This window comes from Myxocyprinus asiaticus, chromosome 37, assembly GCF_019703515.2.
Source record: "Myxocyprinus asiaticus isolate MX2 ecotype Aquarium Trade chromosome 37, UBuf_Myxa_2, whole genome shotgun sequence".
In the NCBI taxonomy this organism is placed as follows: Eukaryota; Metazoa; Chordata; class Actinopteri; order Cypriniformes; family Catostomidae; genus Myxocyprinus; species Myxocyprinus asiaticus.
In genome coordinates, this window is record NC_059380.1 from 29909091 (window position 1) to 30053269 (window position 144179).

A 144179-nucleotide genomic window follows, 5' to 3' on the forward strand; every position below is an offset into this window, starting at 1 on the left:
AAGACAGCGTTCGTGAATGGATCATGTACTCATTGCGAGAACATGACCATGGCAACGTTGCGGTCGCGGCTTGCTTTCGTAAGAAAGCGGCTCCCTGCCTCGATCCTTCTACCTACGGGTATGAGGCCAGCACGGCTAGCACTGGGGGCGATTTGGGGACCCCAATGTGACCACCTCCACCGGGTATCCCCACACGGACCTCCCATTCCCCAGCACGCTCGTTTGCCCCAATCGGGGTTCCGGATGTGTCCGCTGGCTCGTCTCATGGAGAATTCGACCTCTTCTTTGGAGCCCGCAAAGCTGATGAGCTCTCGAGCGCAGCATCGGAGAGCGGGCTCGTCCAGTCGGACGCAGAAGCCTCAGCTGGGCTTCCCCCCTCGGGTACGGTCGCCCAGTCACAGGCTGACGTGGAAATGACGGACATGCTTTCCCGGGCAGCCACGAGCGTCGGGCTAGATTGGAACCCTCTGCTCTCCCCTGAACCCTCGCGGCTCGATGATTGGTTCCTGGGCTCGCAGCACCGCTCACAGCCATGCCCTGCTCCAGTTCCTTTCAATCTGGAAGTGCAGGAGGAGCTGACAAGGTCATGGGAGGCACCTTTTACTGCCCGGTCCCGATCTTTCAGCTCCCCCGCACTCACTACCCTCGATGGTGGGGTGGCCAGGGGCTATTCGGCGATTCCCCCGGTGGATAAGGTGCTCGCGGTGCACCTATGCCCGCAGAGTGCCGCCACCTGGTGTGGGCACCCAAAGCTCCTGTCCAAGGCCTGTAGGTTTATGTCATCCCTGACGGCCAAAGCCTAAAGTGCCGCTGGACAAGCCGCCTCCGCCCTGCACGCCATGGCTCACCTGCAAGTCCACCAAGCCAAGGCACTAAAGGAACTGCTCAAGGGTATTTCTGCCCCAGATTTGATGCAGGAGCTGTGTTTGGCGACCAACATCGCTCTTGGGCGACGAAGTTCATGGTGCGGACTCTCGGGCGGGCGATGTCCACCTTGGTGGTCCAGGAGCGCCACCTTTGGCTCAACCTGGTCGAGATGTGAGAGGGTGACAAGGCACGGTTCCTTGCTGCCCCCATTTCCCAGGTTGGCCTATTCGGCGACACCATCGAGGACTTTGCCCAGCAGTTCTCGACGGTGAAACAGCAGATGGAGGCTATCCAGCACATCCTGCCCCGGCGTGGCTCAAGATCCTGCACCCCATCTGCTCATCGCCAAGGGTGTCCCCCTGCAGTGTGTGCACCGGCTCCGCCGCAGCCTGCCCCTTCGGCCCGGCCCTGGTGTGGAGCCCACCACAAGAAGCAGACGCCACCCATCTCACGGCTGGCCGCCAAGAACCCACAAAATGCTTTGAAGCAACCCTGAGACAGGCGACCCAGGGATGACGAAACCCACTGCCTTGGAGCTGGTAAGCAGACCACTCCATCCCCCAGTGGAGGGCCAGGAGGAGAATCTTTTGTTGCCTTTTCATTTAATTTTGCTGCATGCCCAAGTGGCTGCGGTACCCAACAGTTCAGCAAAAGAGTGGTTTCCTCGTTCCCTGGGTCACATACCCGGTGTGCATGGCCGCCATCATGACCACTGTCCACCATTCCATTTTGGCAGCTGTGGCACAAATCCACCCCCGATGTGAGAGTCTCCACGGGTCACGAGGACAGGCCTCTTCCTCCCCCTGTTCCGGGGGTGGTCACAAGGAGCCAGGTAAGTGCTTTGATGTCCCTGAACTTAGCACGGCCACAACATGGCGTGGCACCTCAGGGCTGGTACGCCCTGACCGAGGCACCTCTCGGTATAGACGCGCTGGCACAGAGCTGGCCCCCTGGACTTCGCAAATATGCGTTTCCCCCAGTGAGCCTACTTGCACAGACCCTGTGCAAGGTCAGGGAGGACGAGGAGCAGGTCATTCTGGTAGCACCCTACTGGCCCACCCAGACGTGGTTCTCGGACCTCACGCTCCTCGTGATAGCCCCCCCCCAGCAAATTCCCCTGAGGAAGGACCTTCTTTCTCAGGGACGGGACACCATCTGGCACCCACGACCAGACCTCTGAAATCTCCATGTCTGGCCCCTGGACAGGACATGGAAGACTTTAGCAGCCTACCACCCGCGGTAGTAGACACGATCACTCAGGCTAGGGCCCCCTCTACGAGGCGCCTGTATGCCTTTAAGTGCCATCTGTTCGCTAAGTGGTGTTCTTCCCGACGCGAAGACCCACAGAGATGCGCAGTCGGATCAGTGCTTTCCTTCCTGCAGGAGAGGTTGGAAGGGCGGCTGTCCCCCTCCACCTTGAAGGTGTATGTAGCCGCTATAGCGGCACACCACAACACAGTAGACGGTAAGTCCTTAGGGAAGCACGACCTGATCATCAGGTTCCTGAGAGGCGCCAGGAGGTTGAATCCCTCCAGACCGCACCTCGTTCCCTCATGGGACCTCTCTGTAGTTCTTCAGGATCTACAGAGAGCCCCCTTTGAGCCCTTGCAGTCAGCTGAGCTTAAGGCACTCTCTTTGAAGACTGCCCTCCTGACTGCGCTCACTTCCATCAAGAGGGTAGGAGACCTGCAAGTGTTCTCTGTCAGCGAAACGTGCCTGGAGTTCAGTCCGGGCTACTTTCACGTGATCATGAGACCCCGACCGGGCTTTGTGCCCAAGGTTCCCACGACCCCTTTTAGGGATCAGGTGGTGAACCTGCAAGCGCTGCCCCAGGAGGAGGCAGACCCAGCCCTGATGTTGCTGTGTCTGGTGCGTGCTTTACGCATCTATTTGGATTGCACGCAGAGCTTTCGAGTCTCTGAGCAGCTCTTTGTCTGCTTTGGTGGACAGTGGAAAGGAAGCGCTGTCTCCAAGCAGAGGATCACCCACTGGGTCATTGATGCAATAACAATGGCATATCACGCCCAGGACGTGCCACCACCGGTAGGGCTATGAGCCCATTCTACCAGGGGTGTAGCGGCCTCCTGGGCCTTGACCAGTGGCTCCTCTCTAACAGACATGTCTCGGGCTCCCAAGAGTGACCCCTAGTGTCACTACATCGACACAACGTCTCGTTCCCTCCATCAGGGAATGGAGGTTATGCAAGTAACCAGGACGTTCCTCGACGTTGCCACAATGTCGTCATGACAGACTGGCACAGTTCCAAAGTTACATTGTGGCTACGAATCCAGGAATTTCACTTTTCTGTTTGACACAACATAATCAGTTACGTTGCCACAACAAAAGTTTGGTCATCAAATTACAGTGCAGTTAGATAATGCAAGAAAACTAATCTAAGGTTAAAATAGACATACAAAAAAATCTGTAAGCTAAAAACACAAATGAAGATTCAATAATTAGGCCTGTTGCAATTATTAAATTGTCTGATATTTAAATCTGGTATATGGCCATATATGATCAAATACAATTAGAGTTAATGTATTTGAGCATTTATGTACACATTTAAATTCCACAAATGTTTAAAAAACATTACATATATGAAAATACAGTATATTGCATATATCTATATAAGTGCATATATCTATAAGTGACATTTTTATATCAGTAAAAACATTTACTTTCAGCATACAAGTGTTCAGCCTATATTGCCATTTTCAGATTCGTAGCCTACTGTGTGAAAAGCACTTCAAATTCTAATCACATTTTATTACACGACTAATGGGAATTTGAAGTGAATGTTAGGGATTCTTTGTATAAACGCGGGTTTTTCTGTCTCATTTGCAGCACGCAGGATGAAGATTAAATGCTAGCTGTGATGTATGTGTGCTGTCTGCAGTCCCGTGAAATTTAGAAGGATTTTGATAGTGAATGCACAACATGGAGGAGACGCTTACACTGTTACTATGGAGATAATACAAACGGCTGCTGTGCATTTTGATATGTTGCATCTGCTTCAGGCTTTTCAAGCATTTGTTTTTCTGCTGTCAAACATGAAGGAAAGCAATAGGATTCCTTTAGATTTGCGTTTTTTGCAGAAAATGTGCGGGGAATTTCGGGACATTTTTTGACATACATCTTCATGACATCACAGCAAGTCGGACAAATTTCTAACCGGCATACACCTGTCGGATATCACAACGTACTGGATGTTCCGTGAAATTGGCACCCCATATAATTCAATCATTACCAAATCTATACCATTCGTTTGTGCTGCATTTGTGCCGCAAAAAGTAACGTTTGTGCTGGTTCGGTGTTTGAGATATTAGACATTATTTTTTTGGCTGTGTGATGTCACTTTCCACCCCATGTGGTCCAAATTGCTCCAAGCTGGTGTTGTTCATTTATGCTCGATTTATGCTGATTTGTGCCGTTAAAAGTAACTCTGTCTCTATTTCCCTGAATTCCTTAGAAATAAGAATTTGAATTCGGTAGCAGTGACGACACTCTCCACCCCATGTCATCCAAATCGCACCAAAACGGTGTCATTCGTTTGAGCTTGTTTTGTGCTGATTTGTGCCATTAAAATGAATCTTGCATCTATTTTTCTTTTTGATGTTTCTAGTTGTTTTATTTAATGGCCTTTTGAAGGAGCGACCTCAGGAAATCAAGTTTTATGACTCTCTTTTATGGATAATGGACAGTTGACTTTTCTGGTTTTTAAACTCCACGTCATCCTCTCATCTGCCTGGATTACATCGGAGTAAACAAACTGCTGTACTCACCGAACACCTTCACTGGGACTATTGTGTGTGGTCTCAAATGGCTGCCTGATTCCCTGCCCATCATCCATGTCCAGTATGGCCGGAGCACACGGAACTGGAATTCAAGTCGTGTTGGTGGATTATTGAGGATGTTCTGCCTTCTGTTGCCCATCCTGGCCTGCCAGAGTTTTGCTGCTGGCCCTTGCCAGTTTCAGTTGCAAGCTCCCTGCCAGTTTGCAGGCTCATATATATTACTCGACTGTCAGCTGGAGTTTACAACTACTGCGCTGCACTTGGAATTACACGGCACCCCGGTATGTCCATCGAGTGTCACGACAACATCCCGGCAGATTCCTGGCTGACTCCTGACAACCACCACATACCGGCCATTTGGTCTTCAAGACGCCGCCCTCCGACTGGTGCAAGGGATTTGAAGCACGGGGTCATTTTCGATAATCTCAGCAGGCTAAAACACACATCTTTTACTCCAGCAAAAATGCAGATGTTGCCACCATTAAGACGGCCCTCATAAATGCATGATCAATAACGAACAAGTCTTTTATATTGAATGACTTTTTTATATCACGAACATTGGACTGTTTATTCATCACTGAGTCCTGGCTGAATCCTAGCGAACACATGGCCCTGTACTTTTGCAGGCTGTGACTTTTTAAATTTCCCACAGACTTCAGGGCGAGGAGGTGGCATTGCCACTCTTTTTAGAAACTCTTTTAAATGCAGAATGCTACCAATGAACATGTATTCCAGTTTTGAGGTCCAACTATTAAAGTCTGACGCCCTGGGTTCTGCCTTATGTGCACTTGTATATAGACCTCCCAGATTTAATAGAGACTTTATTGAAAAACTTTCGGACTTTCTCTTTGGACTAGTGTCTCGTGGTGATAGACTCCTGATTCTTGAGGATCTTAATATTCACATATGCTGTCCATCGAAACCACTGGTAAATGAATTTCTCTCCCTCATTGAGTCTTTAATTTTGTTCAATATGTCACTGGTTCTACCCACAACATGGGTCATACATTGGATCTGGTATTATTTTATGGTATCTCTGTATCTAACTTAGAGATCTTAGATATTGGCATCTCTGACCATTATTCAATAATGTTTGAATCTGTCTCTGCTTGTCCTCTCCCTACTACTTCTCTGTCTTTACGTCACTCCAGGTCCATTCACTCATCTACTGCCAATCTTTTTCAGAATTTTATTTATCGCATTTTACTGATGATGTCTCAGATAAAGTCAATACTGAATCACTGGTTGAAGATTTTAATAAATTTTGTACTTTCACTCTTGATAATGTCGCTCCACTTAAGCCAAGGAGAGTTAAGGGTGTTTCACAGCCTTGGCTAAATTATGTCACCCACGCTCTCAGACAAGAGTGTAGAAAAGCAGAGCGCAAGTGGATAAGAGACAAGCTTCAGGTCTCTTATGACATCATAAATGTGTCTTTAACAAACTATGAAAGAGGAGTGAAAGAAGCAAAAGCTAAGTTTTTCTGATAATGCAAAATGACCAGAAGTATTGTTTAATACTATCCATTCTGTCTTAAACCCTATGAGAGATACTTTTTTGCATGCTAATCAAGAGACCTGTGACAAATTTGTAAACTTTTTTACTCACAAAATCAAACATATTAAAGGTGCTGTTGTACCTTCGCTAGTGGATCAACCACTAATACCTTCCCCGTCCACCAGTTTCATCAGAACAGTTAGCAGACATAGTTTCCTAGATGAAATGTTCCAGTTACAAGCTGGATATTCTATCTCCATGACTTTTTAAAGATGTTTTTACAACTATTAGTTCCAGTGTGACAGCAATAGTTAACAGCTCCTTAGCTAATGGAGTTGTTCCTAGCAGTTTTAAGTATGCAATTCTACATCCTTTGTTAGAAAAAGCCTTCTTTGGATCCAGCAATACACAATAATTATAGGCCAGTCTCTTTATTTTGGGGGTCAACTAGAATAAGTTTACATGCTTTAATGTTCAAAAAACACATTATTTTCCTCATACTGTACATTTCTGCTCAACCCATTTTTATCCTCTGGCTCAAAAGCTCTGATTTATGTCCTGTTTCTTTAAAGCACCCCTTTCCAAAAAGCCCAGTCTGCTCTGGTTGGTCAGCTGGCCCAGTCTGTGGTGATCGGTCAAACGCATAGAGCATGTGTCGGAAATGTAACGTCCCCTTATGGAGGGAACGAGATGTTGTGTCGATGTAGTGACACTAGGGGTCACTCTTGGGAGCCCGAAACACCTCTGGTCTTTGAAAAAAGGCCAATGAAAATTGGCAAGTGATTTTTGCATACCACTCTCCCGAACATATGGGTAAAAAAAGGAGCTGGTGTGCAACCACTTATTCAGGTTTTATGCTGAGGAGCCGAGACAAGGTCCCGGCCATTTCAGCGGGTAGTCCAGCGTTGTGGCAGGAGGGACACAACATTTCTTTCCCTCCATCAGGGAACGGAGGTTACTCAAGTAACCAGGACATTCCCTATCTGTCACTCACTCGACATTGTGTCGATGTAGTGACACTAGGGGTCCCTGTACGAAATGCCACAACTAGCTGAACTGTGTTACGTGAAATGGCGGTATGTGATGGGCAGACCACTGTGTGCCTCATAGCCAGCGCACCAGGCCAACAAGTAACCTCCCCCAATGCTGTTATGAGTGTCGAACGGCCCTTCGGGGACAAGTCGACTGCCCAAAAGATAGAGAGAGGCTAGCCCAGTCGTGGCCTCTTATCCTCTCTTTTTTTCTCTCCCCAAAAAAGAGTGAAATTTCTTAACCGACTGGGGCCACTAGGTCTACATTGGGGGGGTGTCCCTCCCAAGGGGAAGACACCGCAGAGACCACACCCTGCCCGGGGGGGGGGGGGGGGTATCTTGAGTGGAAATACGTCACATGGTCTTGCCGAGCTTTGTCGGAAGTATGTCATGTGGAGAAGTCCCATGGTAGGTCCTACCCTACGGGGGAGGAGTTTCTACAAATATGGTGACTGGGGCAGAGGGGAAGACGCAGTTTACCAACGCAGTTTACCAACAGGGAAATTAATTAGCAGAAGATATACGTCGCATGGGGTTACCTATAGGGGACCAACACATGCGAAGCACTTACCCCAGTAGTCAACAGCACACGTCTTCAGCTCAGGGGAGGTGAAAGGCGCTATGCGCAAGCGATACACCCAGCCAGCTGTCCCGGACTTACCTGCTTGTGTCTACCACTACACGGGACAAAACTGGTTCCACCCGGAGATTGTAGAACCTCGCAAAGGTGTTGGGTGTTGCCCAGCCCGCTGCTCTGCAAATGCCTGTTAGAGAGGCGCCACTGGTCAAGGCCCAGGAGGCTGCCACACTCCGCGGGCATGATATCCTGGGCGTGATATGCCATTGTTATGGCATCAATGACCCAGCGGGCGATCCTCTGCTTGGAGACAGCGCTTCCTTTCCGCTGTCCACCAAAGCAGACAAAGAGCTGCTCAGAGACTCTAAAGCTCTGCGTGTGATCCAAATAGATGTGTAAAGCATGCACCGGACACAGCAATGTCAGGGCTGAGTCTGCCTCCTCCTGGGGCAGCACTTGCAGGTTCACCACCTGATCCCTAAAAGGGGTCGTGGGAACCTTGGGCACAAAGCCCAGTTGGGGTCTCAGGATCATGTGAGAGTAGCCCGGACTGAACTCCAGGCACGTTTCGCTGACAGAGAACACTTGCAGGTCTCCTACTCTCTTGATGGAAGTGAGCGCAGTCAAGAGGGCAGTCTTTAAAGAGAGTGCCTTAATCTCAGCTGACTGCAGGGGCTCAAAGGGGGCTCTCCGTAGACCCTGAAGAACTACAGAGAGGTCCCATGAGGGAATGAGGTACGGTCTGAAGGGATTCAACCTCCTGGTGTCTCTCAGGAACCTGATGATCAGGTCGTGCTTCCCTAAGGACTTACCATCTACTGTGTCGTGGTGTGGTGCTATAGCGGCTACATACACCTTCAAGGTGGAGGGGGACAGCTGCCCTTCCAATCTCTCCTGCAGGAAGGAAAGCACCGATCCGACTGCGCATCTCTGGGGGTCTTCGCATCGGGAAGAACACAATTTAGCGAACAGACGCCACTTCAAGGCATACAGGTGCCTTGTAGAGGGGGCCCTAGCCTGAGTGATCGTGTCTACCACTGCGGGTGGTAGGCCACTCAATTATTCCGCGTCCCGTCCAGGGGACAGACATTTAGATTCCAGAGGTCTGGTCACGGGAGCCAGATGGTGCCCTGTTCCTGAGAAAGAAGGTCCTTCCTCAGGGGAATTCGCTGGGGGGGCTGTCGCGAGGAGCGTGAGGTCCGAGAACCATGTCTGGGTGGGCCAGTAGGGTGCTACCAGGATGACCTGCTCCTCGTCCTCCCTGACCTTGCACAGGGTCTGTGCAAGTAGGCTCACTGGGGGAATCGCATATTTGCGTAGTCCTGGGGCCAGCTGTGTGCCGGCGCGTCTATACCGAGAGGTGCCTCGGTCAGGGTGTACCAGAGCGGGCAGTCTTAATTTCGCCGCATGCCCAAGTGGCTGCGGTACCCAAGAGTTCAGCCATAGAGTGGTTTCCTTGTTCCCTGGGTCAAAAACCTGGTGCGCACAGCCGTCATCACGACCACCATCCACCATTCCATTTTGGCAGGTTTGGCGCTGCAGCGGCAGTCTCCCTGCCCCTGCGTGCCCAGTTGTGGCACAAATCCGCCCCCGATGTGACGGCCTCCATGGGTCACGAGGACAGGCCTCTTCCTCCCCCATCTCAGGCTGGGGTGGTCACAAGGAGCCAGGTAAGTGCTTCAATGTCCCTGAACTCAGCACGGGCACGACACGGCGTGGCACCTCAGGCTCCACCCCGCCGTGAGGCCCCACCTGCCGGAAGATCCGACGAGATTGTCCCCTTGGTCCCCCTCGCCCGGAGCTTGGACGTGTGGCTTGCACTTTCCAACCCGTCGCGATGGCTGGTCCGGACTGTCCGACTCGGCTACGCGATTCAGTCCGCCAGGCGTCAAGTGTTCAGCATATATTGCCATTTTCAGATTTGTAGCCTGCTGCATTAATATCACTTCAAATTCTAATCACATTTTATTACACTACTAATGGGAATTTTAAGTGAATGTTTGGGATTTTTCTCAGCACTTAGGGTGAAGATTAAACGTGAGCTGGTGTGTGTGCTGTCTGCAGTCCCGCAAAAGTTTAGAAGGATTTTGTTAGTGAACACACAATGTAGAGAAGACCCTACACTGTTACTATGAAGATGATACAAACATCATAACATATCCCTTTCCTTGTGTTTAACAAGTATTTAAAGCCCATGTCAATCACTCTCATCTGTCTTCATCATTTGTGCTCGCTTCTGGTTTGTGCCGTGTTTGGTATTGTTGAAGCATTCATTTTTGGCAAAGATTTAATGTTTCACCACATCAAACTCAAACACATCTCTACATGAAGTTGATTGAGAAAATGAACTGTGTGCAGAGCTGGAATAGATGAAAGGCTACACTGAAGAAGTTCAAATAGAAGATGTTTCTGATTTAATTTGTTTTGGTCACTGCATAATTTCCATATTTTTGTGTTACTTCTTAGTTTTGATGATGTTATACTTTAAAATCTAAAATGTGCAGTAACAAATAATAAAGAATAGGCAAGTGTGATCCAACTTTTCTACAGAGTTCTAGTCTTACACTGAGGGGCCTTTCACATTGAGCGCGTTTATGTGTCTGTCTGCGCTGTTTTATAAATTATTTCAATGTAATCGTGCGCTAGATAGACATCTTTGATGGCTTGTTTGTGTTTGTAGACACCATGTCAAGTTAAAAAGAACCTAAACTGTTAAACGTTTCAAGTTGAGACACATATGTTTTGCTCTTTTGTGGCGCTGCGTGTAATTTTAGTGCACAACAAGCGCATTCAAGCGTGTAAATGGCATAACATGATTTAAAACATTGCGCTGAAATTGTAAAAAAAAAAAAAAAAAAGAGAGAGGGAAAGGCCAACACGGAGAAACAGCAGGAGAGTGAGAGGAGAGAGAGAAAAAAAACCTTATTCGCCCGTTCTCTGATACGCCGTAGCCTGGTCCTCGGTCACTCCTCCACCCTCTAGTAGATGATAGCCGCTCCTCCCCGGGTGGATCGGAGGCAGTCCTCCGGCCCCTGGTGGACGGAACGCCCCGCCACGTTTTGGTGGATGGTAGGGGTCTCCTCCACCCCTGGCAGTGGTTCTCCTGATCCAGGCGGTTGGTAGTTGAGCCCCTCCCCGATCGCTTGGCTCCTCTTGTAATTGCCACTCAGAACTGGGTTAGACATATGGCTTTGATTTTCTAGTCACCTCCGGTGCTCGGGCCCTTATAATAATAATACTCCTTAGAAGAACAATAGGGCCTTCGCACTTTCAGTGCTTGGGCCCTAATAATCTTTAGAAGAACTATAGGGCCTTGCACTTTCAGTGCTTGGGCCCTAATAATCCTTAGGAAAACAATAGGGACTCTGCACTTTCTGTGCTTCGGCCCCAATAATCCTTAGAAGAACAATAGTGCCTCTGCACTTTCAGTGCTTGGGCCCTAATCAACAAAATTTTTTAAAAATGTGTGGTTTGATAATTAATGTTAATGTTTCAGAGAAGAACTAAGAAGGCTTTCTAACAAAAAACATAATGAACCAGACAATAAGAGTTTATTACTCAAACTGTCTGAAGAACTACAAAGACTTATATCAACAAAAGAGAAACATATTTTAAATCTAAAATTAATTAAATTCATGAATCAATAGACCAAAACACTTTTTGGAATCTCCATAAGAAATCTGAAACCCCAAAATCAGATATGTCACTTAAGAGCAGCTCAATTTGGAAATCTTGGAAAAGTTTGGAAAAAATTTAACACAGAGACATCAACCAGCATCAAAGAAAACTAAAGCATAAACTAGAAGATTTAAAGAAAAAAAGAAAAAACAATTAAAAATCCATTGGATACTTTTAGAACAATGTCAGAAATAATAGAGCATATTAAAATCTTAATTAAAGAAAGCATGTGGACAAGACAACATTAGCAATGAAATGCATAAACTCAGCAGCCCCAGCATAATTAAAGTTTTAGTCAAAATATTCAGTCTGTTTTTTTGGTCTGGTATCTTCCCTGATCTGAAAGACTGATCACCGCTATATTTAGAAAAAGAGATAAATTTGACCCCAATAATTACTGTGGCATTTGCTTGGGCAGTACACTAGGAAAGCTGTTCTGCAGTATAATAAATAGCTGCATAGTCACATTAATTTCAAAACACAACATCCTAAATAAATCACAAATAGGATTTTTACCAAAACAGTGCACATCCAACCACATTTATTCTCTTCATATTCTAATTAACAAAAACATCAATGACAAATATATATATATATATATATATATATATATATATATATATATATATATATATATATATACAGGTGCATCTCAATAAATTAGAATGTCGTGGAAAAGTTAATTTATTTCAGTAATACAACTCAAATTGTGAAACTCGTGTATTAAATAAATTCAGTGCACACAGACTGAAGTAGTTTAAGTCTTTGGTTCTTTTAATTGTGATGATTTTGGCTCACATTTAACAAAAACCCACCAATTCACTATCTCAAAAAATTAGAATATGGTGACATGCCAATCAGCTAATCAACTCAAAACACCTGCAAAGGTTTCCTGAGCCTTCAAAATGGTCTCTCAGTTTGGTTCACTAGGCTACACAATCATGGGGAAGACTGCTGATCTGACAGTTGTCCAGAAGACAATCATTGACACCCTTCACAAGGAGGGTAAGCCACAAACATTCATTGCCAAAGAAGCTGGCTGTTCACAGAGTGCTGTATCCAAGCATGTTAACAGAAAGTTGAGTGGAAGGAAAAAGTGTGGAAGAAAAAGATGCACAACCAACCGAGAGAACCGCAGCCTTATGAGGATTGTCAAGCAAAATCGATTCAAGAATTTGGGTGAACTTCACAAGGAATGGACTGACACACAGACGTGTCAAGGAATTTGGCTACAGTTGTCGTATTCCTCTTGTTAAGCCACTCCTGAACCACAGACAACGTCAGAGGCGTCTTACCTGGGCTGAGGAGAAGAAGAACTGGACTGTTGCCCAGTGGTCCAAAGTCCTCTTTTCAGTTGAGAGCAAGTTTTGTATTTCATTTGTAAACCAAGGTCCTAGAGTCTGGAGGAAGGGTGGAGAAGCTCATAGCCCAAGTTGCTTGAAGTCCAGTGTTAAGTTTCCACAGTCTGTGATGATTTGGGGTGCAATGTCATCTGCTGGTGTTGGTCCATTGTGTTTTTTGAAAACCAAAGTCACTGCACCCATTTACCAAGAAATTTTGGAGCACTTCATGCTTCCTTCTGCTGACCAGCTTTTTAAAGATGCTGATTTCATTTTCCAGCAGGATTTGGCACCTGCCCACACTGCCAAAAGCACCAAAAGTTGGTTAAATGACCATGGTGTTGGTGTGCTTGTCTGGCCAGCAAACTCACCAGACCTGAACCCCATAGAGAATCTATGGGGTATTGTCAAAAGGAAAATGAGAAACAAGAGACCAAAAAATGCAGATGAGCTGAAGGCCACTGTCAAAGAAACCTGGGCTTCCATACCACCTCAGCAGTGCCACAAACTGATCACCTCGATGCCACGCCGAATTGAGGCAGTAATTAAAGCAAAAGGAGCCCCTACCAAGTATTGAGTACATATACAGTAAATGAACATACTTTCCAGAAGGCCAACAATTCAATAAAAATGTTTTGTTTTATTGGTCTTATGATGTATTCTAATTTTTTGAGATAGTGAATTGGTGGGTTTTTGTTAAATGTGAGCCAAAATCATCACAATTAAAAGAACCAAAGACTTAAACTACTTCAGTCTGTGTGCACTGAATTTATTTAATACATGAGTTTCACAATTTGAGTTGAATTACTGAAATAAATTAACTTTTCCACGACATTCTAATTTATTGAGATGCACCTGTATGTATGTATATATATATATATATATATATATATTTGTTTGTTTTATAGATTTAAAAGCATTTGACTCAATTTGGCACAATGGTTTATTTTACAAACTTCTTCAAATTGGCATTGGTTGAAAAACATTTGATATTATACAATCCCTGTATCCCTGGCCTCGCTCTACATGACAATGAGTTCAAATGTCTGCTGTATGCAGATGATTTAGTTCTGCTGTCTCCCATAGCAGAGCTTGTCCCTGCTGGAAGAGTACTGTCAGGAGTGGGCTCTTACAGTCAACCTGGACAAAACCAGAGTCATGGTGTCCCAGAAGAAGGCCAGATCTCAGGGAAACAAATACAAGTTCACCTACAGAGGAGAGGTCCTACAGCACAGCACCAGCTTATCTGGGCATTGAGATCACATTTGGGGGTTTCGGTCTGGATGTAAAAGCATTGTGTGAAAAGGCTCGGAGGGCATTTTATGCAATTAAATCACAAATCGGCCATATGAAATTACCAATCAAAACATGGATTAAATTATACAACTCAATCATTAAAGTAATTCTATTATACGGATATGAAATTTGGTGACCAGTCTTAAATTTTCTAAATTGGGATAAAACTGCAGTAGAAAAAATTCAGTTGGAATTTGCAAAGAATATTTTGGGGGTACATAGAGGCACTTCCAGTACTGGCTGCAGGACTGAATTAGGCTTATATCCCCTAAACATTGAAATACAGAAGAGATCTGTTCAATTCTGGCATCACCTCCATCAGTCTGATCCAGAGTCTATAAAATATAAATCCCTCCTCGCCAATGAGATCCCACCAGTGTCTCATCCTCTAAATACACTTGCTCTTAAACTAGTTATCCCTCTGGGGTCTGAGGGTGTTTTGGGCCCTGGAGAAGTTTTGACATGCCTTGACATTTGTGCTTGTTTCAGTTGCTTAAAAACATATTAATGGCTAAAGTCTAATAACACTGTATTCAGCACAAACTGGGCTACAATAATATGTGAGCAACATGTATGTGCATTTTTGTATTTTTGAGAAAATAATGTTTATGTGTGGTTTTTGAAAAAACATACATTTTAAGTCACTGAATTAAGGCCATATAACATTTGTTTCACAATACTTTTGAGAACTGGATCTTGTAGCCTAGAGTTTTTGCTACAAAATGATGTGAAAACCATCCTGATCACTCATTAATACAAAACAATATAGTCATTTAATTTTTGTAAGATGCTTTTAGTGTTAGAAAGGCCATATGCGAGGAGGCGTGGATGATCATGAATATTGATGTGATTCACACCTGATGAGACAAAGACCCCTCCTCTGAGAGAGATGAATGTGAGGAGACTTAATGATTGAATGTATTGTTTGTAGCTTATTCACAAAATCAAGTTTAAGTTAAAAGAAGTAATCTGACTATACATTTTCTTTACATAAAGACTTCACTTAAAAACTTTAGACCTACACTACCGTTTAAAAGTTTTGGATCGGTAAGATTTTTTAAAATGTTTTTAAAAGAAGTCTCTTCTGCTCACCAAGGCTACATTTATTTGACCAAAATACAGCAAAAACAGTGATATTGTGAAATATTTTTACAATTTAAAATAACTGCTTTCAATTTGAATATATTGTAAAATGCAGTTTATCCCTGTGATCAAATCTGAATTTTCAGCATCATTACTGCAGTCTTCAGTGTCACATGATCCTTCAGAAATCATTCTGATATGATGATTTTCTAACATGGGCATATTTACAGCATATTTTACATATTACACCAGGACATATATTTGCAAGCACAAGCTTTGTTGATGATAATGAGGCAGCATAAACACTAGTTAAAATATAATCTAAACATTCATATTATTTTTATATCATATTACATATCATATTTATATCATACAGCATACAATGTAAATACCTGCTTTAGCCGAAACATTTAAATGTTACTAAAACTTGCCTATTAGGACATATTTCAAATTTCAATACTTTGAATACTGGCTGGCAAGTCTGGAAATAATCCAACTAGTAAAATATGTACATGTTTATATAAAATAGCATGTCAACTAATGTAAGTAAAGACTTACTCATCCGAAATTATATATCCTCGGCTGGATCAATTCGCTCTTCAAAACGCAAACGTTCATCGTCAGAGTCCCGCTCTTCTTCTGAGGAAAATGTGAACTCTTCATCACTATCCAGGAGCTTCCTCACCTGTGTAGCATGCCATCTTCCAAACACGCAGGAAAGTGAATGGATCTGATGATGAATTTGATGCTTTTTAAGGCATTGTTGGGGGCGTTTACCATTTGCATTGATCGCCTCAGCACATTACCGTATGAATAGCGCGCTCTGCTGGTGGGTGTGATCACATTGGCGATAATTAGCTGAGCCAGGAGAAACTGTACATCTCTTTAGTTTCATACTGATTACATTGCAGGAGAATATTTGTTTTAAATTTGAATTGTTTTATTTAAAAGTAGACATTTTAAGCTTTCTTTAAACATATGTTTCATGTTTGTCTGATAAGTATTCGCGGAGTTTCAGTTCATTTTTCTGACGTGTTTCAGAAAGATGCTCGCGGAGACAGAGAAGGCTGAATGCGCACCCTGTTTATTTTCTTTATTTTACAAAAGCACAAGGTTTTGTTGTTATTATGAGCATATACAAATAAAAGTAGACCCTTTATAGTCTCTAATGATGTCTTACACTTATCTGTATGCCCAAAAATGGCGGAGTATTTTAAGTTGTTTCCGCTTTTATGAGGAAAAAAATCCAGCAGGACATGCCGGCGTTGTTCAATTAAACAATTTAAAGAGAGAAAAAATCCTCTCGATATACAGATTAAGTGATCAAGATCTAGAAATAGAAAAAGGAAGACATAAGAAAGCCTGGACACATCTTTCCCAGTACCATAATGTGAGAGAAATGTTTTTTCCCAAATTTGAAACACTGAATCCATCATTCCTTGTACTCAGTGATACAGAGAAAATCCCCTATATACTTCGAGAGGACAACAGCACAGCCACACTAGCTGCTAAATATGTGTCAGCCATTCACACTGTTAGACATGTCTAATTCACTGTATACATTTATCTAGGTGTTGCTAACATGTTTTTAGCATGTCGTTAGCATGTTGCTAGCATGTTTTAGCACTAAGCTAGGCATTGCTAGCGTGTTTTAATACTTAGCTAGGTGTTGCTAGCATGTTTTAGCACTTAGCATGGCATTGCTAGCATGTGTTAGCACTTAGCTAGGTGTTGCTAGCATATTTTAGCATGTCACTAGCGTGTTGCTAGCATGTGGGGGAGTCATATCAAATCTATTTGTGAAATAGAACAGCATACAACAGCTCTTTGAGTTCTGGCAACCAAGGGCATTGGGCCACTCTGGCGCAACCAATAGCACAGTATCCCTGTCTTCCCAGATTTTGCACAACACTTACTGTAGCAAATGCACAGGAGGAAATATTTTAGTGTTGCTGAAAATTTGTGAGCTAGGGCGTCAAAGCTCAGTGGAGCCTGAGTCATGGAGGACCAGAAGTGACAGTGCGTGGTCTCCGGGGAGGCAAACAGGTCCAGTGCGACCCAACTTTGCGGGTTTCCGGATTAAGCTTCTCAAGTCCAGTATGGGCCGCAGCCCACCATCCATTTCTTGGCGACCAAACAATAATGACTGTAGAAGCCTTTTAGTGCATCGCTTCTCTATCGCATCTTTGGCGATTAGACATTTTACGTCTAAGCATACAACTGGTGCATCCCACACCGTTACGATGGAGGACAGAACGGCGTTAAAGTGTTGAAAACATTGTGGCTGCCTTGCAAACTGAAGCACATAGCTGTGTTCGACTGTTTTCAGTACCCAGTTGGAGAATCCCGAGAGACCGCTCCACATGTCTGCATAGCCGGCCAGATGACACAAGGGCAGTGGTCGCTCAGCACAACCTAGTCAGTAAAAACCGAATTTGTACTCATACGGGTGTATTTTTGTGAGATTGTTTTTGCTTCATGTAACTGCATCAAAGTCTGAACACTTTATTGGAATGTAACAAACAACGGGCACACTACACGCAACAGCAATGCAAACAGTAACATCATTGTGAACATCTTCTCGATCCCAGCATTCCATGATGGGAATAAGTAGGGCGAATGGCACATTTTGACAGCAATTCGTGCAGCATGGGGGAAAAAACGGTAACAGACGGCGGGACGTGGAGTTGGGCCAGCTCGGTAAGAACCGTTCATCTTATCGTAATGCTCAGGTGCACTCGGGGTGGGCCATTTAAACTGGAGTTTTTTGACAGCCTGAGTGAGAACCTGCATCAGTTCAGTGTCAGAGACTGCTTTCGTACAGTTTTCCTCCTTGCACGTGGAAATACCAGCAAACTCATAGACTGAGAGAGACCAGATCACACCTTCAGATGCAACAAGTGATATAGTGTCTCTATCTTCATCATAACTGCCAAACGCGATCACACCATGCACACCAATTATGAGACGCAGATTGTCACAGGCGTACTTAACGGGTGAAGACACTTGAAAAAGAGGTGTTGAGGTCCAAAGGGTCTGCCCTGGTGACAATTCCTCCTCAAACTCTCCACACTCTATATCCCAGCCTTGTGCACAGAAGGCTGGGATATAGAGCATATCCTTATACACTTCCACGTGTGTGATCATTAAGTGAAAAGCACATAAAAGAGCCATTTGCTTAGCAACATACTTTAAAGATGGCATTTCGCAAATGTTTTCAACACTGAAAGTGATATATCCCTCTGTCTAACAGGCACGAGCACTGCTTAGTCTGCCTGGGCCAAGCTCACACAGAAGTGGCGTTCAGTGAGACTGATTCCATTCACTTTGAACACATGAAATTCAAGATGCTTCACTCCCAGCTAGCCTTCTTTATGAAGGGCAATGTCGGTCCCCATCCTCCTGCTACACTCCTTCTGTGTGCAAAACATTTGCAAAATGCCATCTTTAATATATGTTGCTAAGCAAATGGCTCTTTTATGTGCTTTTCACTTAATGATCACACATGTGGAAGTGTATAAGGATATGCTGTTCGTTGAAAAAGAAGGGAGAAGAAAATAATCCAATCGCTGTTCACGTGTGCAGATTCAACGACGACAACTGAGCTTTTTGGGGGACCAGAGCATGAGAGAAGTTTTCACCACCCTGAAGAGAAAACTTTTGATGAAATGGCGCTGTGCTCTGGTTTACGTGCCCGCAATGCATCAGTGACAGAGTGTCAAGTGGCATCTGCTGATAGATAGGCGTGATTTTATTGGGCTTCAGAGATCATTACTTCTGGGAGGAGTTTCCCATAGCATCAGCTACTGATGCACCGTTAAAGTGACTGACATGAAAGGGAACCTTTTCTTTAAAAAATATTTTTAAAAACAGCAAGATAAAATATGTTGTTTCAGTTCCACATGTCAGCACTCTTTATGCATATTTTTTTCCTGAAATAATCTCTAATTTAGTTTCAATCAAATAATGTTTTAATATGTTCTTACAATAATCAATAAAAACAGAGTAAATGCTTTATAATGGCTAAAATGTGTTTAGCCATTTTCTTTATTGATTAACTGTCAAAGACTGACAATAGCAGAAAATAGACAATGTGTTTATTGCATATATGTATCTACAGATTATGTTTTTAAATGATTAGATTAATTAGAATAAGAAACAATTTTTTTTTTTTTTTTGTAAACATGTCCAGTTTTATACACAGAACAAAAGGAAATATTGATGACAGAGTACAATACAAAATATAGTTTTCCAGTTTGGTTTTTAGCAAGAAAGAGGTCCAAAGAAACAGCTCAATAAGTATTTTATTCTATTGATGTCTATGATATTGATGCATCTTTACCATTTACGTAAATTCTAATGTAATAGTTGTAATAATTATATGAGATTCATGAGACACACTGTCAAACTATTGCCACTTCCTCCTCCTCATCATCTTCATCTTCATAGTAGCGATTCCTCTTGATCATCTCCTCCACAGTCAGGGACTCCTCAGCCACCTCGCCATCCCAGAAGTTCATATCCTGGGATGTCTTGTGGCTTTTATCTTCCCTGTTTGGAGAACAGGGTGTGTCTCGGGAAGACTGGAGCTCTAGAGAAGTGCTGTAGCATGTCACAGGTTTTTCCTCATCTTCTACATGACATTTCAGAGCTTCCTTTTTCGTTTGTTGTTGCTCAGCCTCCATTTTTGTTTGTTGTAGTTCAGCCTCCTTCGTGGTTTGTTGTGGCTGAGTTTCCTTTTTCGTTTGTTGTAGTTCAGCATCCTTTTTTTTTTTTTGGAGTTCAGCCTCCTTTGTCATTTGTTGTGGCTGTGTTTCCTTTTTCGTTTGTTGTAGTTCAGCCTCTTTTTTTATTTGTAGCAGTTCCACCTCCTGTTTTGTTTGTTGTGACTGAGTTTCCTTATTTGTTTGTTGGGGCTGAGCCTCTTTTTTGGATTGTTGTGGCTGTTTCAGAATGGAAGGAGGCATCTTTTCATTCTTATCAAGATTGGTAGGGCTCTCAATGTCCTCCTTGGATTTGCTGTCACTGTCCTTTGCCTTTTTATCTGGGAGTTTTGCCTCATTTTGAACTACAGCTTTCTCCTTTTTCATCTTCGACAGTGAGCGAAGCTCTTCCAGCGAACCTTGTCTGACCAAAGCTGGCTTGAGAGAAGATTGAGCCTCTTGTTCTGAAGTTCTTGATAATTTAATGCTTTGTGCAACAGAAAAGGGACGGCTGCGCTCTCTGAGAGAGGAACTACGTTGCAGGCTTTTCAGTTCTGCTCTTTCAGGGCTCTGTTGAGCAGGTGGAGCTTCCTCCTCTGGAGGCCACTTTGGTCGGAAAAGCTTGGATAGACCCTTTCCACCTTCAGTGTCTGGAATAGAAACTTTAGAGCTTCCCTCACTGTTGGCAGGAGGTGGCCACGCGACTCTCAGTCTCCTTGATTCCACAGGAATTGTTTGTGTTTTTTCTGTGGAGCTGGTGGCTTGACTTCTGGTCTCCAGATCTTCAGGCATGTCAGTGAATTTGGCCTGAGGAGAAACTTCCACCCTGTGGCTCAGTTGTTCTGCAGGCTTCACTGACACAAGGTCTGCCAAAGGGGGCTTTGGCTTTTCACTTTCCTCAGGCTCCTCCTCGTTCATCCAAGGTGACCACAATTCCTTATGCGGTCGATGGCCAAAGCCCTCATCATAGTTGCCCTTGGACTTGAAAAGCTGGCTGAAGTGAGGTTTACAATAAATGCTGCCATGTAAGGAAGCATAACTCCCCAAGCTGAAATGTGAGGGACATGAAAGAATAAATTATTTTCATATGTAAGATATCTAATATCTGACCTCCCTAGAAGGTTGTGGCAGTTTACTGTAAACTTTCAAAAGTGGCACCAAATGTTTTCTAATTATTTTAATATATAGACACATACCAAGAAATCCTTCCATTCTCTAAGGAGGAAAGGGAGGCAGTGCCACCTCAAAAAATTCAGATAAAAAATAATCAAACAATAAACAAATCAAATATTACAAAATGAGAGACCAAATAGTGTGTAAAGCACACGTAAATTATTTCTACAGTAAAAGTCCAAAAGCAATACCAGCAGATAAAATTTCAGAGGGAGGCATCAACTCTCTTGCCTCCCTTGAGCTCATTGCATTCTTATTAGCTATGTTTTAATTCATGCGCAAAATCAGTTTGCAAATAAAGCAGCTTTTTTATACCCTATGTTTAAGAGAACAATTGAATAAATTCTGAGGAAAATGATGCAAAGCTAGAGCATAACTACAGCAGCAGACTCGCTATGGTTTTTCACACTGGAAGTGTTTTTACTACATAAAAGCCATGGCTCATTGCAGTGATTCTACACAGGATAATAAGCGATTTCTATGTAACTACATTGAGTATTTCCTTTATTAATTACCATAACTTATAAAATGGTGATCAGGAGTGGTCCATTGATATTTATTACAAAGTTCATTGTCATAAAACCTTATTTAGATGATGCTAGTGTAATCTAACATTGTCCTGAGGAATTATTTCATGGCAGCTAACACAATAAGCTCTGCTTCTTACAAACATCATCATGCAAAGGAATGGGAAGGGAGAAGGCTTAAAATGTTGTTTTGCTTAACATAGGTTCCCTATCTGTCACTCACTCGACGTTGTGTCGATGTAGTGACACTAGGGGTCACCCTTGGGAGCCCGAGACACCTCTGGTCTTTGATAAAAGGCCAATGAAAATTGGCGAGTGGTATTTGCATGCCACTCCCCTGGACATACGGGTATAAAAGGAGCTGGTATGCAACCACTCATTCAGATATTCTCTTCGGAGCTGAACGGTCATGTTCATTGAGCTGAATTCCCACGACTGTTCATTCACTTCTGTTGGATCTGACGGCGCATTTCAGCGGCTTCTCCCCCCTTTGCACTGGTGCACTGCAGAGAATGCCCCTGGGCGTTCAGCAGAAATAAAAGAGTATATTTCTCTAAAAGAGTATATTTCTCTAAAAGAGCGGCACACAAGGAACGTCTTTTTAAAGACGCGTGTTTTTAAAGATGACTTTCCGATTGTGTGTTATTCCTGGTTGCGCTCGTTATCTCTCACCTTCTGATGGTCACGATCACTGTCTTTCGTGTCTGGGCACTGCTCACGCAGAGACAGCATTCGTGGATGGTCATGTTCTCATTGCGAGCACATGTCCATGGCAACGATGCGGTCGCGGCTCGCCTTCTAAGAAAGCAAGCCACCCCAGAGGCTCCCCGCCTCTGTCCTTTTACCCATGGGTATGAGGCCAGCACGGCTAGCACTGGGGGTGATTTGGGGACCCCAATGGGACCACCACCGCCGGGTATCCCCCCGCAGACCTCCCATTCCCCAGCACGCTTGTCTGCCCCGATCGGGCTCCCAGATGAGTCCGTCGGCTCGTCTCACGGCGAGTTCGACCTCTTATTCGGAGCCCGCGAATGTGATGAGCTCTCGAGCGCAGCATCGGAGAGCGGGCTCGTCCAGTCAGACGTGGAAGCCTCAGCTGGGCTCCTCCCTTCGGGGATGATTGCCCAGTCACAGGCAGCCGCAAGCGTCGGCTAGAGTGGAACCCTCCGCTCTTCCCTGAACCCTCGCATCTCGATGATTGGTTCCTGGGCTCGCGGCGCCGCTCAAAGCCATGCCCCACCCCTGTTCTTTCTTCCCGGAAGTGCATGAAGAGATGACAAGGTCGTGGGAGGCACTTTTTACTGCCCGGTCCCGATCTTTTTAGCGTCCCCACACTCACTACCCTCGATGGTGGGGCAGCCAAGGGCTATTCGGCAATTCCTCGGTGGATAAAGGCACTCGTGGTGCACCTATGCCCGCAGAGCGCCGCCACCTGGCACGGGCGCCCAAAGCCCCCGTCCAAGGCCTGTAGGTTTACGTCGTCTCTGACGGCCAAGGCCTATGGTGCCGCCGGACAAGCCGCCTCCGCCAAGGCGCTAAAGGAACTGCATGAAGGTAGTTCCGCCCTGGGATTGATGGAGGAGCTGTGCTCGGTGACCAACCTCGCTCTCTGAGCGATGGAGGTCACGGCGCGGTCTCTCGGGCGGACGATGTCCACATTAGTAGTCCTGGAGCGCCAACCTGGTCGAGATGGGTGAGGCCGACAGGACACGATTCCTTGCTGCCCCCATCTCCCAGACTAGCCTATTCGGCAACACTGTCTAGGACTTCCCTAACCGCCCAGCAGTTCTCGACGGTGGAACAGTAGACGGAGGCTATCCAGCATATCCTACCCCGGCACAGCTCAAGATCCCGCACCCCATCTGCTCGTCGCCAAGGGCATCCCCCTGCGGTGACTGCATCGGTTCCGCCGCAGCCCGCCCCTTCGGCCTGGCCCCGGAGTGGAGCCCACCACAGGAAGCAGACGCCACCTGTCTCGCGGCCGCCCAGAACCCGTGAAAGGCTTCAAAGCACCCCTGAGATGGGCGACCCAGGGATGACGAAACCCACTGCTCTGGAGCTGATAAGCAGACCTCTCCATCTTTTTGTTACCTTTGCATTTAATTGCGCTGCATGCCCCAGTGGCTGCAGTACTCAAGAGTTCAGCAAGAGCGGTTTCCTTGTTCCCTGGGTCACGTATCCGGTGTGCACGGCCGTCATCACGACCACTGTCCACCACTCTATTTGGCAGGTTTGGCGCTCCAGCGGCGGTCTCCCGCCCCTGAGCGCCCAGCTGTGGCACAAATCCACCCCCGATGTGACAGTCTCCATGGTTCACGAGGACAGGCCTCTTCCTCCCCCGTCCCAGGCTGTTCCGGGGGTGGTCACAAGGAGCCAGGTAAGTGCTTCGATGTTCTTAGACTCAGCACGGCCATGACATGGTGTGGCACCTTGAGCTCCACCCCGCCACGAGGCCCCACCTGCCGGTACGTCCCCCTTGCACGGAAGGTTCAGCGGTGTCCACTTGGATGAAAACACTGCTACCTTGCGTGGAGATCGCTACCCTCCTACGGAAGGGTGCGATAGAACCTGTCCCTCCAGCTGAGATGAAAAAGGGGTTTTACAGCCCCTACTTCATCGTACCGAAAAAAGGCGGAGGGTTGCGGCCAATCTTGGACCTGTGAGTACTCAACTGGGATTTACAGACTCCCGTTCAAGATGTGGAAGCAAAAACACATTCTGGCGAGCATCCGGCATCAAGACTGGTTCGTGGCGGTAGACCTGAAGGACACGTACTTCCACGTTTCGATCCTTCCCCAACACAGACCCTTCCTGCAGTTTGCATTTGAGGGTCAGGCATATCAGTACAAGGTCACCTCGCATCTTCACGAAGGTCGCAGAGGCAGACCTTGTCCCGCTAAGGGAGGTGGGCATTCACATTCTCAACTATCTCGATGACTGGCTAATCTTAGATCACTCTCGGGACATGTTGAGCTCCTCCCGGTTCAGAGCATCGCTTTTCTCGGTTTGGAGTTGGACTCAGTCTCTTTGACAGCGCGCCTCATGAATGAGTACGCCCAGTCAGTGTTGGTCTGTTTGAAGGCGTTCAAACAGAAAACAGCAGTTCCACTGAAACTTTTTCAGTGGCTCCTGGGGCATATGGCATCCTCAGCGGTGGCCAGCCCGCTCGGGTTGATGCATATGAGGCCGCTTCAGCACTGGCTTCAGACTTGAACCCCGAGATGGGCATGGCACCACGGGACACATCGTGTGGTCATCACGCCGGTCTGTCACCATCTTCTCAGCCCTTGGACCGACCTCTCATTTCTATGGGCAGGTGTTTCCCTAGAACTGGTCTCCAGGCGCGTCGTAGTCACGACGGACACCTCTAAAATGGGCTGGGGTGCTGTTTGCAATGGGCACGCAGCCGCCGGCTTGTGGACGGGCCCGCGACTGCATTGGCTCAACTACATCAACTGCTTCGAGTTGTTGGCAATTCTGCTTGCCCTGCGGAGGTTTTGGCCGTTGATCCAAGGCAAGCACGTGTTAGTTCGGACAGACAACACGGCAACGGTAGCATATGTCAACCGCCAAGGCGGTCTGCGCTCTTGTTGTATGTCACAACTCGCCTGCCGTCTCCTCCTCTGGAGTCAGCAGCACTTCAAGTCGCAGCGAGCCACTCACATCTCGGACAACCTAAACACTACAGCAGACACGCTGTCACGACAAGTTACCCTCAGGGGAGAGTGGAGACTACACCCTCAGGTGGTCCAGCTGATTTGGAGTCGATTCGGACAGGCACAGGTGCACCTGTTTGCCTCCCAAGAATCCTCCCTACTGCCCGCTCTGGTATGCCCTGACCGAGGCCCCCCTTGGCATAAACACGCTGGCACACAGCTGGCCCCCTGGCATGCGCAAATATGCGTTTCCCCCAGTGAGCCTACTTGCACAGACCCTGTGCAAGGTCAGGGAGGACGAGGAGCAGGTCGTCCTGGTAGCACCCTACTGGCCCACCCAGGCATGGTTCTCGGACCTCACGCTCGCGACAGCCCCCCCCCCGGCGAATTCCCCTGAGGGAGGACCTTCTTTTTCAGGGACGGGGCACCATCTGGCACCCGTGACCAGACCTCTGGAATCTCCATGTCTGGCCCCTGGACGGGACGTGGAAGACCTAAGCGGTGGTAGACACGATCACTCAGGCTAGGGCCCCCTCTACAAGGCGCCTGTATGCCTTGAAGTGGCGTCTGTTCACTAAGTGGTGTTCTTCCCGATGGGAAGACCCCCAGAGATGTGCAGTCGGATCAGTGCTTTCCTTCCTGCAGGAGAGGTTGGAAGAGAGACTGTCCCCTTCCACCTTGAAGGTGTACATTGCCTGCAAATGTTCTCTGTCAGCGAAACATGCCTGGAGTTCGGTCCGGGCTACTCTCACGTGATCCTGAGACCCCGACCAGGCTATGTGCACAAGGTTCCCACCACCCCTTTTAGGGACCAGGTGGTGAACCTGCAAGCGCTGCCCCAGGAGGAGGCAAATCCAGCCCTGTCGTTGCTGTGTCCAGTGCGTGCTTTACGCATCTATTTGGATCGCACGCAGAGCTTTAGAATTTCTGAGCAGCTCTTTGTCTGCTTTGGTGCACAGCGGAAAGGAAGCGTTGTCTCCAAGCAGAGGATCGCCCACTGGCTCATTGATGCCATAACTATGGCATATCACACCCAGGACATGCCGCCCCCGGTAGGGTTACGAGCCCATTCTACCAGGGGTGTAGCGGCTTCCTGGGCCCTGGCCAGGGGAGCCTCTCTAACAGACATTTGCAGAGCAGCAGTCTGTGCAACATCCAACACCTTTGCAAGGTTCTACAACCTCCGGGTGGAACCGGTTTCATCCCAGGTAGTGGCATGCAACACAAGCGGATAAGCCCGGGATAGCCAGCCGGGTGTATCGCTTGCACATAGCGCCTTCCGCCTCCTTTTGAGCTGAAGACGTGCGCCATTAATTCCCAGTAGTGTTCACAAGTTTGTTCCCTGTTTGACTTCCTCCGAGCCCTGTGGCAGTTGAGTTTTCGGAGAGACCCAGTACACATGCTAAACTAAGAGTCCTGTTCTGGGGTAGGTGCTCCGCATGTGGCTGTTCCCTGTAAGGCTAACCCCATGCGATATATATCTTCCGCTAATTCGTTTCCCTGTTGGCAAACTGCGTCTTCCTTGTGCAGAGCCCCTCTGCCCCAGTCTCCATGTTTATAGTAACTCCTCCCTCATTGGGTAGGATCTACCTTGAAGACCCTCCACATGGTCGGAAAGACCATGTGACGTATTCTTCCACTTAAATATCCCCTCCTCTTTGGGCGAGGTGCGGTCTCCGCGGTGTCTTCCCCTTGGGAGGGACACCCCCCGACTAGACCTGGCGGCCCAGTCGGATAATCTCCCTTCTTTTTTAGGGAGTGGAAAAAGAGAAGGGGAAAAGAGGCCACGACTGGTTTAAGTCTGGCTCTATCTCTTGAGTAGTCGACCTGTCCCCAAAGGGCTGTTCGACACTCATAACTATGTTGGGGGAGGTTACGTGTCGACCTGGTGTGCTGGCTATGAGGCACACAGTAGTCTGCCCACCACACACCGCCAGTTCACGTAACACAGTTCAGCCAATTATGGCATTTCGTATAGGGACCCCTAGTGTCACTACGTCGACACAACGTCGAGTGAGTGACAGATAGGGAATGCCATGGTTACTTGTGTAACCTCCGTTCCCTGATGGAGGGAATGAGACGTTGTGTCCCTCCTGCCACAACGCTGAACTACCCGCTGAAATGGCCGGACCTTATATCGGCTCCTCAGCATAAAACCTGAATGAGTGGTTGCATACCAGCTCCTTTTATACCCGTATGTCCGGGGGAGCGGCATGCAAATACCACTCGCCAATTTTCATTGGCCTTTTATCAAAGACCAGAGGTGTCTCGGGCTCCCGAGAGTGATCTCTAGTGTCACTACATCGACACAACCTCTCGTTCCCTCCATCAGGGTACGGAGGTTACACAAGTAACCATGACAATGGTGATTACTCTGTTTGGCTCAATCACTCTGCTTTATAATTTAGTCAGAAATAAGTAATTATGTAAAAAAAACTTTTTTTTTAACTTAACATCTGCAACAACTACTAACATAAATACATCCCATGCTTTTGCTTTGTTAATTATTCCTTATAACAAGAAGTGTTTGTTGAGAGTCATAAAGCACATGAAGTAAGATTTGAATTTATCGACCATCCATACATTTGTTTGCTACTGGCAGCACACTCAGCTATGTATGGGTATTACTGTTAAGCCTCGACCTGGGGCCAGTTGCATAAATCTGTATTAAGGCCTGCTCACACCAAGTCCGTATTTTCGGTATGATTGTTTGTTACGAATGAGCTTTTGTACAGTAACAATGCATTTCTGTGGTGCTATGCACATCGGGTGTGACAAATCATCCGCCGACAATCCAGAGTTTAAAAAAAAAAAAATTATTTATGAAGAGTGTTCAGATTTATTTTTTCTTCTGACTGTGATGAAAACTGACTGATCAATGAGATAAAAGCTTTTTGTCAGTCACTGCAGCTGCTCAATCCAGCGTGTTGGTGGCACTAATCAACTGGCAAACATCGGCATACATGCAGCTGATACACACCCCTGAAAATTGTATAATTAAAAATAAATAGCTACAGTTCATGAACCCTTTGTACTACAAACATAAACCCATTCTGTTTTTGAAAGTCTACTTTTTTTTGTCTTAATGTACATTATTTAATATGTAGCCTATATCACTGTGTTATATTCTCAAGACATTAAAAATAGCAGCGAGATTCAGCAGTTCATTTGCACTGAGCTCATAGAAAATCCCAGAAAAAACTCTTTACCTGGTATATTCTGTAGACAAATCAATTGCTGAACGACACTGCTACATGTATTTGTATTGCAAGGATAATATAACAAAGTAATGCAATAATTTGGTAACACTTTACAATAAGGTTCCATTTGTTAACATTAGTTAACAACATTAGTTAGTATGAACTAACAATGAACAATACTTATTAAGCATTTATTAATCTTAGTTATACCACGGGTCTGTTGAATGCTTGATTCTGATTGGTTCACGGACGTTCTAAGGTGTGCAATTATTTTTCAAGTAAATGCACGGCTATAAAGTAGTTCCAGATCTTGACCGCATAACAGTTCCATATCACTTTGGCAATTTATTTCAGTTATTTCAAAGAGCCCTATAGGCTACCACAACAAAATCACAAATTAAAACAAAGTCATTGGTTAAAGTAAATCGGTTAAGAACATCAAACAATGTCTATAATATCCAACATTTATTTAAATTTCAGTTAAAAAGGGCCCTCGCGCTCCCTCGTCTCCCCCGCACTTATACATGCTCACACACACACATGCGCACACACACGTACACAAACTCCAGTTGTGACCGACAAATAGAGCCGCACCCCCGCAACTTGATCAATACAACAATTTCTATTATCCGAAATAACTTTTAATGTTTCAATATATTTCGCCCTAATCAGCCTCACATAGCTGTAATGGTCATCATGTATGCGCACTCCTGCATCTCAGTGGGGAAAAATGTTGTTAAGGTTTATAACGGGAATATGGCGACACAGGTCTTGGCGATTTTGAAGCTGTGTTATTTCTGATGAGAGCTGCAACAAAAAAGGTAATCTCAGAAGCAATCTCTCTCATTTTCTAAGTTTCTCTCTTTCGATCCTTAAAATACAAACTCACACACACATGCATAAACGCACTTCCTTATTATTCCAGTAAGTCCTCGAGTAAAGCAGCACGAGCCTCCGTTGCTAGTTCTAACGTGACGTTTTCGAATTAGCAACGATGGCTCGGACTGTATTAAAGTAAGACGCTGAATCCGTGGCGGAAGAAAGTAGTTCCACTCACAAGAGCGTTTTAGGGACGAAAACCAGAAAATGTCTTGAGATAAAACCCTGAACAATGTCTTAAGGTGTGATAACCATGGTATAAGCAGAATAATTGACTCCGGTCTGTTGAATTGTTGAAAAATAATGCACATCTGAGGTGCAACGGTATTACCACCTCTGGTGTGCATTATTTTTCAACAATTCAATGGTCCGCCGTCAATTATTCCTTACTTAATACACTATGAACTAACTTTAACTAACAATGAACAATTGTATGTTTATTAACTAACATTAACAAAGATTAATAAATTATTATATTATAATATAATCAATTTAAACAGTGAGGGTTAAATATTGATTCTGTTTGTATATGTTTTGCTTTTCTTTGTTTAATAGATGAATCAATAAACAATGTTAATCACTAAAGACAGCTGTGAACTTGTTCTGTGCAACAGTAAATGGCTATGTTTATGTACTGTATAATAGTAGTTCTATGTATAATGTTCTATGTATATATTAGGCCATTGTTTTTCTGCTTTTCTTGAAAAAATATTATATTATAAAACTAAAATATTATAGTAGCCTATCAATTTCTTGTTAATATTGATAAATTAAAATGTATTTTATGAGCCTTTAAAGGTGCACTAAGTAATTTTTTTCCCCATTAAAAAAGTTTTACTCCTAAAGAAATGCATTGCAATTTTGAAACATCATGACCACTCACATGAGATAGGACTCTAGTCATATCAGCAACCTTATAAAAGCTGTTTAATTCTACATTGAGAGGGTCCCCTCATGGGGGCTGCCATTTTAGAATCACATGACCAGCTGAATACTACTCGCTTAATCTCTGTAAATGTCTTGTTTTTGGACACTTTCAGTGTTGGATTAAATTAATCAAGGCTGATTGTGATTAGTGAATTTCTTCAATGGCATCTGTAAATGAAAAGTATTGAGTTTGAATGATGCTGCATCCACACCACTTGGTGTCACTGTATGTCCAAGATGACACAAGCAAAAAAATACTGAGTGCACCTTTAACCTGGAAACTGTGTAAATGTCAAATGGAACTTAAATAATAATTAACATTTAAATAATTACAAAATTTGAACCCGGCACTCTTCCTCCTTTTTTGAAGTCCACATGCTACTGGAATTTCACTGATATGTCTAAAAGCATCATACAGCATTTTTCACTTAAATATTTATTAACTTTATTTAGAACTAAATAAACAAAAAATGACCTGAGTTTGGTGCTGCATATGGCACAACGGAAGCAAGTCTTGTGGTAAATATTTTGATTGTCGATGAGTCTCTCCAGCGGGTAAACAGTCTTTTGGCAGGACACACAGCTCTCCTGGATGGGCAGATTAAACTATCCATGCAAACACAAGTGTTATAAATATTTCTTTAGCATGAATCCATATGGTATTCATATTTATTTACTTAGCAGATGCAAAAATGATGGAGGAACAAATAAAGTACATTTTAATCCCTAGGAAGTTTTTTATACATTCAACTAATAAGAAATGTCAAATGTTGGATTTTACTGTATTTGACAATTACTTTGTTAGCAACTCAAAGTAAATGCTTTCACTGTGAAGAATTTTTTTAATTAAATGAATAGTTTACCCAAAAATGAAAATGATCTCATGATTTCCTCAACCTCATTCCATCTCAAACTCGTATGACTTTCTTTCTTTTGCAGAACACAAACAAACATATTTTAAAGGATGTATGATGTGTTTATGTCCATACAATGTAAGTCAGTGAGGTCCAAAACGGTCAAGCTCCAAAAAGGACATACAGGCAGCAGAAAAGTAGGCTTATCCATATTACAACTCGAGTGGTTTAATCCATCTCTTCTGAAGCAATACAATCACTCTGGATGAGAAACAGACCAAAATTTAACACCTTAATCAGTATATATATTGACATTTGGCCCGACTGGAACAAAGTGCAGGCTTCAAAATGGTGATTCTTTTGATGCTGCACGTGGTTGCCAGTTTTTCAATCACTGTATTGTTACTGTATTGTTATATATATCGATGTATATCAATAAGACATTAAGATTTTTAGTTTATGATCAAAATTTTGGTGACCACGGTACAGTTTTAAAGTATCCCAAAAATACTCAAAAATACTCTATCACTGAATAACTCACCTCTGCATTTTCATAATAGCCCAAATGGGCATTTAAACCATGAACCTGGTAACACTGTGTCTGGTTTTCTGTACAGTGCTCTACACAGGTGCACGGAAGAGTGTGAATGAGCTTCTATCATAAACATGTCAAGGAAACTGCAGATGTCCAAATTTATAATGACTTAAATTTTGGTCTATTTCTCACCCAAAGCAATTGTATCACTGTAAAAGACATGGATTATATCACTCGAGTTGTATGGACTATTTTTATGCTGTATTTATGTCCTTTTTGGAGTTTAAAGTCTTTTGACCCCATTGACTTAATTTGTATGGACAAAAACACATCACATATTCTTCAAATTACCTTAGTTCTTGTTTCACAGAAGAAAGAAAGTCATACAAGTTTGAGACAGCATGAGGGGAGTAAATGATGAGAGAATTGTCATTTTGGGGCGAACTATTCCTGTAAATTAAAAATTGTACTCTAATCGACATTAGAATAGGTAGTTTGGTAGAAATTAGTGTTTATTTAGCCACTGACCTTAAGTGCTTTATTATGGTCCTTGTTCTCTGAAATAGAAGCTACTGTGCTGGGACTCGTTGTGTGAACATAGACTCCTAAAGAAAACACAAATTCATGACAGGTCATTAAGGAACTTAGTGTACAGAGTGACTCCTGGGCAAAAAAAATTATAATTTGAGCCAAGCCCAAAATGGCAAAACATTACGCTTTTGATAGTCTCCACAATAAATCATTGGTCAGGAAATTAGCAAGAATTAAATTAATCCACTCCTGGTGCACTTCTGTGCTCATTAACTTTTGCTGCAGTGAATTGTTTGCGGAAAAGCTGGAAACAGGGAAATTCACTTACATAGTCTTCTTGTACGCAAAGGTAAAATCATGATAATGATTAAAAAAACATGTCTGGGTGTACAAAATTTTCCAAAAATATCTTCTTGGATGTTTTTTAAAAAGATTGGTCATTAGTTGGTGATCTGCCACAACTGATGCAGCCCATCAAAGGCCTGATAACAAGCTCATAAATGACTTTTTCGAGAAGAACAGTAACCAGAAGGCTATCCAATGCAGGTGTTTTGTGTCTAGAAGATGTGTTAAAAAGCCATTGCTGTCTCAAAAAAAAATCAAAAACAGAATTAGGTTTTTGTCAGAATATGGAAAGTTTGATTCAGAGTGGTTTAGCAGAGTTGTGTGGAGTGGTGAATCATGATTTGAGTTGCACGGTGATGCTCCAGAGAGGTGTCTTCGAAGATCTGGTGAGAAATACAATAGTGAATGCATCTCTACCACAGTGAAGCATGGAGGGAGAGGTGTCATGGTGTGGGGAGTCTTTTCAGCTGCTGGTACTGGTGAGCTGCTTCACTGTGAAAAGTCAATTAATGCTTTGGAGCACAGTATAATATTGCAGAAAGGATTGCTTCCCACAATTGAAAAGTTGTTTTCTAAAGAGGAATGATCAGATGTTATTTTTCAACAAGACAATGCTCCTGCCTGCACTGCAAAGACCACCAAAAGGTGGCTTGAGAACAAGTCCATCAGGCTCATGTTTTGGCCTGGTCAGAGTCCAGATTTGAACCCTATAGAGAATATTTGGTCTCACAATAAACTCAAACTGATCGGGAACGTTTTTCAACTACTCATCAACTATTTGAAGCCATCAACATTGAGTGAAACAACATTGACTCTTCTTTCTGTCAAAAGCTGTCCACAAGTTTTACCCACAAGGCTTAAACATTTAAAGAAATCAAAAGAAAAAACTATCCCATTCTAAGTTACTTTATCTATTTGTTCAATTCTTGCTAATTTCCTGACCAATGGTTTGTGGTTAAAACCATTAAAAGTTAAATTTTTTGCTATCACATCCCAAAACTTAATGTGATGCATAGCATCTGAAATAGACAGAAATTACACAATATTTCTGACATAGGATGCTCATATAAAACTAAGCTCATGGCTTTATTCAAGAAGTTTAAGGAGAAAACAGTGGACTTACCATTTGTCTTTGCACAATTTGATTCAGAAAGCATGCTCTGCATAAAACAGAGACAGAAATTATACTGGGAACTTACGATGAACACATTACAATTTTAAGTCTTGTTCTGAACAGATAAAGAAAATGACTGCATTATGCAAAATAGAGTTAATCTTATTTGTTTGTTAAATTATTATTTGAATTAGCTTTAGAATTACATGTAACGCACCACTGTCTGTCCATCACCAGTAGAGGGCGTATTCTCCTTATGATCTGTGCTGGGAATACTGCCCTCTGTCTCTGATTGGTTTGCCTACATCCAAATACACAACACTTAAAAATGTTTTTAAACAGGATTTCTGAAGTTCACAGCATGTTACTTTAAAGCTGCACTACGGAACATTTTTGGTTTAATATTTACAAAAATCCATTATTAAGTGAGTACATGTAAAAATCCACACACAACCCTGTCCTTGCCTTAAGACGCCTTTTCACTGCATCCAACGAACTACATTTTCAGATCTGATTTGAGCTTCGGCTACGTTTAAATATTTCAACTTGTGTGACTACTGTTTGTGACCAGCTGACCGGAAGTGAGAAATATAAACAGATTTTGTCCTAAACTTTATTCTAAATACCTGCTCTTCTGTATATTGGACGATTGTGAATGCACAGTAGAAGTCAGAAATAATAATTTGCATTGCAATTATTTATCACAATAGGCTTTTTTTTATTACAGTAAATGTGTGATTAAATTTGTACGTGTCATTTATTTCAGCACACGCAAAACCTACATATTTAAAATCACATCTATTAATTTCTACTTTCTTTTGTTGAAGTAAGGTTGTTGTTGTTAGTTATCATAATAATAACTATAAAAACAGTATTAATAATAAATAATTATAAAAATAATAAATGCTAAGTAAATATGAATTAATTTCATTGAATTAATATATCTGCTAACTAAATCACACACAGTAATGTCATTCCAAGGTTTGATAACAAACCTTTAGTAGCTTCTTCCTTACAATGAATAAAATCCACTGTGAGCAAACTGATAGTTCATCACGACTGCCACTAGGGGAAGAAATATGAAAGTCGGATGTTTATGTGAAAAGGCATCTTTACCCCGATTTACTACAGTAATCCTACAACAATCAGTGCTGGGTAGATTACTTAGGAATTTAATCTGGTAATGATAACAAATTGCATGACTGACATTGGGATCAGATAAGTAATCTCTTAGATCTCGTTTTATGTAATCTAATCTGATTACTTTCATATTACTTTTTGATTCCCTTTCAAATAAGGTCTTTAGTTTATCTGATGTCACATGCATTTAAGTAGGATAATCTTGTACTATTTTGGACACTACAACACTCAAGCTTGTCTCCTTTGATGTTTTGAGTGGGCAACTGGTCTGCGACGAGAATCTGCTTAGATCTCATGACGAACGTCTTGTTTTATGCGCACCCCAGCGACATGCTGAGGCTAGTCCCAGACTAGGACAGTTTTGAAAACAGCTTGAAATCTAGACGTCTTGTCGTCAGGTGTGAGCACTGTCCCGACAAGTGAGAGACCTTTATGAGCCAAAACCAATTTAATATAGAGAGTGCACAAGAGATGGGCAAGGTATTATGAAGCAGAAGACAAAAAATAAATAGAAAATCAAATAAAATTTCACCCACATCTCCCTACCCACTGTCTTTATTATTTTCAGCTGTTTTTATTATTTTGTTCCTTTGCACATTAGCGCAAATAAGCGTAAAAACGGACGCAAGCCGTTCTTTCATGTTTGTTGATGAAGGAGAGCAATGTATTGGGTAACAGGAGACAAAAATTATTAGAAAATAAAATAAAACATCACCCGCATCTCCCTACTTGCTGTTTTTAATTATATATCAGGTGTTTTTTTATTTTTTATTTATTATTTTTTTTTTAATTATTATTATTTTTTCCCTTTGCAAATGGTGCAAATAAGCGCAAAACGGCCGCAAGCCGTCCTTTCGTGTTTGTTGACATGCTATCAAGAATAAACTGCGCAAGTTTGTGAATGAATTTCGTTATCTTAATTTTAAGATGCATTTTGGGCGATCCGTTTGAAACAGGACGACGCTAATGGCAGCTGTAACGGCCGATTTTTCGCCGGTAACGTGCAGATTTAAAGGGAAATAAGCATAAGATCTGAACATTTAAAAAAGCGAATGCATGAACATGCAAAATAGGGACACAGCTATGAGCAGCATGCATATTAGAAGCTCAGTTACAGGTAGCTACTGCACTAAAATAACTCAGACTTCTGCTCTAAATATCATGTTTGCAAATAATTAAGAGAAACTGAGAAGCTGAGAAACTTTTTAGTGCTTTCTTTCTCGTCTTTTACATTTTTGCACTTTATTATCATATAATACACAGACGTAATGACTGATGTATGTCCTCATGAAATCAGAGACTAAATCTGAACACAGGTGGTCAAAAGAGACGGTGTAACGGTGATGTGTCTCCCTTGTACACTTGTGATCGGATCACCCAAAACGCATCGTAATACCAGTGTACACATGGCCTCAGTCGAGGACGAATAGTCGTGTGGTTGAGACACTACAGTCATGTATTGTTCGCACCAGCATGATGAAAAACAAGAGTGTGAGTCGCAGAGCGCCGACGGCAAGTCCTGTAGTGCAGGCTTGGCTTTAAATGCATTTAAGAAAATGGTAAAACTTTACAATAAGGTTCCATTCATAAACATTAGTTAATGCATTATGTATCATGAACTAACAATGAATTTTTTTTTTTTTTTTTACATCGTTAATAAATCTTTGTTAATGCTATAGTTTACAAAAATACTATTGTTTATTTTTAGTTCATGTTAGTACATTGAACATGAGTTAATGTTAACACATGCGACTTTTCATTTTAAACATGCATGAGTATTTGTTGAAATTAACATTCACCAAGATTAATACAGTAAAAGCTTTGTACATTGTTAGTTCATTTTAACTAATGTAGTTAACTAATGAAACCTTATAGTAAAGTGTTACCAAGAAAATGAATCAAAATATGAGAATTCTATGAGCTTCTGTGTTTTACTCACTATTTGTTCATGGTTAAAATAACAAAGGTATTTAAAGGGTCATGAAACACAAAAACAAATTTTTACTGACAAGAATAATTCACACCATCAGCGTACCTATTTAAAAGAAAACTATCATGCATTTCTAATGGGAGAGTTTCTAGAAATATGGACAGGTTATCCATGGCTTGATAAACAAATGTGGTCTTACTTCAGCAATTTCGGCACTACAAATGCCATCTATGTGACGTAACAGATCAGGCCACATTATATTAGTGAATCAATGTCACAAAAGTTATCACAAAATCACATTCATGAATATTTTTTAAGTCAAGTACAAAAATTTGTGAAACTAAAACTAATTTTACCATGCTTATGCAATCAGTTCAGCATTTAAGTGTGGATTAGATTGTGAATCGGAAATCACATGTATTTGGGCATTTTGCTGTATTCGATAAACAAAACAATAGTGAAACATAGTGACACATGGTTATGTGACACTCAGAGTGATCATTTAAATAATAATTAAAATGAAAAAGAAGTTGATTAGATATGCAATGTAAAGTGGAGAAAACATGCAAGCACACCACTGAATGCTTCTTTAGATTTGACACATAATTATTTGCAGTGGATAGGATATTATGTTTGTTAGGCAGAGTGGTACCTCCTCAAAAGTGAAATGATAAAAAAATAAAATAAAATAAAAACAGTGGCCAAATACTGAGTGAGAGCGCTCCATCTTCAGTGTAATTATAGCCACCTGGTCGTTCCATTTTCTCCCATTTATTTTTAATACAAGTGGTCCGTCTTTGGCTAAGCAGTCTTTGATCGATCTCTCTCTCTCTCTCTCTCTCTCTCTCTCTCTCTCACCATGTTTCACACAATTGGCTGTTCACTCATTCATATGCATGTGCACGTGAACATATATTAAACTCAGAATCAAACCCTGAGTTGACAGAGAGAGTTGATGAGCACCACACAGTACCAAATAAGCTTGATGGGATTGGTGTATTTTAGCCTGATGGCTTTAATACATTTTATAGATAATCAAATAGATAACTAAAATTGTACTGACTCCAGTAGAGCTATATGTTCATTCATTTCATGCTGTATGTAAAATTACAAATCGAACAATGGTCAGTGTTTGATTTTTCTCCACAAACATGAAAATAATACATTGCTTCACTAATCTTCAGAGGTATCAGACGCATACACTGCATCACTGTGCCTTTAAATTGACATGTTTCTGCAAGCCATCTGTAAAAGGCCCTTTGTGTCTGTAAACACTGTGAACTGTACATGATCACACTTACAGGGCGTGTTGTGGTAAAAGAGGCTTGTCTGGTGACTGCTGCCTGATATTTTGCCATCCTGTCCCTGATAGAGGTGCTGCGCTTCAGACTGGGTGTACCTACAACAGAATACTCACTGTTATCTGGCTAACCTCAATAGCACTGAGCATTAAATAGACATAAATATACAGTACTGTATACAATACCATTTAAAAGTTTAGAATCAGCATGAAGTCTTTATGTTTTTGAAAGAAAATAATAATTGTATTCACCAAGGATGATTTAAATTGATCAAGAATTACAGTGAAGACATTTATCATGTTAAAAATAATTATTTCCATTAAAAATAAATGCTGTCTGTCCAAAAAGACAGCATCCAAGAGTCTTCTCTTCACTGTTGCAGATGAAACATGTGTATGGTATGTACTGTTCATTGAAGCCACCAGTTTAGGACCTGTGAGGGGTCTGTTTCTCAAACCAGAGACTCTGATGTACTTCTTGTTGTTGTTGTTGTGAAGCAGCACTGTCAATTTCTCTCTCTATCCTAATTAGATCCAGTGTGCTTTGTTATTTCAAGAAAGTAGTTCATGGAATAGGTTAATCTCTCAAAAGAACAATAGACTGATGAATTTCTAGAGAGATTTGCTTCTTTTCAGCTGTTCTAATAATAAGTTAGTGCCATATTAGCATATTAGATTAATTTCTTAAGGATTATGTGAAAAAAAAATTCTTAGTAGACTGCTGAAAAAATAGGGATGAATTTTAAACTAAATAAATATATATTTATTTAAAAAAAAAACAGTTATTTCAAACATTAATAATAACTTACAATATTACTCATGTTTTTGGTAGTATTACTAATCACTTGAATGCATTTTTGGTGAAGAGAAGCATCTTTATTTTATTTTTTTCATGAAACTAATGAATTTTTTGCCCTTACAAAATCCTAGAGTTCTAGCAAACCCCTGTAGCAAACATGCTACAAATCTGCCACTCATTATTTCCACATGCAAGTGAGCTTTGCACCAAACTCTTCATTGTTGTCAGAGGTTTGCTGCTGGTTCACCACTACCAATTAAGAGCTGCAAACATCTGCAAATTATTGCTGCAGATTTACCATACATTGCTACTTCATCACTAATCAGCCATTTTTTGCAAGGGGCTCACAAAATATATTACTGGCTCTCTATTATTATTTCAGTTTCTTCTTTATAAACCTTTTTTTTCTCTTTTTAAGTTTAAAATTCACCGGTCCAATAATTACAGTAACCACCCAGATTATAAACAGAACAGAAACAAAAGAAAAAAGATTTCGCTGAGTGCGTCGTAGTTTGTAGAATTTACCTTTATTTCCCATCTGTGTGTCCATGTCCTCTGAGCTGCTGCCTGTTTCTGTTTGTGCCTGAAGAAAAAAGTAAGAACTCAATAAACCAGTGACAGATTCAATATATCTGACCACAATAGACAGAGAGAGACAGTACACACACACACACACACACACACACACACACACACACACACACACACACACACACACACACACCGCAACACTGGCATCCACCTGTAAGCACTGTAGGAAATAAAACGTAATGCAGCACAAATTTATATATTAAATATTTAATTGCATAACATTCTTTTAGATTCATTTAGAAGAAAAAAACTGTTTAAAAACCACAGAGAAGAAATTGCAACAAATGCTTAAAACTACAAAATAAAAAAATACAAATGCTTAAAACATCTGGCTAATAAGTGGTACTGTTACCAAAATAATACGTCAGGACATGGTTGCAATGACACATACAAAATGTTATGTCAATATATTGAAGTGTCGCAGAGATACAGCCTCAAATCATTTATGACATCATGTCATCAAATTTGTTTGATGTGTTACCACTGAAAGAACATAGTATAACTTAAACCTAACAGAATATAATTTAAAAAAATTTACTAAGATTTTATAATAATCAGATACAAAATCAAAGAAACACTTTCTGACAAAACCTTAACAACCAAAAGTGTATATCAGTTCTGAAGATGTAGCTGATGGAGTATAAAGTTATTTAAGGCTTTCTTTAGTGAGACTTCTCAAAGTAAACTCAACTCACTAGAGGAAATCAAACTCAGTGATCCCTGTGCTAAGAATTGCTGTTATCCTGAGATGCATCTGTTGAATATAATCTGGTAGACCATCAGAGGATTAGTATGCAGAACAGATGAAAGGCATGTTGAACAAGAGGATACAGGTTAAAACAAGATGAGATCATACAGGTATCCTGAGCACTTCACACTGATCACATTAGGAAACTGACTTTAAATTAAATTCTTGAAATTCAGCAGCAGTTGCATATGGAGTGAGAACTATAGTGTTTTGATTAACTGAGTGGAGTCAGAGAGGAAGAAAGCAGTGGAGGGTGTTGCTGATTTTGTAGTCCTCCAGAGACCGGGGAGGTAAGAAGCATGTGCATTCCAGTACCATGACATCATTATGACACACATATCGAGCATGGAGCAAACACACAACTTATGCCAGTGCAAGTGTGAAATAGCATTAAGGTGTACAAGACAGCATGCACAGCAGTTATCTTAATGCCCATGTAAGTGTAAGTGTGTTTGTGACCAGTTTTACTAGGACAAATTCTCGTAAAGCCCTCCGTCTGAAAGCTGGGCATTAACTCACCACACAGAGTGATCGTCCTACATGGCAACTGAAAAACACAAATGGCAATTTAAATGGAAAATACATCCTATCTATTAAAAGGATATTCTGGGTTCCAAACAAGTTAAGCTCTATAGACAGTATATGTGAGATGATGATAATTATCACAGAAAATAATTATTCATGTTTACATAAGTCTATGGGAGAACTGTGCCAGAGTGTTTAAAAGTAAATATGTGAAGCTCATTTTTTGATAGCGGTTATATTATTTTTTTCCGCAGTACAATGTGTTACTTGAGCTGTAAATTTGTTCTTTTAGGGGTGGGCTTATTTTTGTAGGTGGATGAACTTATGCGTTACTGATGTAAACCCTGTCAGTGAAAAACGTAAAGAGTGCTTTACATAGGGGGCCTGGGTAGCTCAGTGGTAAAAGACACTGGCTATCACCCCTGGAGTTCACTAGTTCGCTAGTTCGAATCCCAGGGCGTGCTGAGTGACTCCAGCCTGGTCTCCTAAGCAACCAAATTGGCCCGGTTGCTAGGGAGGGTAGTGTCACATGGGGTAACCTCCTCATGGTCGCTCCTAATGTGGTTCGTTCTCGGTGGGGCGTGTGGTGAGTTGAGCGCGGAAGCCTCCACACGTGCTATGTCTCCGTGGCAGTGCGCTCAACAAGCCACGTGATAAGATGCATGGGTTGATGGTCTCAGACGTGGAGGCAACTGGGATTCATCCTCCGCCACCTGGATTGAGGCAAATCACTACGCGACCACGAGGATTTAAAAGCACACTGGGAATTGGGCATTCCAAATTGGGGGAAAAATAAAAAAATAAAAATAAAAATAGAGTGCTTTATGTGTTATAACACATACAAGACATTGTACCTGGATAAATAGCCATAAGTCTGAACCATTGTATGTGTTCAGACTTATTTATCCAGGTACAATGTCTTGCCCCATGGATTTATGCAATTTAATGGTGTGACAAAGTTCCATCCAACTTAATTAAGAAATCTTTAAACATTGTACTTATTATGAATTCAGAATATATGTGAAGTATTTATTTAAATGTATTTATTTAAATTTAATGAATAGAATTAACTTAATACATTTACTAAACAAAATTCGTAGTTCTGGTAAATGGCTTCCATTTTGTCAGACAAACACTATTTGAAAAGTTGCTTCAACTATCTAATGTAGAAAAATATGAGATTACTTGCAAAAATGAAAATCAACAGTTATGCCATTTATGTATGTGCAACTTATTAATTGTGTAGCAGTAAGAATATACTATATCAAGATTGGTGGTGAAAGTATAACTTACAGTTTCATTTTTTAATGATGTTTTGTTGTAAAAAGTTATATTTTGTTTGAAGTCATCATCAGGGTGATTAGTGCTTGCTTTGTTGAAGTTTCTTCAGTTTTGAGTGTCTTAAAAGTATATAGAGGTAATCATCTACCGCTTAATAAGTCATCCTATTTAATCTGGTGGGACTAATACATGATTTGATGTGGAAGTGATCATCTTGTGCCTAAAAATGTAGTTTTCATATCAAAAATACAGAAAATTATGGTCAGCCAAATCTAAAAATGAAAGTTTATTGAACTTAGATATACAATCCAATCCAACAGTTGTTAAGTTGGTACAACTAATTCCCTTAAACTCAAATATGTTTTGCAGCTGGTTCCTTATTTTTAAGTTTTATATTAACTTTTTATTTTTACAGTGACCTACATTTGCTTTGGCATATCATTTTTTTTTACTTAGAAATGTTAAGCATATTTAAATAAATCTAATCTAAATCTAAAATGAATCCAATTTAAATAAATGTAAATCGTACTATTGCATGCAATGTTATGAATAACAGCCAAAGACAGACTCATCCACAGCATCACCAGAGCTCTGCTTTCTTTGTCTTTCCAACCAGCATTTTTGGAGTAAGGAAGCAGCTCAAACAATTGCCTCACTGTGATAGAACAATACACATCCTTGTCTCTGCATCACACCCCTTTTTAAAGAACAGGACTTTAACAGAGCCATCACCACAAACTCCACCTGGCTATCTGACTAACATAGTTACTAAGAGAGCACAGTAATATAAAGCAGAGGTTTCCGAACTTTTATGTCAGCTGAACCACTATAACCTAAATTATTTAATTTAAGCATACTGTCATGTTTAAATGTGTTTTTGTTCATGTTTTCAGGTCTTTTATTTTGAAATTGGTACAATTAGACACACTTGTCTAGTCATGTGATTATCCTGTTTCCCTCTTGTTCATGTGTTTTGTTCTCATTGGTTTATCTGTCTTGTCTTTTCATTGGTTCATGTTTTAGTAGTCTTGTTATCTTGTTATTAGTTTAGTCTTATTATTGGTTCATGTTTCATTGTCTTGCTATCAGTTTTGTATTTTCATTGGTTGTCTTGTTAACTTGTTTACCTAGTCTGTGTATATAGCCCTCATGTTCTCTAGTCCTTTGTTGAGTATTGTGCTATTGCGATGTTGTAGTCAAGTCAAGTCAAGTCAAGTCAAGTCAAGTCAAGTCAAGTCAAGTCAAGTCAAGTCAAGTCAAGTCAAGTCAAGTCAAGTCTTTTAGTTTTCATTTTGGATTCAATAAAATAACTGCATTTGGGTTCTCACACATCATTGTCTCATCCTTGCTTGTTCCTGTCCTGCCTGCCTGCACGCTACACGTACCTCCTTATTTTTCAAGTAATGTTAACATTTCAAAATATAATGTTTTTACATCTTTGCACTTAATTTGTCTTAATTTTATATTTCAAAGAACTTATTATGGGCCTGGGTAGTTCAGCGAGTATTGACGCTGACTACCACCCCTGGAGTCGTGAGTTTGAATCCAGGGTGTGCTGAGTGACTCCAGCCAAGTCTCTTAAGCAACCAAATTGGCCCAGCTGCTAGGGAGGGTAGAGTCACATGGGGTAACATCCTCGTGGTCGCGATTAGGGGTTCTTGCTCTCAATGGGGTATGTGGTAATTTGTGCGTGGATCACGGAGAGTAGCATGAGTCTCCGCGGTGTCATGCTCAGCGAGCCACGTGATAAGCGGCTGGCGGTCACAGAAGCGGAGGCAACTGGGACTTGTCCTCCGCCACCCGGATTGAGGTGAGTAACCACGCCACCACGACGACCTACTAAGTAGTGGGAATATGTTTTAGTTATTCAGTTTGGAAGGCAAACATCTGGAAGTCAATGACCTCAGTGTTTGTTTGCTCTCTGTAAAGGAGCCACAACAACCAAAACTTCAATAAACAGCCTGAATGCAATATGTGCTCACATGTGCATATGTCATCGAGCAGCAGGCCTACTGCACATAATGTTTTAAATCTATCAGCAATTCTGGAAATTTGACAACAGTTACATCTCACTTCAAAACTTTCATGAGCATCATAAAATATCTATTCTTCCAACACCAAGAATAACTTCTAACTTCTTTCTTTTACTTTCTGTTGTGTCACATTAAAACATTCTCACATTAGGAAAAAAAGTTGGTTATCAAATAGAAGAACTTATATATATACTGTAAACAGGGTCAGATCAGGATGTTGGTTAGAACATGATCAAGGCTGATCTACAAATAGTACTGATTTATAGCCTCAATTCCAAAACATTGCGACAGTATGCAAAATGAACAAAAAAAAAAAAAAAAAATAGAAGAGATTTATAAATTCTATTCACCCTGTGCTGTATTGAAAGCACTACAAAAACACATTATTTGATGTTTTACCTACTGAATTTAATTGATTTTTCGATAATATACACTCATTTCAAATCAGATGATTACAACACGCTCCAAAAAATTTGGGACAGTTGGGCGTTTACCATTGTGTAACATCACCATTTCTTCTTATAACACTTATTAAGCATTTGGGCACTGAAGACACAAGTTGGTTAAGTTTTGCAATTGGAATTTTCCCCCATTCATCCATTATGCAGGTCTTCAGCTGCGCAATTGTAAAGGGCCTTTGTTGCCATATTTTGTGCTTCATAATGCACCACACATTCTCAATTGGAGACAGGTCAGGACTGCAGGCAGGCCAATCTAGTATGAGAACTCTCCTCTTACACACATGCACTTGTAACCCAGGCAGAATGTGGTTTGACGTTGTCCTGCTGGAAAATGCAGTGACTTCTCTGCAAAAGATGGCAGTATGATGCCAGCATATGTTGCTCATCTTTCTGCTTTAATGGTGCCCTCACAGATGTGCAAGTTACCCATGCCATGGGCACTGACACACCCCCACACCATGACAGACACTGGCTTTTGGACCTGATGCTAATAACATCTTGGATGGTACTTTTCCTCTTTGGCCCGAAGAACATGATGGCTGTTTTTTCCAAAAACTATTTGAAATGTGGACTCGGACCACAAAACACGATTGCACTGTTTTACTTTCCATCTCAGATGAGACCGAGCCCAGAGAAGTCAGTGGCGCTTCTGGACAGCGTTGATGTATGGCTTCTACTTTGCATTGTAAAGTCTTAACTTGCATCTGTGGATACAGCGGAGAACAGTGTTGACTGAAAACAGTTTACCCTTTACGCACTGAGATTTTACTGGATTACTTGAACCTTTTAAATATATTTTGTACTGTAGAGGATGAAATGTCCAAAATCCTAACAATCTGTCTTTGAGGAACATTGTTCTGAAAGTGCTGGATTATTTGCCACCGCATCTGCTGGCAAATTGGCAAGCCTTGACCCTCCTTATAAACTATAACACAATTGCCTCACCCGTTTAACATCACCTGTTTCATATCACCTTGTTATTTCAACTCATCATATTGTTATTAGTCCTAAACTGCCCCAGTCTCAACTTTTTTGGAATGTGTTGCAGGCATTATTTTCAGAAATAATGTATATCTTCAAAAAGCAATGCAGTTGATTAGGTAAAACATGAAGTACATTGTCTTTATATTGTTTTTGTTTGAATACAAGTCAAAGTAAAAGGTCACTCCTTTTGTTTTTATTGTCATCTTTTATACTGTCCCAACTTTTTTGGAATTGGGGTTGTATGATCATTTAGTCACATTTGTTAGCAAACTGGTTTCTTGTAACTGTAAAAGAGAACTAGATTTGCATTTTACAGTATGAAAGAAATAGCAATGCTTACAAGGTAGTTAAAGAATAGTGTTAAAGTTTTGGGTAAGTTTAGGTTTAAAGGTATGATTCTGTAAATGAAATGCCATGGCAGAGCTTTGCCGCTTTGCCACTGTCATGACATCATTATATGCATTTTTATGGTCAACTGTGCACGTGTGAAGGAAGGTATAATTGGTTAAATATGCAAGAATTCAGAATGCAAATATTTAAATGTCATTTCTTAACAAGTTTAATCAAAGCAAAGACCTAATTTTTCTACAAAATACATTTTCAATGGAGGTCTGTGGGTCATTGACAAATAAAAATGAGAAATGTTTTAAAAATCTAGTTCAAATTTGTAGAGATGTAATCTTGTTATCTGCGTCCATGCTGGTTTCACAACTTTTTGAAAAACATTTATAGCATTTTCTACTATATATATATATATATATATATATATATATATATATATATATATATATATATATATATATATATATATATACACTGAACAGCCACAACATTAAAACCACCTGCCTAATATTGTGTAGGTCCCCCCATGCCCCCAGTGCCAACCAGCATCTCAGAATAACATTCTGAGATGCTATTCTTCTCAATAAAATTGTACAGAGCGGTTATCTGAGTTACCGTAGACTTTGTCAGTTCGAACCAGTCTGGCCATTCTCTGTTGACTTCTCTCATCAACAAGGCATTTCCATCCACAGAACTGCCTCTCACTGGATGTGATTCACTCCGAATGGTGCCAAAAACAGAAAACATCCAGTAAGCGGCAGTTCTGTGGACGTAAACGCCTTGTTGATGAGAGTGGTCAATGGAGAATGGCAGTATATACCTTGCTGTAGGGCAAATTCAGAAGTCTTTGGTCACGTAGTGTGACGTTCACTGATGGCCAATTAATTGACTTTGCAATGAATCTTAGGGTTCTGGCAGTGTCAGAAATTTTGTGGTGCAGTTTTGCAGTGCGACTGCTTCTAAGCTGGACAGATGGTGTAAAACACACATTCAATGCTGTCAATTGGGACAATTGGGACAAAAGTTTTGGCTATGATGTGTATTGTACAGACTGCACAGTCAGTAGTATAGCTGCACGGTTTGGACAAAATATAATATTGCGATTGTTATCTAAACTGCTATATGATAAATGAAAAAATAGCATATGATTCCTTTTGACCAAAATTTGGTAATGTTTTGCCTATGTTCTACTGCCAATAAAAAGACTTAGGCTACTCTTTGAGAGTTCACACTTGAAAAAAAAAAAAAAAAAAAAAAAAAAATCACTCCACTGAGTACCTCTTTTTGTCTACTTTGTGATACTCGGCCCACTATTCATCATAATTATTACTGGAACCCAGCCAACTTGAATGTTATGTTACTGTAATATTCTAATATTATATTGATTATTTTTAATTATTATACAAAATAATTTAATTTTTTGTAATGCACAAGGCATTGCTATGCAGTCCAGTTAACCAAAGAGTTAACCGCCGAGCTTTTATTTTGCCATCATGTATAATGTGCTCCTCATTTTAACATCTCCTCCCGGTGCCATGGGGTGTATTATTTGTATTTGTACATTAACATGTAGTGGCCAAACATATTTGGAATTGTGCAAAATTTAAATTAAAGTGAATATGGAGTGCTCAAAACAGAGGTGCTCACACTTCTGTGAAATGAGATCTACTTTTTCATGATGTTATTATAGCGATATCTACCATGCACCATATGTAAGCAGTGTTGTCATGATACAAAAATTTCAATAGTTTGCAGCGACATTTGACGACTCTCGATACCAATTTCGATATTACAACAAATAATAATACTAATACTAAATATAGCTGCAAGCAGCAATACCGGGTCAAGCACACCAACGGCATGTAAGGAAGTATCATTGATTATGACTTTAAGAAAGCAGCATAAAAAACATAGGTAGAATTGCTCAAATTTTATATAGTCTTTTATAACTTTGACCAGTAGGTGGCACTGTCACCAAATGTAAATGGTGCGGTCAGGGTGTGGTCATTATGACACACAAAGTTTCATGAAAATACGGTAAAGCATTGCAGAGATACAGCCTCTGATGCCTTTTTGGCAACATGCCATCAAATTTGTTGATGCACTATTCGAGAACCATGTCATCTATCAAACAGCTTTTGATCATTTTTTGTTGTGTGTGTACATAGATGATACACTAAAAATTTTGTGCGAATCGGCCATACGGCCTAGGAGGAGTTTGATAAAGTAGTTTTTCAATAAAATTCAAAATGGCGGACAGGAAGTATGGCCGACCATGGCATATTTGGTATTAGTATATTTGGCATGACCCAAGGAATCTAAAGAGACCAGCCTCATAAATTTAGGCCAAACTATTTATAAGTTATAAGTGAAAATAGCCATTTTTCATATCTCCTGACCACTAGGCGGCACAGTGGTGAAAAGCTACAGGTACCCTCACAGCATGCTTGTGATGACAGGTAGTAAGTTTCGTGTCAGTACATCAAAGCGTTGCAGAGTTACAGCATCATGTCCATTTTTGCATGTTCGCCGTCGAATTCGTTGAAACATTATTTGTGAGCAGTTTGGTCTATCAAAAATATTTTTGTCAGTACTGTCACTAGATGATACACAACAAATTTAGAGAGAATCGGACAAACGGTCTAGGAGTTTGAAAAAGTAGGCTTTCGTAAAATTCAAAATTGCCGAAAATCGAGTAGGTGGAGTTAAACATTTATGCCAGATTTCCTTTTGTGGCATGACCCAAGGAATCAGAGGAAAAACAATTTTTTTTCTAGGCCTCACGGTTCAAAAGTTATAGGCCAAAATGCGAGTGCAATTTTGAACAGTTGGTGGTGCTAGAGGGATTGAGTTAAAGATGCCAAATTAGTTCAGTTATAGTTCAGGTTGTTCTCTATCAGTATGCCAAATTTCATAACTTCCCTATGTACGGTTCTATGGGGGAATGCAGAATCAAGAGCAGAAGAACAAAAAGAAGAGAAAAAATTATAAATTTAAAAAGTTATAAATTCAAAATGACGAACAGGGAGTATGGCTGACCATGGCAAATTTGGCATCATCGTACTCAGCATGACCCAAGGAATATAAAGAGACCAGCCGCATAATTTTAGGCCAAACTATTCAGAAGTTATAAGTGAAAATATATATTTATTTATATCTCCTGACCACTAGGTGACACAGTGGTGAACCGCTGCAGGTACCCTCACAGCATGCTTGTGATGACAGGTAGTAAGTTTCCTGTCAATACATCAAAGTGTTGCAGAGTTATAGCTTCACGTCCATTTTTGCATGTTCGCCATCAAATTCATTGAAGTGTTATTTGTGAAAGGTTTGGTTTATAAAAAGCTTTTTGTCAGTACTGTACCTAGATGATACACATATTTGTTGAGAGAATCTGACAAATGGTCTAGGAGGAGTTTGAAAAGTAGGCTTTCGTAAAATTCTAAATTACGGAAAATCGAGTGGGCGGAGCTGAACAATTATGCCACATTTCCTTTTGGGGTATGACCCAAGGATTCAGAAGGAAAAATAATTTTCACGGTTCAAAAGTTATAGGCTGAAATGCGAGTGAAATTTTGAACAGTTGGTGGCACTAGAAGGACTGAGTTAGAGACCCCAAATTTAGGTGAGTTATAGATCAGGGTGTTCTCTATCAGTGTGCCAAATTTCATAACTTCCCTATATGCTGTTCTAAGGGGGAATGCAAACTCAAAGAGCAGAAGAACAAGAAGAAGAGGAAAAAATAAAATTAAAAAGTAATGAAAGTTCAAAATTGCAAACAGGGAGTATGGACAGTAGGGGAACACTGCAGGTAGCCTCAGGTCATCCTTGTTATGATACATAGTAAGGTTCGTGTCAATACGTGAAAGGGTTGTGGAGTTATAGCATCACGTCCATTTTTGCGTGTTCGCTGTAGAATTCGTTGAAGCGTTATTCATGAATGGTTTGGAAATTTTTGTCAGCACTATACCTAGATAATACACAACAAATTTCGAACAAATTGGACTCAAGATGGCGCCGAGTATGGCTGCTGCGTTGCGAGCTCCGACACAACATGGCAGTGTTTTGTTTGTTTTGTTCACAATTCTTATGTTTTTTGTCTTGGATGTTGTCTGCCTTATTGTCTACGACAGACAAACACTTTTGGACATTGGTTCAGCAATTTCACACCCGCTGTTTACAAACACGCAAGCGGAGCCCTTTGTCTGGGCTGCACGGCCGCGGAAATGCAGGAGGAAAAGGGGAAACAGAGCCGGCGTTCTCATCAGAGTAAGACGCCGCGCAAATTGACCCCCGCTACCCAGTATTCTACTGCCAAATGTTCAGTCTCTGGATAACAAGCTCTGCGAGCTGAAAGCGCGGATCTCTTTCCAACGAGAGACAAGGGACTGCTGCATTATCTGCCTTACAGAAACTTGGATGTCTGCGGAGATTCCAGACTCAGCCATTGAACCCGCGGGGTTCTCCGTGCACCGAGCGGACAGAGCGAAAGACCTTTCAGGTAAAAGCAGAGGTGGTGGTGTATGTTTTATGATCAAAAAATTCTGGTGTGATCAGAGGAACGTACATTCTATCAAGCCTTTCTGCACTCCTGGTCTGGAATTTCTTATGCTTCTGTGTTGACCATTCTGGCTACCGAGGGAATTCACAGCGGTCATTATCACTGCTGTGTATATCCCGCCACAAGCCGACACAGACTGGGCACTCAAGGAACTGTATGGGATTATAAGTGAGCAGGAAACCGCGCACCCTGAGGCCGCGTTCATTGTGACCGGGGACTTTAACAAAGCCAGTGTCAAATCAGTCGCACCAAAATACCACCAGCATATTAGTTTCAACATATGAGGGGACTGGGTTTTGGACCATTGCTACTCTCCCTTCCGGGATGGCTACAAATCCCTCCCCCGCCCACAATTTGGCAAATCGGACCACTCTTCCATTCTGCTTCTGCCCGCTTACAGGCAGAAACTGAAACAGGAAGCACCCACCCTCAGAACGATCCAGTGCTGGTCGGACCAATCAGACTCTATGCTACAAGACTGTTTTGATCACATGGACTGGGAGATGTTCCGGTCCGCCTGTGATGACGACATCAAGCTTTACGCTTATAGCATAATGCATGGAGGACGTCGTTCCGACCAGAACAACATGGATCTACCTGAACCAGAGGCCATGGATAAATAGAGATGTTCGTGCGGCACTTAATGTGCAGACCTCCGCTTTCAATTCTGGGAACTCGGAGGAGCATAAACAAGCCAGTTATGCCCTCCGAAAATCAGAATAGCAAAACGTCAGTACAGGAACAAGACTGAAGGACAGTTTAACACCACCAACTCTAGAAGCATGTGGCAGGGAATTAACATCATCACGGACTTTAAAGGGAATAAAAACTCTGCCATAAACATCGCTGCCTCTCTCCCGGATGAGCTAAATACTTTTTATGCTCGTTTTGAGGGAAATAACACCGCCCTCGCGGAGAGAGCTCTCGCGGCCGAAGCTACAGAGGTTAGTTCACTCTCCGTCTCTGTAGCGGATATAACCCGATCCCTCTGACGGGTGAATATCCGCAAAGCCGCAGGCCCAGACAGCATTCCGGGCCGCGTCATCAGAGCGTGCGCGAACCAGCTGGCTGGTATTTTCACAGACATTTTCAACCTTTCCCTCTCTTTGTCTGTAGTCCCCACATGCTTTAAAACATTCACCATTGTGCCTGTTCCAAAGCAATCAAAAATCACTTGCTTAAATGACTGGCGTCCTGTTGCTCTGACCCCCATCATCAGCAAATGCTTTGAGAGACTAATCGGAGATTACATCTGCTCTGTGCTGCCTCTCTCTCTTGACCCATTGCAGTTTGCTTACCGCAACAACCGCTCCACTGATGATGCCATTGCATCTACACTACACACTGCTCTCTCCCACCTGGAAAAAAGAACACTTATGTGAGAATGCTGTTTGTAGACTACAGCTCAGCATTCAACACCATAGTGCCCTCCAAGCAGCTCGCTGTGCAGCTGGATCCTGGACTTCCTGTCAAGCAGACGCCAGGTGGTTAGAATAGGCAGCAACATCTCCTCATCACTGACCCTCAACACTGGAGCCCCACAAGGCTGTGTTCTCAGCCCACTCCTGTATTCCCTGTACACACATGACTGTGTGGCAACACATAGCTCCAATGCCATCATTAAGTTTGCTGATGACACGATGGTGGTAGGTCTGATCACTGACAATGATGAAACAGCCTACAGAGAGGAGGTGCACACTCTGACACACTGGTGTCAGGAGCACAACCTCTCCCTCAACGTCAGTAAGACAAAGGAGCTTGTGGTGGACTTCAGAAGAAAAGACCGAGAGCACAGTCCCATCACCATCAATGGAGCACCAGTGGAGAGAGTCAGCAGCTTCAAGTTCCTGGGTGTCCACATCACTGAGGAACTCACATGGTCCATCCACACTGAAGTCACTGTGAAGAAGGCTCATCAGCGCCTCTTCTTCCTGAGACGGCTGAGGAAGTTTGGAATGAACCGCCACATCCTCACACGGTTCTACACCTGCACTGTAGAGAGCATCCTGACTGGCTGCATCTCCGCCTGGTACGGCAATAACACAGCCCACAACCGCAAAGCACTGCAAAGGGTGGTGCGAACTGCCAGACACATCATCGGAGGTGAGCTTCCCTCCCTCCAGGAAATATATAACAGGCGGTGTGTGAAAAAGCTCGAAGGATCATCAGAGACTCCAGCCACCCAAGCCATGGGCTGTTCTCACAGCTACCATCAGGCAGGCGATATCGCAGCATCAGGAACCGCACCAGCCGACTCCATGATAGCTTCTTCCCCCAAGCAATCAGACTTTTGAACTCTTGATCTCCCACGATCAAAATACATCAGCACTGCACTTTATTACTCTTACTCATATATCTCACACCGGACTGTCATAAATTATATTATTATTATATATATTCTCTCTTAACAACTTACTATCAACCGACAGCCTGAATGTCAATACAGTACACTACAGCCTACTGTACATTCTATATATACTACTATATATACTTTTTTATTTTTATTGAATAATGTGTATCTATATTGTGCGTATTGTATACTGTACAGTGTATGTTATTATTTGTATATTGTTGTGTGTAATTATGTGTATATTAGACTTTAAATTGTGTTGTGTTAATTTGATGTTATTGTAAATTGGTATATGTCTCATCACTGTCACGACTGCTATATTGATCGGAACTGCACCCAAGAATTTCACACACTATTGCACTTGTGTATATGGCTGTGTGACAATAAATGTGATTTGATTTGATTTGATTTGATTTGATTTGAATGGTCAAGGAAGAGTTCGAAAAAGTAGGGTTTTCATATAATTCGAAAGTGCTGGAAATGTAGGGGGCGGAGCTAAAATTTGACGTTATCCATCCCAATTCGACTTGCCTCAAGAAATCACAGGAAAAAAAAATTAGATTATATTGCCTCACGGCCCAAAAGTTATAGGCCAAAATGTAAGCGAAAATTTTAACAGTTGGTGGCGCTAGAGGGTATAAGTTAGAGACCTCAAATTTGGGTCAGGTACATTTGAGAGTGTCCTCTATCAGTGCGCCCAATTTCATAACTGCCCTATGTACAGTTCTATGGGCTGCCATTTACTTCAAGACAGAAAAAAACATAGGTAGCCTGGAAAGGTGAGGTATCCAAGCCACATCAGCTACTTACTGGGGTACCTCAGGGATCAGTGCTTGGGCCACTTCTCTTCTCTATATACACAACATCACTGGGACCAATCATTCAGGCACATGGTTTCTATTACCACTGCTACGCTGATGACACGCAACTCTACTTGTCTTTCTAGCCCAACGACACCACAGTGACTGCTCGAATCTCAGCCTGCCTGGCAGACATCTCGGCCTGGATGAAGGAACACCACCTGCAACTCAACTCAACCCAGCCAAGACCGAACTCCTTGTCTTTCCAGCCAACCCTGCTGTTGAACACAACATCACCGTGCAGCTGAGTGCAACTACAGTAACGCCTTCCAAAATGGTCAGAAATCTAGGGGTAACCATTGATAACAAACTATATTTCACAGACCACATCTCAAAGACCGCAAGATCATGTAGATTTACACTCTACAATATCAGGAAGATAAGACCCTTCCTCTCTGAACATGCCACACAACTGCTTGTTCAGTCACTTGTCATAACTAGACTGGACTACTGTAATGCTCTCATTGCAGGCTTCCCTGCATGTGCAATTATACCCCTGCAAATGATCCAGAATGCAGCAGCACATCTGGTCTTTAATGAACCAAAGAAAGCGCATGTTACTCCACTACTTGTCTCTCTCCACTGTCTGCCGGTTGATGCACGTATCAAATTCAAGGCTCTGATGCTGGCACACAGAACAGTCACTGGGTCTGCTCCAGCATACCTAAAATCATTTCTGCAGAGCTACGCACCCACTAGAAGCCTGTGGTTGGCCAAGGAACGTCACCTTGTTGTACCAACACAAAGAGGCACCAAAACACTTTCCCGGACTTTCTGCTTCATCATACCACGTTGGTGGAATGACCTTCCCACCTCCATCTGTGAAGCTGACTTCTAGTCGTCTTCAAAAAATGACTAAAAACACATCTTTTCCATGAGCACTTAACCAGTCACTTAAAAATAAAAATAAAATTCTTGTTGCACTTTAATCTGTTTTGAATACTATTCTGATGCTTGTGAAACTTTGTAATATGCCACTTTTCATACCACTGTCTCCTTAATCTGATTTGCTTATGTCTTCCTCTTTTGTAAGTCGCTTTGGATAAAAGTTTCTGCCAAATGAATAAATGTAAATGTAAACATAATAATAAATATAGCTGCAAGCAGTGATACCGGGGTCAAGCCAATTATCGGCAACATGAGCAGCAAAAGAAGTTTTGTGACATGTTTTTGGTTAGAGTCCAATGAACAGTGTATGAGGTGTTAGAAAAAGTAAACTTTCAATCATAAAAAAAAAAACAGATTTATTTTAAAATTAACAAAAAATAGCTAGTTCTTAGAATTTTTGTCCAGTATGTGGCGTTGTTCTGAAACTGCTCAAGTAGTATCTGGGCATGATGGTTATCATGCAGGAAAGCGTTCAAGAGTTATAAGCCAAAATAGCCATTTTTCTATCTCCTGACCAGTAGGAGGCAGTGCACCAAAACACTGCAGGTAACCTCAGGGCCTAATGGTGATGACACGTACTAAGTTTCGTCCCAATCCCTCAAAGCATTGCAGAGATACAGCCTCAAGTTCAATTTTGCGCGTTCTTCGTTGAATTCGAAGCGCCATTTGAAAACGGTATGGTTTATCAAAATTCTGTGAATTATTTTTTGTCGTGAGTGCCTCTAGATGATGCAGGCCAATTTTTGAGTCATGGTGCCTATGACAAACAATAAGTTTGGTACTAATACGCTAAGCCTTACAAAGATATACCCTCACGTCCATTTTGGTGTGCTCTTTGTCGAATTCATTGAAGTGCCATTCCAAAACGGTATGGTTTATCAAAATTCTGTGACTAACTTTTTGTCGTGAGTGCCTCTAGATGATGCAGGCCAATTTTCATGCAAATCAGATAAACAGCCTAGGACGAGTTCGAAAAAGTATGTTTTTCAGAAAATTTAAAATGGTGGAACAATTTTCATGTGCACGTGCATGAATCGTCTTGAGCCAAGGAATCAGATGGAATTTCGTTTCTAGGACTGACGGTTCAAAAGTTATTAACATAAACGTGAGTGCGCTAGAGGGTTTGAGGTAGAGATGCCAAATTTGCTGTGGTAACAGATCAGACTGTCCTCTATCTGTGTGCCAAATTTGATAACATTCCCATAAGCGGTTCTATGGGCTGCCATAGACTCAAGAGCGGAATAATAATAATAAGAAAACTAACGAAAATAATAGGGGTCTTTCACCCCTTCGGGGCTTGACCCCAAATATAGCTGCAAGCAGCAATTATCGGGGCCAAGCACAGAAATTGCATTTTTGTGAAGATTGTAGGCAAACTGCTCGAAAAGCAATGAATAGAATAGCTTTTAATGTAATATACATTGTTCAGCCAAGGAGTCTATCAATGACAACAGACTCAAATTATCAGAAGTTATTAACATTTTTAAAAACATTACGATTTGATTACAAAATAAGTCTTGATGCAGCATGATACCTCTTATCGTATTTCAATTATTTTATCAAAATACACACTCAGATAGATGTGAACTCTTTTTTTCATTTCATAATAAAATTGATAAAACATTTAAATACAATAACTTAAAATTAAATAAATTCCATACAAAATGTTGCAAATGTTTTCTTCTTTAGTTGTCATATGAACAATCAGACAGTAAGTATACTGAAGAGCTAATTCAGCCTGTTTACTGGCATTGTCCCATATATGCTTTTTTAGCGTTTTTTAATCTTGACAAACCTTATATTATTTGGAAGCTACAAGTCTCTAGCTTTGAAATATGGCCACTGTTTTGTGATCTGAATGACATCATTTCTGAAATGCATTAACATACTGAAAGAGTGGATTTTAAAACATGCAACATGTGAGCGGTATATTGAGGAAAAAAACGACTGATCATCCTTTGCTTGCATCATCACGTAACAAATGTCTATTATCAATAAAATATTGATTATAAAAATTATTTCATCAATCAGCATCGAGGTCTTGAGGACTCCGCTATTCCGGTGAAACATCCGCGTTGTTTGAGCCCACCCACGAGTCTCTCTGTGATTCACAGGCCTCTCCAAAATGCGTATTGGCTGGTTTCAGTGAATAGATGCAGCCAATGGATCTCTAGTCAAGATTTGATTGACAGGTCATGTAGCCATTGGTATGACATTTCTATGGTTACAGGGGTTGGCCTTGCTCATTCCAGAACAGTGATGCCATCCTAGTGTTTGTTTGGATAGAGAACCTAAGGCCACCATTACCAGAGGTGGGTATAGTAGCCAAAAACTGTACTCAAGTAAAAGTACAATTACTTTAAAAAATAATTACTCGAGTAGAAGTAAAAGTGCTAATATAAATAATTACTTGAGTAAGAGTAAGGAAGTATCCAATTAAAAGAGTACTCAAGTGACTTCCTTTCTTCTGCAGAACACACAATAAGTTTTTTAGAAGAATATTTCAGCTCTGTAGGTCAGTACAATGCAAGTGAATGGGTGCCAAAATGTTTATGCTCCAAAAGCAAATGCAGGCACCATAAAAGTAATCCATATGGCTCCAGTGGTTAAATCCATATCTTCAGAAGAGATATGAAAGGTGTGGGTGAGAAACAGGTCAATATTTAAGTCATTTTTTGCTAGAAGTTCTTCTCCCAGCCCAGCAGGGGGGCGATATGCAGAGAAGAATGTGAATCACCAAAAATACAAGAAGAAGAATGTGAAAGTGATCTGTTTCTCATCGCTTCTGAAGATATGGATTTACCCACTGGAGTTTTATGGATTACTTTTATGCTGACTTCTGTGATTTTTATGAGCTTTAAAACCAAAAGAGCTGAGAAATTCTTCTAAAAATCTTAATTTGTGTTCTGCAGAAGAAAGGAAGTCATACACTTCTGGGATGGCATAAGGGTGAGTAAATGATAAGAGAATTTTCATTTTTGGGTGAACTATCCCTTTAAGGACTCTTGTCAGATCTGGAGGAATATAGTTATTAGTGCAGTTTACTTACATAATAAAAGTCAATGTTTGTCACTGATTGTAAACCTCCTTGCCCTGCGTGATGTAACATACACCTGGATCTCATCGAAATGGGAGTTAAAGATTTCTGCACCAGTTTCCAAGTTAGAAGTCCGACATAAAGTGTCATTCCATTGCACTTTCCCTAGTTGAAAGGTGGAAATTCAGACTCTCCGAGCTGAATGGAACGCTTCATGAATCATTACAGCAACAACAATAAGGAGCACTGCGGCCTTCCCGCAGGAGCGAACACTTGGACACACACCCACCAGGCATATGTGGCAGTAGACTCAACGCATATACAGCAGTCGATTGTTTCAAACAGCTACACAGAGCGCAGCTAAATGGAACAGAATGCAGTGTCTTCAAAACTGAAAGCGATTTGAAAATAGATGGTTCAGACAATCATGAAAGAAAACTGGTGCGCGTCTACTAAGATTACTACGGTAACCTGAAGGAAGAACAGACAGTTGCGCATCGGGCCCATTCTTTCATTGAGTTGGGCAGCGAACCGTCACATAATGACAAAATGTGATGCATTATATTTTGATAATGCAATCTTTTGTACATTTTGAAACAGATTATTTTATAACAGCCTATAAAAATGACTGGATGATACACTGGAACAACAAGATGCAATTCAACAGCCAAAGATGTTTGTCAGACATGTTATTATATATACAGTTATGTACATGTCATTGCCCCTCGAGCACTCGAGTAGACAAAATGACCAACAATGCCCATCCCTAGCAGGGCTAAAGCTAAATGCACAGGTGCTGATCAGTGTGAATGAATGGGCTCTTTGGATCATTTATTATTTTATTTAGTGGTGTAAACAAACTATTATATAATTTATGGCAGAAAAATATGATATATTTGTTAAAATGTGAATAATTACTGGCTTCCACTGCTAACAATACTTATACTGTAACCATGCATTATAAATATAATTTTAATAATTATAATCTGTAATGAATTTTATATAATGTTTTGCAATAAAATAGTGTGTCCTCATATGTGATTTGAGTGGTGTTTCTGAAATTATTTTTCAAAAACTTTCTGAAAGTAAATTTCACTCTTGCACCAATGGAGTTTCATCCTGTGGCCACTTTAATAAAATAAAAGTTAAAGTGCATTGCATTTTAATTTCAATCAATTTAAACTTCTATAACTTTTTTTTTTTTTTTAATTAACTTAAATAAATGATTTCACTTGCACAATAATCTTCCAAGTGACTTCTTTAAAAAGAGTCCATAAATAGGTCTGAAGACATTTAAATCAGAGTATGTCACTCTTGGAACAATGGAGCTTTGATGTCATCTTTTGGCCACATTTGGTACTGCATCTACAATAATTCTAAGAAATTTGGCGTTTTATAACTTATTTTACTTTAGTAAAATTAGGTCTCTAGTCCCAAGCATTCAGTAGTAAAGTTGAAAATGTAATTTTCTGGTAAATGCTAAAAAAGTGGAGTGCCAGTTAAGGGGATAGTATACCGAACATTTGTTATTTTGAAGTCCGAGATGACTGAGAGTAAAGAAATACAATGCAGTGAGTCAGATGTTCTAAGAAATTCATTTATTAACTGTTCTGGGCTGTTTCCCAAAAGCATTGTTAGAGTAAGTTGATCGTAGGTACCACAGGCACAATGGTCTTTAAGAGCAGCTTGGGCTAACAATACTTTTGGTTAACACAGCCCATGAGTGATTCCATTCATTTAGTTGAATGATTTATCAGACTTAATCAACATGCAAGTTTGTGAGTAAGAGTGAATTATGGCGATGCTATAGAGGTGATGCTATAGAATATTTTTTTTAATTTGAGTAAATTTAGTGGAATGAATGAAAATGACAACAAGAAAGAAGTGTTTTTTGGTATTATTTGGTGGTACATGTTTTTTTTTTTTTTTTGGTGTTACATTCATTTTAGACTGCAAGCTTACAAAAACTTTTGATTAGCATGGTCTGAAGATGATCTGAGCAAAATTTGGTGAAAATTTGATTATCACTGTGGGAGGAGTTCAAAAAAGTAATTTTCCAAGTAAATTAATAATGGCCGACAGGAAGTTTGGCCGACCATGACAAATGTGGTATCGTTAAACTTGGCTTGACCCAAGGAATCTATCAAGACCTATCTATAAGAAAGTTATAACAATAGGCTAAAATGATCAAAAGTTATTAGCAGTTTTATATATTTCATTATATTTTTTTACCACAAGGCGGCGCTGTCCTGAAATTTGTTGAGCACCTACAAGGCATCGTAAGTTTCGTAACGATACACCAATGTATTTGTAAAATACAGCATTTTACAACAAAATTCAAAATGGCCAATGCCCAAAATGGCCGACATAGGCAAAATTGGTATAATTTGACATGGTATGCCCCACAGAATCAAAAGAGTCCAGTTTCGTGATTTTAGGACTTTTTTTATATCTCCTGACTCGTAGGGGGCACTGCGCCGGAACGCTGCAGGTCACCTCAGGGCATGATGGCTATGACACATTCCAAGTTTCATCACAATCCTTCAAAGCGTTGTGGAGATACAGCCTCAAATTCAATTTTGCGCATTCTTTGTTGAATTTGTTGAAGAGCAATTCAAAATTATTTTAATAATTTTATGTCCTGAGTGTCTCTAGATGATGCACGTCAATTTTCTTGCAAATTGGACTAGGACAAGTTCAAAAAAGTAGGTTTTTCAGGAAATTCTAAATGCCGGAAAATCTAGTTGGGTGAATATTTAAACATTGTTTAAATACAGTTGACTCGGCATGAGCTCAGGAATCAGAGGAAAAAATAATTTTGTCTCTATGACTTATGGTTCAAAAGTTATTAGCATAAACATGAGTGAAAATTTGAACTGTTGTTGTTGCTACAGGGTTTGAGAGAAAGACTCCACATTTGCTATGTTAGCACTTCAGACTGTCCTCTACCTGTGTGCAAAATTTCATAACTTTCCCATGAATGGTTCTATGGGCAATAATAATAAATATAGCTGCAAGCAGCAATTATCGGAGTTCAAGCACCGTAGGGCCTTTAAGCCCATTTTCTTGACTATATTAGGCATTTATCAAACATATTTTTTTTGTGCGTCCTCAGATAGAGCCCATGCATAAGTATGTCAAGTTTAGTGAAGATGTCTAATTTCATTCAAGAGTTATAGCCATTTACGTAAAAGTGGCCACACCTACTTCCTGTGTTTTCGCATATCGTAGCTAACGTGAATCGAAAATTGTAACTTTTTTTAATAATAATTTTTACTGAGACTCCATAGAATCATTTTGCATTGGTTTGGCTCCGGCGCAAAATTTTTCATGGCGGAAATGAAATTGGATACATACATTTTGTTCGTCGTGAGCCACAGATTCCATTGCTATAAGACACTTGAGTCTGTGACAAACGGTTAAAAAGTTATGGCCATTGTTCTAAACGTTTTTGTTTTGCTCACTGTAGCACCACTGGCCGACCAGGGCAAGACTTTGTGCCTGAGTTGCGACAGTAAGTACTACCTTCTGACCAAGTTTCATGTCTCTACGCCTTACGGTTTGGGCTCCACGATCAGTTTTAAGGAAGAAAAATAATAATAATTTAAAAAAAATATCTGAGCAAAAACAATATGGTTTCTAGCACTTTGTGCTTGAACCCCTAATAAAAAGAACACTAACAAACACAATAGGTGCCTTTGCACCTTTGGTGCTTGGCCACTGAATATAGCCGCAAGCGACAGTAATCAGGGTCCAAGCTCCAATGGCTCAAGTAGACTATTAGGTATTACAATTTCCATGTAAATTTTTAAATGCTATGTGTTTTTACTGAAAAGTTAACATTCTTGAATCTCCACTGAAAAGTTAGGGTTTGATGAAACAGCTTACAAAAATGCATGCTGGTCTCAAAAGAAATAACTGACTTTCAGATGGATATCACTCCCTCTTAGTCTTAGTCCACTCCCTCCGACTGAAAGAAATTTTTAAGTCCAATACATTTTTTTTTTTAACTCTTTAAAAATTTTGCTGTCATAACGTGTGGTACCTTCTGTGTTTCATAGTATATGTTGACTCATGTTAAACAACAACATTTTGTTGAATTGCATGTTATATGATCCAATAGGTCCATTTAAATCGAATGTGAAGTTACAATTTTCAGTTCAAAACTTTGTAAGTACACAAGCACTTCTTTTTAGACAAATATGTATTTCTATAATAAACATATGTGGCCCTCTGACTTATAAAACTATGTATTATCATGAACTGTTGTGTTTAAACTCTAATGTGCAACGTTTTTATAGAACTGAAACTACAACCATGTAAACACCTTAGCAAATATATTATCAGCTCAAATGGGTACACAGCTTTTGTGTTTTTGTACATTGGTAACATATATGTCACATCTACACCGGACTCCCACACTCATTCCACACTCCATTCTCTCTCCCCGGACTATTAATCACACACACCTGATCTCAATCACACATGCAATCACATTCACTCTATAAATACTCACCCCTGCCATTCAGTCGTTTTCTAGTCTCCGCAAGGAACACTTGGGCTTACCTACTATCAATTTGTGGATATACTCACGTTCGGATTCGGATCTTCGTCCGAATCCTCGATACCTTCTCCCCGATCTCCTCAAGTGCTCTTCTTCTTCTTCCTACAGCTCTTCTGAGTGGAGCTCTATCTGCAGTTCTCCTATAAACACAAACTCAGTCACCGCAAGCTAAGTCATCTAATCATCCATCTGCTGTTAACTACCTGTGTGTTTTACTGTCTTCAATAAAGCTCCCGCTATTGGGTTCAACGATCCATCTGTGTCTGTGTTGTGTTCATGACAGAGGACTAGACCTCAACCATGGACCCAGCGGGAGCCAATTTAAGCACCTTCAATGAGACAATAGAAACCCTGGTGAATCAACTGCGACAGACATTACTCGCCGCTGCTACATTAACATTCCTGTAATTCCTCAGCAAGACCTAAACGATTCCTCTGCAGCCGTGGCATCCGCTGCTTCCGCATCTTCTTCTTCGGTGTGCATTCCCAGTCCCATGGCAATACCAGCATCCTTCTCTGCTGCAGCGGAGGACTGCAGTGGATTTTTACTTCAGTGTGCACTCTCTATGGAGATGCAGCCTGGCTGATTCACCACAGATCATGCAAAAGTGGCATATCTCATTTCTCTGCTTACTGGTCGAGCTTTACAGTGGACAACGACTATATGGGAACAAGATGGTCCAGTAATCCAGTCATACAGTACTTTGGTCAAGCATTTATCGATAAGAGTGGCCAGCCAAATGAAGTCCCATCTGGCTGAAAGTGCTGCCATATCTGTTTCACCTCCCAAGTTGACATATCCAATCCATCACTCTGAATCTACAGAGGAACCTATGCAGGTGGATGTGTCTCAACTAACCCCCGCTGAGCGACAACACCGAATTCAAAACCGCCTCTGCCTGTACTGTGGTGCTGCTGGCCACCACATAGCCGAATGCCCAGTCAGACCACCCAGACTCATGGTGACTTCTATCACCTGCTCACCAACCATCTATTCACCCTTGAGCACCACCGTGACTGTTTCTTCTGTATCCATCTCCCTCACAGTCTCTGCCCTCCTCGACTCTGGTTCCACAGCAAACTTCATCTCAAGGACGCTCTGCCGACAGCTCCACCTCCACCCGATTGCTCACCCCAGCGCGCACCCTATCCACTCCGTAGTAGGCCAGCCATTGGGAAAAGGACATATTACCCACCAGACTGCTCCCATTCTCCTGCGTGTGGGTGTTACTAATTTTGAAGATATTTCCTTCCTTGTGTTAGACTGTTCAACCTTCATCCTCGGTCAACCATGGCTGGTACAACATTCGCCTGTGGTGTCCTGGGCTTCGGGAGAGGTGCTATTGTGGGGCGCAGACTGTTTCCATAAATGTTTGATTCTCCCTCATCAGGTGCAAAGGAACATTGTTCCTTCAAATAAGTCACCACCTGCCCATATCTGCTCTACCTCCATCGAGAGTCCTTTGTCTGATCGCCAGTTTGGCATTCCACATGCATATGCCAAATTCCAAAATGTCTTCAGTCCACAACTTGCCACTCAACTTCCTTCTCACCGGCCATGGGACTGTACAATCAACATGCTTCCAGGTGCCCCGCTGCCACGGGGACGTGTTTACCCCCTCTCACTTCCAGAACAGAAAGCTGTGGAGGAATTCTGACACATGGGTTTATACGACCATCGACCTCCCTTGCTACTTCAAGATTTTCTTCTTGGCCAAGAAGGATGGAGGCTTGCGGCCCTGCATCGATTACAGAGCACTAAACAACATCACAGTGAAGTACCGCTATCCCCTTCCCTTGGTCCCAGCTGCCCTGGAATTACTCAGAGGAGCAACGGTTTGCAAAACTTGATCTGCACAGTGTGTAAAACCTGATCCGAATATGGAATGGGGACGAACGGAAGACAGCCTTGTTATGCCCACTGGACATTATGAATATAGGGTAATGCCCTATAGCCTGGCCAACGCCCTTCCATATTCCAAGGATTTATGAATGAGATCTTCAGGGAATACCTTCAGCGCTTCATAATCATATACATAGATGATATCCTCATCTTCTCCCAAAACCTTCCAGAACACATTCATCATGTAACACTGGTCTTGCAGAAGCTCCGTGAACACCATTTGTCCCTCAAAGCAGAAAAGTGCACATTCCATCAGCCTACTGTTCAAGTCCTGGTATATAACATTGGCCCAGAGGGAGTGGAGATGGACCATGGGAAGGTCCAGGCAGTCCAGTCTTGGCCACCACCAACCACAGTGAAGGAATTACAGCATTTCCTCAGATTTGCCAATTTCTACTGCTGGTTCATTCATAATTACAGCACCCTTGCCTCACCTCTTACCTCACTTCTTTGTTCCAAGCCCAAGTCTCTGTCCAGGCCCATGACCGCTGTCATTGCCTTTCAACAGCTCAAGGATACTTTCACCTCTGCTCCTGTCCTCGTACATCCTAACCCTGATCTACCGTTTCTGGTCGAAGTGGATGCCTCCGCCACTGGTGTCGGGGCCATCCTCTCTCAGCAGCAGGGGAATCCCACAAAACTGCACCCATGTGCTTTCTTTTCCTGTAAAATGTCCCCGGCGGAGCTAAACTATGACATCGGCAACCGGGAGGTTCTTGCAATCAAGCTGGCACTTAAGGAGTGGCGCCACTGGCTTGAGGGTTCCCGTCATCAATTCCAAGTTATCACAGACCATTGCAATTTGGAGTATCTTAGAGATGCTCAATGGTTGATCACTCACCAGGCCTGGTGGGCTCTATTCTTTACAAGGTTCCATTTCAATGTTACATATCATCCAGGGTCCAAGAACACCAAGGCAGATGCCCTCTCTCGACTTCATGCTCCAGATCCCATCACTTTCACTCCAGAGACCATTCTACCTCCCTCCCTGATCGTCAGTCCGATCCATTGGACCCTGGACAATCAAATCGCAGAGGTCTCCATCACTGAACCAGCTCTGCCAGGGTGCCCTGAAGGATGTATCTATGTTTCCACCCCTCTCCATCTACAACTCCTTGAAATTGTCCACTCCTCCCTTGGCATGGGACACCCTGGAAACCTTCAGACCCTCTCACACCTTAAGGATCGCTACTGGTGGCCCTGTATGTCCTGGGACGTCCAATGCTTCATCCAGTCCTGTCCTGACTGTGCCATCTTGAAATATCCCCGTCATCTTCCTTCCAGCTAACTATTTCCACTGCCCATTCCTCATTGCCCCTGGTCACACCTCGGAGTGGACTTCATCACAGACCTTCCCTCCTCAGATGGCTTCACCTGTGTGTTTGTCATCTGGTTCCCATGAAAACTCTTCCCACTACTCTGGAGACCACGGAAGCACTGTTCCATCATGTCTTCCAGACTTTTGGCCTACTGGAAGACATAGTGTCTGACCGTGGTCCCCAGTTTATCTCAAGAGTATGGAAAGCCTTCTTCTCCCTCCTAGGTGTGTCAGTGAGTCTATCATCTGGACATCACCTGCAGACCAATGGGCAGATGGAAAGGAAGATCCAGGAGATTGGACGTTTCCTGCAGGCGTACTGCCACCACAACCAACACAGCTGGAACAAGTACCTCCCATGGGCTGAATACGCACAAAATTCCTTACACCAATCTGCCACCGGCCTAACTCCATTTCAGTGTGTGTTCTGTTTCCAACCACCGATGTTCCCATGGTCAGGAGAACCATCCGAAGTTCCAGCTGTTAACCATTGGTTTACAGAGAGCGAGAGGGTCTGGGACGCTGCACAAGTTCACCTCCAGAGAGCAGCCCGGTGCCAGAAGAGTCAGGCCGATGCTTGGCGCTATACTCCACCTCCGTACCAGCCTGGGCAGGCTCCGACTGCCCTGCAAGAAGTTAAGTCCCCATTTCATAGGTCCTTTTACTATAGCACAACAAGTAAATCCAGTCACATATCAACTCCAACTACCAGCACATTACCGTATTACACATATTTTTCATGTATCCATTTTAAAACCTTACCACCCATATCTGTCTCCTCCTTCTTCAGAGTCCGTTGAGGTTGTTGGTCCCCCTCTGCCGCTGCTTCTAGACAACGGTCCAGTCTATGCTGTTCGTGAGATCCTGCACTCTCGGCGTCGAAGAGGTCATCTCGAGTACCTCGTTGACTGGGAGGGGTACGGCCCAGAAAAGAGGTCCTGGGTGGCTCGGGATGACATTCTAGATCCGGCCCTTCTAACCAACTTCCATGCAGATCATCAACATCGTGGAAAGGGTCGGCGTCGGGTGTTCCGGGCCTCCGAAGTGTCCCGTGGTGGGTGGGGATAATGTCACATCTACACCGGACTCCCCCACTCATTCCACACTCCGTTCTCTCTCCCCAGACTATTAATCACACACACCTGATCTCAATCACACACGCATTCACATTCACTCCATAAATACTCACTCCTGCCATTCAGTCGTTGTCTAGTCTCCACAAGGAACACTTGAGCTTACCTGCTATCAATTTGTGGATATACTCACATTAATTTTCGTCCGAATCCTCGATACCTTCTCCCTGATCTCCTCAAGTATGGCTCTTCTGAGTGGCACTCTATCTGCAGTTCTCCTATAAACACGAACTCAGTCACCGCAAGCTAAATCATTTAATCATCCATCTGCTGTTAACTCACCTGTGTGTTTTACCATCTTCAATAAAGCTCAATAAAGCTCCGCTATTGGGTTCAACAATCCATCTGTGTCTGTGTTGTGTTCGTGACAGTATGAAACTGCTTACTGGTGTGCATAAAACACCAAAATACGTAGTCTAAGAGACATGAAATGTGTTAAATTTAATAAATTAATATATGTTTGCTGGGCGAAGACTGGATTTGGGTAGTCAGGGGCTTGATGGGGTAATATAATTGTTTATTTAAATTTGTTATAAATTAACTAAGATAATCCAATAGAACATTTAGGCACCATAAATTGAATTTAAGCATCAGCAAAAATTCTGCAAAAATCATTAAGAATTTAGCATCATAAGCATTGCTATATGGAAAGCAATTTACATATTGATATAATCACTGCATATAGTTCTCTTCTTTGTGTTATCTAACAATATATTTAAAAACAAAACAAAAAAGGCAACATCAGATTAAGGAGAACATAATGAAATGTTGATTGTTGCAGAATGCTTACATGTTATGTGGGCCTGCAAAAATGATTTTACTCATATAATAACATTTGTACAAATAATAATACAGTAATACAACACTGTGCAACAACACTACACAGACCAAATACTCATATTACTGCAGACAAAGTGCTAGAAAGAGAACAGTAAATAAGGATTAGCCTACTACTCAGAAGTCAGTGCAGGAATGATAAAGCAAGTGACTGCCGCTGTTTATGAGCTGGTGTGAGGTCACATGAGAATTTGCTCTCTTTATGAACACTTATATGCTTGTATTTAGGCACATTTTATTATTCCTATAACAACACTAAATAAGTGTCTTTATATAAATATTATTTTATATATTTTATTAAAACAAACAAATAATATTGTCTCTTCATTTTAATTGGACAGCAATATATTTAATCATGTCTGACAACTTGACAAATATGTTTTCAATATTTTTAGGATATATAAAATTAAGGTGACATTTCATTATCTACAAGCATTTGGAGATGACAGATTTCTTTGCAAACTAATTATATAAAACTCAGAAGACATTTTCAGTGTACCATAAGTGTACCTCAAATAAATGTCTATGCATTCATGTATTACATAAATACAAGTTATTCAGACATCTAAAAGAACTTCTAATCCTGTGCCTCCCTCTACTGGAAAAAAAAAATAGTATTACAGCCATCATCTGTCAGTTGAAATGCCTGATCATTTAAAATTTGCTGTTAGCCCCCCATTCATCAGAAATTTATTAAATTTCCTCAGAATGTAACATGTATTTTCACAAAAATTAGAAGTTACTGGTCCATGAGATATCTGCTTCTGTGAGAGTGCAGATGTCAGCTTCTCCTATCTTCACCACGGGTGATGGTAAAGCGGCACAAATAGAGGGATTATTATTTGAAAAAGATCTATCAAACATCTCGTATGCACTGGTCCATCTGTTTACTCTGCTAGTATAAGTATCACCTGCTTGAAATTTGACAAGACGTCAGGTGTGCACACTCATGCCGACAAGCGAGAGATCAGCAATAAACAACAGCCAATGAAATAGAGAGCACAAGAGGAGTGAAAGACATTGGAAAGAAGCAGAAAAAAAAATAATTAGAAAATAAAAACTTCACCCAGGTCTCCCGAACCATTGTCTCATTATTATTTTTGGATGTTTTTCCCCTGTTGTGCAAATTAGTGCAATTATGGGTGTGAGCTCGTCTTTCATGCTGTTTGTTGACCTATTACGAATAAACTCTCCTGTTATTTTGCCTATGTGCGTGAGTTTGTGAATGAATTTCAGGATGGTAGTTTCATTAGGAGACGAATGGCGTGTTGTTGATACACACAGTCTACAATCACAATATTAACAAATTACATTGTATTCGTGAAAGAAGCAACAACTATGAACTTACTTTAGTCATATGGATGTAAACAGTTTTGAATAATAATGCAGAGAGCCCAACTCGAATCTTACGTAGGTTCATGGAGTGAACTCAGCAGCATAAAGCATGTCTTACATTTTCTGGCATCTTGTTAACAAACATTGCTGGAAAGTGCTGATTTACAGGCTTTTTACCAACATGTCAATTCGCAGGCTATTAATATCACCAAGGACTATTATTACAGGGTGTTTTATAGTAGATAAAACACGCTGTATTTTTTTTTTACCAGCGCAGGAATGCGCACACCATAAAAAGTCTGAATACAATTACTGACATGACAAGGAATTAAAATGACCAAAGCTTTGTTAATTATTAAATTCCCCCACATCATATACACCTAATTCTGTCCGAATAGGGCTTAAATCTATCCCTCAGCCTTTGTTTTAATTTTCCAAATGGCAAAATATAACTGTTAGTATTCTTTAAAGACATTTCTTTCCATGTGGCTCCCTCTGGTGGACAAAAAGTGCAACAGCCTATTTATGCACAGCGTCAATTACAAAATTGTAAAAATAGATATTTCTTACGTTATAGCCCTGGTAAATTGATGAAATTTTGCATGTTACCTCAGAATAGTTTTTTGTGCATCTGTACTAAGTTTTGTTAAGTTTGAAAATTGTGCTCACAAGATACAGGTCAATTAGTAATTATGGGCCACAGCCCAAAACTTATTTGTTTATATCTTTGGAATGATTTGACATATCAAAATTCTCTTTTTAACTTTTTGTTTGGAGGGTCTGCAGATGATGTATACCAATATTTGTGTGAATTGGACAAACGGCCTAGGATGAGTTTGGAAAAGTATGTTTTTCAAAAAATCTAAATGGTAGAAAAGTTTTCATGCAGAAACAAAAATGTGTTAATATGATTTAAGGGCACTAACGGATTTGGGAAACTAAAACAATATATTCTAGCCTATACTGTTCCGGTGTTATTAGCAAAATTGTGGATTAGTTTATTATAGTGCCACCATGTGGCCGATTGTCACAAAATTTGATATGCAGTTTCATGTAGATACCCTGTTTGTGTGTAGTAATTTTCATAACCCTCGGCCATTCCCAATACGAGTTATAAGTGCTGAAATTTGATTGGCCATTGGCGGCCATTTTTGTTAATTTGTCAAATCGATTTTTTAAGAATATGTTAGCATTTGAACCAAAGAAGATGCATATTTAATTTGAATTTTGTTGCTCAAATGGCTGCAAAGTTATCACAGTTTTTTAGATGTAGTGCCCCCTAGTGGTTGAACTGTATGAAATTTTGCTGGCATCTTCTAAACATCCTGTTGACTAAGTGTACCGAGTTTGGTTACGTTTGGAGTTTGCGTTGAGAAGATATTGATCAATTACTTAAATTGACGTATCAAAATTATTTGTAAAAATTTTGTCAGGGTGGTCTTTAGATGCTGTATACCAAACTAGGAGGTCTAGAAGGCGTACGAAAAGTAGTTTTTTTTAAAAATTAAAAATGGTGGAAAACAATTAAACACGGAAATGAAATCAGAGATATATGTTTTGTAGAGCTTGACTCAAGGATTCAGAAGAAAAATAATTTTGATTCTAGCAGTTACGGTTGCAGAGATATGAGCCAAAACGTAAAAGTAGGGGTGTAACGGTACATGTATTCATCCCGAACCGTCACGGTACTGACATCACGGTTCAGTGCATGCAGTCAGACAAAGAATACATCTGAGTCAGTCACAGGCGATCCACTCCAATCCAGAAAGGGGCACACGCAGTAATGTAACACTGTTTGCTAACTGCCACAACAGGAAAAAGAGCAGAAGAAGAAGAGACCATCTATGCACCAACCCAAAACAAGGATGGCTTCTGCTAATGCACAAGATGTATTTTTCACTATTCTATTTATTTTGTACTTTTATAACACAAGAGATGCTATTCAGTTTTGTAGCTGATTGTGACCAAATACCTTTTTGTTTTTTATCAACCCTACAAAAAAATCTGGCCTATGCAAGAGTGCATTCTGTTTACTGTTTACTGCTTAGTGCTTAATACACTATAGGAAGCTGTACTGTACCAACTACCTCAGGGGGGACTAAATGCCGCTAGGTGGGACAAACTGTAATTTGCACTACTGTCTGTTCAAAATAAATGAAAAGAAACCTAGCATTTGGGATTTGTTGCTTTTTCCTGTTGTACTGAACTCGTATCGAACCTTGACCCCAAAACTGAGGTACGTACCAAACCGTGACTTCTGTGTACCGTTACACCCCTACATAAAAGTGTTTATTATAGTGCCACCTAGGGTCAGATGGGTGTGCATTTGTGCACCTGAGTGTGGGGGGGGGGGTTGGAACCATCCTGCCAAGTTTGGGATCAATATGACTTATGGCCTCTGACGCCCAGACACTTTTAAGGCAGAAACAGAATAATAAGAATAAGAATAAATATAGCTGCCAGTTGAGATTATTGGGGGCCAAGCACAGATGGCGAGATGTCCAAAGTAATCAGATTTGATAGAAAATATCCTGTGGATACTGTGGACAGCTATTTTGGTGTGACATTTCAACTGCTTTGAGCACAGTTGCAAAATGAGGATTTTCTTAAGTTATAGCACCCCCTAGCATCAAAAATGAATGAACTCAGCATGTTACCTCAAAGTGTTCTCTTGTCCATGTGTACAAAGTTTCATGTTTGAAAATTGCACTCACAAGATACAGGCTAATTAGTCATTTTAGGCCATGCCCCAAAACGTATTTGTTTATATCTTCGGAACGTTTTGACAAATAAAAATTATTTTAACTTTTTTGTCAGGAGGGTCTATAGATGACGTATACCAAGTTTCGTGTGAATCAGACAAACGTCCTAGGAAAAATTCTAAAAAGTAGATTTCTTTAATAAACCAAAGTCATAGAAAACTTTTGTTGCAGAAATGGAAATTCATGTGACTGTATGATTTGGGGTCACTGATGTATTCAGAAAAGCTTTAGAACTTTATTCTAGCATTTATGATTCTGGAGATATTAGCAAAAACGTGAACTAGCTTAATTATAACCGTGTGGGCAATTGCCATGAAATTTGATATACTGCTTCATGTAGACACCCAGATTGTGTATAGTAAGTTTCATAACCATTGGCCATTCCCAATGAGTTATTAGGTGCTGAAAGTTGATTGGCTGCTGGTGGCCATATTTGATGATTTGTCGAATCAGTTTTTTAAGAATATGTTAGCATTTGAGCCTAAGAAGATGCATATTTAATTTGAACTTTGTCACTCAAACGGCTGCGAAGTTATGACAGTTTTTTTTTTTTTTTTTTTTTGTAGCACCCTTGTGTACAAACTGCAGTGTACATCTTCAAAATGTCCTGCTGACTACATATACCGAGTTTGGTTATGTTTGGAGTTTGTGTTGAATAGATATTGATTAATTATTCAAATCGCATTAAACCGAAGGAATTATATTGTTAATATCTTCAGAACTATTTGACGTATCAAAATTCTTTGAACAACTTTTTGTCACGAAGGTCCGTAGATGATGTATACCAAATTTCGCGACAATCAGACAAACGGCCTTGGAGGAGTAAAAAAAAAAGTATGTTTTTCAAAAAATTCAAAATGGCAAAATAATATTTATAGATGGAAATGAAATCATAGATATACGGATACAATAGGTGCCTATGCACCTTCGGTGCTTAGCCCCTAATAAGACGGATACAATAGGTGCCTACGGTGCTTGGCTATAAATATACGGAGCCAAACAGACCAATGGCATGTAAGGAAGTAGCACTGGACACCACTGATTATATAACTTTAAAAAAAGCAGCATTAAAAAAAACATTGGTAGAATTGATCAAATTTTAATACAATACTTTCGACAGATAGGTGGCGCTGTCACCAAATTTTTATGTTGAGGTCAGGGTGTGGTCATAATGACACAAAGTTTCATGAAAATACAGCAAAGTGTTGCAGAGATACAGCCTCAGATGCATTTTTGGCAATTTGCCATTAAATTCGTTGGTGCGGTATTTGAGAACTGTTTCGTCTGTCGAAAAGCTGATGTTAGCTTTTTGTCGGGCATGTCCCTAGATGATACACAACAAATTTTGCACGAATCGGACATATGGCCTGGAAGGAGTTAGAAAAAGTAGGTTTTCAATTGAATTCAAAATGGCGGTCAGGAAGTATAGCCAACCATTACAAATTTGGTATCAGCGTATTCAGCATGACCCAATCTAAAGAGACCAGCCTCATAATTTTAGGCCAAACTATTCATAAGTTATAAGTGAAAATAAAATGTTTTCATTATCTCCTGAGCACTAGGTGGCACTGTGGAGAAATGCTGCAGGCAACCTCAGTGCATACTTGTGATGACATGTAGAATGTTTTGTGTCAATAAACTAATGCATTGCATAGTTATAGCATCACGTCCATTTTGGCGTGCTTGCGTTGAAATTCATTCTGGTCTATCAAAAATCTTTTGATAACTTTTTGACAGCACTGTCCCTAGATGACACATGAAAAAGAGACCAGCCCCATAATTTTAGGCCAAACTATTCAGAAGTTATAACCAAAAATAGCAATTTATCTCCTGACCACTAGGTGGCACAGTGGGGAAACAGGTATGCCTCAGGGCATGCTTGTGATGACGTAGAAAGTTTCATGTCAATACGCCATAACGCAAAAAACGCAATAAATCCCAAGGAATCCAAAGAGACCAATCTTATGATTTTAAAATCCACTTCAAGGCATACAGGCACCCACGTCTGGGTGGGCCAGTAGGGTAACACTAGGACGACCTGCTCCTCATCCTCCCTGACCTTGCACAGGGTCTGTGTCTAAGTGGTGTTCTTCCCGACGCGAAGACCCCCAGAGATGCGCTCACTTCCATCAAGAGGGTAAGGGACATGCAGGTGTTCTCTGTCAGTGAATCGTGCCTGGAGTTCGGTCCAGGTTACTCTCACGTGATCCTGAGACCCCGACCGGGCTATGTGCCCAAGGTTCCCATGACCCCATTTAAGGATCAGGTGGTGAACCTGCATGCGTTGCCCCAGGAGGAGGCAGACCCAGCTTTGGCATTGCTGTGTCCAGTGCATGCTTTATGCATCTATTTGGATCGCACGCAGAGCTTTAGAAGCTCTGAGCAGCTCTTTGTTTGCTTTGGTGGACAACGGAAAAGAAGCGCTGTCTCCAAACAGAGGATTGCCCACTGGGTCGTTGACACCATCGTGATGGCATATCTTGCTCAGGACGTGCCACCCCCTGTGGGGTTACGAGCCCACTCTACTAGGAGTGTAGCAGCCTCCTGGACCCTAACCAGTGGCGCCTCTTTGGCAGACATCTGCAGAGCAGTGGGCTGGGCAACACCCAACACCTTTGCGAGGTTCTATAATCTCTGGGTTGAGCCGGTTTCATCCCGTGCGTTGTCAGGTCTGAACAGGTAAGTTCCGGGACAGCTGGCCAGGTGTACCGCTTGCGCATAGTGCCTTTCCCCTCCCATGAGGTGAAGACGTGTGCATTTGACTCCCATTCGTGTTCACAAGTTCTGATCCCTGGATGACTTTCCTTCTTAGCCCTGTGGCAGACGAGTTTGCGGAGAAAATTGCTGCCGGCCCAGTACTTGTACTAATTAGGCCCCGTGCTGGGGTAGGTGCTCCACATGTGCTGGTTCCCTGTAGGTGACCCCATATGATATCTTCCGCTAAATCATTTCCCTGTCAGTAAACTGCATCTTCCTTGGGCAGAGGTTCCTCTGCCCCTGGTCACCATGTTTGTAGAAACTCCTCCCCCCTTGGGTAGGACCTACCATGGGACTTCTCCACATGACATACTTCCGACAAGATTCGGTAAGACCATGTGACGTATTTCCACTCAAACCCCCCCCCCCCCTCTGGGCAGTGTGTGGTCTCCGCAGTGTCTACGTCGACCCCCCCCCCCACCCCCGACGTAGATATATATGGCCCCCAGTCGGTTAACAAATTCCACTCTTTTTGGGGAGAAAAAAGAGGAAAAGAGGCCATGGCTGGGCTTGCCTGTCCCTATTTTTTGGGCAGTCGACTTGTTCCCGAAGGACCATTTGATGCCTTAAGAGTGTTGGGGGAGGTTACGTGAAGGCCTGGTGCGCTGGCTACGAGGCACACAGCAGTCTGCCCATCTCGCACTGCCAGTCCACATAACACAGTTCAGCTAGTTGTGGCATTTTGTATAGGGACCCCTAGTATCACTACATCGACACAACGTCGAGCGAGTGACAGATAGGGAACGTCCTGGTTACTTTCATAACCTCCGTTCCCTGATGGAGGGAACGAGACGTTGTGTCCCTCTTGCCACAATACTGAACTACCCACTGAAATGGCCGGGACCTCGGGATATAAATCAGCTTTTTCGTCACACTGTTTACTTCACTTAACATAACTGACAGTGTTAACATTAATACCTCACCAAGATGTGCATATTGGCATAATTTTGAAGTGTATTTGACCGTTCAGGCACGTATCAGCATTACAACCAGCATGTAAAGCGTGCACACATAAGCAGTCTGTCAGTCAAACTGCAAACTGCCTGCAGAAGCGAGGAAATAAAAAGTCAATCCTTGAGACTTTCATTATTTTGTTATTTCTATCTCTATCATCTTTCCCTTTTGGCCTGTTATCAAGATCGACCAATGGTAGTCTCGTGATCATAGATGAGCACCCCTGGCTTAAAATATAATATGCTCAGTGCACATAAGCAAAGCAAAAGGACCCGACCTCAGAGCACATCTGTTACTCTGAGCACGAGATGGAGTTGTGAAGCACAGAACCGCTCTGAAAAAACTGTAATAATACACTAACAATACAGACAGGGAAGCACATTGCACATAAACGTTGTTGCGAGCAGACTATTTATTTAATTAAATCACAGACCTTTATGGTTTAATAATGGTACAAGATAATTTTGTGATTTCAATTTTATTTTGATTAACCGTGCAGCCCTAATCAGTTGGGTCTTAAACTTCCAAGCTCCAAAAAGGACATAAAGGCAACATAAAGGTAATCCACTCCAGTGGTTCAATCCATGTCTTCTGAAGTGACACAGTAGGTTTTGGATGATAAACAGAACAAAATATAACTCCTTTTTCATTATAGTACTTGACATCAGCAGTCTCCTTGGGGTGATCACATTTTGAAGCTCGATTGCACTTCCTTGCGCTTGATACATGCGCATCTACAGCCCGTGTAAATGAGCACAGTGCATGTACAATGTCAAGCGTGATGAAATGTAATGGAGCTTTAAAAAATGATCGTGCCAAGGAGACTGCTGATGTCAATAATTGAGTATTGTTTCACTTTAGAAGACTGGATTCATATGGATTACCTTTATGCTGCCTTTATGTCCTTTTTGGAGCTTGGAAATTTTGTACCCCACTAACTTGCTTTGTATGGATATAAACACATCATATCTCCATCAAAAGATCTTAATTTGTGTTCCTCAGAAGAAAGGAAATAATACGAGTTTGACATGGTATAAGGGTGAGTAAATGATGAGAAAATTATCATTTTTGGGTGAACTACTCCTTTAAATGAAGAAATTGTGGCTATCTCACCTTGCTTTTGCCCTTTTCAAACATCATTTTGAGGTTGTTTAGAGGCACAGCTGATTTCTCCAGCGGTGGAGGGAGTGGATTTGATTCAGTTACGTTCTCCTCTTGCTTCTCCAACTCCCTTTTTTGTTTAGTCTCCATGTCCATCTTTATTTTTGCAGGTTTCTCGCAGGGCATCGGCTTCTGGGTCAAATTATCCTGTCGCATAAATCTGCTGGAGGACATGGATGGTTCTGGTGGGCCGCTGACTCTGGGGGAAGCTGATTGGCCCATCAGGCTCACAGGTGCAACGTTCAGTTGAGGAGCAGCTTTCTGCTGATTCTCCCAACGTTTCTTCAGTACACTCAGGTTTCCTGATCGCAACGGAGGCAAACTGTCAACAGACTGAGTGAGACAGAAAGAGAGAGAGAGAGAGACAATAAGGAAAAACTACTTAGATTATATTTACTCAGACATATTTTATACATTAAACAGTTACCATTAAACTGGCTAAACAGTTGACAGAAAATTTTGTTTAAAAATTATGTGACTGTGTCGACATACCGTATGATGTTACATGCTTTATTACACGTATTGTGGCAGTTCAGTTCAGATGAAATGTCCATTGTGTGGCACTAAAAGCGAGTTAAATGTCCTCCCAAACAGATTAGGTTTTTAAGATTGATGCTTTATCGAGTTTTAAATCAACAAAACCTACCTCCCTGCCCTAAACCTAAGCCTAACTGATGGTGTCATAAGAGCAAACATGACATGAAAAACACATTTGCTGAAGCATCCAGGTAATTTTGTGGTGCTTCAATTACACTTTCAGCTCACGTGTCAACTCTTTTGGATTTGTACAGTCCCAGTCTTTTGCATTGCAAGTGCAACACTCTATCAGTTGAGCTACTGTGTAATTTTATTGCACTAGAACAAGCTTGTAGATGTAGATGATTATGTAATGCAAACAATAAAGTGCATCACCTTACAAGTCATGCACTATTATAAAAATATAGTATATAGTAAAAATGTTTTGATGTCATGAAACAGCATTGTGTAAGGAAAGGGGCAAAAGTGTTTATTTCACCAGGAAACTGACGTGATATGTAAAACGAGCCAGGTAAAAAAAAAAAATTCAAAAAAGTAGGTAGTGTAATTCAATGAGACCAGCTTGGTTGAAAAGTATATTATGTCATGAACAGAAGTGTCAAGGTGACCCAACCCTACAACATTAGGTGAACATTTGGACATGACAAGACATGAGAGAATATATCTGAACAGTTTACTGTATGCAGTAATCTATGACACATCAGAACAGCTGTCCAAGACATCACCACATAAACACAGTCAGGATTGAATCGCTACTAATATTCTCTAAACGAATGACACACTGCCCTTAAAGCACTATCATTTCATCAAACTATCAGACATTGTTCTTACATCACTGGTTAAGTACTGGAATAGATGATTCAAAGTCAGGTTCTTTGCTTCAAAACATATTACATATCCTGCATGCAATTTCAATGTTTTAGGTTAGAAGTTACATGAATGTACAGTATAAGTGTATTTTTTAGGTTCACCATTTGTACTTATCCTTTTGTTCAGTGTGATGTGGCAGATTAATAATCCATGTAGTCCCTCTAAAAGGTCATACAAATGCATGCATACTAATTAAAACAATTAGGAAGTAATTAAATTAACCAGAGGACATCAACCTTCCAAAGTATTACAAGTCAACCCAAATACAACACAAACATGAACACCAAACTCTTCTTTAAAATGGTCTAAAAAAGGATCCTACAAAGGATGGCTGTTTTCTACCCTGTACTCATTCTCCACCCAACAAGGTATAATCAGGAGAAACAGGACTGCATTCATCCAACATCAGTCTTTGTAAAGCCTGTTGAAATGAGACACCAGAAAGAAGTTCTAGATATGCAGAAAGACCTGGATGAACTGGTTGCACATTATGTCTTTTGTCTATCTGGCTTTCTCTATGGACCATGTGCACTGGACATCAGTTATAAAGGTCTTAAAGATGTGCAGCAGGCAGGAAACTTGTGTTAAACTTATCCAGTACACAAGAAAAGAGGAGAGACAAAAGTGAAATGAAGGGAAAGAGAGAGAGAGAGAGAGAGAGAGAGAGAGAGAGAGAGAGAGATAGTGGGGGAGGGGGAGAGATTTAAAAAAGAAGTTGGATTATCCCCTCATGGGGGCTGCCATGTTAGAATCACATGACCAGTAGAATACTACTCAATTAATGGGCGTTTTCCAAACAGTAGTTTTGCGGGATCGGGACGCCACTCTAAGGGTCGTTCCAAATGAAAGAACATTATTTTTTTTCATGAAGAGCCCTTTCACAAGAATATTAGTGAAGAGTACATTCCCACAGTAATTTCATGCTCCCTTCAGAGTGCCCACATCAAGAGATCTGTCCTTCGAAGTGAATAGGGCAAAGGGATGATCACTTTCAATTGGAATGTGCCCCATGTCAATAACCACCCATATATTGGACACTTTTAATCTTGGAATAAATTAATCAAGGCTGGCTGACTGTACATAGTGAATTTCTACAGTGGCCTCTGTAACTGAAAGCTAAGGATTTTGAATGATGCTGAATCAATGCATGTCACTGTAGGTGTCACTGTAAATCCAAGATTACACAATCAAAAAAGATACTAAGTGTACTTTTAAAAGTGTTTTCAGGGGGGTATTTTTGTTACATTTTTCACTTTTTAATGAGCAGAGTCAACTAGAAGTAAACAACTGGTTGGTTGAATTTCTACAGAGTGAAAATACTGTGACTCTTTGGCGTTTTCAAAAAATTGCTCTGGCTCAACAAGTGGTGTGTTCGTGGTGGGACAGTCTGTTTCCTGAACAATGGAAGACAGATGTTTTGGGGTTGTTTTTGGTACTATACCCTAGGGATACTTGGAAAATCTTACTGAGCCAGTGTCGTGTGTCCGATGTAATTATTCAGTTCAAAACGGGGTAGACACGGTACCCCGTGCTATCGTGGCTACCACCATTTTTTCTTCAGCTCTGAACTCTTATCTCCCTCACCATCAATCAACATTTTGTCATCTTGTCAATACAGTCATTTTTTCCTGCATTAATATGCATCGGCAGAACTTACTGATTTTTTCTTGTCTGCTGTTGCATCCTCTGCTGCTTTCTGATATCTGTAAACAAAGAGAAGAAAAAAAATAAAGACAAGTTTGAGTACAAACAGCTCAATTTTAGATTACCATAGATTAACCACCTATATTATTTTTTTTTTATTTTTTGTTTTTTTTTACATAAAATAGCTCCAATAACAAAAAATAAAATAAATCATGGATTAAAAAATAAAAAATTGTGAAATGTGTGGCAGGAATGTAAGAACAGCATATTAAAGGCCTGCCCTTTTAAATGTAAACTGATCTTACTGTAAATTTGGCGCCTTTAGGTTGAAAGTTCATCAGTTAAATTTGGTCTGTGATCACCGAAATTCGAACTACTGCCCCTAGTGGCTAAAGTGGGAAGTGTTTCTGCACTATGGGCACATATGAGATTTTTGAAAATGGAACCTCCGAATCGTGGTCATCATGATTATGTAAACATGATCACTTCCTAGTTAATTTCCTGAGTCTGCTGATGCAACGCGCTATCGATCGTGCCACAGGAAAAGGTAAACATTTTTAAACTGATACAAAAATGTTAAGGAGACGCTAAGGAGAGGTAGTCCAGAAAAAGTCCAGATTTGTTACATTTTATGTTGTTGTTTCATGACACTTTTGGGTCCTTATTAAGGTTTAAAGTGAGTCACTATCAACTGCCATCATACTGAAATCAGCGAAAGGGACATCCTTTAAAGGGATAGTTCACCCCAAAATGAACTTCTCTCATGATTTACTTTCATATGACTTTCTTTTTTCTGCAGAACACAAACAGAGATTTTAGAAGAACATCTCAGCTCTGTAGGTCCATCCAGTGCAAGTGAATGTTGGCCAGAACTCAGAAGGTCCAAAAAAGACATAAAGGCAGCATAAAAGTAATCAATATGACTTCTGTGGTTTAATCTATTTCTTCAGAAGCAATATGATAGGTGAGGGTGAGAAACTGATCAATATTTATTATAAATCTTTACCTTTGACCAGCCCCAACCCGTAGGTGGCTGAATGTGAAAGTCACTTCCACACCAGAATGTGAAAGTGTATATTTACAGTAAAAAAAAAAAAAAAAAAAAAAAAACTTTTATAAATACTGATCTGTTTCTTAGCCACACCTATCATATCGCTTCAGAAGATATGGATTAAACCACTGGAGTTTTATGGATTAATTTTCTTGCCTTTGGGCTCTATTTTTGTGAGTGTGCAAAGCGCAGCGCTACACACAACAACTGCGAGCTACGTCTTATCCAATTTTCATGACAGCCCTAATTCTAAGTTAAATTTTTGTGACCGTGCAAACTGCAAGTGTTTGTGGGTGGGAGTGTTTGCACTATCTGTGGGTGTATGCGTGCAAACTGTGGGTGTATTGTAAGGTAATGAAGTGGCACAAATAGCAATGTGCTATTTTGCTAGTTTCAAACTGTTTTTAGCACAAATTCTTAATTCAGTTCTTACATTTGTAGTTTTAGAGACTCCCCCAGCAGATGGAAATAAAGTTTATGTACAAACTCTGAAAATCTAGAGAAACATCAAATTATGACCATCACAGTTGTAGCCATTTAATCAAACAAACATTTATGAGATTTAAACTATCTATAGGTCATGGTTTATTTTTCAATTATTATGTTTGTATTTGCAGTTTTATTTATGATATAATTTGTACTGTATTTTTCCACCTGTTGTCACAGTGATTTTTAAGTCATTGCAAAAGGGGCCGGTGGAAGAATTTAGAGAGGGTAAAATGTTTGGAGTTGGTATTATTGTTTTGACCACTTCATTATTTTGGTTTTATTTTTGTTTCATTTGAAGTGTAATTTGAATATAGAAATATTTTTGGTAATCAAATCATAATCAAAACTGAACGGTAGTAGTGAAGTGTTTGCCGATACAATCACCGTACATACCAGCCATTATTTGTGTGTCAGTAAATAAAAATTATTAATAATACTTACATTCTCTATAAATAATGGAGTGTACATCCAAATCCTGATGAGAATCACATTTAATATAAAAGGAAGTGTATAAAAGGAGTGTGTCACTGTTATAGAAATATGCCTGACATTCATCAAGGATGCAGTTAATGCACAAAACTAACATAAGTTCATATTTATATTCTTTTCATTCATTGCATAAAGTCCATTTACACTACAGCTGGTGCTTGAGGAAATGGACTATATAATAGGATGCAGAAGGTGCAATAACCAGAGAAGAACCTCAGAATTAAATTGCACTTGACCCATTCCGTTAGCACATTGTGCGCACAATTTAGCCAAGCCCACTTGTGCCTAGACGTAGTGTAGGCTTGCATGAAAATACCAAAACTTCATGGCCATGCCCACTGACTTTGCGCTTATGACTTAAAGCATAGTACTGTGCTTAGCTCTAGCGCTCTTAAAATATGGCCCTTAATGCCATTTTGACCTTCAAAGTTCTTGCCACCATTCATTTGTTTTGTATGGACATGCAGAGCTGAAATGTTCTTCTAAAAATCTTCATTTGTGTTCTGGAGAAAAAGAAAGTCATACACATCTGGGATGGCATGAAGGTGTGTAGTTGATGAGTGGTTTTCATTTTTTGGTGAACTATCCCTTTTAAATTCCCTACTTTTGTATCATGCATAAGAAAGTAAGTCATACAGGTTGGAATGACAGGATGGTGAGTAAATGATTGCAGAATTTTAATTTTTGGGTGAATTATTCTTTTAAGTTCTAATAGAGCTAATGTGTGGATGCTTCCTACTGCCACATTAGCACTGCCAGAGCCAAGCTCATAATAGTATGTTCATAGCGAGAGAAAAAGTTAATATCACTTACTTGGAAAAACGTTCAGCAATGGCAGGACTCTTGCCACTGCTGCCAACCAATGAGAGTTCTTTAGCTGTGATCCGTAACGACTGTGATGCCCACTGTCTCCGTCTAAATGGCCCCGTGTCCATCTCTGCCTCTGACGACACTCCAAATAAACTGATGAGAGGAAAAATTACCTGCAATGACTAAATGAACACAGGCACAACAAAACAAATAACAATTCAAGTGGCCAAATAGGTCAAATGTTTAAGTTCATGCCTGGCTGAGACATCTGTGAGAGCAGTTTACCAATAAACACATTTTAAATAACTTTCTTCTTTCTAATTGTAAATAAAAAGTAGTGCAACATGCTTGTCTTTACCAAAAAGCTTAAGCCCACATCCATAATAAAGCTTTAAAGTTATGCAGTTATGGAGAGTGTTTTTGAGATATATAAATATATATATATATATATATATATATATATATATATATATATATATATATATATATATATATATATTTGTGTGTGTGTGTGTGTGTGTGTGTGAAGGAAAACATTGTTTCAGTGTGGATAAGAGTTGTAGATGTATAGCAAAATCAATCCGTTTTCAAACGAAAATGGATTAGTGGGGACATGGCCTGCCCCCTTAGTTTGCCATTTGAACACTTTGAGCTCCAGATTAAAATAAAAAACTTATTACATTAATTTATTTCAAACTATCCAAGCTATACATATGTACAGTGACCACAAAAAGTATTTGGAAGTACAGTACATTCCAATTCATTTGGGTTTGTTTCAGTTATAAAGTCAATTTTGTTTACATACAGTATGAAATAAATTATTTTTCAACTAATGCTGTTATTAGTTATATAGGGGACCTTCTAACTTGGTAAAATTACGGAAATCATCATGGTTACTTTCGTACCCTCCGTTCCCTGATGGAGGGGCCATTTCAGCGGGTAGTTCAGCATTGTGGCAAGAGGGACACAACGTCTCGTTCTCTCCATCAGGGAACGGAGGTTACAAAAGTAACCATGATGTTCCCTATCTGTCACTAACTCGACATTGTGTTGATGTAGTGACACTAGGGGTCCCTATACAAATGCCACAACTCTCTGAACTGTGTTACGTGAACTGGTGGTGCGTGATAGGCAGACTGCTGTGTGCCTCGTAGCCAGCACACCAGGCCATCACGTAACCTCCCCAACGCTCTTATGAGTGTCGAACTTCAGGAACAAATCGACTGCCCAACAATAGGGACAGGCTAGCCCAGCCGAGGCCTCTTTTCCTCTTTTTTCTCCCCAAAAGAGTGGAATTTGTTAACCAACTGGGAGCCATAAGTGCACCCAAGGGGAAGACACCGCAGAGACTAAACCCTGCCCAAAAAGGGGGGGGGGTATTTTGAGTGGAATACGTCACATGGTCTTACCGAGTCTTGTCAGAAGTATGTCATGTGGAGAGGTCCCATGGTAGGTCCTACCCGAAGGGGGAGGAGTTTCTACAAAGCATGGCGACAGGGGGCAGAGGGGCCTCTGCCCAAGGAAGACGCAGTTTATCACATGGGGTCGCCTTCGGGGAACCAGCACATGTGAAGCACTTACCTCAATACAGGGCCTCATTAGCACATGTACTGGGCCGGCAGCGCATTTCTCTGCAAACTCAACTGCCAGAGGGTTGAGGAGGAAAGTCATCCAGGGATCACAGTCTGTGAACACAACTGGGAGTCAAGTGCGCACATCTTCACTTCAAGGGAGGGGAAAGGCGCTATGTGCAAGCGGTAAACCCAGCCAGCTGTCCCAGAACTTACCTGCTCGTGCCTGCCAATACACGGGATGAGACCGGCTCAACCCAGAGACTGTAGAACCTCGCAAAGGTGTTGGGTGCTGCCCAGCCCGTTGCTCTGCAGATGTCTGCCAAAGAGGCGCCACTGGCCAGGGCCCAGGAGACCGCCACACTCTTGGTAGAGTGGGCTCGTAACCTCGCAGGGGGTGGCACATCCTGAGCCTGATATGCAATCGCGATGGTGTCAATAACCCAGTGGGCGATCCTCTGTTTGGAGACAGCGCTTCCTTTCCGCTGTTCACCAAAGCAGACAGAGAGCTGCTCGGAGCTTCTAAAGCTCTGCGTGCGATCCAAATAGATGCATAAAGCTTGCACTAGACACAGCAACACCAAGGCTGGGCCTGCCTCCTCCTGGGGCAGCACTTGCAGGTTCACCACCTGATCCCTAAAAGGGGTCGTAGGAACCTTGGGCACATAGCCCAGTTGGGTTCATAGGATCACGTGAGAGTAACCCGGACCAAACTCCAGGCACGATTTGCTGACAGAGAACACCTGCAGGTCCCCTACCCTCTTGATGGAAGTGAGCGCAGTCAGGAGGGCAGTCTTCAAAGAGAGTGCCTTAAGCTCAGCTTACTCCAGGGGCTCAAAGGGAGCTCCACGTAGACCCCAAAGGACTACAGAGAGGTCCCACGAGGGGACGAGGTGCAGTCTGGAGGGATTCAACCTTCTAGCGCCTCTTAGGAACCTGATGTTCAAGTCGTGCTTCCCCAAGTACTTATCATCTACTGCATCGTGATGAGCCAAAATAGTGGCTACATACACCTTCAAGGTGGAGGGGGACAGCCGCCCCTCCAGCCTCTCCTGCAGGAAGGAAAGCACCGATCCAACTATGCATCTCTGGGGGTCTTCACGTCGGGAAGAACACCACTTAGCGAACAGACGCCACTTCAAGGCATTCAGGCGCCTCGTAGAGGGAGCCCTAGCCTGAGTGATAGTGTCTACCACTGTGGGTGTTAGGCCACTTAGGTCTTCTGCGTCCCATCCAAGGGCCAGATGTGGAGATTCCAGAGGTCTGGTCGTGGGTGCCAGATGGTGCCCCGTCCCTGAGAAAGAAGGTCCTTCCTCAGGGGAATTTGCCAGGGGGGTGTCGCAAGGAGCGTGAGATCTGAGAATCACGTCTGGGTGGGCCAGTAGGGTGCTACAAGGACGATCTGCTCCTCATCCTCCCTGACTTTGCACAGGGTCTGTGCAAGTAGGCTCACTGGGGGAAACACGTATTTGCGCAGTCCAGGGAGTCAGCTGTGTGCCAGTGCATCTATACCGAGGGCAACCCACCGCCTTTGTTCGGTATGATGAAGTAAGGGCAGTAGAACCCTTTCTTCATCCCGGCTGGAGGAACAGGCTCTAAAGTGCCCTTGCACAGAAGGTTAGCAATCTCCGCATGCAAGGTAGCGGTGTTATCGCCCTTCACTGAGGTGAAGCAGACGCCGCTGAACCTGGGCAGGCACCTGGTGAACTGAATCGCGTAGCCGAGTCGGACGGTCCGGGTCAGCCATTGTGACGCGCCCAAACTCTGGGCAAGGGGGACCAAGATAATGATCACGTCGGACGTACCGGCGGGTGGGTCCTCACGGCGGGGCGGAGCTCGAGGTGCCAAGTCAAGGGGACTCGAGCCCTGTGGCCGTGTTGAGTCCAGGGACATTGAAGCACTTACCTGGCTCCTGCCGCCCACCATAAGATTGGCTGAGGAGGGAGGAGGAGGAATCTCGTCCCTGTAGTCCACCAGAACCAATCCCGTGTGGGCGTGTTTGTGCCACAGCTGGGCGCACAGGGGCGGGGGGGTCCGCTGCTGGAGCGCCATACCTGCAAAAATGGGACGGTGGGCGGTGGTTGTGATGACAGCCGTGCGCACCGGACATGTGACCCAGGAAAGGAGAAAACCACTCTTTTGTCGAATTTTTGGGTACCGCAGCCTCTTCGGCATGCGGCAAAAAATGAAACAAAAGATTCTCCTCCTGGCCCTCCACTGGGGGATGAAGAGGTTTGCTTCACCAGCTCCAGAGCAGCGGGTCTCCTCATCCCTGGGTCGCCCGTTTCAGGAGCGCTTCGAAGCCTTCCTCAGGTTCTTAGCGGCCGGCCATGAGACGGGTGGCATCTGTTTCCTGCGTTGGGCTTCACGCCGGGGCCGGGCCACGGGGCAGGCTACGGTGGAGCCGGTGTTGTTACTGCAGGAGGACGCCCTTGGCGATGAGCAGATGGGGTGCGGGATCTTGAGCCGCGCTGGGGCAGGATGTGTTGTATGTCCTCCGTCTTCTTCTTTACCCCTGAGAACTGCTGGGCAAAGTCCTCGATGGTGTCGCCGAACAGGCCAACCTGGTAGATGGGGGCGTCAAGGAACCGTGCCTTTTCAGCCTCTTGCATCTCAACCAAGTTGAGCCAAAGGTGGCACTCCTGGACCACCAGGGTGGACATCACCTGCCCGAGAGACCGCGCCGTGACCTTTGTCGCCCAGAGAGCAAGGTCGGTCGCCGAACGCAGTTCCTGCATCAATCCCGGGTCAGAACTACCCTCGTGCAGTTCTTTTAGCGCCTTGGCTTGGTGTACTTGCAGGAGAGCCATGGCATGCAGGGCGGAGGCGTCTTGTCCAGTGGCACCATAGGCCCTGGTCGTCAGGGATGACGTAAACCTACAGGCTCTGGACGGGAGCTTCGGGCGCCCGTGCCAGGTGACGGCGCTCTGTGGACACAAGTGCACTGCAAGCGCCTTATCCACCTGGGGGATCACCGAATACCCCCTGGCCGCTCCACCATCGAGGGTAGTGAGAGCGGGGGAGCTGAAAGACCGGGACCGGGCAGTAAAAGGTGCCTCCCACGACCGCGAGGGTTCAGGGGAGAGTGGAGTGTTCCACTCTAGCCTGACGCTCACAGCCACCCGGGAAAGCATGTCCATCATTTCCGCGTCGGCCTGAGACTGGACAACCATTCCCAAAGGAGGAAGCCCAGTCAAAGCCTCTGTGTCCGACTGGATGAGCCCACTCTCCGATGCTGCGCTCGATAACTCATCATCTTCCCAGGCTCCAAACAAGAGGTCGAACTCACCCTGAGACGAGCCGGTAGTCTCGTCCGAGCGCCCGACTGGGGAAAGCGAGCATGCTGGGGAATGGGAGGTCTGTGGGGGGATACCCAGCGGAAGTGGTCCCAATTGATGTTCCCAAATCACCCCCAGTGCTAACCGACATGGCCTCAAACCCGTAGGTAGAAGGACTGGCTTTTCTTACGAAAGCAAGCCACGACTGCAACGTTGCCATGGAGCGCCCAGACACGTAAGACAACGATCGTGGCCGTCAGAAGCGGAGAGATAAAGACTGCAACCAGGAATAACACACAAACTGAAAGTCATCTTTAAAAAGACGTTCCATGTGTGCCGCTCTTTTTGTGAATGAAAATATACTCTTTTAGAATATACTCTCTTTTTTCGTTCTGCCGAAGCGTCCAAGGGCATTCTCTGCACTCCACGGTGCAGAGGGGGAGAAGCCGCTGAAATGCGCCATAAATCCAGCAGTTTTGAGGTGCATCTTTGGAGGGAAATTGAATTCAGTGCACTGAATACAACTGCTCGGCTCCGAAGAGAAAATCTGAATGAGTGGTTGCATACCAGCTCCTTTTATACCCGTATGTCCAGGAAAATGGCAAGCAAATTCCACTCGCCAATTCCCATTGGCCTTTTTTCAAAAAAGCAGAGGTGTTTGGGGCTCCCAAGAGTGACCCCTAGTGTCACTACATCGACACAACGTAGAGTGAGTGACAGATAGGGAAATTACGTTTTCAATTTTTTTTCTTTTTATTAGTTTTTCATCATTTAGTCACATTTTAGCTTTTTAAAGCCAACACTAAAAAATGCCTATTTACAAGTATTTACGTTGTTATGTAGAACAAGTGCTAAAATGGAACTGTCTCTTTAAGACCAGCAGCAGCAATTGTTTTGGTCCAATGGCTTTTTTTTAGCATCCTTGCTATGCATGATTAGAATTAAATGTTTCTTTTGTTGTTTTTGATCAGTAACTGACTGTAAATTATTATTCAATAATAAATTAATTATTCAAATAATCATCTGGATCGTTCAGATAAAGATAACGATTAAGCAGAAAATCAATATTTTGGCCTGTCCCTAGATCCAAATGTGTGAGAGTGGCCCAGCATGTCTGTGAGAGAAACAGGCTTAGTTTCAGTCTCTCTCACACCTCATAGAAGTGTCTCTGAATGCGCGGAGGAACACCACTTTTAGAGTATGCACTTTTTTAGACAACCTGCTTCTTCTTTATTGAAATGCTGAACATGATATGAATACACAAATAGTTCAATATAAATATCGACACATGGATCTAAAGTATCAATACAATATCGTGAGAAAAGTATTGTGATATATTGAAATTTGATTGTATTGCCACAGCCTATGTATATAGTATGCCAAAAACAGTATGCCAGTGGAGTATGTCTGAATCCTCAGTATTCATAAAACAGTAAGCAAGAAATACCCAGATGACTTACTATTTATGGCGAGATTCTGAAGTGCAGATTGACTGGACATTTTGCTATCCCACAATCCCTCGGGAGCTAAGGAGACGTAACGTCAGAAACTTTTTAGCCTGAGACGGAGCATTGGAATTAAAATTAATGGAAGAAACTGAAGTCCCGCCTTACAGGTAAAAGAGTCAATGGCTGAGTTTGGAATGGTACACTACTCATACTACTATATTAGTCTATGGTAGAAATAGTAAGAGTAGTTTGGTAGTATCCCATTCCGAACTTGACCAATCAAATTTTAGATACAGATATCTTTTTCAAAATCAAAACAAACACCCTGTCTACACCTGATGTGAGTGGCGCTTTGCAGCCTTTCAAAACCAAATAGACCCCATTATAATCAATCATGCTGCCTACACTGGATGCGTTGCGCTGCATTGTATCGCATCACGTTGTGTTGCGCCAAAAGTGGAAGCTCCATTCTTTTTTTTACACCCTGCAGAGAAACTGCAGAGAAACTCCACAAAAATTACTTACCACATATCAGACGTGTAGCCAAGTGGAGACATTTCATGTAAAATAATTCTAGTCATAAATTGGACGAGGCCAATTTTTTGTTGTTTTGCAACACCTGCTTACTGGCACTCTCTCGTGTTAGAGACATGAGAGCATGAATTGTGCAAGAGAGCTCCCAGTTTTGTTCATCAGTTGATAATTCTTTAGGATGCATGTGGATTGCATGTGTGGAGTTTGACCATGTTTTCCACACATGTAAGAACTGGGTGTGTAGGTTTGGAATTGGTCATGTCTTGTTTGCTAGTTTTTAGCCCAGGGTGTTTTCCAGTTTGGTGAATGGGTGTAGTGCATGCTGTATGTGAAAATATGAGAATTCTGTTTGAACTGTTGTGCATGTCCTTTGGGCCTGGTTGGAAATGCATAAAGTGCTGTGGGTATTGTTGAATGGTTTAAGAAAGTACTTAAATGTGTGCTGTTGCATATTTGTAGGCTGATGCTCTATTTGTGTTTTCTTTTTACATTGGCCTCTGCCGTATTTCGTTGAACCATATTTCAGTTACCATGTTTCCGTATTTAATTTTTGTATCTGTACTATAAATATATATGTTTTTTATACAGCCCCATTGGCCGCTGATTTTTTAGTAAACGGCCATCAGAATAAAACCCCAAAAGATATTTTTGTATCCTGTAGTGATTATTTTCCTCCCACCGGCTACATTTTTGGTACCAGGAGTGGGGTATCTGACTGTTGGGAGCCTATAGGTCTTTTTTTTATATATATATATATATATATGGTAGAGGTGAAGATAGGTGCCAGTGGGTCACAGAGTGGATGCTGTCTTCAGTGGTGCAGTTGTCCAGTGAACAGACGTCGGCCAGAGGTGACATGGCAAAGTGACAAGACTGCTGGACAAGTGAGAGAGAGAGCACCTGATTTCTGCTGATTCCACTGGGGTATTGTTTGATGAGACACCTATCCAGTGACTGTCTACAAGAGAAAATAGAAGTGTCATACAGACATTCGGCTACATATCCTGTGGTTTCAATGTTACAGACTGATTAAGAGAATTTTTGTTTTGCCAACAAGTGAACTGACACCATTTTATTTACTGAGTTGAACTGAGATGATTTGAACATTTTAAAATGTCACAATCTGATGATGATAATCCAGTATTACAAAACAGTGATGATGAACATGGTGCAGGTAGTAGTATGCATGATGTTCAGGGACAGATTCAAGAACTCAACAGAAAGCACGATGAGACCATGGCAGCCATCGCCAATTTAAGTAGAGAGCTTACCAGGTCTTATGTTTGTGTACCAAGAGAACGTCACATTCATGTATTCAGTGGTGATTTCAGCAAAGATTCGATTTGTTGATGTGTTTATTGAAGAAGTAGAGAGGCTGTTACATGCTAGAAATCAGACCACAGAGAACCAGTTAGACCTCATACTTCCTCCTAAAGGGTGCAGTCTTAGATGAGGTCAGATTACGGATGGGAAATGAACCAACGTGACCATGTGACCTCGTTGTGTACCTGAGAGAAGCTTTTCGAGAAAAGCGTAGCATGTCTCGGTTATTGCAAACATTCTATAGCTGTAAACAAATGGAAAGTGAGGATGTTCATGCTTACTTTCATGCTTTGTCTCAAATTCTAAATTCTACCCTGAAACAATCATCAAATGCAAATTCAAATATGAATTTGGCAATCCAATATCAATTCACTGAGGGGATTAGGGACGCAGGCCTTAGAAGGGAGCTTCGTAAGCTTGTGAGTGACAAGCCACAGCCAACACTAACTGAAGTGCGAGATGAAGCCCTTATGTGATCTCTAGAAGTTCCTAAATCTCGTGTCACAAAATTAGTCGGCAACAGAAGTGTTGTGTCTGAGACAGCAGAAGCTCAGCGCGCTGCTGTTGGTATACCTGAGAAAAACCCTGCTACTCTTGAAGAAGTACAAAATTGCAGCAGAACAAGGAAAAGCTATAGGAGAGTTAACACAACCTGTCAAAAATCAAAATCTATGACTCATAGTAAACCCAGGATGCAGTCAAGATTTACAGACGATGGCCAGCCAATACATTTCCGGTGTAATGGTGTAGGACACATAGCTAAGAGATGTGTGAAGAAAAACAAACAGACTGTCACAGAGAATGCTAAATCATCAGTGCAGCAGGGAAACTTGCACCCTCGCTTGCTGTGAGCCAGTCAGTGCGAGGGCAGTCCAAAGGCTCAGCCAATATCGATACTTGTCGTGACTGACAATTCCAGCGTGCTGTAGCAAAATGTCCTGTCGCTAATCCAAAGATTAGTGGAGTAATAGTCTCTTCTTTACTTGATACAGGAAGCCAAGTCAGTACTATTTTGGAGAGTTTCTTCAGGGAACACCTGTCTGGTGAGGATGGAGATATGCTGTCCACAGCAGGTTGGCTGAAGATTACAGCTGCCAAAAGTTTAGACATACCTTACCTAGGTTATCTTGAGCTGGAGGTTGAAACCATGGGTATTACTCTACCAGAGTGTGGTTTTCTAGTAGTCAGAGACTCACAAAATTCTTCTGTTGTACCAGTCCTCACTGGCATGAACATCATTAGCAGATGTAGACAACTGGTTCATGCAGATTGATAATATCCAAGGTGGAGAGATGCAGTCTGATTGGAGGGAGGCATTTCAGCAGGTGCAGAGTTCCAGCAGTCTAGAGAAACAAAGTGTAGTCCAAGTAGCTGGAAAAGACATGGTACACATACCTGCTTCGTCAATTACAATGGTACTGGTCAAGGGAGCAAAGAGTATGTTAAATGATGGTTCACAGGACATCCTGTTAGAACCAGTGAACACACCCTTACCTGGTAGTCTGATTGTAGTTGCCTCTCTTGTGTCTTCAGAGAAACTGATGTTTCCTGTACAGGTTGTGAACCTCTCCCTAGAAGATATCTGGTTACAGGCCAGAACCAGACTTGGTACTCTGTCTCGTGTCAAGAGTGTGAAGTCCAATGAGATGTGTGAGGTGAGATTTTAGAGGATTTCTTCTGATATTGAAGAGATCGGTGTAAACACAAAAGACAGTCAGTTTTTGGAGGACAGCTCCAAAGAGTTTCTCAACAAACTACACATTGGTGGTACTCCTGAACAGCAGGAAGAGCTGAGTGATTTGTTGATGAAGTACTCAGATTTTTTTGCTCTCAAGGATGAAGACCTCAGTTTTACAGACAAAGTGCAACATGAGATTCATGTGGTGGATGATGTTCCAGTGACCCAGCCTTATAGGCGTATCCCACCCACTCAGTATAAGGAAGTCAGAGAACATATCACCAAGCTTAAGAAAGGAGTGATCCAAGAATGCACTATTGCTTATGCTTCACCTATCGTGGTAGTTAGGAAAACTGATGGCAGTCTCAGGCTTTTTATCGATTACAGGCAGCTGAACTCAAAGACCAAGCGAGATGTGTGTCCTCTGCCTAGGACAGATGAAAAATTTGGTGCAATACAAGGAGCAAAGTTATTTTATTCCGTTGATTTAGCTAATGGATATCATCAGGTTGCTGTCAACTAGCGAGACAGGCATAAGATTGCATTTACGACTCCATTTACGATCTTTGAGTATTCTCGAATGCCATTTGGGGTTTGCAATGGACCTTCGATGTTTCAACGTCTTATGCTGGCTTCCATGGATGATCTAATTTTTCAGATCATGCTAGTGTACCTTGCTGACATACTAGTGTAGTCAACCACTTTCCCTGAGTACTTGCAAAGACTGGAAGTAGTCTTTAATAGACTAAAAGTAACAGGTCTCAAAGTTAAGCCTGAAAAGTGTAATTTCTTGCAGAAAGAAGTAACTTTCTTAGGTCATCAGATCTCAGCTCGAGGTATTGGTACTGATCCAGGTAAAGTTGAAGCGGTCAAGCAATGAAAAATTCCCAGTACAGTTAAGGAATTATGCTCGTTCTTAGGGTTCTGTAGTTACTACAGAAAGTTAATTGAGGGTTTTTCTAGAATTGAAAGCCCCTTCCATGATTTACTGAACTTGTGTATCAATAGTTTGGCGCGACAAAGAGAGTTTAGTGATTTATGGTCATCAGAGTGCCAATCAGCGTTTGAGCTGCTGAAGGAGAAGCTTAATTCTGCTCCTGGATTAGGGTATGCAGTAGAGTTGGGGTACTCAATTTTGGACTTGGATTCGAGTCTGAGACACGAGTCCAATTTTAATGGACTTGGACTTGTCACGGACTCGGATGCATTTTTACTTGGACTTGACTCGGACTCGAGCCGAGTCCATGACATTTGTGATGCAATGAAAATAAAAAAGTAACAAAACAGAAATTAATGAACACATCTCTGTCTGCATACAGCTGTATTAGCCAGAGTTGTTTCACTGTTTAAGCAAGCACGTACACAGGCACACTCATCAGTCAACCAGTACGCTTGAATGTTACTACAGAGACTACTGTATAACATCGACTACTGAGGTGGCTGGCATGACGAAAACATGAAGACGGGTATGTATTCAATGTAATAGAAACAAGGCAGTTTCACATGGCACGGGACCTGACAACTGGTAAAATTGCATGTGGCGTTTGTGCAGCCAAGACGGTGCTCTCATTGCACTTTCATCGTGGTTAAAAACTTAAAATCAAGAACTTCATTGAGCCAAGTCGCCCACTTTATGTCTCTCACAGTTTACTAAAAACAGCATATTGAAATAAAAATACATAAAAATAGTATTAATAGTGGATATTAAGTCTTTTTAGGCATAATGATTCTACACATGTAGGCTTCTATAGTCTCTTGTGGTCCACGCAGTGTTATCAGCTTGAACTGGTCCATAATAGCTTGCTGAATTAACTGTGTAACTTTTAAATAGTTGGGGGAAAAGCATTATTTCTAGCAGACAGCAACTCCAAACAGATAAACAGCACCTATTTATTATTGATTGACTATTTTCAAAGCATTGACGAGCTGCTTAAACTACATTCTTTTACAGCATTTGTCCACAATTCACATTTAACCATGCACAATAAAATATTAGGATATTTTGGGCAGTGAAATGTTTTGTTTATAATTGAATTATAGACTATAAAATAAATGTATTATTCGATGACAGAGTTTGTGTATGAAGCTAAACTTCATGTTATGAGATGAATTTAGTTGGTTATGATGTTTTTATTTTATTTTATTTTTATTGTAAACCACCGGGTAACTTATGCACTCAAAACATCTTTTTTATTTAGCCTACATCTCTGACACTTTTGAAGGACAATTCTGTAAAATTTATGACTCAAAATTATTATTCTCCATGTTTTTACAGTTAAAGTAGAGCTCAATAAAATTTTCTTTGGTTGGTATTTAAAGATTTCAGATGGATTGCAGACCAATGCAGATACCACTCAAGCAAATATCAATTATTATTTATTTTTTTTATCTTCTACGGCAGCTGCTGCGAGACGCACACGGACACATCAGGGATTTAGGTACACAAGCAGCATGCAGAACTGCCCTGCATTGTGCGGTTTCCTGCAAATTAACTAGAAAATCATGTCCGTGACAACATGGCCCTAATATTATCAGTGGGCTTTTCCAGTGTTTTTGGATGTAGCATTTGCAGTCAAATCGTAAGACGAAACATCTCAGCGAGAGCTAATTACAACTGTGTTGACTCATTTGTATGTACTGTATTTTCCCAAATCAGTCAGCAGATAGAGAAAAAAGATGCAGAAAGAAATCTCAGTATAGACTATTATTTCTTTAGATAGGAATCATTTTTAATAAAACAAAATTTAATTGAACTGACAATTTGAAAATGAAGTAGAAATAAAAACGAAATTAAAATTCAAAGGTTGTAATGACTAACGCAGCTTTCACTTTCTTTAGTCTATGTTTGCGTGGAGGGGGGGGAAACAACAAATAGTTTAAATGTCAAAAGAACGCAATAAGAATTGTGTTGAAGGACAGTTTTGTCTTAATTCACCTAAAGCATATGCTTTCATTCTGAAACTTCTTTGAAGTCTGTTCAGCAGGATACTAATCATAAAATATATATATGAAAGGCAACAGGTGTTTTTGTTACATTTATAATGACAAACTAGACTCAAGACTGGATTTGGACTCAAGATGGCGCCGAGTATGGCTGCTGCGTTGCGAGCTCTGACACAACATAGTAATGTTTTGTTTGTTTTGTTCACAATTCTTATGTTTTTTGTCTTGGATGTTGTCTGCCTTATTGTCTACGACAGACAAACACTTCTGGACATTGGTTCAGCAATCTCACACCGTAAACTGGACTTCACATTCCTCAATGCCGACCCGCTGTTTACAAACACGCAAGCGGAGCCCTTTGTCTGGGCAGCACGGCCGCGGAAAAGCAGGAGGAAAAGGGGAAACAGAGCCGGCATTCTCATCAGAGTAAGACGGCGCGCAAATCGACCCCCGCTACCCACTATTCTACTGGCAAATATTCAGTCTCTGGATAACAAGCTCTGCGAGCTGAAAGCGCGGATCTCTTTCCAACGAGATACAAGGGACTGCTGCATTATCTGCCTAACAGAAACTTGGATGTCTGCGGAGATTCCAAACTCAGCCATTGAACCCGCGGGGTTCTCCGTGCACCGAGCAGACAGAGTGAAAGACCTCTCAGGTAAAAGCAGAGGAGGTGGTGTATGTTTTATGATCAACAAATCCTGGTGTGATCAGAGGAACGTACATTCTATCAAGTCTTTCTGCTCTCCTGATCTGGAATTTCTCATGCTTCTGTGTCGACCATTCTGGCTACCGAGGGAATTCACAGCGGTCATTATCACTGCTGTGTACATCCCCCCACAAGCCGACACAGACTGGGCACTCAAGGAACTGTATGGGATTATAAGTGAGCAGGAAACCGCGCACCCTGAGACCGCGTTCACTGTGACTGGGGACTTTAATAAAGCCAGTTTAAAATCAGTCGCACCAAAATATCACCAGCACATTAGTTTCAACACATGAGGGGACCGGGTTTTGGACCATTGCTACTCTCCGTTCCGGGATGGCTACAAATCCCTCCCCCGCCCACCATTTGGCAAATCGGACCACTCTTCCATTCTGCTTCTGCCCGCTTACAGGCAGAAATTGAAACAGGAAGCACCCACCCTCAGAACGATCCAGTGCTGGTCGGACCAATCAGATTCTACGCTACAAGACTGTTTTGATCACACGGACTGGGAGATGTTCCGGTCCGCCTCTGATGATGACATCGAGCTTTACGCTGATAGTGTAATGTGTTTCATCAGAACGTGCGTAGAGGACGTCGTTCCGACCAGAACTGTACGAATCTATCCGAATCAGAAACCTTGGATCAATAGCGATGTTCGCGCGGCCTCCGCTGCCTCTCTACCGGATGAGCTAAATACTCTTTATGCTCGTTTCGAGGGAAATAACACCACCCTCGCGGAGAGAGCTCTCGCAGCTGAAGCTACAGAGATTAGTTCACTCTCCGTCTCTGTAGCGGATGTAACCCGATCCTTCCGAAGGGTGAATATCCGCAAAGCCGCTGGCCCAGACGGCATTCCGGGCCGCGTCATCTGAGCGTGCATGAACCAGCTGGCTGGTGTTTTTACGGACATTTTCAACCTTTCCCTCTCATTGTCTGTAGTCCCCACATGCTTTAAAACATCCACCATTGTGCCTGTTCCAAAACAATCAAAAATAACTTGTTTAAATGACTGGCGTCCTGTTGCTCTAACCCCCATCATCAGCAAATGTTTTGAGAGACTAATCAGAGATTACATCTGCTCTGTATTGCCACTCTCTCTTGACCCGCTGCAGTTTGCTTACCGCAACAACCGCTCCACTGATGATGCCATTGCATCTACAATACACACTGCTCTCTCCCACCCGGAAAAAAGGAACACTTATGTGAGAATGCTGTTTGTAGACTACAGCTCAGCATTCAACACCATAGTGCCCTCCAAGCTAGATGAGAAACTCCGGGCTCTGGGCTTAAACAGCTCGCTGTGCAACTGGATCCTGGACTTCCTGTCAAGCAGATGCCAGGTGGTTAGAATAGGCAGCAACATCTCCTCATCACTGACCCTCAACACTGGAGCCCCACAGGGCTGTGTTCTCAGCCCACTACTGTATTCCTTGTACACACATGACTGTGTGGCAACACATAGCTCCAATTCCATCATTAAATTTGGTGATGACACGACGGTGGTAGGTCTAATCACTGACAATGATGAAACAGCCTACAGAGAGGACACTGGTGTCAGGAGCACAACCTCTCCCTCAACGTCAGTAAGACAAAGGAGCTTGTGGTGGACTTCAGAAGAAAAGACAGAGAACACAGTCCCATCACCATCAATGGAGCACCAGTGGAGAGAGTCAGCAGCTTCAAGTTCCTGGGTGTCCACATCACTGAGGAACTCACATGGTCCATCCACACTGAAGTCATTGTAAAGAAGGCTCATCAGCGCCTCTTCTTCCTGAGACGGCTGAGGAAGTTTGGAATGAACCGCCACATCCTCACACGGTTCTACACCTGCACTGTAGAGCGCATCCTGACTGGCTGCATCTCCGCCTGGTACGGCAATAGCACCGCCCACAACCGCAAAGCACTGCAAAGGGTGGTGTGAACTGCCAGACACATCATCGGAGGTGAGCTTCCCTCCCTCCAGGAAATATATACAAGGCGGTGTGTGAAAAAATCTCGGAGGATCATCAGAGACTCCAGCCACCCGAGCCATGGGCTGTTCTCACTGCTACCATCAGGTAGGTGGTATCGCAGCATCAGGACCCGCACCAGCCGACTCCATGATAGCTTCTTCCCCCAAGCAATCAGACTTTTGAACTCTTGATCTCCCATGATCAAAATACATCAGCACTGCACTTTATTACCCTTACTCTTATATCTCACACCGGACTGTCATAAATTATATTATTATTATTATAATATTATGTTCTCTCTTAACAACTGACTATCAACCGACAGCCTGAATGTCAATACAGTACAATACTGTACATTCTATATATATATACTTTTTTATATATATATATTTTTTTTTATTGAATAATGTGTATCTATATAGTGCGTATTGTATACTGTACAGTGTATGTTATTATTTGTATACTGTTGAGTGTAATTATGTGTATAACAGATGTTTAAATTGTGTTGTGTTAATTTGATGTTATTGTAAATTGGTATATGTCTCATCACTGTCACGACTTCTATGTTGATCGGAACTGCACCCAAGAATTTCACACACCATTGCACTTGTGTATAAGGCTGTGTGACAATAAAGTGATTTGATTTGATTTGATTTGATTTGACAAACTGTTTTTCTTAGTTGTGAAGTTTAAAATCCGTTTAAAATATTGATGTTGAGCATACGGTTACAATTTAAATTCAGATTCATGAACAGATTCATTCGGACTCGGACTCGACTCGAACTCGGCCTGTTATGGACTCGGTCTTGAGTTCGACTCGGCCCCTTTTGGACTCGGACACGATTGTTTAAAGACTCGGACTTGACTCGGACTTGACTAAGGTGGACTCAAACCCAACATGCCGCATTCCTCCTCCAGCCCCATATTCAGGTGAGGCTGAATCCTGTAGCGCATTCCTTTCGCAATGTTCCTTGTTCTTCACATCACAGCCCTCTGCTTTCGCGTCGGTGAGCATGAAGGTGACTTACGTCATCCTGTGCCTCACCGGAAGTGCCGCTGATTGGGGAACCACCATGTGGGACAGTGGACGTGCTTGTTGCGTGACGTTCTTAGCATTTGCCATGGAGCTCTGCCGAGTATTAGATCCGGCCCTGCTGCAGTGTGATGAACCTATCACCACCCGGAGGAGGCGGAGGAGGAGCCAGGCACCTGCTCCTCAGTCAATGACAGCATCCACAGCCACGGAGGTCGTTCCCCTGCCGTTGCCAGCATCCACAGCCGTGGAGGCCATTCCCCTGCCACTGTCACGCCCACGGTTCCCTGCCACTGACAACGACCACATTCAACACCTGCCATGGTCAATGAACCAGTTCCTGAAGCCTTGTCCGTTCCTGAGCCAGCACCTGAAGCCTCGTCCATCCCAGAGCCAGCGGCAGAAGCCTCAACCGCCCTAGAACCAGTGCCTGAAGCCTTGGCCGTACCAGTGCCATCGGAGGTCATTCCCTTGTCAGTTGAAGCTGCCAGTGCTCACGGCTGCAGAGGCCGTTCCTCTGTCGCAGCCAGTGTCCATGGCCATGGAGGCCGCTCCCCAGCTGCGATCAGTGCCCACGCCTGAGCCGTCCATGGCTCCGCCCCTGAGTCACTCCCTTCTGAACCCTGTCCAGTGGCTGCTGCCCAGTTCACTGTCCCCTCTGCACTGAGGTCGCCTCCCAGGCCGCCAGACCCTGCCCTTAGGCCTCCTCCCAGGCCTCCGGACCATGCCCCTTTACTTAAACACCCTCCCTGGCTTCCCTCCCTTTTTGTTGTGTTTCCTGTTCTTTGTTAAATGTTCATTTTGTTTGTCTTGTTTTTTCTGTTTGATGATCCCATTGTGGGGGGGGGGGGGGGGGTACTGTCACCTTGTCAGTTTGGGTTTCTATCTGATGGGACCATGGCATTATCGTCCCCTGTCTGTCTCGTGTTTGGTGTTCATTCTTTGTGTGAGCACACAGGTCTGGATTTTGGTTACCGCTGTGCACGAGTTACCGCTGTGCGCTCTCTGGTGATGTCATGGTCCTGTCACCTTGTCAGGTTGGGTTTTGTCTGACGAAGGCCGTGGCATTGTCGTTCCCTGTTTGTTTTGTTCCGAGTGTGTTGACATTTTTGCCCTCATGTGTTTCAGGTGCCGCTGGCATGCGGAATCAGCGTTTCCATGGGAACACTGATCATGCCAACTTTCATTTGAAAGTAGCACCTGACCCTTGTTTGTTCATGCCTATATTAATCCCCTCATGTGTCATGTCCTTTTCTGGATTGTTTAATGTTGAGTGTAGTTTGTTGTAGTTTGTAATGTGTTTACATTATAGCTGTTTGATGTTGAGTACTAACCTCACTCTCTCTGCCTAGTTGGCCCTGTCTCATGTATCTGTTGCCTGCGTGTCAGATGTGTGGTCACCTTCCAGTTCGCTGTGTGTCAGCTGGGCTTACATGGAGGATACCTCATCTCTGCCCGCATGTCGGGCGTGTGGTTGCCTTCCAGTTTGCTGCGTGTCAGCTAAGCTTCAACGGAGGATTGCACTATTTTATTCCTGACTTCCACAATGCACAGAGACTATTATTTGTTGTAAATAAATCATTTGAACTGTTCCTCTGCTCTTGGGTCTGTTTGTTTTCACTTTCATTCCATTGCAGCAACACTATAACTACTATAACATTAAAATACATACAATACAAAGTAGTTACTGTGTAACTACATGTTGTTCTGCGAAACTCTCACAAGATTCACATTTGCTGAGGTTGAGGTTCAAGTAGGTTTAGTTTAGGTTAATTTTATTATACCAATGGGACAACTGGTTTTATACTTACAACACTGTAAACACTAAAACCTGTAAATACAGTAACAGTCTTCTATAGCCCCAAATGACAAATACCGCAACATCTCAAACTGTGTGTGACATGTTGTTCACGAACATCTAGTTCTTTTACATAAACTGGATAATCTGGCCAGATAGGGTATGATCATCAGTTTGTTATTATGGCTCTTAATACATTCAACTGCGTACATACACAATGTCACAAAAACGACTTTCTTTATTAACAATTAAACTGAAGTTTACCAAATATTAAAGGTTTATTTATGCTATTTTTTTCTCCCAAGTGTTTTATGATATAACAATGCAAATGACTGACATTATCTCACCAGTACAATAAGCATTACATATTTATAATAGTCTGCTGTATAAGATAACATACCTTTAACATAAAAGCAAAAAATAATAGATAAAATGTGCCTGAAATGTGCCTGTTTGACAAAGCCTTGCCTGGAATTTTAACCCCTACATGGACCCCTGGGTCAATTTGACCCTTTAAACTTTAACACTGGCCTGAAACAAATACCAGTAGATAGAATCCACAGTTTTCCTGATCAAGCTTGAAAGCTTAAGGAGTTATGACAGCATGTAGCTTTGTCAAGCCTTAAATAAATAGAAAAAAATAATAATAACGCAATGACTATAAATATATTATTTTTAAATACAGAATATTAATAATAATCAATTATTACATTATATGTTTTGTTCTAAGGAGCACATCTGCAAAGCAATTTGTGAGTAATATATCTGTGCATGTTACTGACAAATTCATTAATTGAGTGATTAGTCATGAGGTAAAATATAAAGGGAGTGTCATGTTATGGGTCAGATTACATCATCGCAGACACACCCACAGCCAGTGGTTACAATACACGTAGGACTTTGACCTGAGAGAAAAGGCTGACTGAACACATAATTAATCAAGTGTTTAACTTCTCCTGTAACAATACACAAATATACAATATGCAGTAAACACAATTTATTCAGCTGTTATATTGCACTGATTATAATAGGAGTGTCTTAGTTTGTAGCACAGATTACTTGCAGTGAAAAATAGTATGACATACTATGGACAATTAGGAAAAAAAAGGAAAATAAATAAATAATTCAGAAAATGTGCATGTTTGTTTTTACACACATGAAAATGTTATTAATTCATGCAAATTTATATTTAGTTTCTGTTATATGTCCCTTAGTGTGATGTAGTCTGTACCTTTCTGTGTCATTTTAAGGGATGTCTGACTTTCCTGGCATCACAGTTGTGAAAATACATTCCAGTCTGCTCATTCTATACTTAATCTTAGACAAAACCAGACAATGGCCAAGAAAAGCATAAAGTGAAAGTCTACATTCCTGTATCAAATTAACAGAGTGAATAAAACATCCAGAATCATTTTAACCATAAAATAATAACAGAATGAGAAAGATACTGAGTAATTGCCAGAGTTATAAGTATTTTACCAAATACAAACATAATTCAGTACTCACGGTACTGTATTGTTGGCAGCTGCTTTCTAGTATGTGCACGAATGCAAGAAGAGTGCTCGTTACTTACACTTGTGGCTGTGTGTGAATGGTCAAAATGCCTGTCTTGGTGAGATATTGGAAAATGTGTTGAGTTGGTCCATTCAGATGCAATAATCAGTGTTGTGTGTAACACGTTACAAAGTAACGTTTGTAAAGTTTAAGAGATTGCAGGGGCTGTTTACACCAAACGTGTTTTTGTGCACATCTGTACTGTGTTTAAATTGTTTTCTGATGTAATCACACACTAGACGGATGTCTTTGACTGCTGAAGCGCTTCTTGCTATTTCTTTTGAGTGTCGCGCAGGACCGAAGGATTTTAGACACCGTGTCAAGTTAAAAAGAGCTTCAGTATTTTAAAATGCACCTCAAGACACCTGCGTTATGTTTCATGTGTTGTGCTGCGTCTAGCTTGAACTTCTGAAGAAGTTCAGGTGTAGAGGACTTCATGTGACTGTTGCATCATAACACATGATTCCAGATTGTAAAGTTTCAGTCCAAATAAAGTTTCAGCATGTGATAAATGGTAAACCAATATTTTTTCCCTTCTGCTCTGGTTTGCTGAGGGGCTGCTATAACTTGTTTAAACTGTTTACTGTTACAATACTGTTACGATGCTTACATGAAATACAGCCTTTTGCAACTAATGTACTTGCTTGGGGAAGAAGTTATATAGAGAGTGATTGATTTTGAGTTACAGATTTGTATTAACCATTTAGGAGCAGTTTAAGAACAGTTCAAGAATAATTTATTTGGTGTTATAGGATTTATTTTAAAGAATTAAAAGAATAATTTGATGTCTATCTTTTTATTGTCCATCTGGTCAAAAGTTGATATGGGTTTTAGAAAAGTAATCAGTTATGAGTATTTAATTACTTTTTAGACAGAGTAATTAGTACAGTAATCTAATTACAATGTAGAGTATGTAATTAGTAGTTAGTAATTAATTACTTTTTTGGAGTAACTTACCCAACACTGGCAGTAAGTAACAACTAGATAGTAAAGTTTGAAGACAAACTTTATGTTAGCTTGACAAAGTCTTGTCTGAAAGTTTAAAATAATTTAAAGAGTTGGAAGTTTGAAGGTCTTACAGTCAGACAGACAGAAGGAACATCATACAGATAGACAGCCAGCTGCAAGAAGTCCTAGGCAGTTACAAAGGTGATACTCAAAAGGCTCTTTGCTACCTTGAGTCAAATTAATGAAACTGTAAGTCTCTACGATGTTCTGTGCAGAGATTTATGATTTGTTACTTAGTTGCTAGGATAACCCCATGTTGCTATGCAGTTACTAGGGTGATACTTATCAAGACTCCTTGCCATCCTGAGTGAAATAAATCAACCCAGAAGTCTCTACGATGTTCTGGTGCAGAGATATGTGATTTGTTACTTGGTTGCTAGGGTAACCCTATCTGGTTGCTAGGCAGTTACCAAGGTGATACTCAAAAGGCTCCTTGCCACCCTGAGTTAAATGAAAGAAACCCAAAGTCTCTACGGTCTTCTGGTTCAGAGATAAGTGATTTGTTACTTGGTTGCTAGGGTAACCCCATCTGGTTGCTAGGCAGTTAACAAGGTGATACTCACAATGCTCCTTGCTAGCCTGAGTCAAATGAACCAACTCAGAATTCTCTATTATGTTCTGTTGCAGAGATATGTGATTTGTTACTTGGTTGCTAGGGTAACCTCATCTGGTCACTAGGCAGTTACCAAGGTGATACTCAAAAGGCTCTTTGCTAACCTGAGTCCAGTGAACGAAACCGGATGTCTCTACGATGTTCTGATGCAGAGATATATGTTTTGTTACTTGGTTGCTAGGGTGAGCTCATTTGGTTGCTAGGCAGTTTCCAGGGTTATACTAACAAGGCTGGTTGCTGGCCTTAGTCATTCGAGCCAACAATGAAGTCTCTATGATATTCTGATCCGGAGATATCCATCTAAGCTCATTTTAATGGAAGTCAATGGGTTTTGGTTGCTAGGGTGCACGAAATGGTTGCTAGGGTGTGGCTATGTATTGTCCAGAATTATATTTAAAGGCTCCTTGCTGATCTGAGTCAAATAAGCCAAAGTTGAAGTCTCTACAATGTTGTGGTGCAGAGATATGTGTTTTGCTACATGGTTGCTAGGGTAAGTCCGTCTGGTTTCTAGGAAGTTGTCAGCGTGATCCAAAAAAGGCTGCTTGCTGGACTGAGTGTATTGAGTCAAACCTGAAGACTCTATGACATTCTGATCAGGAGATATCAATCTAAGCCATTTTGAATGGCAGTCAATGGGTTTTGGTTGCTAGGGTGCACTAAATGGTTGCTAGGTTGTATGCGGTTGCTAGGGTGTTAAAGTGATGGAGTGAAAGAAAGAATAAAAAGAGTGGAGTGATGGAAAGATAGAAAAGAGAGTGATGGAGTGATAGAAAGTATGAGTGGTGGAGTGATAGGAAGTAGATTGAATCCTCTGAAGGAGTTATTACAGGGAAAAGTTTTCACACCTTGAATGGGAGTCAACTTAAAATCAGTCCTGTTCGGAAGTTCGATATGGGAATACTGGAAGTCCGATCAGGTAGAAAAGACATAGCAACAAACTTCAGAACAGTCCCAAGGTCTGTGGCAAGTTTGGTGGTTGTAGCTTTAAAGCTCAAGGAGGAGATACTGTTAGAATTTTGGCTCAGAATAATAATAATAATAACTAGATAGTAAAGTTTGAAGACAAACTTTATGTTGGCTTGACAAAGCCTTGTCTGAAAGTTTAAAATAGTTTGAAGAGTTGGAAATTTGAAGGTCTTAACGTCAGACAGACAGAAGGAACATCATACAGATAGACAGCCAGCTGCAAGAAGTCCTATGCAACCCTACCCTTGCTTGTTTTCCTGAATGACAAATTGGTTGCTAGGGTAACCCCATCTGGTTGCTAGGCAGTTACCAAGGTGATACTGAAAAGGCTCCTTGCTACCCTGAATCAAATGAATGAAACCAGAAGTCTCTACGATATTCTGGTGCAGAGATATGTGATTTGTTACATGGTTGCTAGGGTAACCCCATCTGGTTGCTAGGCAGTTACCAAGGTGATACTCAAAAGGCTCCTTGCTACCCTGAGTCAAATGAACAAAACCAGAAGTCTCTACAATGTTCTGGTGCAGAGATATGTGATGTCCGATCAGTTAGAAAAGATACAGCAATTCAAGTCAGACCAGTGTGAAGGTCTATGGCAAGTTTGGTGTTTGTAGCTTGAAAGCTCTAGGAGGAGATACTCTTGGACATTTTTGGGTCCCAGAATAATAATTACTAGAAGCTAAAGTTTGTTTGTTGGCTTGAGAAAGCCCGAACCTTGAACAGGGACTGGAACTTGATGATGACAATAAAACAAGATCACAGCAAAAATATGAAATATATGCAATTACTTGAAAATTATTTAAGCTCTCCATGTCATTATACCACATACGGCATTCACTAAGATTTTCACTTTGTCATAAGACTTCATTGTATGTGTTGTAAAAATAAGTGAATGTTAAAGGGATATTTGATCATTTCCTCACTCTCATGCCATCCCAGATGTGTATGACTTTCTTCTGCAGAACATGAATGAAGATGTTTAGAAGAATATCTCAGCTCTGTTGGTCCATTCAATGCAAGTAAATGAGAAGCAGTGAGAAACAGATCAATAATTAAGTCATTTTTTACTATAAATCTCCACTTTCACTTTCATAAGCACTCTTCTCTCTTAAGTGTTCTTCTTCTGTTTTGGGTGATTTACATAAGCATATCACCCCCTACTGGGCAGGGAGGAGAATTTATAGTAAAAAACTTAAGTATTGATCTGTTTCTCACCCACACCTATCACATCGCTTCTGAAGACATAGATTAAACCACTGGAGTTGTATGGATTACTTTTATGCTGCATTTATGTGATTGTTGTACCTTCTGAGTTCTGATCACCATTCATGTGCATTGAAAGGACCAACAGGGCTGAGATATTCTTCTAAAAGGCTTAATTTATGTTCGGCAGATGAAAGAAAGTCACACACATCTGGGATGGAATGAGGGTGAGTAAATGATGAGAGAAATTTCATTTTTTGAGTAAACTAAGTTTATTTTAAAGACTATCTAGGCACATAATAACATTGTAGAACTGTAACTGTTTATAACTCTTTCAAGATGTACAGGCTCACACTTTAAATGGTCAGTTCTTTGTATTTTAGATAATTAAAATAGCAACAGATCCAGTGAATCAATGAAGGTTGAGTGATTGTTTTTAAATTTTTACATGCCATTCAAAAACGTGCCATTTTACAACGTAAGAGTGAAATAAAAGACTAAAAATAACACATTTGTACTTTTCTTTTACTCGGAATGTAAATGTTCAGGACAAAGGGAAAATGGTTACTGTCTCTTTAAGAGGGTTTTATCGCATGATACAACATTGAAGGCACTCTGTGCAGTTTGTTTCGTTGAGTTTAATCTTTTGAGAGCTGTAAAGTCTCATAATTTTCATACTGTGTCGTGCTGCTGCATCTGTATTCATTTACTTTAAGATGAAAGCTTGTCAATCAACATTCGGACCTAACCGGCCCAATTTTTGACCGGTTCAACGGGAATTCTCCCGATCTTCCCAATTGCCACTCTGGCCCTTCTTGAGACATAACAGACTCGCCAATATATCATGTATTTTGAAATTATGTTGTATGTATTTGTCCGTTCAAACACAAGGAGAAGCGAAAGTGATCTCTCTTCGGGGCGCGTGCGTTGTCTGAGACGCGGCACGGCTCAGTGCGGTAAAGTTAGTTTTATATTTGACATTCGCGACAATACCCATTAAACTCTCCGTGCCTATACCATTTTCAAGCCAAACCAACTTGGACATGCATGAATAGGTTTTCTTTGCCTAGCACAAAGCTGAATTAAAAAAAAAAAAAAAAAAAAATGATTTTTTTTTCATATCAATTTTATTAGCCCTATTAAACAATTTAACCATTTGATATCATGATATCACAAAAAATATGAAATGTTCTTAAAAATATCCCTTTCATGACACAAGGCTCTGAATTTATATTCTATATGTTTTCAAATAAATATAGTAGTGTAAATGTTTGTAATATTCTAATTCCATTAAACTCAATGACCGTTTGACCGTTAGCACAAAACTTGTTTTTGGGAGTAAATGTTCAGTACTTTTTATGCAGATATTTGTATCCCTATAAATCTATTAAACTCAATGACCGTTAGACCTAGAGACATAAAACCAACTGTAAAACACTCAGAATATTATTCTTCATATAGCACAAGGCTTGCTTTTGGGAGTAAATGTTCAGTACTTGTACAATAAACTGTGTAAAACATGCAATCACCCGAATGCAATAAGAAGCGAAAGTGATCTCTCTTTGGGGCGCGTGCGTTGTCTGAGACGCGACGCTGCACTCTGTCACACAAAACAGCTCACTCACGAGCACTGAATTGAGTTGTTTTGCCTGTTGATGCGCTTGAATGGTGTAAAATCGCTTGAATGTTCAAACTGGCAAGGCTTAAAACACATACAATTGACAAACCTTCGTGAAGACGCAAGCGAAAGTGATCTGGCATCGGGGCTCGAGCGTTGTCAGAGACACGACGCGCACTGAAGTGAGTTGCTTTGCATGTTGCTTTGCATTTGAAAATTATAGTCTCAGAAGAATAAGTTTAAATAGTATAAGAGTATGTTGGCATTGTCAAGTCAACATAATAATAATAAGCTCACATAGTAGATCAGTATGTTGGCTTTTTCAAGCCAACATAAATATTTTGAAATACAACCCTGAAAACAAAGAGTAATAAACAGATGAGGAATTTGGAACTTTAAGTAATGAGCCAGGACATTTGCAAAACTATCTTACAAACCTCACAAACTTTGGCAAATCTTCTCATAATCACTTATTTTAGCCTATTTACAGCCTGCTGTCTTAAACACTAACTTAAAAGACCCAACGAATCAAGGCTAAACTGTCAGTTGTACACAATGTGCATCGAACTCTGGAAAGGAGCAAAAAAAAAAAAAGTGTCCGCGGCCATCCGATTTTAAATTACACTGTGCACATTTTCATTAATAAGGTTTATACTTTAGTAATATTGGCTTTACAGACACATACATTTGTTGTAATCTTGGATATGTTTATTTTAAAGGTCACTTTATCGATCAATCAAATATTTTTTATATATATTATTCGGATGAATACGTTATTTGAAATCATTATCCGTGCCTTTTCAAATATGGTATTTGGCTTTGGGCATATCCCTGCTTATTACAGTCATGTGCATGGAATGCAAATCAGGGAAAAATATTCTTTCATACAAATGAGGCTTCTGGGGTAATACTTTATTAAGTTTTAAATGAACAAAACCTACATCCCAAACCTAAAAGTGAAAAACATAATTGCTGAAGCAAAAACGTCATTTTGTTGTGTTTCTATGACACTTTAGGCTAATGTGTCAACTTGCATGCTCTTCAGGACTCCTACCCCGGTCGTGTGTAATGCAAGTGCAACGCTCTTTCAGCTGAGCTATCGCATAACTTAATCACACTGCAATAAGCTTGTAAATGTAGTTGGTCGCCTTTCTTAATATGTCTATACTAAAAGTATATCTATGTTTTGATGTCATAATATAGCATCGTGTGAGGAACAGAGGGATAAATGTTCATAACTTGATAATCTGCCGTTTTACTCATGATTTGTGTGAAAATGAATACAACTTGTAGTTGTTGTGACACTAGTGTTTATTTCACTAGGGAACTGCCACGATATGTAGGTCATTCTTGGGATTCGGTAGTATTTCAGTCCCCCAGACTTTTTAAAGTGGTGGTTCACTAAAATAAAATGTTTAAAGCTTTTCACAAGGTCTTGATATGTCCATTATAATGAATTAAAAGAATTATTGCATTAAAATAATCTTTATCATAAAAGAATGTCTTTCTATCTTATACCTAGCATTTTGTCATGTCCACTGAATTTATACCTAGAAAATAATTAATAAAATGTGCAGCCTGTTTATAATTTTTGCCATTAAATGTAAACATTTATTTGTGTTCCTTTGCTGAGAATTATATTTTACCAAAAAAAAAAAAAAAAAAAAAAAACAACATGATTTTTTTTTATAAAAACCAAGCAAGTTTTGTCCCTCAGGCTGAACTCAACCCTGTCACACCAACCACTTTCAGCACATAAATATTTTGGAGTGACTATTTGCACCAGGTGTTAATAGCACCTGTTACACAACACAGCTATTTTCACCCTAAAAGAAACATACATTTAATTACAAACTGCTCTATAAGTGTTGCTGCAGTGGTGCAAGGTGTAATGAAGGTGTGACTGTGCTATTTCTTGTGAGCGACCAGAGTTCGAATTCACCTTTTGTCCCACTCTTTTTCCTATCCTCTTTCCTGTCTCCACTCCTAATTTTCCTTTAATACTACTTATAAAAATAAATAAAAAGGCATTTAAAGGTTGATTTCCTCACAGTGATTTGGTCACGGTGAAGGTCGGGAAGTTGAGAGAAGGGTTTGATACGGGTAGAAGGCGGGGTCTGTCGATGGCACGCGTTCCCTTCCTTGTCCGGGGCGAAAAGGGTGATGGCTTTTTTTGGTCTTGTTGTTTGCTCCTTTTGTGAAAGTCTCAGGAGACTAACTCATATGAAAATGAACCATGGATTTACTATAGTTATATTGTAGTGACCATGTTTTTTGACTTGAAACCATACTTTTGATGCAATTAACCAATCATTTTGGGGTTACTATAACTTTACTGCAAAATACAATGTTGATACTATGGTTATTGTAGTAAAAGTTTTATTTTGTATTTATTTTTTTGTAAACCAAGGTTAAGATTAGGTTTAGGGGTCAAATTCTTTTAAAGGTGATATATTATTTTTTGTAAGTGTTACATATTATGATTTATGATGTGAAAGTGTGTAATAAAAATATAAAATGTAGATATTTTCTATAGAATAATTTTTCCTCTGTACCACTTTACCAGCACTGCATGAATAAATCTGGAATTTGGTCAAAAGAGGGTCTTCAAAGGTTCTTCTTCCCCTTATTGAGTTTTTCATAATTTTTGCTTTTTTTGATGGTAGGAGACATCCTAAGCTTTCTATAAAAGTATAATGTCAAGGTATGTGGCACTTGGATCATCATTAAAAGAGACAACAAAAAAGAAAAAGTACAATTTCCAAAAGTGTCCCACTTTGACTATATTCTACTGTAAATAAAATAAAAAAATAAAAAATAAAAAAAAATTAAATTAATTCAAGGTAATTTTGAATATAGTTAGTTTTGGAGTTATGAAAATGTGTTTTAGTTTAGTTTCATTTTTTTCCAATCATTTCAGATTTTATATATATATATATATATATATATATATATATATATATATATATATATATATATATATATGTATATATATATTTATTATTTTTTTGAGCTGTCAAAATTAACATGTTAACTTATGCAATTGATTAAAAAGTTTAATATATATAATATGCCAAACATTATGTGTTTGTCTTCTCAATGTCCAGTTTGTGACATTCAAACAGACACTAGGATATAACTTGTCACTCAAGTAGAACACAAAGACTTCTTTCTTCCTGAGAGAGGGCTACTAGTCAAACTGGATCCTCACCTGAGGTGGAGTACCAGCTGCCAGAAAAGCTGCTAAACTCCCTCTGTGACTGTCTTGTCTGCTTATGGCTAACTAATGCTGTGCTTAAACCTAGAATACACAGTCCAAGAAACTTCTAAATTTAGCAGTTGCTGCCTTTTCTGTATAAGTGATACTGAAACTTCAGAAACTCACCGATATTCATCACATGTCACTCACAGGTCAATGATAAGAGACCCACCTCTATAATTTGAAAGGCAGTTCCTCCAGTCTTCAAAGGTCTGGGGTTTTGACGTCTTATTTTTCTTATTGGAGCCCGCAAGTTTCGATTACGTTTAATCACACCAGACTTTCTATGCGCCACCCGATTCTGGAGAAACTCTGTGATATCTGACACTCCTTGTGCTGGTGTAGGATTTCATTCCGTGTGACTTCACTAAGGGCGGAGTTTGGAGAAAGGTCCACTGGGAGTGGTTGAGCACTCATCATGTGACAATACGCACCAGTGAACCCAGGCATTGTGTGTCACCTGGCAGGTGTGTTTTCAATGTGTCTGTGAGTACTTGTATAAATCCTTGAGCCACTACCTTACTGCTGTTGTATGCAAATGTTTAACTGAACAAAAGGACTAAAGCAACTTAAGGAGATGACTGAATCCTTTCGTATGTAAAGCTGGATCGCATGGTTAAAAGACCTTCAGTACAGGGCAGTCAAAGCTTGTAGCAACTAATGTTTTGCAGTTTGTAAAGCCACTTTGAATGGACTTTGATACAAATGTATACAACACAGTAGAGATATTTGGTATGTTCCAAAACGTGAGCTGCCTTGCTGCCTCCTGCCAACATAGGCAGCTGCTTGCTATGGCAGCATCCTAACTGACATAGGATCTCATAAATGACTGATTAACACTCTATATAGGCAGCAACTCAGTACTCCACACAAATAGTGCTCCTCAAGCACAGCACATATTCACGCACAGCACATGAGATATTGGACTCATAAAAAATTTAATTACCAGTGAATCGAGAGGAAAAGCGCAATACTCTAATGAGCATAAATATAGATTAAGTATTTGTTTACAAACAAACACTGCGGAACTTCCGGTTTCTTTAGGCACCCCAGAAAAGAACTAATTTCAGTGGGCGTTTGTGGAAACACTGTTTCCAAAAGATTATTTGAAACTTGGTCTTCTTTAGATTTTAATCGGTTAGGTTTGATGAATCAGGGCAAATTCAGGATTTGACATAAATTCTGATATTTCACAGATCACTGTGAAATAGTGATCACTCATTTGCATCAGGCTGCATATTTAATAAAAAAATCATGCTTTCAACCTCACTCTATGAATGGAATCCACAGGAGATCAGTAAAAGATGTTATAACCACTCGATCATAATTGAAAGTAAGATATGTGCAGTAGATAATGTGTAATTTGTAATGTTTACATCCTGCATTCATAGCGCTAATGCTAGCATGCTAAACTTCACCATAGTATGCATCTGTTAAGCCAGGGCTAATCAACTTCGGAAAAGTCAGGGGCCGAAAAGCTGGATCCCTGTACCCTTGAGGGCCATACTCTTAGGGAGGGTTACTTTTTAAATGTATTCCACTTCATATTACAGAATACATGCAGTAAAATGTCATTGTAACATATTCTGATAGATTACCCAAGGTCAGTAACATATTCTAAATACTTTGGATTACTTCTTCAGCACTGGTAGATTTTTTCACTTGTTTTGACTATAAATATTCTGCCAGTACAGTAAGACAAAATACACATGTTAAAATTACATTCTCTGAAAAACCTAAATATCTTATGCAGTGTTGTTTCTAAAACATGATTAATCTAACTGATCTTGCTTTAAGGATTTTTTTCAGGAAAACAATACAAAAAATATCAAGGATATGATTTTTGCCCTAATATCAAAGGTCTTACTTGAAAAAAATAAATTCCAACGTGAGTTTTCTTGATAAAAAATATGATCGTGTCTGGTAACATGTGCATGTAAAATGGCTAGAAATAGCATTTTAGCTTAGCGTAAAGCTGACAATTTACACAAGGTTTATTTCTATTTCTTCTGCTCCAAACTTACTTCAAACGTACTTCTCTGTCTGCTTGTACGAATGTAACACATCATAAGAATGATGTGAAAATAAATGTTTTCCATCTGAAAGGACTAAATATTAAAATGCAAAGTAATCTCTTCAGCAATCAAAATACTTTTTTAATGTAACTGTATTCTAATTACCAATTATTTAAATTGTAACTGTAGTGGAATACAGTTACTTATATTTTGTATTTTAAATACATAATCCTGTTACATGTATTCCGTTACTCCCCAACACTGACTGTATATATATATATATATATATATATACACACACACACACACACACACACACACACACACACTGGGGCCAAAAGTTTGGAATAATGTACAGATTTAGCTGTTTCTGAAGGAAATTGGTACATTAATTCACCAAAGTCGCATTCAACTGATCACAAAGTATAGTTAGGACATTACTGATGTAAAAAAAAACAGCACCATCACTACTTAAAAAAAGTACTTTTTTATTAAATCTAGACAGGTCCCATTTCCAGCAGCCATCACTCCAACACCTTATCCTTGAGTAATCATGCTAAATTGCTAATTTGGTACTAGAAAATCACTTGCCATTATATCAAACACAGTTGAAAGCTATTTGGTTTGTTAAATGAAGCTTAACATTGTCTTTGTGTTGCCACAGTATGCAGTAGACTGGCATGTCTTAAGGTCAATATTAGGTAAAAAATGGCAAAAAAGAAACAGCTTTCTCTAGAAACTCATCAGCCAATCATTGTTTTGAAGAATGTCTATACAATGTTTGAAATTGCCAAAAAAAAAAAAAAAAGAAGAAGTAGATTTCATACAAAGGTGTACACTACAGTCTTCAAAGACAAAGGACAACTGGTTCTAACAAGGACAGAAAGAGATGTGGAAGGCCAGATGTACAACTAAACAAGAGGATAAGTACATCGGAGTCACTAGTTTGATAAACAGATGCCTCACATGTCTTCAGATGACAGCTTCATTGAATTCTACTTGCTCAACACCAGTTTTATGTACAACAGTAAAGAGAAGACTCAGGGGTGCAGGCCTTATGGGATGAATTGCAAAGAAAAAAACACTTTTGAAACTGAAAATCAAAAAGAAGAGGTTAGAGTGGACAAAGAAACACAGACAGCAGATAATTAGAAAACAGTGTTATGGATCTTAACCCCATTGAGCTTTTGTGGGATCAGCTAGACTGTAAAGTGTGTGAGGATTGCCCAAAAAGACAGCCACATCTATGGCAAGTGCTACAGGAAGCATGGGGTGAAATGTCACCTGTGTATCTGGACAAATTGATAGCTAGAATGCCAAGGATCTGCAAAGCTGTCATTGCTGCGTTTATAGGACGTGGAGGATTGTTTGATGATAACTCTTTGAAGGCGTCATTGATACATCATGATGACGCTGCGGATGGCCACGGATGGCCGCCTCGGTGTGGAGCGCTTCTATTGTTTTGTTGTTTTTGTTTGTTTGTCCTGTGTTTAGTAATCTTTTTCCACTCAGTTTTTCCAGAGATGAACTGCAGAACATTCGACAGCATATACCAGTAAATCTTTTCCCGGATTTTGAATATTCGGATGTTTTGTTTGACATTTTAGTTGGAGGCGTGGCTGTGTCGTTTAAATGCGCTATGAGACGCAGGCGAGGGAGATGAGCAGGCACGCTGGTCAAACTCCATCGGCGGGGCTTTCGAACAACGCTGCCGAGCATTCATCTTGCGAATCTCCGCTCTCTTCCTAACAAAACGGACGAACTGCATCTCCTCACCCACACAAACAAGGACTTTTCAACCTCTGCTGCCTTGTGCTTCACAGAAACCTGGCTGAGTGAAGCCATTCCTGACAGCGCGTTACATCTGCTGGGCTTTCAGCTGTCCAGAGTGGATCGCATCTCGGAGTTAACAGGGAAAACGAGAGGCGGTGGAACATGCTTTTACATCAATGAAAGTTGGTGTACAGATGTAACAACGTTAAAGAAGATGTGCTGTCCTAATTTGGAAATGCTCTTTATTAACTGTAAGCCTTTCTACTCGCCGTGGGAGTTTTCCTCGTTTATTCTGGTGAGTGTTTGTATCGCGCCAAACGCGTTTGAATACGGCGCTGCAACAGCTGGCTGATCAAATCACAGACACAGAACAACAACACCCGGACTAGTAATTATTATTCTTGGGGATTTTAACAAAGCAAAACTCACATGTGAATTGCCCAAATACAAACAGCACATTACATGCCCAACCAGAGACAGAAATATACTGGATCACTGCTACACAACAATAAAGGATGCATATCACTCTGTTCCTAGAGCAGCTTTGGGACTCTCTGATCACTGTCTGGTTCATCTTCTTCCAACCTACAGACAGAAATTAAAATCTGCTAAGCCTGTAGTAAGGACTGTAAAGATATGGACAACGAAGCAGAGCTGGAACTACAAGCCTGCTTTGACTGCACTGATTGGAATGTTTGTGAGACTGCTGCTTGTGAAACTTAACATGGCTACTTGCCATCCTGAGTGAAATAAGTCAACCTGGATGTCTCTACGATTTTCTGGTGCAGAGATATGCGATTTGTTACTTGGTTGCTAGGATAACACCATCTGGTTGCTAGGCAGTTACCAGGGTGATACTTATCAAGGCTACTTGCCATCCTGAGTGAAATAAGTCAGTCCGGAAGTGTCTACGACATTCTGATCCTGAGATACCCATCTTAGTGATTTTGAATGGAAGTCAGTGGTGTTTGGTTGCTAGGGTGCTCTAAATGGTTGCTAGGGTGTGGCTAAGTAGTTCCCATGATGATACTTGAAGACTGATTGCTCACCCAATTAAAACAAGCCAACTCTCATGTCTCCAGCACATTCTGAACCGAAGATATCACACTCTAATTGAAAGCAATAGAGTTGGTTGCTAGGGTCCTCTAAATGGTTTTCAGGGCGTGGCTAGCCAGTGAACAGAGTGATTCTTATTGGCTGCTTACTAACCTGACTCTAAAGAGCCAATCCCCAAGTTTCTACGACATTCTGTTCTGAAGATATCCTTCTGAGCCATTTTGAATGGAAGTTAATGGGGTGGTTGCTAGGGTCCCATAAATGGTTGTTAGGGCGTGGCTATGCCATTTCCAAGATGATACTTAAAGAGTGATTGGTATCCCGATTGAAATGAGCCCGCCACCATTTCTTTATGTCATTCTGATTGGGAGGTATGATCTGACAACTTTCTTGCATTGACTGCTATAGTAGGAAAAAAAATCTCTTCCCATGGTACCATATGGGACTTTTTGGGACGATGTTTGCCCCCCTTTTTACCCCCTGGGGTACAATTTACCACCAAACACAGAGTATGTTCAAAGACTGCTTGCCAGCCCAAATGAAATGAGAGCACCCACATGTCTCTACAAAATTCTTAACCGGAGATATGATCTGACAAAAAAAATGTCAATGTTAAGTGAATGGGACATTTTGGGAAGGTTTTGTGGCCCATGGGTGTGAACCATACCCCCCACCCCTTAGAAAAGTCATAGCACAGGTGATGTAAATAGGCCAGTTGATTTGACACCTCATTTGTGGGTCTACACAAACGGTGTGGGACAAGTTAGGTGCCAAAGTTTTGTACAGAAGTATAATAATAATTATAATACTAAAAATAATAAGTATGTGAGATTACAATAGTGGTGCTTTGATCTGCAAGCACCATTAATTAGATAGGTACATTTCCTGAAGAAAATGTGAGTGGTGCTTGCCGTGGCAAAATTTCTCACCAAAATGTCCCACAAACTGCCCAAGTTGAAAAGGCAACCCTCATAACAGTAGGATATTCTGGTGCAGATATTGGTGTTGTTCTATGGTTGCTAGGGTGTTCCATCTGGTTGCTAGGCAGTTACCAGGGTGATACTCAAAATGCTCCTTGCTAGACTGAGTCAAACAAGCCAAACAGGAATTCTCTATGATGTTCTGGTGCAGAGATATGTGATTTGTTACTTGGTTGCTAGGGTAACACCATGTGGTTGCTAGGCAGTTACAAGGGTGATACTTATCAAGGCTCCTTGCTATCCTGAGTGAAATAAGTCAACCCGGAAGTCTCTATGATGTTCTGGTGAAGAGATATGTGATTTGTTATTTGGTTGCTATGGTAAGCCCATGTGGTTGCTAGGCAGTTACGAAGGTGACATTTCACTCAGGATAGCAAGGAGCCATGTTAAGTTAGTCAACCCGGAAGTCTCTACGATGTTCTGGTGCAGAGATATGTGATTTGTTACTTGGTTGCTAGGGTAACCCCATCTGGTTGCTAGGCAGTTACCAGGGTGATAATTTACATGGCTCTTTGCTATCCTGAGTGAAATAAGTCAACTTGGAAGTCTCTACAATGTTCTGGTGCAGAGATATGTGATCTGTTACTTGGTTGCTAGGGTAACCCCATGTGGTTGCTAGGCAGTTACCAAAGTAATACTTAATCAGGCTCCTTGCTATCCTGAGTGAAATAAGTCAACCCAGAAGTCTCGACGATGTTCTGGTGCAGAGATATTGATGTTGTTCCATGGTTGCTAGGGTAACCCCATCTGGTTGCTAGTCAGTTGCCAGTGTGATACTTATCAAGGCTCCTTGCTATTCTGAGTGAAATAAGTCAACCTGGAAGTCTCGACGATGTTCTGGTGCAGAGATATGTGATTTGTTACTTGGTTGTTAGGGTAAGCCCATCTGGTTGCTAGGCAGTTACCATAGTTATACTTAACAAGGCTCCTTGCTATCCTGAGTGAATTAAGTCAACCCGGAAATCTCTAAAATTTTCTGGTGCAGAGATATTTGATTTGTTACTTGGTTGCTAGGGTAACCCCATCTGGTTGCTAGGCAGTTACCAGGGTGATACTTAACATGGCTACTTGCCATCCTGACTGAAATAATTCAACCCGGAAGTTTCTACGATGTTCTGGTGCAGAGATATGTGTTTAGTTACTTAGTTGCTAGGGTAAGCCCATCTGGTTGCTAGGCAGTTACCAGGGTTATACTTATCAAGGCTTCTCGCCATCCTGAGTGAAATAAGTCAACCCGGAAGTTTCTACGATTTTCTGGTGCAGAGATATTTGTTTAGTTACTTGGTTGCTAGGGTAACACCATCTGGTTGATAGGCAGTTACCAGGGTGATACTTATCAAGGCTACTTGCCATCCTGAGTGAAATAAGTCAGTCCGGAAGTGTCTACGACATCCTGATCCTGAGATACCCATCTTAGTGATTTTGAATGGAAGTCAGTGGTGTTTGGTTGCTAGGGTGCTCTAAATGGTTGCTAGGGTGTGGCTAAGTAGTTCCCATGATGATACTTGAAGATTGATTGCTCACCCAATTAAAACAAGCCAACTCTCATGTCTCTAGGACATTCTGATCCGAAGATATCACACTCTAATTGAAAGCAATAGAGTTGGTTGCTAGGGTCCTCTAAATGGTTTCCAAGGCGTGGCTAGTCAGTGAACAGAGTGATTCTTATTGGCTGCTTACTAACCTGACTCAAAAGAGCCAATCCCCAAGTTTCTACGACATTCTGTTCTGAAGATATCCTTCTGAGACATTTTGAATGGAAATTATTGGGGTGTGGTTGTCAGAGTCCCATAAATGGTTGTTAAGATGTGGCTATGCCATTTCCAAGGTGATACTTAAAGAGTGATTGGTATCCTGATTGAAATGAGCCCACCACCATGTCTTTATGTCATTCTGATTGGGAGATATGATCTGACAATTTTCTTGCATTGACTGCCATAGTAGGAAAAAAAAATCTCTTCCCATAGTACCATATGGGACTTTTTGGGATGATGTTTTGCCCCCCTTTTTACCCTCTGGGGTACATTTTGCCACCAAACACAGGGTATGTTCGAAGACTGCTTGCCAGCCCGAATGAAATGAGAGCACCTACATGTCTCTATGAAATTCTTAACCGGAGATATGATCCGACAAATACATTTTCAATGTTGTCAATGGGACATTTTGGGGCAGTTTTGAGGCCCCAAGGGGTGTACCGTACCCTTCACCCCTTAGCAAAGTCATTGCACAGGTGTCGTAAATAGGCCAGTCGATTTGACACCTCATTCGTGGGTCTACACAAATGGTGCGGGACGAGTTAGGTGCCGAAGTTTTGTACGGAAGTATAATAATAATAAGAAGAAGAAGAATGAAAATAATAATAAGTATGTGAGATTACATTAGTGTAATTAGGGTATCCCCATCTGGTTGCTAGTCAGATACCAGGGTGATACTTATCAAGGCTACTTGCCATCCTGAGTGAAATAATTCAACCCAGAAGTCTCTACGATTTTCTGGTGCAAGATATGTGATTTGTTACTTGGTTGCTAGGGTAACCCCATGTGGTTGCTAGGCAGTTACCAGGGTGATACTTAATGAGGTTCCTTGCTATCCTGAGTGAAATAAGTCAACCCGGATGTCTCTATGATTTTCTGGTGCAGAGATATGTGCTTTGTTACTTGGTTACTAGGGTAAGCCAATGTGGTTGCTAGGCAGTTACGAAGGTGATATTTCACTCAGGATAGCAAGGAGACATGTTAAGTAAGTCAACCCGGAAGTCTTTACGATGTTCTGGTGCAGAGATATGTGATCTGTTACTTTGTTGCTAGGGTAACCCCATGTGGTTGCTAGGCAGTTACCAGAGTGATACTTAAGCAGGCTCCTTTCTATCCTGAGTGAAATAAGTCAACCCAGAAGTCTCTACGATGTTCTGGTGCAGAGATATGCTATTTGTTACTTGGTTGTTAGGGTAAGCCCATTGCTTCCTTGGCAGTTACCAAGGTGATATTTGATATGGCTCCTTGCTATCCTGAGTGAAATAAGGCAAGCCGGAAGTCTCTACGACATTCTAATCCTGATATACCCATCTAAGCGATTTGGAATAGAAGTCAATGGGGTTTGGTTTCTAGGGTGTTCTAAATTGTTGCTAGGGCGTGACTAAGTAGTTTCCATGATGATACTTGGAGACTGATTGCTCACCCAATTAAAACAAGCCAACTCTCATGTCTCTAGGACATTTTGATCTGAAGATATCACTCAACCATTTTGATTGGAAGTCAATGGGGCTGGTTGCTAGGGCGTGGCTAGCCAGTGACCAGAGATATTCTTATTGGCTGATTACTAGTCTTACTCAAAAGAGCCAATCTCCAAGTGTCTACAATATTCTGTTCTGAAGATATCCTTTTGAGCCATTTTGAATGGAAGTCAAATGAATGAAACCGTACGTCTCTATGATGTTCTGGTGCAGAGATATGTGATTTGTTATTTGGTTGCTAGGGTAACCCCATTTGGTTGCAATGCACTTACCCTTCTCAGAGTTGGGGGGAGGGGGAGTCAGCGGCAGGCCTGAGTCAGGCGGTGGGGGTATGTGGAGGCGGGGGCATGGCCGAGCACCATCCTATGGAGATTGAGGCCGGGGAGATGAGTGGTGAATGATTTCCACATGTGCGTAACACCTGTTTTGTGTTCCAGTAAGGAGTGATGGGGCTTACAAGGAAAGGATACAGTGGCAGAGGGGGAGAGAGCCTGTTAGCAAGCTGTTCGTGTGCTGGCTGTTGCCGTTAGACTTAAAGCTGCCCTGATTTTGTTTCCTCTTTTTGGTTCAGTAATATCCTTATTGGTTTCCTTTATCGCTGTTAAGCGGACGTTTTGTTTAAATAAATGATCTACCCTGTGTTGGAAATGCCGTCCCTCGCTTCCTTATTCCCTGAATCAAAGATCTTGTTACAAATATGCTTTACAATGTCACTCTTCATTCCAGCCCACATAATAATATTATCCATTCTGTTTATGAGAATATTTTGCAAAAAACCGCAGTTTCCCATTTATTCCTATGGGGAGTTCTGCAGAGCTTGTCAGAGCAAGCGACTGTAACCAAGGGGGGCGGAGCTTAGCAAAGGGTCAATTGAGCGTGCTTGGTGTGCATCTCATTGGATAATGCGGTTGCTATTATTAAAGGTGCTGTAAGTGATTTTAACGTTTTGAAGTTTTCACTTGACTGAGCTGTTGAATTAGCCATGCCCCCTCATTCCAAAACCACGCCCTCCAAAGATAATTTGGAGAGCAAAACCGAGCAAAAGAGCAGCATTGTTTGTTCCTATGACTGTCAAATTCAACAGTGGCACAATAGCGCCCTCAACTAACAAACATTATGAATCATAGCCTCAGTGATCTGCTTCGTATACAACTCTATGAGAACAAGCAAAATGATTGACAGGTGAAAAGCGTCAATGTTTGCAGTCCGCGGACACATTTTTGTTTGCTGTTTACAAAGTCTACAGCTGTCACAGAGACCAGTGAGATATCTCAGGACACTTATTTCATTAATATTTTTAAGGGAGTAGGAAACATTTTTGCATACTTTTCCATGAAAAAAATTGCATACAGCACCTTTAAGCTCAATTCTCCGTTATTGAGCACACGTGTGCCTCTCCATTTTGACTGGTGCGCCATGCATTAAGTATTTGATTGATAAATTGTGTTCATAACAATGACGTTGTGTTTGTTATCTTCCCTGTAAACTATTTAGTGCTTCTCTTGCATTTTGTTTGCAACAGAAGCAGCAGGATCAACTCTGCTGCTTTGTTCTCACTCTCCTGGTGAGAACAAAGCCTACTAAGCAGTGGGAATTGGGCATTTCAAATTGGGAGAAAAGGGGATAAATATAAAAAATGTAAAAAAATAAAGAAATGAAAATCCGACAGATGTATAGGCTACATACAAAAATGTTTTATAATTAATGCATGCCAAATAAGAGCAATCTCTAAAGAGTTGGGCTCAGGTGCATTCAGTAAGGCTGAAAATCAGATCCAGATCGGGTTTCGTGATAATAATGTGGGAAATTGCACAATAAAAGTAACTTAACTTACACTTACATTTATACCAGCATGTAAAATCCACATCAACTAGAACTGAAAGAAACTGGAAGCTGGCACTTCTGAGGATGCGAAAAAAAACACTGAAACTTTTACCTTATCTCCAGAAGTTAATGGTTGGTTCGTTATTTGTTTAACATTCAGTTTCTCCTACCTGCGTTTTCTGGAGCTGACAATTTTACAATTATATCATTAATACAATTGGGTTAAAGATATATGACTATATCACACAGGCATAAAACGCTGAACTCAAACGGTCAACGCTTGTTGAAGCTGGAGAATTATGCCTAAAAATGCTTCTATGGTCTTTCATTGACTAGTGCTAAGACTAGTTGTAAGGGACTGTCTGAAAATTCCACCCACAGCACTAAAATGTCGGAGGTGTCCAAGTATTCTTAAATTAATTCATTCAATTAAAGTGTAAGTTATACATACAATTTACAATCTTTAGAATATGTAAATGTTAGTTTTAATAACAGTGTTTAAGGCAGAACATAAAAGGCAGTTGCACTGAACACTTGGACACCAGTGACATTTTAGCACAGTGTGTGGATTTTTCAGATTTACATTTATTTACATTTACATTTATTAATTTGGCAGACGCTTTTATCCAAAGCGACTTACAAAAGAGGAAAACATAAGCGAATCATCTTAGGAGACAGTGGTATTGAAAAAGTGCTGTATTACAAAATATCACTAGCATCATAATAGTATTCAATCAGATTAATATTTAACTTAAATTAACCCCACTAAATAGTATGCAGTCATAATGTATTGATGTTTTGTTTAAATATAATTTGTTTGGTCTGTTTACTATGATGTGGGGTCACTGAACCCTCAGTAGGATGGAAAATGAGAATACCACTTTCTTACCATTTTACCACTCCAATTTAGGGGGGCCACTTGGGGGGCCAGGCCTATTGACACGGGGGCATTGTCCCCCCGCATTGACTCTTCTTTCTGTATAAACTGTAAGTTTACCCACAAGGCTGAAACATTTAAAGAAATTAAAGGGAAAAACTATCCCATACTTTATCAATTTGTTCAATTCTTACTAATTTCCTGACTAATTATTTGTGGTTAAGACCATTAAAAGCTTAATGTTTTGCCATTTGGGGCTTGGCCAATTTTCTTATTTATTTTTTCCAGGACTGTATGTATACCTGTACCAGCTGTAAATAAATACCAATGTTTTTTATGCCTTTAAAAAGGATACTACTGTTTTGTTTTGAAAATTATTGCAATATGAAATAATTATTAAGTTTTTCATTAAAATGATTTTGGTAAGTTATAAAGGTTATAAAGGGTTATAAGTTGATTCCTAATGTATAATTTAAAACATGTTAATAACAAAGAATGTAATTATAGGGGTGTAACGATTCACTCATCTCATGATTTCATACAGCTGTGACTGCTAGTGTGATGTCACGTATTCCCTGTGTTTTTGCTCAGACTTTTATTTTGAAATTCTTGTTTAGTTTCCTGTTTCCTGTTACTTTTGTAGTCCTTTTGTAGTTTCTTTTCATGATTGGTTTTCCCCTGATTGTTTCCCCCAGGTGTTCCTAGTTTCCTTGTTTGCCCATTTGTATTTAAGCCCTTGTTTCCCCTGGTTTCTTGGTCAGTCTTCACATGTGTTGTCATGTTCTGTGCCTGGGTTCTGTTTTGTTTTATTCTGAGTACTTTGTTTTTTTGTTCCATTTAAAAGCTGCATTTAGATCCTTATTCCTCACCTGCCTCACATGTGCAATCGTGTTTTATAGCTCATTGTCTGCAATGGGCATACAAATGGAAATCACTTCATGTTACATAGGCTTAGGATGTCACACATATTGGACAGAACAGATCTAAATTTTCCTTAATGCCGACTGAGAGAGTTATTGTTGCACATAAAACATGTTCAAAACAATGCAAGGAATGCAAAAAAAAAAAAAAAACACTAAAACAGCAGGGTCACTTGGCACGTCATGTACCGCACAATAGAGGTGGTAGAGCAGTTATTTTGGGGCCACATTGGGCTTTAAAGGAATAATTCACACAAAAATGAAAATTCTCTCATCATTTAGTCACCCTTATGCCATCCCGGATGTGTATGACTTTCTTCAGCAGAACACAAATTAAGATTTTAAGAAGAATATCTCAGCTCTTTTGGTTCATACAATGCAAGTGAATGGGTGTCAAAATTTTGAAGCTCCAAAAATCACATAAATCAGCATAAAAGTAACCTAATCCATCTGACTCCAGTGGTTTAATCCATGTCTTCAGAAGAGATATGATAGGTTGGGTGAGAAACAGATCAATATTTAAGTCAATTTTTACTATAAATTCTCCTCCCTGCTCAGTCAATCTCCACTTTAACTTTCACTTTCTTTTTCTTTTGTTTTTGGTAATTCACATTCTTCATGCATATCGCCATCTACTGGGCAGGGAGAAGAAGACTTAAATATTTATCTTTTTCGCACCCACACCTATCATATCGCTTCTGAAGTCATGTATTTAACAACTGGAGTCATATGGATTACTTTTGTGCTACCTTTATGTGCTTTTTGGAGCATCAAAATTTTGGCATTCATTCTTGTATTGTATGGACCTACAGAGCTGAAATATTCTTCTGAAAATCCTCATTTGTGTTCTGAAAAAAGAGAGTCACACACATCTGTGATGGCATGAGGGTGAGTAAATGATAAGAGAATTTTCATTTTTGAGTGAACTATTTCTTTAAGTAGCACATGGGGGGCCACATTGTCCTCCTTTTGAGATACAGTGTTCCACCATTGATTTAGTTCTTGTATCTTTTAAGCCCAGAAATAGTTGTGTTCTCATTCTAATGCATGATGCACAATTTTCTGAAGTTTGTGACTGGTGGAATGTTCTGCCTGAAGTATTGCTCTACAAATGTTGATACTTTTCTATCAAGCATTAGAGAAAACTTGATTAAGGCTAAGCATAATTATAAATTATTTTATCATCTCTACTTTTCTGGTAATTTATTATACAAATTAACACAATCTCTGACTTGCTATAGCTAGTAAACAGTGTTTCAACAAACATTCAGTAGACTTTCAGTAGCCTGTATATAGATCTCTATTAATGACCTACTTACATTATTGTTGAGAACATCAGTTCATTAAAAGGTCATTAATAAATATCTATATACAGGCTACTGAAAGTCTACTGAATGTTTGTTGAAACACTGTATACTAGCAATAGCAAGCCAGTTGATAAGTCACTTATAGTCAGTTAAATATCTACTTGGGACCATCAAAATAAAGTGTTACCTGAGATTTTTCACAAAAGTAAAAAGATAGACCATGGTTTTCTAAATGATATAATCTTTACGTTTCTATTCTAAACTGATGCAAGATATAACCAGGACCTTTGCCAGTATGGGGAAAGTTGGTGACAATTCTAGGTGCCCACAAAAACTCCAGTAGTTATGCTATAGGCCCCTACACTATGACTAAATGTTCTTATTGATACAGCTTGTGTGCCTAAAGGCCTTTGCACACCGAAGGTGACACAATTATGAGTGGTGAATTGCCAATGAATGGCCCTTGCACACAGAACTAACTGCTGTTAGCAGATTCACACCTTTACAGTAGGTGGCGCTAATCGACAAGCAATTTTACCCTTGTATGGTAGGTGGCGTAAAGCACCTTTCAGCTGGCCTGCCTATGATGGATGAGAAGTAATTGACAAGCAGATCCAAAAAAGGAAAAAATATTTCTCTACAAGCTGCAGCAGTGATGAAGAGTTTGTTGTTGATTTGCTCAATGAGAAAGAAAACATTTGAGACAGCTCACAAACTATTTCAGTTCACCTGCTGGATGATTTAACACAGTATTATCATGTGTATACAGTCTGAGGGGTGATTAGAAAGAATCGAGTGTAAAGAAAATAATATTAACAGTTAAAACATGTTATTTTTTTGGAACAATGCTGATTATATGCCACTGCCAGGCATTCTCTATGTATTGTGTACATTTGTTTCAAATCACTGCATAATGCACACATATAATGACTGTTGTAACAGATGTTGTCAATTGGAACTATACTGATTGTATCTTATTGCATGTACATCTACATTTGCTCAAAACATGCTACTAATTAAACATGATGGCATAGAAACGCTAGAGTCTATATAATGCAAGCAATTAAACACAGATCTCAACAAACAAAACCCATCTTCAGTCTGACCCATCATTGGATACTTCAATAATTGCCAATGACAGCACAACTGATAACGACTATTAACAATTGTACAGAAATAAAGATTTTGTGCGGTATACAAAGGCATTTTGATACAAAGACAAACAGTGCACTACAAGTCGTAGCATTGTCATTAATATTTGGCAAAGAAATACACTTAAGATCCGTAAAGTTGTTTATTAAAAAAAAGTGATATTAATAATATATGCAAAAATGCAGCAATATGGAATGCATTTGATGCAAATGAAATACACATCCTGACTGCTGGTTAAGGACTTCTTCCTTGAGTTACTTCAGCATTTAGTGTAAAAAAAAAGAAAAGAAAAAAAGCTGTGGTCAAAACAGCTTTCTGTGCTTTAGCTCCACTTGTTGTGCTGGTTTTGGTAACTGCAACAGCTAATGACCTGTGATTCTAAGCTCATATTTTATTGGTCAGGGTATTTCATCGGCCAGCGAAGAAAAAAAATGGACACACTCACCATAAAAAATAGCATCGCTTTGTCGGCACGCAATTCAGTGCTAATGTTTGCTCCAGGTGAGAATGGCTTGTTACGAATCCATTGTTTCGAATCAAAATGTTAATAGCGCCGAGAATACTGCAACAAAAATTTGCCTTTGGTGTGCAAAGGCTTTAAGAGTTAAATCAAAACCATAAAAATATGCAACATTGGTGAAACAAGTTTCCAAGTCAGTGTCACCCATCTCCCCTCCCCTCCCTAAAAATGGTTTAGTCCTGATGGTTTGCTGTGCTTAATATAAATGACAAACAGCTGAGGGAACCAACAAACTGGAAAGTCCCAACCAATGAACACCACTAATCTGTGTTCAGAAAATAGATGCTGTTCTGTTTTGATTTCCACTATGGAAATTCTGCATTGAGAGTCTCATGTGAAGGTAAAGGGGTCATGGCATACTCTTTATTTATATATATATATATATATATATATATATATATATATATATATATATATATATATATATATATATATATATAATAGTATTATTTTTCCCTGAGGTCCACTTATAATGTTAGTAAAGTTTTCGTTTTTTTTTTTCACACCAGAACAAATAAAATATAAGCCATGTATGATAATTTTCCACCCTGTCTCTGACCCTCTGTCTGAAATGTTCGGTTTTGGCCTCATTGTCTCCTTTAAACTTCAATGTAAACACCCACTGTAATGATTGGCTAACATCGTGCAGCCCCTTGAATACATGCATAGATATATAAAACTCAGTTGGAAGAGAATGAACCAGTGCCACAACAATAAAAAAACTACATTTCTGGGTTTACACAACACACACCCAACACATTGCTTCCAAATGTGTCAGACTTTTCACTCAAACACAGCAGCACCATAAACTATATATATCTAACAGTTATGACATATGAAACATTTATGAATGGAATTGGTTGCTTACGGTTTTGCTGTCGGGTTCAACTGCGTTCTTAAAAGCCTACTGAAAGAGTATATTTTCCCTTCTAAAAGAGTGTCATTAATGGAGAGCGTCTTTTTAAAGATGCCTCTCCGTTTGTGTGTATTTCCTGGTTGCGGTCGTTACCTCTCCGCTTCCGATGGCCACGATCACGGTCTTACGTGTTTGGGCGCTGCCCACACGGAGACGGCGTTCATGGATGGGTCATGTTCTCACTGCGAGAGCGTGATCATGGCAACACTGCGGTCGCGGTTTTTCCTTCGTCAGAGGGAAAGACCACCCCAGCGGCTCCCCGCCTCGGTCCTTCTACCTACGGGTTTGAGGCCGCGTCGGTTAGCACTGGGTGCGATTTGGGGACCCCAATGGGAGCCACTCTGCCGGGTAACTCCCCATGGACCTCCAATTCCCCAGTACGCTCGTTTGCCCCGCTGGGATGAGACCACCGGCTCATCTCAGGGCGAGTTCGTGATCTCGTTTCAGCGCTCGCGAAGTGGATGAGCTCTCGATTGCAGAGAGCAGGCTGTCAAGTCTGACACTGAGGACTCGACTGGGCTCCCACCTTTGGGTGCGGTCATCCAGTCGCAGCCTGATGCACAGCTGGCAGCCATGCTTGCCCGGGCAGCTGCGTGTGTGGGGCTGGAGTGGAACCCTCCACCCCCCCTGAACCCTCGCAGCCTGACGATTGGTTCCTGGGCCCAGAGCACCGCTCATGGCCCCGCCCCCGTCCCTTTCTTCCCGGAGGTGCATGAGGAGCCCACGAGGTCGTGGCGGGCAACTTTCACTGCCCGGACCCGGTCTCTGAGCTCCTCCGCTCTCACTACCCTTGATGATGGGGCTGCCAGGGGGTACTCGGCAATTCCCCAGGTGGAAAAGGCGGTTGCGGTGCACCTGTGCCCGCAAAACGGCGCCACCTGGCGGGGCCGCCTGGGACCCCCGTCCAGCACCTGTAGGGTTATGGCGTCTCTGGCAACTAAGGCCTGCTTTGCCGTTGGACAGGCCACCACCGCCCTGCACGCCATGGCTCTTCCTGCAAGTGCACCAAGCCAAGGCGCTAAGAGAACTGCATGAGGGTAGTTCTGACCCAGGATTTATGCAGGAGCTGTGCTCGGCGACCGACCTCGCTCTCCGGGCGACGAAGGAAAGGGAATTTTAAACAAAGAAGAAAGGGAAACTCTCATTAACTTCCTTGAACCTTTTCATTTAGAGTATTGTGATAGAAGTGAATTAAATGTTTCTGTAGTGTTATGGGGATGCTGTCAAGTAGAATTAACCCCGTCTCTCACTTTTATGCATTGGGCAGGAGGAATAGCTGCCACAGGCCGCTGGTTTGCTGAGGATGAACTTTGGAGTTTTTACATAATTAGCCTAGGAGGAGACATTATCTTGATGCAGAACAATTCACATTGGTTAGGAGCAGAGGAGTTACCTGTAAAACCATTAATCAAAAAACAAATAAATGTTGTTCTAAAATACCTAAGAAAGACTAATAAAATACTTTAGGAACTGTGAAAAGTCCTCAACCCAGCAAAAGCCCAGGGGAAGTCAGGGGTCGGATACTTTTAGTGATCCTCGTCTGACCAGCCTGGTGAAGACTAGTTAAGGATAGACTCGAGCTGGGGTTAGAGAGGTACACTAAAAATATAATCTACACAATGACAATAATTTTAAGCAACAATGACATCAACACCAGTAGAGCAGATGTGCTCAATGTATCCATTATAGACATTATAAGGGAGTTTTCTAATAAATGGGAAAAAAGAACAAAGAGCTTAAACACAAAATGGCCAGCAGAGGGAATATTTGATGTGGCTATGTGTAGAGAGATGGAGGCATTAATAAAAAAATCACAAAGCCAAAAATAAAAACAGGAAAAGGGAGGACAAGAGAGAAATAGAACAAGAAGTATTGAATTTATTTAAAAATCATGGGATAAAATTATTAAAAGCTGAAAGACAGGCAAAAAGATTATTGGATGCTAAAACTGAAAAAATAGAGAGACCACCTCCTTATGCACCACCTCTTGAACAACCTGCAAAACAAATGCCTGCCATATCAGGGACAGTAGAAATAAAATGGAATATAGACATAAAAGATGAAAACAATGAGAGGGACAGTGAAGGGGTAAGTGATAGAGAAGAGATAGGAAATATATGTGAATGTGACATCAGCATTAGAAGGGATGAGAGAAAGACAAGAAGAAGAACAGTATATGTCACAAGTACAAGAACAACTGAGAAATGAACAAGAAAAAGAATGAGAAGAAAGTCACAGGTAAAAATTACACCCAGAAGAAGTTTGACAAAAATGCTGAAGGAATTAGAGCAAGAAATAATAGAGACTGAAGAACGAGCAACAAGAGAGAAACAAGCAAGAAGAAGAGATCTGACAAGATTGGAATCTAAAGAAAAACGCGGTCTCTTTACCCCGAGAGCATGTTCAAACAACCCTAAAAGAGAATATAAATATGTTACAGGCAACCTGGTCCTTGAGGACGTTCCAAAAGAAAAGCCATGCTGGAAAAGAGGCCCACAAAGAAAACTGATAAGAACAACAAGCATGCATCTACCAAGTGAGTATCCAAGCAATGAATTTTTAAGCAGAGTGGGTCTATTAGATGAACAACCAGACGGCATGGACATGTCTGATGAAGATTCAGGCCATATGCATCAATCCAGAAGATATCCAAGCGATATGCAACCATACAGTGGGGAACTACAACAATACTCCATGAGTGACCCAGTAAATATCTGAAAAAACAGTGTCCAATTTAAATCAAAGGAACACAAGGACAGTATGTACCATGGGCCAATCAGGACCTTGATGGACTGATAGCCCACCTTCCAGACATCTGGACACATTCCAGGCTGGAAAATGGATCAGAGTAGTTGAAGAAGAAATGACAGGAAAACTTCTAGCAATTGGAGATATCAAAGCGTTATTGGCCAAATGTCTAGGGGGATCCAAGATGAATGAGATCCTTAAAAAAGTGCATCTAAGAGGAGCAATTGACGATACAAAGATGGATGGAGTTGCATTTGACAGATATCGCACTGACGTGGGAAGAATTAAAAAAAAGAATACCCAACATGTATGGACCCAAAATCCCTGAGAGGAGAACAAATAAATGAAGCAGAAAATCCTACCACTTACATTCAAAGACAACTAAGAAGATGGAAACAAGAGTTGGAGAGAAACCCAGAAGCAGACCCAGTAATGACTACTTTATTTAGAACAGCTATAGTGGATCCTATGCCAACCCTAGTGAAGGAAAAACTGGAAGATGTAGTTGGACTGAACTCCAAATCACACAGGGAGTTCTGTGAACATGTGACTCATGCTGTGGAATAACACAGAAAGAATGAGTCAAGATTGAAACACCAAGAAAGAGAACTACAGAGAAAACTGACACAACTACAGCTCGAAGAATTAACTGGAAAAAAGAAGAAGATCCAAGCAGCAGTAAAAGAGAAAGAAGAACAATCAGTGGTAATGGCTCCTGCAAATGTGCCTGCACCTGCTGCCCAGTCTGCATTGATACCACCTGTACCTGTTATCCAAAATACAATGTCACCAGCTGGAAATGTGCCACAGCCACCAACACCAATTGTAATCTCAGTAAATCCCGAGCAACCAAACAATGAAAACTGGAACAGACCACAGCAAGGAGGAAGAGCCAGACAGAACAGTGGCCCTAGAAATAATGGCCCACCAGTAATATGTTGGGGATGCAATGTGTCGGACACAATAGAAGAAATTGCCCCATTAATCCATGGCAAAACAACCAACCCCCAAGTCCAAATAGTGCTCCATGGCAGCAAGAATACCAAGCTCAAGCACCAGGTCCACTCAATCCATGGCGTGGCCACAACAGGGCTACTAGGGCTGCCCAGAGGATCCTATGGGGAGGGGTCAGCTTCCAATGATATCATCAGATGCTGATCAAGAACCTATGCTGCAGGTTAAAATAGAGGGCAAATAACACCAGTTATGCTAGATACTGGAGCTATGTTTACATGTATATGTCCAAATTATACCTCACACCTCCCCAAGTCTGGAAAGTATGTAAAGACAGTAGGATTCTCAGGACTCACACAGCTAATTCCGATGAAAGCTCCAGTCAGCATAAAAGTAAATGACACAAAAATAAAAATGCCCATTCTAATATCAGAACAAACACCTGTTAAGCGATTAGGGAGGGATGCTATATGGAAAATGAATTTACAGATATGGTGCTTTCCAGAAGGAATATATATATAGATAGTAGAGGAATCAAACAAATTACTGTCACAAAATTTCAAGAACCCCAAGAGCCACAAGCAAACATATATTGGCTAGGAGATTTAGGAAAGGATGTAGAAAAAACAGTAAACAAATGGGGAAAATACATTAAAGAACAGCTCTGTGAACCAAGCCTACCAAAAACTGAATTCCATTGTACCATAATATATGACTCAGGAAAGGACCCAGAGCTTGAAAAGACATGGTTAAATGACACAAAAAGACAAGAAGTTCCATTAAGCTCACAATACATAATTGTAGGGCCAGAAGGAGCAGCACTACAAATGTAATGTAACTTTATTGAAAAATGGTTTCAAGTACCAAATTCAGTTCCACATATTACCTTATATGCAAGTAAGGGAAGTCAGGCAAAAGATTTAGGACCCATGATGAGAAGAGCAGAAAGGAAAAAGTGGGAAGCCACAGAAAATCTTTTAATCTTCGAATCATCTGACAAAACACACCTAAAAATTCTGTGTTATACTGCTATGACCAAGGGTTGTGGTAACTACTAAAGAAAAAGAAAAATTGGATTCAAAAACAGTTGAATTAATGTCAGAAATGGAAAAAATATGTACCTGCTGAACTGTGGTCTCAACATGATACAGACGTATGTTTAGTCAAATCTGCTAATCCTGTTAGAATTAAATTTAGACCAGGAGTGCAACTACCAAGAAAACAACAATATCCGTTGAAACAGGAAGCTGTAGAAGGAATTAAAAAGACTATTGAGGGACTAATTAAGGCAGGGGTGTTAATTGAAACAATAAGTCATTGCAACACACCCATATTTCCAGTTGCTAAAGCAGACAAATAAAAATGGCATTCAGTGCATGATTTAAGAGCAGTTAATGAGGTGGTGGAAGACTGGCCTGCAGAAGTTCCAAATCCACATACACTGTTGATTAATGTTCCTCCTGCTGCCAATTATTTTACTGTTATTGATCTGAGCTCTACTTTTTTCAGCATCCCTTTAGCAGAGGAAAGCGGGCACCTTTTTTCATTCACCTATCAAGGTAAATAATATACATACACCAGAATGCCCCAGGGATTTAAACATTCACCACATGTGTTCAATCAAGTCTTGAAAACTGATGTGGAAGATCTTAGATTGGATAGTACATTGATACAATATTTAGATGATCTGTTGATTTGTTCAACAACATTAGAACAATGTCACCAAGATTCTATCAAAGTGCTTACTAAACTAGCTGAAGGAGGCCACAAGGTCTCAAAAGAGAAATTACAGTACTGCCTACAACAGGTAGAATACTTAGGACAAATCATTGCGCAAAAACCTAAAGTTATATCACCAAGCCAATTAGAGGGCATAAGTAAAGCACCCCAACCACAGACAGTGGGACAAATGATGACCTTTTTAGGAATGACAAGTTTTAGTGCTGATTGGGTAGAAGATTATGCTATTAAAACAGCTCCCTTAAGGGCACTGATGAAACAGACAGGGCATCAGAATCTCCGAGCTCGATTAACAAGGGATACTGATGCATTGATAGCCTTTGAATCATTGAAAAAAGAACTTCAGACAACTCCAGCTCTAGCAACCCCAGATTATACTAAACCATCTCATTTGTATGTAGCAGATAAAAGAGATGGATATGCATCAGCAGTCCTAATGCAGGAAACCTGTAGTGGAAGAAGAAAGTAACCAATTGCTTATTATAGTACTAAATTGGATAATGTAGCACAAGGCTACCCGCCATGTTATCAAGGCCTTGCAGCAGTGTATTTCGCTTATGACAAAGCTTCCACTGTGACAGTGGGCTATCCAGTGATAATTTACACTCATCTACAAAGTAACAGAGCTACTAGAGCAAGGTAGATTTGTTTTAACTCAAGCAAGGTGTTTTGACATATTCAACACTGCAAACTTACCCAGACATCACCATAAAACGATGTACAACAATAAACCCAGCTAATTTCATTCCTTTAGAAGGGGAGGGAGCACCTCATGAATGTGTAATAGACTCTCTAGCTTTTACTCGTCTAAGACCAGATCTAGAATCAACACCAATTATTGATGCAGAAGCAGATTATTTTGTAGATGGGTCATGCTTAAAAGATCATCTAGGAAATCATGCCGGGTATGCTATTGTCAAGAGAGAAGCCAAAAATGTTATTCCAATTGTGTTGCAGCATTGTGAACAGCCATGCTCGGCACAATTGACTGAATTAAAAGCACTGACTGAGGCTTGTCTATTGGCTAAAAATCAAACTGTTAATATTTATGCAGATTCCGCATATGCACATGGAGTATGCCATCTATTTGGAGCAGTTTGGAAACAAAGAGGGTTCAAAAAGTGTGATGGAACACCAATTCAGCATGGTGACCAAATAATCAAGCTCATTTCTGCCATTATGCATCCAAAGAAATTGGCTATCATCAAATGTCAAGCACACAAAAAAGGCAATGATTTTGTCATTCAAGGTAATAATGCTGCAGATTTACATTCCAAAAAGGCCTCAGGATGCCAAGTAGCAGTAATGGCAACTGTACCAGTTTTGCATCAGCCACAACCCCAATTAGATGATATTGCATGTATGCAACATCAAGCTGGCACTTATGAACATGGGGTATGGCAACAAAGAGGTGTGAGCAGAGATGTATATGGCATATGGCAATCTCATGAAGGACACATGATTGCTCCAACAGCACTCCTTACTATTTTAATCTCAGATGTGCATGGTTTTGACCATTGCGCAAGGGGGGAGGTAATTAGACAAATAAAAAGACAGGGGTATTGGTCCCTATATCTACAGGCAACGGTAGATTAATTTTTAGCTGAATGTGAAATTTGTGCCAAAAATAATGTCAGAAAGGGTACATCTGCACCAATAGGTCACATACCAGTCCCAGAAGGACCATTTGAACACCTGGTAATGGACTATGTGGATATGGCAAAATCAATAAGAGGAAAAAAATACATGTTGGTGATAATAGACAGATTCAGTAGATGGGTAGTGGCAGTACCATCAGCAGACCAGGGAGCTCAAACTGTGATCAAATTTCTGACCAGAGAGGTCATTCCAAGATTTGGCATACCATCTCAAATTAGTTCTGACAATGGCTCAGCATTTATTTAAAGAACAGTGAAAACAGTAATACAATAGCTGGGAATAAAACAAAGATTAGGTTTACCATCCACAGTCCCAGGGAATTGTAGAAAGTGTCAATGGAACTCTCAAAGTTAAGATCAAAAAAATTTACGCTGACACTAAACTCAATTGGGTAGTTGGGTAGACCCCTTGAATTGATGAAATACCACATGCACACCAATAGAATCACTAATCTAACACTGCATAAAATGCTAACAGGCAGACCCATGCCAGTACCGTATTTGAGAGGTCCTTATGAAGGCCCACCTTTAGAACAGTTACAGATGGAGCTAAGGGCTTACATGATACAATGAACTGCTATACACAAAGCTATTTATTCACAGGAACAGAACAGGGGACCCAGGCAGAAAGAAGAAGTGCTTGGAAGACAACAGTACTTGATGGAGGTTATTGTATTTGCAGATAGAAGTATTACTTGGGTTGGAGGATAACACCAAGGGAAGCAGACGCAGGAGAGGAGACTTGGAACAAACTTCGAATAGCGTTGGAGAGGAATCGTCGAGGGAGCACGCTGGAATGGTGTCTGAAGAGTCAGGTAAGTAGAAGGTAAGTGAGTCTGTATACTGCTTTGATACCAGACAAAGACTGAAAGGAGAGTGTAGTGTTATATAGAGGAGCTGATTGACATGGTGATTGGAGACAGGTGCGGGTGATCAGTATTCGGGGGAGCGTGAAGGTTGAGTGTTTGTGGCTGGAAGGTCAGGCGGATCTGTGACATGTGGAACTGTGGAACAAATCATATGCTGAGTAGTCTACTGATATTGTCTAATCACTGTAGTATGTTAACCTACTGAAATAAGTCTAATCACTGGTCTGTTCTACATAACGCAAGGACAACATTGCACGCACATGCCTTATACAAGAATCTGATTGCTGTTACCCTCCAGAAAGAACTTAACTAGGGAGATGAGATCTTTTACTTCCTTCTAGTCAAATGTGAGAGGAGATGTTTGGTCTTATTTCTCCTCCAGAGTGCAGTCCCATAAGAGCAGTCATTGTTAGAGGAATGTGTGACTTATATTGGTCACTTGGAAGGAATGAAGGAGACTTGCTTGTGAGGTTGCACTCTGGGAAAAGGCAGTAGAAGTGAGACTTTTAATAAGTCTCAAAGGAGGGAATATATAGTATATTTTTCTACATCATAGTGTACTTTTATATATCAAACTTAGAAATGTACTAATATAGAATAGTCTGGATTTTGTGTGACCCAGGAGAGGGCATATGAGGATATTGAAAGTGCTTATGCTGAAAGAAACACACAGTGCACTCAGCTATAACAGAAACAATGGTACCATGATACGAGAAAGCACAGGGAAACACAGCTAAAGATAATGATTAACACAGTCAATGATCAAAATGACCGTATTAAAGACTGTTATATTTTATTTACTCAAAATGTATACTTTTATAATAAATTAATTTAAAAGATTCTTTTTAAAAATGGACTAAAAGCCAGGTTCCCACCATTAAAAAGAAGTCAGAGGCTCTGTGAAATAATGGTGGCAGACAGTATCCATTGACTACAAAAAAAAAAACATAATAAGGGGCGTAGATATGAGGTAATGCCAAATAAGAAACTGTATAAAAGATGAGGGTCTGCACCAAGAAGATCAGATCTCAGCTGACATCTCGGGTTTGTTGGTTTGTTCAATAAACTCTAATCTTTGACACCTGGAACTCCTGACTTTGAGAGTTTTCTTACTGAGAGGGAAGAAGATTCTTCAATACTCCACAACACTACTCTCGTCTCCCCGCATCTGTTATTGCATTTTATTTTTAAAGTGTAACACCCATCCACTGACATACAGATGCAATGTTGGTTTATTACAATAACACTTTATATTTGGGTGAATTAGAAACCAGAACCTCTAAAATCTAGATGCAAAAAGTAACCACTAGGCCAGTCAGTCATGTTCTTGATTAAATTGCTGATATATGTGTTCATCTACTAACAAAATCCCAAAACTGATAGTGGCAGACGTAGAGATTAAATTACCATATAATGTGAAATATCTATTTGAGTGATTGAATAGGTCATTAAGAATGACTATTTATCAAAACAGATGATTTAAAATAATCTCTTGTTGTGCATAAAATAATTAATATTCATGAGTTTTGCAGCACTGCCACCCAAAGTACAGTTTTCCTAGAGTGTATTTTTATTTAGAACTAACTTTGTGTTAATGTTCCCTTTCAAATGGCTTATTCCAGCTGTTACAAAGTTGATAGGCCTATAGGATTTTATTAGCAGAATAACATTGGATATACATGCACTCTCCATCCATGTGTACACTTAAAAAATGTGTCCTTTAATGTCATTTTATGTCAAGCTAAGGAACATTTAGAATTTGTTGATGTGTTTAACAGACAATGTATAGGTACTCTGGCGATTTTTTTTTTTTTTTTTTTTTTACATTAGCAAATCAGTGGCAAAATTGTTACTATGTGGGTTCCTATGGAAATGCAGTTGTATCGCAAATTCATGGATATTTATAATTTGATTGTGACTCCAATTAATGAACTAGTACTTGTTGCAATGAAGCTTGGTACCTTAATCCATAAGAACTATGCATGGGTGCTTGCTTTGGTGGTGCCACCCCTCATAGTATATACAGGTGCATCTCAATAAATTAGAATGTCGTGGAAAAGTTCATTTATTTCAGTAATTCAACTCAAATTGTGAAACTCGTGTATTAAATAAATTCAATGCACACAGACTGAAGTAGTTTAAGTCTTTGGTTCTTTTAATTGTGATGATTTTGGCTCACATTTAACAAAAACCCATCAATTCACTATCTCAAAAAATTAGAATACATCATAAGACCAATAAAAAAAACATTTTTAGTGAATTGTTGGCCTTCTGGAAAGTATGTTCATTTACTGTATATGTACTCAATACTTGGTAGGGGCTCCTTTTGCTTTAATTACTGCCTCAATTCGGCGTGGCATGGAGGTGATCAGTTTGTGGCACTGCTGAGGTGGTATGGAAGCCCAGGTTTCTTTGACAGTAGCCTTCAGCTCATCTGCATTTTTTGGTCTCTTGTTTCTCATTTTCCTCTTGACAATACCCCATAGATTCTTTATGGGGTTCAGGTCTGGTGAGTTTGCTGGCCAGTCAAGCACACCAACACCATGGTCATTTAACCAACTTTTGGTGCTTTTGGCAGTGTGGGCAGGTGCCAAATCCTGCTGGAAAATGAAATCAGCATCTTTAAAAAGCTGGTCAGCAGAAGGAAGCATGAAGTGCTCCAAAATTTCTTGGTAAACGGGTGCAGTGACTTTGGTTTTCAAAAAACACAATGGACCAACACCAGCAGATGACATTGCACCTCAAATCATCACAGACTGTGGAAACTTAACACTGGACTTCAAGCAACTTGGGCTATGAGCTTCTCCACCCTTCCTCCAGACTCTAGGACCTTGGTTTCCAAATGAAATACAAAACTTGCTCTCATCTGAAAAGAGGACTTTGGACCACTGGGCAACAGTCCAGTTCTTCTTCTCCTTAGCCCAGGTAAGACGCCTCTGACGTTGTCTGTGGTTCAGGAGTGGCTTAACAAGAGGAATATGACAACTGTAGCCAAATTCCTTGACATGTCTATGTGTGGTGGCCCTTGATGCCTTGACCTCAGCCTCAGTCCATTCCTTGTGAAGTTCACCCAAATTCTTGAATCGATTTTGCTTGACAATCATAAGGCTGCGGTTCTCTTGGTTGGTTGTGCATCTTTTTCTTCCACACTTTTTCCTTCCACTCAACTTTCTGTTAACATGCTTGGATACAGCACTCTGTGAACAGCCAGCTTCTTTGGCAATGAATGTTTGTGGCTTACCCTTCTTGTGAAGGGTGTCAATGATTGTCTTCCGGACAACTGTCAGATCAGCAGTCTTCCCCCATGATTATGTAGCCTAGTGAACCAAACTGAGAGACCATTTTGAAGGCTCAGGAAACATTTGCAGGTGTTTTGAGTTGATTAGCTGATTGGCATGTCACCATATTCTAATTTTTTGAGATAGTGAATTGGTGGGTTTTTGTTAAATGTGAGCCAAAATCATCACAATTAAAAGAACCAAAGACTTAAACTACTTCAGTCTGTGTGCAATGAATTTATTTAATACACGAGTTTCACAATTTGAGTTGAATTACTGAAATAAATGAACTTTTCCACGACATTCTAATTTATTGAGATGCACCTGTAGTACATAGTACAAATATATGAACACTAATTGTATTTGTTCGTATATGGCCATATACCAGATTTAAATATCAGACAATGTAAATATTGCAACAGGCCTAATTATTGAATCCTCATTTGTGTTTTTAATTTACAGATTTATTGTACATCTTTTTTAAACTTAGATATGTTTTCTTGAATACCTAACTGCACAGTACTTTGATGACCAAACTTTAGTTGTGGCAACGTGACTGATTACGTTGTGACAACTGGTAAAGTGAAATTCCTATATTCGTAGCCACAACATAACTTTGGAACAGTGCCAGTCCATCATTACGACATTGTGGCAACATCGAGGAATAATAGTTGTTTGTTGGTTACCACTTGGCAGTTTTTGCTTTTAATGATTATTCTATGGGTGGACATGCAGTAGTCTAACCTAATTTATGTCCTTATTTTCCCAAAATAATTTAAAGGTGTAACATTTAAAGATGGGAAAGGAGGAAGCTGGGACCGGCTTGACAAACACATAGACATTTCATAACACTTTTCAGCATCCAAAGAAACAAAAACATGCACTTCTTTTCAGCCAGCTGCGTCAAATCATAAAGACATTCAGACACGCAGACAAGCTTTGCACATCTCTCTCCCGTCTGCCGCTGTCTCTTCTCCTTCAATATTCCCGCCTCCCCTCACTGGAACGCGAGACCGGTGTGCAAACATGTGGAACTCGTTTACCACTTATCTCTCCGGCCTCGCTCTGCCCTGACACCGCTCGGCCATGTCCTGCTTGCCACAATATAGATAGACAGATAGTAGAGGTGTAACGGTTCAAATTTCTCACAGTCCAGTTTGTATCACAGTTTTAGGGTCATGGTTTCGGTACGGTTCGGTATTTGTTATATTCAGAAAAATAAATATTACTTCCAAATCCAAAATAAATATAATGTATTTGGTAACAGACACTTCAAAAGATTTGCCCTCACTACAGACCAGTATGGTTTTACAACAGTAACCAGAGTTTAACCATGGTATTTGTAGTAAAATCATAGTAACCACAAAATTAACATGGTTACTGTCATGGTTACAATACTATAGTAAAATCAAGGTTACTAAACTGCAGTATTACTATTGTAAAACAATGGTTAATTGTATTAAAACTATGATTTCTGCCAAGAAAACAATGGTGACAGCAGTCATTGTTACTTCATTCATGGCTATTACAATATTACTATAGTAGAAGCATGGTTACTATACGGCTACTACAGTATTACTGAATAAAACCATGGTTAATTTTCGTTAGTGTCCTTAACTAACAAAATAAATTCTTTAATTACTAACCCAAACTCACTTCCAGCACCTGTACAATCAGCACTTGTGCCCCCCAGGGATGTATGCTCTCCCCACTACTCTTCTCCCTCTACACCAATGACTGCATCACCAAGGACCCCTCTGTCAAGCTCCTGAAGTTTGCAGGTGACACCACTGTCATCGGCCTCATCCGAGATGACAATGAGTCTGCATACAGAAGGGAGGTTAAACAGCTGGCTGTCTGGTGCAGTGAAAACAACCTTGAGCAGAACACGCTCAAAACGGTGGAGATGATTGTGGACTTTAGGAGGAACACCCCAACACTGACCCCCCTCACCATTCTAAACAGCACTGTGGCAGCAGTGGAGTCATTCAGGTTCCTGGGCACTACCATCTCACAGGACCTGAAGTGTAAGACCCACATTGACTCCATTGTGAAAAAGGCCCAGCAGAGGTTGTACTTCCTTCGCCAGCTGAGGAAATTCAACCTGCCACAGGTGCTGCTGATACAGTTCTACTCAGCGGTCATTGAGTCTGTCCTCTGCACTTCAATAACTGTCTGGTTTGGTTCAGCTACAAAATCAGACACCAGAAGACTACAAAGGACAGTTCAGACTGCTGAGAGGATTATTGGTAGCCCTCTGCCCACCCCCTTCAAGAACTATACACTTCCAGAGTGAGGAAAAAGGCTGGAAAAATAATTCTGGATCCCACTCACCCTGCCCACTACCTTTTTGAACTGTTGCCTTCTGGCTGACGCTTCAGAGCTCTGAGCACCAGAACCATCAGGAACAGTTTTTTCATTCAGGCTATCCATTTCATGAACAGTTAAATTGCCCCATTGAGCAATAACTATGTGCAATACACAGTTTAGTCTTTCTTATATTTATCCAACACATCCAACCTCTTCTGCCATTTCATTCCTCTGAAAAAAAAAAAAAAAAAAAAATATTTGCACTGTATATAACAGATTTCTATTTACACTGTACATAACAGATTGTATTAGATTTGCACTACCCATGTGTATGTATGTATGTATGTGTGTGTCTGTATGTATGTGTATAATTAGTTTTTATTTTTTATTATTATCTATGTCTTGCTGCTGTTTTTGTATTGTTTTTGTATTGTTGTACACTGGAAGCTCCTGTCACCAAGACAAATTCCTTGTATGTGTAAGCATACTTGGCAATAAAGCTCATTCTGATTCTGATTCTGATTCTGATAATGAATCAAAGTAAAAAAAAAAAAAAAGAAAAAAAAAAGAAAAGTTAAACATTTAACTTAATACCTGCATTTATGCTACACGCATCAACATAAAGTGCATTTCATATTCAACTCAACATATATTTAACATACAGAAGTTCTACATCACTATAGAATGAATAACCTTGCTGTTAAAATGTATGTTAGAAGGGATGTCGTAACACAACATGAGTGTTTTAATCATACGCAGAAATCCCACATCTTTATTAACGGAGTAAGGGCAACATAACTTTAGCAATGAAAACCCTGAGCACTTTAGTTCTTGTTTCATATCTGTCCAAACTAGCAGCGAGTGCCTGTTTAAAGACGGAAGGGATCGTGTCTGTGTGCAGTTTCGGGCTGACCTGCGGCTCTGTGCGCACCGCACGCTATATATCCCCAGGTGATGTCAGCGTAAATAAATAATCAAACACCGATGTATTACCAGTATACGGCACTCGCGTCAAGCAATGTATGCAAACAGTGCCTGTTTTGTAAATGTGTTTTGACCATCGCTGTTTTGATTGGCCACAAAAAGAAAAAGTTCCCAGACAGGAGACTTGAATGACGCAGGGGCTTCTATCTCGTGGCTTGTTTTTTCAGCTTGCCATTTTCAACTTCACACTAATGCATGCAGAACTGTTATGTCATCAACTGATTTAACATACGGTTAATAAGACAACTTCTCCCTGTAGAATGTTGACCCACGTGAAACACAGGTGGAGTGTGTCCATCTGTAGAGCCATACAGGTGCATTAGCGGAGGTTACAACTGTGCATGTCTATTTGGCGCTTTATTTTCTTTGCCAAAGTGTATGATCCAGATGTGTTATTAAACTAGAGATGAACCGCGGAGCAAATACTTACCGAACCGTGGTGAACCGTGCAGTTTCGTTTTTTATCGAGAACAGGTACACCCCTAATACATAGATAGACAGACAGATAAATAGATTCACGTTTATATTATATTGTGAAAAATGTATTTTAACAAATAGCATCAAACATATTTACATACATAAAGGCTTATCCTGTATAATGCACTTCTGTTAAAAACAATTGGCATAATATTAGCAGACATTTCAGGTGAATAAAGCTGCAAAATAATTACAGATTCAAAAATATTAACAGAACTTCAACTAGAAGGTAATAATGTTACTTAACCAATCAGATGTCAGGGCTCAACGCTAAGGATTTTTCTACTGGCCCGGTTGGGCCAGTGCTTCAGATTTTTACTGGCTCTGGCAAAATTTTCACTGGCCCCAACACAAAAATGACAAATTACTGTTTTTACCATCATGGTTTTAAAAAAATATGTCCGAAGATAAATATTTTTTACATATCTTATGTTTTTAATACAATGTCCCCCAGGGTCCTGGGTACCTCAGCGAGTAAAGACACTAACTACCACCCCTGGAGTCGCGAGTTCGAATCCAGGGCGTGCTGAGTGACTCCAGCCAGGTCTCTTAAGCAGCCAAATTGGCCTGGTAGCTAGGGATGGGAGAGTCACATGGGGTAACCTCCTTGTGGTCACTATAATGTGGTTCACTCTCAGTGGGGCGTGTGGTGAGTTGTGCGTAGATGCCGTGGAGAATAGCATGAAGCCTCCACACGTGTTATGTCTCCGCGGTAACGCACTCAACAAGCTACGTGATAAAATGCATGGATTGATGGTCTCAGACGCGGAGGCAACTGAGATTCGTCTTCCGCCACCCGGATTGAGGCAAATCACTATGCCACCATGAGGACTTAGAGCGCATTGGTAATTGGGCATTCCAAATTGGGGAGAAAAAAATTAAAAATACAATGTCCCCCAAAACTGAATCACATTCATAATTTGCAAGATATGGTTTATACCTTATGTAATCCCATATATGCACTTTACTGATATAAATTCATAAATACATCATATTAACCTCAGCTGTCCTGCCATTTACACATGTTTTTAAGCCAAGAGTTCTGTGGAGGAGATGATGGATTTTCGGTCACCCATTTAATGATGCTGTCATGCAACTTTTGCACATGTGTAGCATTTTCACAAGAAGGATCAAAGATTTAGTCACTGAGTTAAAGATTTGATTATTGGCTGAGAGAACAGACTTGCTACTAAATCGGTTGTGATGTGTAATATACAGTAGGTAGATACAGTATTAGGCCTAATCTGTGAATTAACAATGTGTATATAACATGAAATCAGACAAACCAAACAAGATCAACACTGACTGATATACAAAGAACAAAAACAAAAATATCTTTATGGTCCAGAAATGAGACATGTAACAGGTGTTTTATGAGGATGATATGAAGTAGACTGTTTCATATATTCATCTTCACCCTGCAGCTGAACAGCTCAGATAATAATAGCCTAATAGCCATAGTGATCTTGCTTCTTTTCATATCAAACGTCATTATCATGTCGAATTAATGTTTACGTTTTGAAACATTACCTAATTAAATGTATACTTACATTTTGGATATTGAGCAGCTCGTGAATAGCTCCAGACACGTGTATAACTGGGGTTTAACAAGGTTTATTACGTCTCATTCGGTGCTTCATCTCTAAAGGCGAATTAATGAGAGAAATTTTTTTTACAGTGGGAATAAAACTAGTGCTCTGTCCCTTTACGAGAGCACATGCATGTTAAACAGTCTACGCTGCACGGAGAGAGATGATGATGAGACATATGCACGGAGAGACATGGATTTTCAGTCCTATAGAAATAAACTGTTGATTTCTTGTGTTCCAATGTGTGGATTACTAATTTTCACCAACATGTAAAAACGAAAAATGTGGGGATTTCGTACACTGTGAACACGGAATGGGCGGGGATACTTAAAATGTTGCAAAACGCGTTAAATCCCATTAAGTGCGTTTTTTCCTGCTATTTTCTACACATTGGTAATAGCTGCTGCTAAAACACTTGGAAAAGAGCGAGGACAGTGCTAAGAGAGTGCGTTCGGTGTCTG

At 41.0% G+C, this 144179-nt stretch overlaps 1 protein-coding gene across 4 annotated transcripts; it reads right to left on the reverse strand.

Annotated features, from left to right (window-relative positions):
• Positions 1-19173: 19173 nt before the first annotated feature.
• lima1b (LIM domain and actin binding 1b) lies at positions 19174-110850 on the reverse strand. Of its 4 annotated transcripts, none has more exons than XM_051676608.1 (11): positions 110712-110850; positions 82055-82204; positions 79226-79271; positions 76114-76494; positions 39302-39359; positions 37979-38076; positions 33825-33908; positions 33617-33653; positions 32146-32222; positions 30704-30834; positions 19174-20914 (listed from the first exon to the last, which is right to left on the reverse strand). In XM_051676608.1, the coding sequence occupies exons 2-11, from the start codon at positions 82174-82176 to the stop codon at positions 19567-19569; spliced, it is 2382 nt and encodes a 793-aa protein (XP_051532568.1). In that variant the 5' UTR covers positions 82177-82204; positions 110712-110850; the 3' UTR covers positions 19174-19566. The 4 variants fall into 4 exon arrangements, with proteins under 4 accessions (XP_051532568.1, XP_051532567.1, XP_051532569.1 ...); XM_051676607.1 differs by having other exon boundaries at positions 82055-82233; positions 110712-110843; XM_051676609.1 differs by lacking the exon at positions 110712-110850 and adding an exon at positions 88361-88482.
• Positions 110851-144179: the final 33329 nt, after the last annotated feature.

Bases quoted from the DNA above. Each gene is read 5' to 3' on its own strand.
- lima1b (XM_051676608.1), bottom strand. From the start codon at position 82,176: ATGGACACGGGGCCATTTAGACGGAGACAGTGGGCATCACAGTCGTTA. The intron at 39,360-76,113 runs GTGAGATAGCCA...TTTTTTCTTCAG, and splicing joins TTGAAAAGGGCAAAAGCAAG to GCACAAACAGAAACAGGCAG. The intron at 30,835-32,145 runs GTCAGTGGCTAA...TTGCATGGATAG, and splicing joins ACCATAATAAAGCACTTAAG to TTTAATCTGCCCATCCAGGA.